The 121,896-nt window shown below is 40.7% G+C and overlaps 1 protein-coding gene and 1 pseudogene across 1 annotated transcript; both read right to left on the bottom strand.

Annotated features, from left to right (window-relative positions):
- Positions 1–14,820: 14,820 nt before the first annotated feature.
- TNFRSF21 (TNF receptor superfamily member 21) lies at positions 14,821–77,525 on the bottom strand. The gene is made up of 6 exons (XM_054569469.1): positions 77,032–77,525; positions 57,350–58,004; positions 55,312–55,806; positions 36,070–36,335; positions 17,775–18,003; positions 14,821–16,510 (listed from the first exon to the last, which is right to left on the bottom strand). Exons 1-6 carry the CDS (start codon positions 77,116–77,118, stop codon positions 16,281–16,283), a joined length of 1,962 nt encoding a protein of 653 aa, XP_054425444.1. The 5' UTR covers positions 77,119–77,525; the 3' UTR covers positions 14,821–16,280.
- Positions 77,526–98,588: 21,063 nt separating this feature from the next.
- LOC129066817 (60S ribosomal protein L24-like) lies at positions 98,589–120,147 on the bottom strand (annotated as a pseudogene).
- Positions 120,148–121,896: the final 1,749 nt, after the last annotated feature.

Consider the following 121,896-nt stretch of genomic DNA (forward strand, 5'->3'; position numbering starts at 1 on the left):
GGGTGGGACACCAGTGCCCTCCGGGAGCTTTCTTTGTTACCTATAAAACAGTGCCAGTGAAAGAACAGCACTAACAAGGCTCACCCTCTCATTAAGTTGTCATCCAAGGCTTGGCTGCACATACTGTCTTTCCAAATTTTGCCACTGGGGCTGGCAGCGGAATTTCTCCTTAGAGCCTCCACATAAAGAAGCCAGAGAGGGATGGAGAAGGTTTAAGTAAGTGCAATGTATGAACAGGTGGGAGAAAATGCCCCACAAGAGGGGCAGATGAGGTGAGCCAAAGAGTCAGCCATGGAGTGTGACTGCAAAGGCCCCTGGCCAAGTTTAACAAAGCATTTCTCCTCAGCAGGGGAGGAAAGCCAGACCAGGCAGGTTCTGGGAGTTACCTCAGAAAACTTCAGCCTCCTGAGTCCTTTAGTTTACATTACTATAGCATAGAAGCAAAGCTGTGCTAGGATGAGGCCCAGATGCAGACAGGTGCCCTAGATAATTCCAGTTTTCCTAAGCGGCTGCTGTAACTGCATCTTGAAAACAAGGCTGGGCCCAGCCTCATGATATGGGAGTTCCTTTGAGACTGCTTGTCTACCATTGGTCTGAACCTGTCTAAAACCAAGGCCTTTTGTGCCTCAGCCAGCCTAATCCTCCTGAAAAATGCTTTCATCTCACCCCTCCCTGGATCAGATCACTCTCCTGGCTCCACATGGTCTCCTGCTTCAAGTCTAAACTGCTCTTCCCCGTCCTAGGCACCCCAGTCCAGCCCTGCCTCACTCCCCATCTATAGATTCTTCCCCTTATCTACATACCTGTTTAATCAGGACTGCCTCCTCACTCTTCCCTGCACCCTTTATGTCTGTTCCTAACTCCAGTGACTTCTTTCCCTCCTCTCTTGCCCAAGCAATTCTGTCTTCTCCCTCTGCCTAAAAATAATCTGCCTCCTTACCAAGGTGCGGCTCGGTTTACTTCATCCATGGACCGCTATTCTTTACCAATCCACACTGATATCTCAAAATGTCGTTGTAGTAACCCTATGACTATCAAGGAGTGAAGATTGTGTGCATTATAGAAAGCTCAGGCTTAGCCCTAGCCAGGTAGATCAACTGGTTAGAGAGTCAGCCCAATATGCCAAGGTTTTAGATTCAATCGTGGTAGGAGCACAAACAAGAAGCAACCAATGAACGTATAAGTGGAACAACAAATCCTGTCTCTCTCTCTCTTCCTCTCTCTTTCTAAAATCAGTAAGTAAAAATTTTAAAACTGATAACAGATACTACACTTGATTGTAGCTAAAAGGCCAAGAAGCAATCAATAAGTAAATTTTTCTAAAAAGAGGAAAGAAAAAAAAAAAGAAAGAAAAGAGAAAGCAAGCCCCAGCCTACACCGAAGCAGCAAGATCAAAATTCAATGCTCTGACTGTGGAGTCAGTTGGACCTGGGTTGACACTGGACCACCATTAGTCCCCATTTGTGCCCATTAGAAAGTGGCATTCCCAGCCTGCACAGCTGTCCACAACTGATGCAAATCTCTCCTGAGATGCCCACCAGCTGCACAGCCTGAGGCAAGTCCTTAACTTCCATTACTGTAGTTCCTTATTTGCAAAGTGTAGAAAATTGTGCCTACCCCACTGGGTTGTTTAAAAGTTAAGAAAACTAATATAAAGTTCTCAGCATTAGAATCCATTGGGAGCTCACAAAATGTTAGTTATTACTGTCATTAACCTTCTCTACTTCTTTGATGAGCTGTTTCCAGAAAGAGGAAGAGGCATCAGTAATTTCTTAAGAGAACAGGTGACTGGTCTACTTCCTTCTTTTCCTTTCCCTTTGCCATTATATCACCACATCTCCTAATTGGCAAACTCAAAGACTCCAGAAGCAAAAATAATGTAGCTTTATGGGGGAAAAAATATAGTGTATCTGGGGACTAAGGATAATCATATTTAGCCTAAGGCAATTCAGCATTAGGTATACAATAAAGAGAGAAAAAAAATAATTGCTAAATGAGAGGAAAGTAAGAATGTTGTCCCTAAAGCCAGTATTTGAGAGTGGAAAGGTATGAGAACAAATTAAGTGGATGCAGAAACCAAGGCATTATAGGACTGACTTAGGTGTTCTTAGTGATTAACTGAATTGGCTTTGGGGTCTGACACTCTAAGGGTTTGCTTTTTTTAAGATTTTATTTATTTACTTTCAGAGAGAGGAGAAGGGAGGACAATAGGGAGAGAAACACTGAGTGAGAAACATGGATTGGTTACCTCTTGCATGCCCCCAACCAAGGACCTGTCCCACAACCCAGGCATGTGCCTTGACCAGGAGTCAAACCAGAACCTTTCTGTATGCAGAAATGACAACCAACCCAATGGGCCACACTAGTCAGGACTGGTACCCTAAAGTTCTATCTTCAGTCTATCTCTAACTTGCTGTGTGAATTGGACAAGTTATTTAACCTCTCTGTGCCCTAATTTACTTATCTAAAGATAGTAGATGAGCATAACCATATAAGGGATACAGCATGGCAGCATAAGTGTCCCCATATCTGGTGGATATTTAATAAATAAATGGCCCTCATTGGCATCCGATGAGAGAAGAATCTAAGCCCAGTAAATGATGACAGGATTAATAAAAGAAAATTAGTAAGCTAAAAGATTGGTTACAGAGGAAGGCAGGGCATTAAAAAGAAAAGGATGTAGGAAGGTAAGGCAGATGTCACATGGAGCACTGCAACATACAGCATTAAATTCAGTTGGGTGACTCTTGCTAGCCAGGTGTGGGGCCATTGATGATACTCACCTTGTCCACCCAAATACATCAGGGTCAGGGTCCAGAACAACCGACTCAGGTTGAACAAGCAGCAGGAAACATAGGGACAGTTGTAATTACCACAGTAAATATCTTATATCTTGTCAAGTATCTGAAACATTTCATGTATGTATTAAATTTTGATGAGGGCATATACAAGCATTCAGTTAGTATTTAATTTAGCCTCATAAATTATTTAACCAGAGCAGAACTCATGATTCCAAGAGTATTTATTTTACATTTTTATTAGAAATAATTTACACAAAAGTAAAATAGATTAATGAACCCCTAGTGTACCCGTCACCCAGATTCAACAATAATCAACTCACAGCCAAGCCTGTTTCATGTATATCCCACTCAGTCCGTGCCCAAACCCAAACTATTGCAAAACAAAACCAAAACACTTTATCATTTCTTAATGTGGATACTTTAAAATGAATGAAAAGGGAGAAGGGACACATACATTTTACATCAATTTTACTTTTCCTAAAACAGGGGAGGGGGCATTGCAGAAGGAAAGGCAAGATGGGCAAAAAGTGACCAGTTCGACTCCATTTTAATTGCTTCTCCACTTTACATTTACACAGTGTATTCTTTATCATTGCTATTGAATATGTTGTCCTGTAATTTTAGCTTTAATGGTCTCACTTGGTTTTGCCTCATCAATTCCTATTGAATTGGAAACCCCTGGCTCGCAAGAGACATTTTCTGAATTTAATGCTGTACGTTGTAGTGTTCCATGTGACATCTGGCTTACCTTCTTACTTCCCTTTTGTCTTAATGCCCCAGCTTCCTCCCTAGCCAATCTCCTAATGTCCTAATAACTCCCTAACTTCCTTTTGTTAATCCCATCAACATGCACTGGGCCCAGCTCCTGGCATATAAGACAAAATGAAAAAGAGATGAGAACATCTAGCAGACACTGGAGGCTGAGAGTTGGCAGGAAGGTGGTGAGTGCAGCTGAGTCTTAAAGAGTAAGAGTGAATTCGCCAAAGAGGGAGGAGGAGGGAAGTAGTTAAAGGTGCAACAATGGCATTCTAGGTGAAGGAAGCAGCCCTGGCAAGGTCTGGGAAGGAAATTTGGGGTCTACATGGGGAAGTGCAAAACGTACTATGTGGCTGGACCAATAAATGTGATGAATAAAGGGGGAAAATAATGAACATTGAATATATAGAATTAAGCATAGTCCAAATCTTGGAGGACAGTACTGTTGAACTGAGGGGGCCTGGTCAGAGTAGAGCTGGTGGGAGGATTCCTGATATGAAAGAAACACATGATGCCCTCTCCAAACACCTGGATTCATTGTGACACTTTCAACTTCTACAGCGTCTCCTATGAGAACATATCCTCCAGAAACAAGCATATCTCTTCGATAGTTTACTAAGAACTGGTGCCTCTTCCAAAGATTGTTCCTTGATATAGAAATTACATGTCAGATCAGCAATATTATCAAAGGCATACACATCTATTTAGTTTGCAAACATTTGTTTTTCCAGAAAATGTTTCCAAAACAGATACTAGACCAGGCCTTATTATTTTTATATATTTGTTTCACTTGGTGCAACAAAACAAATGCTGATGGGGATGGAAGGATGGTAATGCAGAGAAATCATTTTACTCTGGTTATTGTTTTTATTAGGTTGACTATAGCTGCAATGCATCTGTGCAAATACATTTGGAAATGTTCACATCATGGCACAAGAGCTGTTTAATCATGCAGCTGAGGCTTTGAGCTAGATTTGTAGAACTCAAAATGAAACCCAGAGTTGCCAATTGGCTGCTGAATTGGAGTGCCGCAGCTAATCATTGCCATGGAATTATTGAATATCTGTTCTGGCAATCACCACTGCCCCAATTTGTTTGGCAGTTGGAAATGCTGCACTTTGCACTTGACTGGTTCCGGAGCTCAGTAGTTTGGAGGGATTGATGTTATTTTAAGTTCCAGGGGTCATGAATCTGAATTGCAATGAAGTATGCAATAGTGAGCTCTGGAGTGAGAAGTGTGATTAAATGACCTCTAATGTTCTTTACATTTCCATAACACCACTCTGGTCCTTGGGCCACAGATATTTGGAGCTACTAAATTTAAACCTTTCTTTCTAAAATAAAAGTTAACCAAACTTCAGCAAGATGACTCAGTGATGATGACATAGGGAAGTTTGATAAGACTGAGATCTAGTTTTTTGCTTACGAGATTTAGCTTTAGATTCCACCAAGAACATTTGTTCCAGGACAATGCAAGCTCCCCTACATCCAGACATGACTTCGTTTCCACCCATATGTTCTCCATTTGAGTCAGGGGCTCGCTCACCTGTTTTTTGCATTTGTAGTCCATGGTTTTCTATGCCCTGATTGTACTGTTTTGAGCTTGGCTGCCATCCATCCACTCTCACCTTCATCTACAAGCTCAATTATGCCTCCGCCTTCAGGGGTAGGTCTGATCTTAGAGAAGACAGGCTGTTCCCTGGGTACTTGCAGCCTAAAATTCCTGCCTTGAATCCCCCACTCTGAGACCATCAGTGGTAGGGTCTCTTTCCAATCTTTCAGAGACTGCTTGCCCAACACATGCTGCTAGTTTTCTTCATGCTAACATCCAGCTCTGTGGATGCTGGCTGATCTTATACTCTACTCCTCCCTGGAGCTACCACTGGATTTTAAATCATAAGGCCTTGAAAATTATCCTTGTGACCTACAACTTCTAGATCCCTAGGACACATACCCTATGGAACCCCACCACCATGTATCTTCCCCTGGGGCCCCCTTGTGGATTTTCAGTCTCTGTCCTGACTCGACAGCCCAACCTGGGCTCATAATCCTACAATTCCCTAGTCTGTCCGAGCCCCTGCCTGGCCTGAAGCCTCCCTTTATGACCCTGGACTTGATTTCTGACCAAGGAGAAAGTGAAGGTGAAAGAAATGCCTGGCCCTGCCAAAGCCTTGCCTAAGTTATCAGCACCACCTTATCATTTTCTAATTGCTTTTCTCTGGTATTGATTTTCTATCTTACATGTCAGGACGCTGGACTCTGACCCAGAGTTTGCCCTGACCATGGTAACAGTGTCCGTCTTACACTTCTTGCTTCCCTGGAATTCTCAGGGCCTCTTGAGCCACTGGAATATTACCTTACTCAGAGAGTTGGCTCAAATGTACTCAGACCTTCCTAGTCTTAAACAACAGTAGCTGTGGGCCCAGGATGTCTGACCCAAACCCAGGGTCCCTTTCTAGGATGCCACAATATTTTGATTTGCTTCAGTGTCCTCTAGACTAACCTCTGTAGAAAATTACCCTTCTATGAGACGATAGGAATTCATAAAAACAAGCAAACAAAAGTGCTTTGTGTATGTGTGTGTGTGTGTGTGTACACACATTATGTGTTTATTTCATGATCATGTGAATTTAAGAAATACTTCGTTACAGGACCTCCAAGTCCTTTAATACGCTACTGATGAGCACTGTAATATTAAAGGGATGGTGGCAGAGGGGCAGAGTATATAGCTTTTTAAAAATGTGGTGGCCTAGTCCTGGCTGGTGTGGCTCAGTGGATTGCGTGCCAGCCTGTAAACCAGAAAGGTTGCTGGTTCGATTCCCAGTTAGGGCACATGCCTGGGTCGTGGGCCACATCGATGTTGCTCTCCCTCTCTCCCTCACCCATCTCTCTAAAATAAAATAAATAAAAATCTTTAAAAATAAAATAAAATTTAAAAATATTGGCCTATAGAAGTTTTTTGTGAAATATTCTACATGTCACCAGAAGCGCCCTGGAACACCTCATGGGAAATACTGAGTCCTATTCTTTGATGCTGACCTGAAGCCATTTGAACAGTCTTTTCGCTGACAGAACCTAAATGGAGCAGGGGCACCAAGACTTTTCTAAATATCACAATGAAATCGGACCCTTATCTTACACCATACATAAAAATTAACTCAAAATGGATTAAAGATTTAATCATAAGACCTGAAAATATAAAACTCTTGGAAGAAAACATAGGTGGAAATCTCCTTGACATTGGTTTTGGCAATGATCTTATGGATATGACACCAAAAGCACAGACAACAAAAGTAAATATAGTTAAGTGGTATGCACCAAACTAAAAAGCTTCTGCTCAGCAAAGAAAGCAGTCAACAGAGTGAATGGAATGGGAGAAAATATTTGAAAATCATATATCTGATAAGGGATTAATTTTCAAAACATATAAGGAACTCCTACAACTCAGTAGTAAAAACTAAACAAAACAAAAAGCTAGTAACCTGATTTAAAAATAGGCTAAAGAGCTGAATATACATTTCAGAAGATATACAAATAGCCAACAAGTATATTAAAAGGTGTTAAACTTCACTAATCATCAGAGAAATGCAAATCAAAACCACAGTGAGATATTACCACACACCTGTTAGGATGGCTAATATCCAAAAGTCAAAGCATAACAAATGATGCTCAGAATGTGGACAAAAGAGAGCCCTTGTATACTGTTGGTGGAACTGTAGACAGGTATAACCACTATGGAAAACATGGAGGGTCCTCAAAAAATTAAAAGTAAAACTACTGTATGTCCCAGCAGTTCCACTCCTGGGTATATATTCAAAAGAATTGAAATCAGGATTCCCATGTTCATTGCAGCGTTATTCACAACAACAAAGATTTAGAAACAACCTAAATATCAATTAACAGCTAAATGGATAAGGAAAATCTGATATATACATACCATGGAATATTGTTTACTTTTAAGAAAAAAAAGAAGGAAATCCTGCAGTGCATGACAACATGGATGAATCTTCAGGATTATGCTGAGTGAAACAAGTCAGTCCTTGAAAGATAAATATTGCATAATTCTATTTATATGAGATGTTTAAAGTAGTCTAATTAATAGAATCAAAAAGTAGAATAACGGTTGCTAGCAGCAAGAGGGAGAGAGACAATGGAGAATTACTAATCAAGGGACATAAATTTCAGGTGAATTAGTTCTAGAAGTACGCTGTATATCATTGTATTTACAGTTAATTATATATTACTGTACACTTAAAAGTTTGTTTCAGGGTAGATGTCATGTTAAGCATTCTCACCACCACAAAATAAAATGTAAAAAAGAAAAAGAATAAAATTGTAGTAAAGTAACAGAGATAGGATTTTTAATTTTAAATTCTTACTTGCATTTGTTCAAAACTGTATAAATTCAAGTTTATATTACTACACATATTAGAGTGACAAAAATACTAAAAAATATAAAATATTTTCATAAAATTCTTATTAATATATTTTGAATAAAAATATAAAATAAAATACAACAATATTAGGGACTGGCAAGGATGCTCTAGGAACATACAATGGAGTGCCACTACCACTGCGGAAACAGTTCGATAGTTTCCAAAAGTTAAACACATATCCACCATACTACTGAGCAATCATACAGCTGGATGTTTACCCTAAAGAAATGAAAACAAGTGCACACAAAAACCAGTACACAAGTGGTCATCACAAGACACTTTACTTGAAACAGTCCAAATGTCCTTCAATGTGTGAATGGCTAAACTGAGGTGCATCTCTATTGTGGAAATAACACTCAGCAGTAAGAAAAAGAACAAACTGTTGATACTTAGAGCAATTCGGTTAGATCTCAAGGTAATCACACTGAGAAAAAAACGCCAATCTCAGCAGGTTACATATTTTATGATTCTGTTCATAATAACACTCTTTAAGTGGAAAACAAATAACACTGTCCATCACTGTAGTGATGGAGAACAGTTCCCAGGGTTTAGGGTGGAGGGGGAGGCATGTAAGGATTAGCAGGAGAGAGTTTCTTTGTGATGAAACAGTTTTGTATTCGTGATGGTGGTTACAAGAATCTACAGATATGATAAAATGTCATAGTACCATACTCCAAAAAATAAAATAAAAGTGCATATAAAAATTGGTGTGAACTGAGTAAGGTCTGTAGTTTAGTTAATAACATTGTCGGTTTCCTGATTTGGGTAATGTTTATGGCCACCCAAGAAGTTATCCTTGGGAGAAACTAGGTGAAGAGTAGATAGAAACTTTCTGTACTACTTTTGAAACTTCTTGTGTGTCTTAAATTTTTTCAAAGTAAAATAACGTTTTTTGTTTAACAAGGAGAAAGCCAAAACAATAACAGAAACAATTCAACTTTGGAATCCACATGAAAGGCTCTAGGAAGGCAGGAATTTAGTCCACCTTATTTACCATTCAGAACCATGCCTGGCTGACTCAGTTCTACAACTAGCCTTCCTAGCTCCATCACTTACTAGCAGTGTGACTTAGGGAAAGTCACAATCTGTCTGTGCCTCAGTTTCTTCATGAGTAGACTAGAAACAATAATAGTTCCTACATCATTAGATTCAAGTTAAGATTAAAAAGTGAATAATGTCAAGTGCTTTGAATAATTTATAAGAGGAAGAGGAGTTCCGTGAAGGGATATACGGGGTCTGTCCGGAAAAAGTCCAGCAACTATTAATGTAACGAGAATGGTTTGTACAACATCAATGTAACTTGGCAGCCAAGGAGAGTGGACTGGAATGCATATACATGAACGACTTCACCGTACTAGTCAGGGGGGGTAAAGATGCCATTGAGTGGGCATGTGTACTGTGTGGCCGTCGCATTCAAAACCGCTGAGTGAGTAGAGCAATGAATCTGCATCAAATTTTCTGTTACGCTTGAACATTCCTCCTCGAAAACTATTTGGATGATTCAGAAGGCCACAGCTATGGGCCACTGGTGACTGGCAGCTTCATCACAATTCACCCCTTCATGCATCAGTCTGTGCAGGTTTTGGGGGAAACATCAAGTCACCCACGTGCCTCAGCATCCCCTACAGCCCAGATTTGGCATCCTGTGACTTCTGGCTTTTCCCAAAACTAAAATCATCTTTGAAAGGAGAGAGATTTCAGGCCATTGGTGAGATTCAGGAAAATATGACAGGGCAGCGGATGGTGATCGGGAGAACTGTGAGGTCCCAAGGTGCCTACTTTGAAGGGGCCTGAGGTGCCATTGTCCTATGTACAATGATTTTTGTATCTTGTATCTTTTTCAATAAATATCTCTATTTTGCATATTACATGGATGCATACTTTCTGGACAGACCTCAATCTATTATAAAGATGTGTTATATATAAGCAGTTACATAATTTGCCTAAAGTCTGGGCAAGGTGGTTAACAACAAACCTGTGAAATAGTGGAGCAACCAATGTATGAATGATATAAATTCCTTGTTTATACAGTAAATCTTCACTATAACTCTATTTTCCTATAACCCTAAAAAAAAAAAAAAAAAAAAAAAAAAAAAAAAGGTTTTTTTCCCCTTTCAACCTGTCTCACTTCCCAAAGCTTTGAAATACATAGAATATCAACTATTGGTTCTTTCTTTTTCACACAATTTCTTTGAAATTATAAGAAGGAGGGCTTACACTATGGAACTTTAAAATATTTTTCCTTGATTCCTATTTGGTTTGACTCTCTTAAGACCCTTTTGTATTTCCACTACTTCACATAGACACATTTGATCATAATGTCTGTACATCTATTTCCCTTAAGGAGCTGTGAACCCGAGGCCAGGGATCTGCGTGCATACATTTATTCAACAGAGGGACTGAACACCTATCATGTTCCAGATGCTACCCTAAATGCTAAGGCTACAGCAGGGTACAGACAAATGCCCTGTTCCCACTGGCAGTTACAACCTTGTATGGAATTCTTTGTGTTCCCAGCTTCTAGCATAGTGCCTGGTCCATGGTAGGTGGTCAAATGTTTCATGGATGGATGGGTGGAGTGATAAAATGAATATTTCTGTTGCTGGGTACACTATATTTAAACGAAATGGACCAAAACCTGGTGCAAAATTGCCTGTTCTAAGCTTTTTGCAAGAATGAGAAACAATTGTCGTGACTACTGCAAATGAGCTATCATTTGCTTCTTCTCCTTTCCCCATTGAGATTTCTTTTTAGCATTTTGCTGCATATAAAGCTGTAGGTGAGCAAACCAAGACAATGAAGTGCAAAAGCATCTCCTTTGGAGAGATGGAGAAATATCAAAAGGCTCTTAACAAATCTTTGAACTTTTTATTCATTAAGATATTAATTACAAGCAATTTGTCTGTTGAGAAATATAAAAAGATTAGCCAGAAAATAGCTGGTATGCTCCTCTCGAAACTTCTAAGTCTGAATTCTCTCCACTTGAATTTTGCATTACTTTAATGTTCATTTTGGAGCCAAGTCCAGGGAAAGGATCTTAAATCCAAAGAGGATGTGTTGGCAAAGAGGTTGGCGGGGGGAGGGGGGTGCCACTTCTTCTGGAGAGCTGGATGGCCAAGAGGCTGATTCTCTGGAGATTGTACTAAAGTGCTCCTCGCAAAGCTATTACTAACATTTTAGTCTCCTCCATGTAACTCTTACCTTGGTTTTCAGGGATCTGCATTCACCAGATGCCATAGAAATACTCTAAAATTATTTTATTTTTCAAATTCAACAATATGTACACGTGATGCAAAACTTAAAAGGCTCCAAAGAACAAATCATGAAAATAACATGTCCTTCCTCTCCTCTTCCTGTCTCCTGGTCACCCTGTTCCTTTTCATAGAAGTACCCATTGATATGTTTCTTATATCCTATATATTTTATGAATATCTGTAATTTGGAAATAGCAAGACTCCAGCATCCAAATGTGTTTCCCATATGCAGCTACTTGGAAGTCAAATAGACTATGTAAAAACTTCTTTAGATTTGTAATCCTAATAATACCTGCTCAGATGATTAATTTTATTTTCTCCTTACTTTCTCAGAAAGAACAAAAAGAGATATCTTGGAATTATGCAGGCGCTCTGGCGGGGACTAATGGCCACCAGGCTGTGCCATTAACAAGCAGATATGGTCTGACTTCCCACCTAAAAATGACGGGATCTCTACATGACATCCCAGTCTCCTTCCAAAGGTAAGGACCTCCATTCTGCCAAACAAGAGATCACACTTACCTTTCTCAAGTCGGAGTTCAAGACAGGTACCTGTTGCTTCTACAGGACTGTACGATGAGACTGATGCTCCAATGGCCTAGGCGCTACAAAACTCTGAGACTCTGATATAGTCAGTGCAGTTTTATGACTCATTATGTTACTTCACTTCTTTGAAAACTGAGAAAATTTCCATCAAATACGTATATAGATATAAATCAGAATAACATCACTTCCCAATGTTGATTAATCACACCTTAATAACATCACTTTCCAAATGTTCTTGACTAATCATACCTTATATATTCTGCTCAAAACCACAACCTGATTAATTGCAGGTGGTTTCAGCATGCAATTTAAGCTTTAAGATGTTACCCCTTATATACTTGACAGTGCATCAACTCTTAACAGTTCCACAAGTTTTACAGTACGATCCTAAAGTCTGCAGAGTTGAGCAGAACTGGCTATAGGAAAATCACAATGGCAGATTTCCAGGTTAACTCTCTGTAAGATTTATCCACCAGATCTGGGATGAGGCTTGGGAAGCACTCCCATGGCAAGCTTTTAAATCAGTGGTTCTCCAACTGACTCCACTTTGTAACCTCCTGGGGAGCTTTAAAAAAAAATGTGGATGCACTCTGGCCAGATGGCTCAGTTGGGTGAAGCGTTGTCCGTACACCAAAAAGTTGCAGGTTCAGTCCCTGGTCAGGGCACATACAAGAGGCAATCAATCAATGTTCTCTCGCACATCAATGATCTCTCTCTCTCTCCCCCTCTGAAATTAATATATATCCTCGGATGAGAATTTTTAAAAATGTAGATGCCTGGGTTCCACCCAGTGAGATTCAGATGTAATTGGTCTGGGATACAACCTAAGCATTGGCTTTCCAAAGCTCCCCTGCTCATTCCAACGTGCAATCAGGATTGAGAATTACTGCTGTAGATTTTGACCAAGATTACCTGACTCTGGAAATCTCTTTGGATCATCAGAAATTGTCTACTTCTCTCATGTGGAACTGGTGTAATCTCCACATTAGCGCTACTCTTGGCATGAAACCGAGGTCTAATCTCTGGCTACTCAATGTGATCTGGACACCAGCAACATCCACATCACCCAGGTACCCCCCAACAACTGAACAGAATCTGCATTTAACAAGATCCCCAGGTGTTTCTTTTGCTCATTAAAGTTTAAAGAGCTCAGCAAAGTGGTCTCAATTACACATTTCTAACAACCTCCCAGGTGCGGTTCTACTGGTCCCGGGGGACCGGGCCAAGACTCTAAAGCACTTTTTCTCAAAGGGCGACCCAATAAGGGTTTCCAGAAAAAAGTATGGAAAGCTCATTCTGGACTTCACCACAAAACTTCCTGAATCCTCTGGGTATTGTAGTAACTATGCATGGTGGGTACTTGAAATATTGGAGAATCACTTTGTAAAGTATATGATTGTCTAACCACTATGCTGTACACCTGAAAATAAAAATAATATTTAATGTAAGCTGTAATTGAAAAATAAAACTTAAAAGAATAAATAAAAGTGTTTGAAACAGTGGGGGGAAAAAACCTCCGCGGGACTCTGCCTTCACAGCCAACCACCCATTCCCAGGTGGCTTTGTTTCCATGAAGGGTAGAGAACCCTGAGGCAGCCCCACCGTGTCCAGTGCGGGGGTTCTTCTCACCTTTGAAAAGCAGCCCAATCTAATGGTCTGAAAGCTCCTCTGCATTTAACCTACAGTATTACTCTCTAAAGAAAAAAAGTCTCTTCCTTAGCCCTTCAAAAAAACTGACGTTAGTCTTTCCCCTGCCTATATGGTCTTTATCATTAGGCTTAGGTTCCCCAGCAATTGCTCCTGATTGTTTCTTGCTTTTCTGGTTACCCTCGCTCACCCACCCCCCACACTGGGAACCTTCCAATTCAGCACACCCCCTCAAATTAAGCAGCTCAAACCAGAGAAAACCTCTAAAGTGAGCAACATAGTATATAAATGAGACTATCATCAACTAGGATCAGAACGTTTTATTTTTAATCAAGCAGCAGGAGGTTGCATTTTTTTGTTTTGTTTTGTTTTTAGAAAAGCTCTGTACCATGTTAATTTAACATTAAGCTTCTGTTTAACCACAACTCCTATGTCCCTCTCCCTGGGTCTTCAAGACCACACCATTCCTATACTTACACAATTATGTACTAAACATAAGTATAGGGTTTTATTTACAACCCAGATAAATTTCACCACTGTGATTTTTGCCCACTGTCTCAGCTGGACAAAGAAGTTCTGGTTACCAGTCCTGAACAGAGTAGACAGTCTTGGATTCAGATTCAAGTCTGATCCCTACAACTCTGCTGTTAAGACCTTAAGCAGGTTTCTTAGCATTTACAAGCTTACTTTTCATATTGAATAGGTACAATAATAGAACCTATCATAGGATGGTTGTAAGGATTCAATAACATACTGTAAAAAGCATTTTGTAAAGCATAAAGCTGTATAAATAGTTAAAGAGCATCACCAATCTTTGAATAATTTACACTTAATAACCATAACATTTTTGCATCCATTCATTGTTTTCCACCTCCCAATAAACAAGACAGTCCTGAAATCTTCTGAAACACAAAATCTGTCTCCTCTGCTACCATCTATGACCCATTCTAATTTGCTTTTTTCTGTGTGTGCAGAATTCCTGACCTCTATCCACAAGAGGAAGGGAAACCTAGCCTGAGAACCAGTTACACCAAATACCAGGATGGTTCTCTAGAAACCACCCACATGGGAGCGGATGGGAAACAAAAAAACAACCTGTAATGGCCCTGACATGGGTTCAAAGTGTTCAGACAGGGTGTCTACTTCCAGTTTCTCATTGAAAGAAGAACTCAAAATTGCTGAGGTCTGTCCATTTGGATTCTGTTGAGCCAGGGTTCCCAAGCTAAGTGATGTTATGAAATATACATTATAATTAATATAATATAATGCAATATGTCGTATCATAAGATTTCACCCTATTTTACTGCCAAGAAAGAAATTACTCAGGGGCAAATGAGGTTTCATATAGAAGCCTACAAAGTTGTATAGCTCCTCCCACGAGTGGTAAATTTCCTAGATAGAAAGGAGTAAAACAAATGTACTCCAAGTCCTCACCATTTGCACCTCTCCACCCCCAAATTCTCATTTCTTAAAACAGAGACAATCTCAAAAACAGGAGAACTAGGAAATTCTTGATCATCCTTTTCTGTTAATCTCCAGGTACTTTTCCCAACACAAACCTTTGTTAACTCGCTGAGGTTTTTAGAATATACATATTTTCCCAGGAGATAAATCAGTTACAACTTGAGCACATGTACAAGGCAAGAATTAAATATACTCAAACTACTCAAGTAACAAACACCTAATATTTATTAATAAATTAGTACACTTGAAGGCATTTTTCCAATGTCAGTCCCTCACCACTATCCACAAACCCCGCCCACACAAAGGGAGTCCACACCACCTTTGCATTAGAATCCGGCAACTGAGCATTAGAGAGTATGTTTATAAATGGGAGCAGAGTTGCAAATATCAGACAAGAGTTCTTACAGCTGCAGCCATTTTTAAATGAAGTGACTGAATGACACAGGAAACCCACCAAGACCAAGGCCTTGAGGGCAGACTGGACCTATCAACTATATGTGGATAAAAAACAAGACATCTTTAAAGCAAAGCTGGGGAAATTCCCTATGGAAAAGGTGCCACTGGCACTCAGTTGTGACTTTCCAAAGTGCAGCAATATGTTCCAGAACAGTTCAACCCCTAAAAGGTGAAGTTCAAGTTCTTTGGTGGCCCAGGTGTCAAGCCACTTACATAGCAAGTCCTGGTGGCTTGAGGATTTCATGTCTCCAGCCCAGAGTATATTAGTGAAGAGAAGCACAAGTAATCAAGCATATTCTACACGGTGTCCAGGTGAAAACCATACAATCGGCAACAGTGTGGTCAAGTTTCAGCCATGAATATGAACTATACAACAAGGCATATTAAAAAGATAACGCAAAATCTAACTGAATTACAGTAAATCAACGGGGTCTTAAACGTCCTTAACCCTTAGGAAAATTTGCAAATGACAAATAATAATAACATACAGTAAGAATAAAAAAAATAGATGTGGATGTTGAGACATGAAGACTGCTTACAGAATTCACACGATGCCATTACACTTTTAAAGAGGCTCACAATCCAGTGCGCTGGCGTAGTCACGCTGCATTTGTGGTACACGAAATGAATTTAAAGTGCACAGAACAACTTGAACAATACATAAGAAGGCAAAACAGAGAAAATATGGAACCTAAAAAACTTTAGTGGTGGGTATTTTGCAAGTTACATCTTGAAAGGTTTATAAACTAACTTCACAGAAGGATTTAAAAAAGAGAAAGAAAAAGGGAACTCAAAACACTGGCCATATACTGTTAAACACACCCCCCACCCCCAAAAATAAACCAAATAAAAACAAAAACAAAAACAAACCACCCTGCCACTAAAATGAGTAATTTTCAGAGTGCAGTATCCCTTGTGTTCTATAATAGGTCGGGAAGATGGCCATAAACAGAGTCTAGGAGGGTCTGGCTGGCTTCCTGGCTCTTTACTCCAATAATCTCAAAAAGCCGGTCCAGCTTGTCCTCAGCCTGAGGAATCTCTTCAATCACCCGCAGCTCCTCAGGATTCAAAATGTGGAGCATGTCATCGAAAATAGGCTGCAAGTCACAGGGGTCCAGGCGTACCTGCCGCAACACCGTGTCCTTCTTTTCTGCACAGGGAAGAGAGAAAAGGGAAGGGGACAGCTGTAAAGGGATTGTATTGGGGGGACATGCAGGAGAGCTAAGTGACAGCTACGCTCTCCTCAGGCTATACCCACCCCACCACCCCAAGGTGAGTGAGTGAACCTCTGGCACATTTTAAACAACACAGGAGTTTTTACTACATTGCACATAAGATAATAAAACAAGATTTGCCTAATGAAGATCAGACAAGGATCTGCTTGAATGAGTTGTTGATGTGCTTAACCCTAAATGACTTCTAAATTATTCTAAAACTCAGAAGAAGAATGCTGTCACACTTAAAAAAGAAAACTGAAAAAACTACTCCCACCCCTGAAACACTTTACCATTTCCCCCCCACCAGTAGTTTGTTTACTAAACGAAGATCTCAGCCCATCCTTTCCTCTCAAAAATTCCAAGTCAATGTGATCTGCTTATGACTTTTATGTTGCCATATTTTAAAATTGAACTGCTAAGAGCAAAAACACATAAATAAGAAAATAATGCTTCCTGGGTCACACCTTACAATGGGGTGAGGAACTGTAACTTTTATTACTATTATAAAAAGCTTTCTTTAAAATCTAACACATAACAAAATATAAATATTTTACACAGATGAGAGATAAATGTGTATTTAAAATATATGTAAAATAGAACATATTTTATAAATATATAAAATAAAACTTTTCCCTTAAATATAAGTGGAATTAAACTAGAAAATTTCTAACAAAAATCTGTCATCAATATAGTGTATGTGCTACTTCCCAACCCCGCTTTTAAAAATCAAAAGTGGCGAATTATTTACCAAAAGCACCGATCCATACTGTTTAAAACACTGTTGTTTACAACCAAACTTAACGGCAAATTTTAATTCAAGTCACTAAAACCTATACTTCAGACACTCAAGAGAGGTTAATGCTTTAAATCCTTGGATTCTACAAGCCTTGTAAATAATTTTCAAAAACCTGCCAGACTACATTTTATCAGACCTTTCCTGAAACACATTTGATAGCATCATGAGGATAAAGGGTGACGGGTAAAGGGCTCTCAGCCAGACAGTCGGAGCTGGAAAGATTTTCTAGATGGATCCCCACTGGCTGAAGACATGATTTCTCTGAGGCCAGCCTTATCTTGTTGTCTAGGACAGGTTTTCCAGGACAGGTCATTCAAATGATTCATCTACTCCTGATCTGTGGAAGTGGGAGAGCAAAGTCCTGAGGGCTCTTTCGGGGAAGGCTTAAAGAACGTCTGTACCTTTGGTAATAAATGAGCCCGTCCTGCTCAGCGCAGAGGAGCCACTGGATGTGGAGTCACAGCGGAGGAGGGGCTCGGACTCATCCACGAAGAAGCCCTTGCTCTTCTCCAGCGGGGAGGGCTCCACGGTCAGGAGAGTGGAATTCTCAAGTTTCGTGTTGGGGCTGGGGATGGGGCTGGGGCTAAGTGGGCTGGGGCTCATCGGGAGAGCGAGTTTGTCAGTCTCCAGCTGCGAGAGGGAACAAAAAAAAAAAATCTTTAAAAATTATATATCTAAAAATATATCTAAGAGAAAAAAATAAAACCTTTTCTCAGGTGCTTTCTTTTGTTCCATTTAATATTTTACAGATAAATTCTCCCATTTTTCACATTACTGTGATACACGCACATACACACGAACATACCATTCTGGGAGTTAGCATGCTGCTACTCTGGCCAGGTAAGATAGAATCATGGCTGTACCAGGTATATAGTGGAGACAGGGGAAATGATAGGTGTTATTGCCCCACCTTACAGGTGAAATGACTACGGCCCAGAGAGGGCACACAGCCACTGGGAGAAAGACAGTGTTCATCTCAGGTCAACCTGATATCCCTACTTGGCCCTGTCATTTGACACTATACTTTAGAACTCTGGCGGGTACTTGTGGCATTTTCTAGTCCATTGACTTTATCTTTTTATTGGCTCCTCTGGCGTAGGTGAAAATCTGGGAGCCGAGTCACACAGGGCAGGGTTCAGGGAGTGATACGCACTCTTCCCAGAGCTGTTCATCACTGCAAATTAGAACCCTGACTTCACTCGCGCACGTCAAACAAAATTTCAAGTTCCCAATCAAGAAGACATCGACCCTCATTTCAAAGCATTACATTCAATAGTTGTCAAGTGCACAGGACAAATACAACTGCCTCTTTTACAGCCTTTAAAGCCTAAGAAATTCTTTCAACTGGCTGCAGATTCTGAAGACCACTGGTTACTGCATGTCAAATGTTCCAACTACATTTTTCCTCTGTACCACCACCCACACCCTGCCTCTGCTTCCAGTGCAAGTGTAAGACTTGGACACTGCCAGCGGCCCCTTTCTGATCCTCAGATCAGTTTTACATATATGCTTTTAAATTTTTAATTCAATAGGCCCTGGCATGTGCCCTTCCTCCCTGAAAATGCACGGCCATTCATGCCAATACACGTTTTTTATTCACTCAGACAAAGAGCACTTGTCTACACTCTGGGTCTTAGGGACACTACACTGGACAACATGGTCAGTCAATATAGTGCACTGTTCTTGCTTAAAAAAGAAAGTCCACCCACAAATCACATGCCAACAGGCTAACAAGTCCACCCACCTATTTCCTGAACTCAGTTCAAAACTCGAAGTATTTAAGTTTCCCTCCCACTTTTGCCAAAGGATCCTATCAGTGGAAACTAAGCACATGATTTCCAACATAATTTGGAAAGACAGAATGCTGAAGTGATGCTGTCCATAATTAATAAGGAGTCAAGTGAATATGAAAATATCCCCAGGAAGTGTTTTAGCATGACCACGCTGGAGCTAACAACTAAAGCTAGAGATCATGATGATCATCTCTGTAGAAAATTTATTTAGCTACTAAGGAAACACAATAGATGGGTGGGTGCATTCTGGATTTCTCTAAAGTTATTTGCATTTTTTTCCTATAAGAAAAAAAATTGATCCTAGAAACTTCCTTCCTCCCTTTACCTTAATATTTACAATATCCATCAAAATATTATTACCTTAACATTTACCTTAATATTTGCAACACTGCATGCAATGCAAGCATTCTGCTACCCGTGGTATCTCTAATCAGGAATTTAAGTCACCAGGATATTTGAAATAAATGAATTCTTTATTTTATAAATTCAGAAAGTTCATGGTTCAGTTTTGAGTTTATAGCAAATGGCTAACACCTTTATAATAAGATTCAGACAGATATTAAAAGAGAAGACATTCTAAACAAGAAAGTAGATTTCTACGGAAGAGGGTCTTCTCAGAAACGTTTGAGCATAAACTTTTTAAAATATTCACAAAACGAGTAACTTAATTTATTCCTTATGCTTCTTTGAGCTTTCCAAATTCTCTACAGGGACATATTAACTTTATAATTAGAAAAACAATAAATGTTATTTTTGAAAGCAGTCACCACTGATAAGTATATTTTCCTTCTGGTAACTTGAAAATGTTGTGGCCACAGCCTCTTTTATTTGTATTGGTAGCCAAGAAACAGGATAGTTGGAAGATCATCTACTTGGCGGCGCTCCTCTCTATACTTTTGTTAAATGTTCACGGGCACAAAAGGGCAACACTCCCCCCAGCTTATTGCACTGAGGCAGATGGTAGGATGTAAAAGAAAGGCCTATGGGAAAAGTTGGCCAAAGAAGGAAATGTATCCACCAGATATTTGAAGCCCCTTTGGAGAAACTTGAAAAGTATGGTTCTTTTCACTTTATGGCCATGAGGTAATCATGCTAGCTTGGAAGGCTCAACTGAGAAATGAGGTAGAGACAGTAAGACAGACCAAAAGGGGAGGGGGCAGGGATAATAAGGAAAAACCAGCCAAAAACAGATGGTTCTATTGTGGAAACTTCAAGAGCATGTAATATATTTTGTCCAAATGAGCCCCAAATGTCCTGATTAGTTTTCATGTAAGTACAGTTAGTCCTCCCAGATATTGTAGTTATTAGTCCAAACTGACATGGCAAGAGGTAAACAGTTCACCTGACTCAGCAGCTGAGTCACACCTCCAGGAGTTCCACTGCTGACCTGACTATTTTCCTTTCTGATTTCCAGAACACTGAGTATGAAGAACCATCCAAATAGATTAGTAAACAGGGTATTGATTGAAAGGTGTGAGCTTGCACATCTCTGGGCTACAAAGGTTTATAGCCATGTTTACGAGAACAAGGGTTTAACTTGTATTCGGGTTGTACTGGAATGAGCCATTCCTAGCTGTGTCCTTACAACAATTACTCCTATCTCAACCAGAGCCCCAAAAATGAGTGCTCACTCTGGACACTCCACCAAATCACAACCACAAACCGAAGCTCAATAGTAAGTCTCCTCTTTTGATATTAAACCACTTCCCTGGTGCCCGGCCCTTCCTAAGATGACATGGTGGGGAAGGTTGAAGTGTTTCTCTAGCTCCTGGGGAGAGTGGAGCTGTGAATTGTACAGGAAAATCCTTCCAAACTTCATCCAAGGCAAGGGTGGTATACATATGAAACAAAATTTTGAGACCACTTCCCTTGTCCCCTATGATCCTGCAGCATTCCTGAATATACTCTGCATGTAGGAATGCGCCCAGCACTCTGGCCTCAGGAGCCATCTTTTCAGCATGCATTTTGTGTTCCCCCCAGTCAATTCCTAAAAATCATACTCATGAAAACCCTGAAATATCCATGCTAAGGAAGCAAGGCAATATACCATGGACTCGCTGTGCGGTCTTAGGAAAACCACTTCCCTCCTCAGACCTGTTTCCTTATTTCTAAAGGAAAAAGGTTAGACTAAGATTGTATCTGTTCAGAATATGTTTTATCTATTGTTTTTCTTCCTATTGCTATTTCATTCTCTATCTCCACCCTGGGTCCCACCCCAAATCCCTTTCTCCTTCCAAGTTACCCCTTACCCCACTGGTTCACGCAACTAACGTTTACCCCTGAGTTATTTTTGATTACTACCTAATTACAATCTCCCTGTGATTGCACAATCTGTTTTCATAAAACTAATTAACAACTTTGAAGCCTCAGCAACCCCCTGAAATGAAGCATTAACTACCCAGCCTGGATGCTCCTTACCAATCTGCTAAAATGATTCAACTTAACCCGTTGGCTACTGGCACTTCCCAGATAGATTCCAGGAGGCACCCCCTCCTTTTCTCCCTCTGCAGCCAGATATGCCTGACAGACTCAAGAAAGCTTCTTATAGTCAAAAGTCACCCTTCCAACTAAACTTTCCCTTCAGACCTCTTCTAACACTTAGAAACAAGAGTTTTATGTTACACTTGTGAAAATCTCCATCACTTTAATAATGGTTTTTAAAAGCCTATTTGCTAAATTCAGTGAAAACTAATTGCTATTCCCATCTGAGTTGACCAGCTCATTACTCAGGTCTAGTAAACAAAAGGGACTTTACAAAAAAAGCTATTATTAATACTGTGCAAAATGACCCAGCATCTAATATATGTAACCCATTAGCTGTTAAGGTAGCTCTTTATTACCTCCATTTTACAGATGAGAAAACTGAGGTTTAAGTAACTTGACCAAGGTCCCAATACCAGGATTCAAGATCGGGTTTGTCTAGTTTCAAATAATCCTCTTTGCTGAGCCATGTCACTTCCCTGTATGGACTCAATGCATTTAGAGAAATTGACAAACCCTATAAACTCAATATAAGCAACCACATGACCAAAAGGCGTTGCCCTGGCCCCTTAGCCTGAGTGAAGGGACCAGAGGTATGGTCTGGAAGGACCGGTAACTCAGTGACAGAGGTTACACTAACGGGATGACTGCTGAGACAAAGGTGAGAGATTCTGTAAATAACAGTCACTTCAACTGTAACCAATAACTATGTATTCTATTTGAAAATATTTCAGATGCCAACAGACCATGACTATTCAGAAAAACAAATTCCATTTCCACTAAAGGTTTATCTCAAAGGAATTAGTACGCAAATAAATACATAACTACAGCTATTTAATGATTATGATGTCTCAAGCTTCTTTCTCCTGCTTTCCCAGCTGCTCATGTAATCATCCAAATGAGATTTCATGACCTCCTACAGGGCTATGCGGGCCTGTGCAGTTGAACTCTGATTTTCTTTTTTTTTTTTTAAAAAAAAAAAGGAGCACTATCCTCCTTACAGTATAGGCACCTCTCGAAATCTGCATCTATTCAGTCCCTGTGTTTACAGGAATTCAGATAATAACAAATGCTTTGTTACCCAAATCAATGTGGTCCCAGGATTTCAGATAATCAGGGTTACCAGTCCTATCTCAAAAAATTTATCTGAATCCATTCAAATTCTAAGTTTAGATACCTATAAAGAAGGATACCTATAAACAATTATTTCTCCCTTAAAAAAATGAAACAAATGCACTGCCCCAACAACAAAAGGAAAAAGTAGGTAGGCTTTTTTAAAATCCTAAATGATAGTGTTACCAACAGTGCTGGCAAAATGGGACCTCAGTTCCTAAGCTCAGCAAAGAAAGATTTCAGAACCAAGAACTCAAATTATAAGAAAAAGTTTATTGAAAAAGTTTATTTAGAAAGTTAAAAGGTAGTAAAAGGGCCCTTGGATCTTAGGAGTGAAAAAGGCAGAGGTAGCACACCTTGGGGAAAGAGGTGGAAGGGAAAGCCCAGAGGGAAAGCATGTGCTAAGTCCTCATCAGTTTTAAAGGCTGGGAGTTTAGGGGAGGTCTTACGGAAGGATCTCATCAGAATGTTCATCAGCTTGATGCTGAGGTGCCAAAACGATATTCTCCTGACTTGTCCAGTCATTGGGTGTGGTTGGCACAAATGGCAACTAATTGGATTTCTGTTATCTGTCTCTCTGAGAAGGGTGGTTTAAGCTTTTTACCCTCTGGTTGGAGAGAAGTGTAAACCATTTACTCTTCATATCCTTGGTTAGGGAAGATAGGTTTTTGCGATTTACTAGATGGCTATAAACTGCTGGGCTGTCCTCTCACTCTCCCTGTTCCATTTGTCCTAGCTTACTAGCTTGTCTCAGTAGAGGCAATGACTTAAGATTATTCTTCTGAGTGTGAATTCCTGTTAAATCCAACCCAGAATAGGGATCTGGGCAAGAGTAATCCAAATTTACTTAGCAAAATTTTTTTAAAACAAAAAGAAAAAAGTTAAGAGGAAAATAAGAAAGTGCTGATTCTTAAACTTTAAAAAAAAGGATTATCAGTTATCAGAAATTTGAAAGTCTTAGAAATGAAAATATGGCGTAGAAACATACACTCATATAAATAGACAAAGCAAAATGGTAAAATAGAAATAATTATTGAGTGTAGCTGGTAGGTTTATAGTGGTGATTGTACTGTGCTTTCAACTTTGTTTTATAAGTCTTATTTTTAAAACTTAGGAAAATAAATTTAAAAGATGGGATAAGAGCCAAATATTACAACAAAAATTCCCCAAACTTTTTCTAGTTTTCTAATTGTTTAGTCTTTTGTTGTCTTTGCTTCTTTTTCCTTCTGCCCAGCCCAGATCACAGGAAAGGATGCAAGGAGGTGCTTCCATTACATATATCATCAGTTGGCAAGTAGACATTGTCGGCCTTATGCTGTCTAGATCTTCTTGGGGTCATTGGAGGTCATGGGATGGAAGGTAGAACAGCAGTAAATGCCAAGATGCCTTGCTCAGCTTACCTGGGAACCCCTGCGCTAGACCACAGAGGTTGCAGAACTCGCTGAACACTATGCACTGCCCAGGTGAGTGGGGCGCCAGCAGCAAAGCCTGCAGAGTGAATTCACCACCCTCAGGAGGCTCACAGGATTAACCTGGCTGAAAAATACCAAAACCACTGGGGAATTATTTTTTAAAAACACCCCTCACCCACCCTAGATCTGTCCGAGCATAGGCTAATGGAGGGATTTTTTTCAACTGCAACCTTACTAAGACTACATTTAAACTTTTAGCCAGGTTAGCTGGCCATGATGTGTTTCTCCCTTAAGTAGCCCAAACCCAAGTTAAGGTGGACGCTGTAGTCTTGTGTATATGTGTCATCTGCTAATTCTGATCATTTCTAAGAGTTAATTTCAAAATTGAACCCCAAAGGCTACAAATCCACCCACATTTAACTCCAGGTGTGAGATGCCAATCCTTGCCCTAAGTAAGACAATTGTTCCTCTTGTGAATGCACAGGGGGAAAACCACAGGAAGTCACGCAAGTTGTGCTGTACAAAGTTGTCAAAGCTGGTAAGAACCAGCTGGATCTGGAGGGAGGGGGGAAGGGCATGCCCCGCCCAGCTGCTGGCACTTGTGTCTGCAAGCGGTCCAGGCCACTGATATCAATGGCAATACGGCAGCCCCAAGCTGACTGACTCACTGGCTAAGCTTACTCAACAAAGGAAGTGAGGATTGTAGGTGAGCTCCCTTGGTTCAGAGCTGGAGTCCACTCACATTCAAATATACTGCCAAGGCTTATAAGAGCTCAGCCCATGGATATACGAGATCATGCTGCTGGAAATGACTTGAGTTTCCCTTAACGCCACTGAGTGAGACATTAGGAAGCTTTTCCACAAAAAGCCTTTGGACAATTCTAACCATGAAAAAATGTCGCTCTAATCTTATAAGCATGGCTTAAGCGATTGTGGAGGATAGAAGGTAAATTCACAGGAAACTCAAGACCCTGACATAAGAAGGCTCAAGCTCATCTTTGACTGGAGATTTTTGAACTTGCTAAATTTGATTAAATCAGCATTAGTTAATAAAATCATCAGATGGACTCGTGCCATTAGAATTATAATATATGTAGTACACAATTCCAGAAGTTCAAAAGAGGTAACAGAAAAACATATTTCTCCCTCACCACCCTGATTTCAACCTCTGGCTTCCAGGTCTCACCTACTCAGTTCTCCTCCCAGGTGGTAAACATTGTTACCAATTCCCTGTGTACTTCCAGAAATAGTCTATGCTTGCACTAATAAATAGGTACATATATTCTCCACTCCACGTTTTATTTTTTACATTCTTTTTTACAATATGGTAGCATAGTGCACGCACTGTTCTACACTTTGCCCTTTTCCATTTAAAAACGGTTCCTGAAGTTAGCACAGAAAGATGAGTCACTCGTTTTGACAAGTTCTTATTGTACCACTGTATGGATAGTCCATGACCAGTTCTCTATTGCAGGGCACTTGTGATGCTTCTACTCTTTTGTTATTACAAATGATGCTACAAGGAATACTTGTCCTTCCATCATTCTGCGTGTTATGTGGGACGTATATGGAAATACGTGGAGGGCATATTGATAGAAGTGGAATGTCAGTGGTGAACTGACAGTGACTTTGGTAGCTAACTCCGGATGGCCCTCCACGGGCACTGGCCACTGCACACACCCATTAGCAGCGGGTGCTGTTCTTTTTCTGTTCCCTCATGACACAGGAATCTTCAAGGTCACACTGTTCCCTCTCTGCCAGTCTGAGAGGTTAAAGTTGTATCTCAGTGAAGGTTTTGACCTGAATTTTTCTTACTTGGATCAATGTTAAAAATCTGTATACCTTTAAGTGCTTTCAGTATTTTCTTCTTCTGTGAACTGCCTGCCCATTTCTGGTTCACAGACTGCCCATTTTTCTCTGGGGTTGGTTGTGTCTTAATTTGTAAAAGCTCTTCATTTTTAAAGGAAATTAACCCTATGCTGCAAACAACTTCTCCCGGTTATTTTGCCTTTAGATTTGCATACGTTTTCTGGCTTGTATAGTTATTGTTAAGTAGTTAAATCTTTCTTGTATAGTTTCTGTGTTTTGTATCATTCTCAGAAGATCCTTGCCTACTGTTGTAATTATGAAAACAAAAAATTTCTCCCATTTTTTTCCTTGTAGTTTTTGGGTGTTAAGCCATTCCTATGATTGGTCATTCCAGCTTATCCCTGGCTCAGCTCCATTGGGGAGAATCAGAAAGCCCTCTGCAGCAATTTTTTCATGGGAAAATCATGATGAGTGATAGCTGTCTCTCTCAAGGCAATAGTGGGTAATAAGCAATTTGAATGTTGAAATTAACTGGTATATAATAAAACCGACTGCTAACCATGATGCAGTTCCTCATCAACAAGTGTACCCATTATTGGCACTTGGGTTATAACAGGTCTAGAGACAGTTTCGCAAACACCGGGTGAAGCAGCTAGGCCAAAACTGGACGCTACTAAGCATTAGCCAGATGCATGACTTGGCTTTTAAAAAAATGAAAATATGATCTTAAGCACTGGTAAACGATGAAGGAAATAAGCTTCTTTTCACAATATTGATTCTGATTTCCTCCCAATGCACTTTCTGAGATAGCTAGTAAGAGTGTCGATTAAGGGGCTGGAAAATGTCATCAACTAATAGACTCAGCCTTTTCTGAATGTTGAGACACATGTCTCAGGAAAAAATAAAAGCCCACCTCAAATCCTCTATACCAGTTTCACAGAATGTATTCTAAAGTTTGGCTCATATACCTAACCCTCCTCTAAAAACATCAGCATCTGGAGAGATACCGTAATTCCCTGTTTTATGTTGTTTGTGTGTATGCTTTTCATTTAGTATCTTCAGTGCCTGGCAAAGAGCTCAGAAACCTAATGAGTGTGTGGTCCTGGCCAGGTGGCCCAGTTGGTTAGAGCATCATTCCCATACGCAAGGTTGCAGGTTCAACCCCAGTCAGAGCACATACAAGCAGCAACAAATGAATGCATAAATAAGTGGAACAACAAATCGATGTTTCTCTCTCTCTCTCTAAAAATCAATAAATAAAAATTTAAAAAATAACTGATATTCCATTAATGTTTACTAAAATAAATGGTTTGTGTTAAATCATCTCACCCTTAATGACTAGTTTAAAAAAAAGGAATGTGTATATGTGTGTTGGGAGACTATATTGATATCAATACCCCAAGATTTTGTTTCCTAGACTTTTTCTTTCTATAACTTGTATACCTCAAATTTAACTACTATATTTCATTTATTCAATTATGCATATTTTTTTCACATTTTAACATCTCTGAAATAGGGATATATCTTGCAACCATAATTGGCAATATTTTTATTTATTACTTTTGAAATTGTTTTTAGGAAGAGGAGGGAGAAAAAGGAGAGAAACGTCCTTTGGTTGCCTTCCTTATGATACATGCCCTGACCTGGGACCAAACTTGCAACCCAGGCATGTGCCCTCACCAAGAATCTAACAGACAACCTAGACTATGCCCAACTGAGTCACAACACCTAGGGCTTTATTTCTTTCTTAGCAGTACATATAATAATGGTACATTTTACAATCGACGTGTCATTCAACAAAATACAGAAATATATTGTAATACTACCTATACCCTGCAGGACCATGAATTCTGATAGACAAGCACAGATGTTAAAGCCCCCAGATGGTGTTTGGAACACAACAGGTAATTCAGCGAACACTACTTCCCTTTCTCCTTAATGCATATTATTAAAAGTAGAGTAGTATTATTTGTCCTTGAGTCTAAAAAAAGGGATGTGAATTCAAATTGTAGCATAAGATTCACTGAGCCCCTACTATATGTTCAAAGCAAGACTAGGCATTTACGGACTAAATCTGGTCTATACACACACTATCTTTGTATACAAACTCACTATCTCTAGTCCTCACCAGATATTTACAAAGCAACTGTGAAAAAACTGAGGCTTGAAGACACAATTGGACTTACTCAAGGTCCTGCGATGAGATAGTAAGAAGCTAGGAAAATTCCTTGGCAGGTAGAATAGGGAAACTGAGACAGATAGCTGAACACAGTGGCTGGGCAATTTACAGCCAGGTGCAGAAGGTCACCTCCTTAAAGATAACATCTACGCCTCATTGTATTTCAGCTCCAGGCCCAGAAAAGCAGCAGAACCAGGATCAGCTGCAATGATTAAGGACCCCCTGCCATGGCACTGAGCAATAATCAGTACAGACCAGACCATGAAAAAGCACACCTGGAAAACTGATGAATATTCTGCTGAAACCCTCCCCTGAGGCCTCCCCTAAGATTTCAGCCTCAAGAAAGAGATAAAAACTCGAGACAAAGGACCCAGCACTCAGAGCTCCTCCTCTGGGGAGCAGCCTACACCAGCTTCCTTCCCTCTCTTCTTCCCCCATAAGCACGCATCTCCTAAACTCTAAGGGATCCCAAGACTTACAGCCCTGGGGGAAATGTGCAGCTAATCCCCTGAACCAGTCCGGCCTCGGCTCTCCTGTTCTTTCTTCTATGCTGAGCCCTTCCTTGTTTCACTGTCCCCAGCTTCAGTAAATGTATCCTTACAATGAGCTGCACTCATGTTGTAAAATCATCCCTACACAAAGTCAAAAACCCACACACTTGCAGCTGGCCCTAGGCAGACCTGCTCAGGGCCAGGAACCCTGTCCAGTAACAGTCACACAGTGAGTGGCAAAAGCGAGATTCAAAGTGAATCCAGAGGACCACAATCAAATTGTTTTATTTGTCAGGCCCTTCTATTAGTTCTTGGAGATTCAGAGTTCAAATTCCAGCACTTGATGTGAAGTGACACCTTATTTCTACACTTCTAATATTGCAGAACAGTGAAAGATTTCTGAAAAGCTTGCTACTGAGCAAAACAAAACTAGGTTCTAAGTAAATCAGATATTCTTTGCAGAATCAAAGGTTTGAGAAGCCCTTAGAGTAAAAAAGCAGGTGGCGCTTCCCAGGCAGAAACCAGATGGGAAAGTCTAGGAGAAGACAACCAAAATACAGTCTTAAAAGAAACTACAGTTCATATTTTTTTAATGACTTACAAATCAACAAATATATACCTGCTCTTGTTTTCTGCGTATATTCTGATGGGCTGGGTACCCCTGCCTTTTGATGCTATCTTACATTTCCTCGTGCACACTTCTACTGTAACATTTGCTTATGCCCCTAAGTTGTAATTATTTGCATACGTGTCTCCATCTCAGCTTACAAGCTATCAAAAGCAGGGGCTACCTTTCTTCTTTACATCATACCAAGCATGCAGCTGGTGCTCGACATAAGGTTGTTGACTAATTGAATGAAATCTTCAAATATGGTAATAAGTAGAAGAGCCTGAAATGAAATTAAAACTCTAAAGCCTTATTCATAGACATTGCTTCTTTATGCACAACGACCACCTTTTAAACACAAGCACCATTAAATGTGCCTGCGCCTATGTCTCATTCTCATTACCCCAGAAGTTCCCCAGAGACTGAAGTCACACTCTACAAATTAAGTAACTGACCTTAAATGACCCCATGTGCGGTGTTAATGCAACAGGGGGCAAGGGCTAAATGCATGCCTGTTTAGCCAACATCTTAAGGCGTTACAACGACAGTCCCTATTTTCTAAGAGATGACCAACTACCAAAGTGAAGAACAAAGACAAAATTTGAATAGCCCAAACACCAACAGTTAAATGTACAGCTGGTATTTACCTCAACTCATCCTCACTACATTAAATTTCTGAAAATAGCTAGTCTCAGGCAGACTTTCGATAAGGCCAGCTGCATCCTGCAGCTGGTAAGCAAAAAATCAGTAACTGTAGTTCCCTCTGTGACAGAAGCAGTGGTTCTGTCCTCACCAAGAGAATGCCCAGTGCTTTCTCTTCTCACTGTGAAGAACCTCCCAGTTGATTATATAGAGTAAAGCCACCCAGTCTCCAACACAGAGTCTACTGTAGTGGAGAGGTGAGGGAAAGAGAGACAGGGAGAGAGAAAATGAACTGGTCCCCTGGGACCTAGTTCCATGTGGTTTCTGAAAAGAACAAGATACCCTAACCAAAAATCAAATCATTCTACTACATACAAGTCAATAATAACAACAACACTAGCTTCAGGTCCACTTGTTTTTAATTACAGTGTAGTTTTAATCTACCTAATTGTACAGAAGGAAGACGGAGGGAAAAAATAACCCAACTTCCTGTCTGAGTAACATCAATTCTTTACATTTGTGTATTTGTGGTCAAAGCAGACAGCTATATAACATTTTCTATTATTTTAGGTTATTGTGATTTTTAAAATATCAGTTTTTAAAATGTACATAAATTTTTTTCTTCCCTTTTTCAAAATGAAACAATAAAGGAATGCTGAAATTCAAATCTCACTAAGCATCACTTTAGTACCTCACCTTTTTACATACCACTTCCAAGCTATTACCTCATTTAATTCTGATAACCACTTGATTGCCCATTTTATTATTTTTTAAAGATTTTATTTATTTATTTTTTAAAAGATGGGAAGGGAGAAAAAGAGGGAGAGAAACATCAATGTGTGGGAGATGCATCGATCGGTTGCCTCTTGCACGCCCCCAACAGGAGACCTGGCCTGCAACCCAGGCATGTGTCCTGACCAGGAATCAAACCGGTGACCTTTCAATTCACAGGCTGGCACTCAATCCACTGAGCCACACCAGCCAGGGCTTGAATCCCCATTTTAAACAGGAAAATCTGAATCAATAAAGACACAAAGTCCACCCTCTTCAAGGCAGGGGGAGGGGTCCTGCAGGAGAGGCGGGGGGATTGAAAAGAAAGAGGGAAGGAAGGAAGGAAGGAAGGAAGGAAGGGAGGGAGGGAGGGAGGGAGGGAGGAAGGGAGGGAAAGAAAGGGAAGCATAAAAGGAAACATAGAAATTCAGTTGCTCAATTTTGTTTCCCCTTTTTTTGACAGCTATTGAAAGAACCCGCTGTTATCTTTATACATACCATCACCTTTGTTTCTTCACTAGGGAAAACATCCCTGCCAGCATAGGAACATTCACTCAGGCAATAAGGAATAAATATTTACAATTAGCTGGAATTTCCAGTTCTTGGGCATCGAACCCAGATAGCAACCCTTGTGCTCAACAATCTAAGCAGTCTTGGAATTGGGAGTAGCTCCCAACCCCACACTAAGTAACCCCTAGTGCTCAGGATTTAAAGGATCTATTATGTGTATGAGTTGGAGCTAGTTAGAAACATTCTTCCATCTCTCTTACCTCTAGAGCCTGGGAATAAACTGCAGCTATTAATAGTACATAGTCACTAAGTGCTGACTGTGGGTCATACCAGATTCTCACAGCTCACAGGGCAAGCACTTAATGGTGTTCCCATTTTCTCAGGAAAAAAACTGAGTCAGACACGCCAAGTAATTTACCTTAACAGCCCCAAAGTGAGATGCTGTCAGGACAGGAATTTAACTTGGCACACACTGCCACCCTTATATTCCATTTGTAGCTTTAATGGCTGATTAGTTGCATATCTAGTACTCCCCTCTTCTTACGCTGGTGGATTTACCCCCCTTAAACTATATGTGTAAGTTCCTTCCATTCCACTGTCAGCTGCCTTGAGGGCACTGGCCTTGTCTTACTTATTCAATCTTTGCATCGCCCCAAGTGCCTGTTATAATACTGCACACATTATTTGTTATGTAATATAGATTTAAAAATAAAATCACATCATCTCCTTTGCTGTTCAGCAGGAGAAACGTAAACCCAGGCATGTAAGGACTGAAGGAAAGTAACTGTCAAGCTTAAATTCTATTTTCCATCTATCCTTCAGAGTCAGAGGGTAAATAATGCAATTTATTGATTTAGTGGGCATTTTCCAGACAAAGAAAAACAGAGCTTGTTGCTGGAAACCTACAGGAAATATTCTTTAGGCCAAAGAAAAATGATCTCAGACAGAAGTTGAAGTTACAGGAGAAAAGATGAAGAGCAGAAAATATCTACGGGTAAATCAACGTGAATCCTGACTATATGAAACCACAATAATTATGCCTTTTGGGGGTTAAGAGAAGTGAAGTATTAAAATTCATGGCAACATCAACAAAAAATAATTCAAGAGAAGACTAAACAGGACTAAAGTCTTCTGAGGCTCTCGTATTGTTTGAAAACGGTAAAAAGTGCACATTTATAAAATGCCTCTCATAAGTGAAGTATGTTGCACTCTCCATGGTATTCACTAAGAGTTGAAAATGTATAACAAATAAGCTAACAGAAGAGAAAAAGTAGAGTAATAAAAAAATACTTGATTAAGCCAAAAGAAGGCAAGAAATGAGACAGCCCTGACCAGTGTGGCTCAGCGCGTTGGGCATCGTCCCACAAAGCGAAAGGTCAGGGCACATGCCTGGGTTGTGGGTTTGGTCCCCATCGGGGTGCATACAAGGGACAGCCTACAGGTTTTTCTCATATCGATGTTTCTCTCCCTCTTTCTCCCTCTCTTCCCTTTTCTCTAAAAATAAATAAATAAAGCCCTTTTTAAAAGGAGAGGGGGAAAAAGAGGGCAGCAGGACAAATACAAAACAAACAATAGGGGCGTAGAGAAAGTAGATTTAAACCCAAATATATGAGTACTTACATTAAAAATGTAACCACGCTGAAATTCCCTAATTAAATAACAAAAACTGTCAGATTAGATTTTTTTTAAAGCCTTAAATATATGCTACTTACAAAAGACTTTCTTTAAATAAATCTACAGAAAAAAAATCTAAGTAAAATGATAGAGAAAGAGATAATATACAATTTGGAATGTTGTATTAGGTTTTTGTTTCATTTTGATTTTTAAATAGCTTTGGCCAAGTCCCAGTGACCTCCAACTACTGTCCCCTCTGCTCTGCTGCTCCTTCCCAATGTTCATGCCCTGGAAGGGAAGAAGAGACATAATTCTGGGAGGCTGGATTCAGTTTAGATGTTGAAAGAAGAGAGTACTGAAAAATACCGCTCACACCTAAGATAGAGTGGATGCGTGGATTAAGGGTGGTACATCCAGACAAGGAAATAATATGCAGCGCTAAAAACAAATGAGCTATCAATTAATGAAAAGACATGGAGGCACTGTAAGAAGCCAGATTCCAACTACAGGACTTTTCTGAAAAAGGCAAAAACTATGGAGACAATGAAGTGATTAGTGGTTGCCAGCAGTGCAGTAGGGGGATGGACATAAATAGAGCACAGAAGATTATTAGGGCAGTAAAAATATTCTGTACGATTATAATGATGAATAGGTGTCATTATACATTTGTCCAAACCCACAAAGTATATAACACGAAGAGTAAACCCTAAGGTAAACTATGGATTTTGGATGACTATGATGTGTCAATATAGGTTCATCCTTGGTAAAAGATATGCCGTTCTGGTGAGTGATATTGATAATGGAGGACAGTATGGATGTGTGCAAGCCAGGGGCATGTGGGAAATCTCTGTACCTCCCTCCCAATTTTGTTTTAAACCTAAAACTGCTCAAAAAAGTCTTTAAAAAAAAAGAACTCAAAGAACAGTACACCAAAAAGTGATTTTTATTGTATAATTTTTTAAGTACTAAAAAAATTTTATTAAGAAAAGATCAGACTCTGAATGTGTTTAATTTAAAAATGGCTAATAGGCTTCCATGGTTAATAATGGACCAGCTGTTCTTGACAGAGGTCACTGAAAAGCACACTGGGGCTAATCCTTTGAGTGGAATATAACATAGGTACTTTCAAGCTCATGAATAGGAGGAAACGTTAACCATTTTTAAACACACACACACACACACACACACAATCATTTTTACATATTAAGAGTCCATTAGCTCCTGAGGCAGTACCACAATACACAAAGAATACACATCCATCATAAGATGGGAAGAATCAGTCTCAATTATGCCCCCTGCGTTCTGATTCTCTTGTTTGACTCGACAAATCTCAGGCATAAACTATGAACATACAGTCACATACTGTGCAGTAAGATCTGGCAGCCAGAAATCCATGCTTGTTGGCTATTAATTTAGAGCCCAAGTTGGGTCTAGAGTGTTGCTAGACAGTGATGGGCATTATTAAAACATAAAATAATAACTTAATATTGCCTTCTCAGCATCCATCGTAACATGCAGGCTACACTAGCACCAAAGAAAAAGCTGTACGATGTCTTTATGCCATTGTTCTGTAGAAAATAAATAACGAAAAATAGTAGAATTTTTTTTTTTTTTCAATTAGCGGAGACAGAGCAAGGAAAGAACCGAAAGGTACAAGAGTCTGGCACTTGGGGCTAAATGTGTTTCTGGTTCACTGACTCAGTGGTTTTTGTTATAAATCACTCTCCTCCATGGAGAATGGGCCCACTGTACCCAGCACGGATTATAGGTGCTGAAATAAAGTACTTGCTCAATAAACTTTTATGGAACTTAATGGAACCATCAGAGAAACATTAAAAAAGGCATTTGTTATAGTCAATACCAATAACAAGTACCCCAAACACTAGGTCCAAATTCTAAGAGCTTGATGACTGTAAACAGAGAAATGAAATGGATTCACAGAAACAAAAAATCAAGTTTTAGTAAATTTTTGGCAAATCTGACCAAACATCGAAAACCTCTTGCAGTCCAAATAAGGAAGAATGGATTGTCACATAATTCAGCGCTCTGCCTAAATTAAAATAAGGATGGTAACTCTCTTGATTTAGCACTGTGAAGCAAGCCCTCTCTATCTTTTTTCTTGTGCCCTTTCAGTTCTGTCATTCTAAAAAATACTTAAATCACAAAGGTAGTATTTTTATTATAGAAAATGATTTGAACAGAAGAAAATCACTTCTACATCTACCATCCAGATTTAATAACAACATTTTTGCATTTTCATTTTCTTATGTCTGTATTTTCCCATGCCCACATTTGCTTTTTCTAATGAGAAATACGAAATGCAGTTCAGTAACATTCTATTCCCTTAACAATATATCACAGTCATCTTTCCACCTTTTTAAATATGGCACTTAACCAATCTTAACATGGTATCCACCATGTTTTATCTTTCTTGTAGGTGTCATGAAGGAGATCTAGTGACTTATCCTCAAGCATCTAAAAATCCTTCTTCAAGTCTGCTAGTTGCCCGGCCAGTCCTTTCCTTAAAGCAGACGCTCCAAGTAACATTTGCCTCTGGACTCCCGCCCTTCAAACCATGGCCATTTTGTTTAATTGGACATTAAACACCTACTTCTCCTTTCTACAAATCCAGCTACACGAAGCCCAGTTTTAGTTGTGAGCCACATATATTGAGACTGTTCCTCAGAAAGTTCCTTGACCAAAGACTATAAATAAATCACACTCCTAGGTCCCCTCTATTCCCATCCGATGTAGAGATGGAACAAGCCCAAGGAGGAGGCTGAATCCTGTTACTGGCTGCTGCCAGCACCACCGCCATGCTCCAGAGCTAAGGTGGAGCCTTCCTAAGCCACATCTCAGAAAACATCCTGGGGCGCAGAGAGGGTCTAGAAAAAAGTCTTCCTTCTTGTTCACAAGGATAGATCAGGCTGCACAGTCTGATGTTAGAGCCTCCCCCGAAAACAATGATTCTTAGCTTTGCACATTAGAATCACTTGGAGAGCTTGGAAAAATACTGATTCCTAGTCCCCCAGAGACTATGACTTGATTGGTCTACAGTGAGGCAACATACTAGAATTTTTAAAAAGATGTCTAGATGATTCTCACGAACACCCACAGAGAATGAATGCCCCTGAAGGTGGGTGTGTGTGTGTGCATACATGTATACCTAAATAGCTAACATCAGTTATGTTTCCTTATTACATATACCTGGCAAAATTTGAAGCACAGGAACCAAAAGGTCAGAAGGAAAGACAGAAGACTCGGATTACATTACCTGGGCTGTATCCTCCATCAGTCCACGAATCTTCTCCACGACATCGTTGCGCCGGTGCTGGCGCAGGGCGCTAATTAACTGTGCAAGGCTGGCCTCAGGGCCCCGGATGGTCCAGTGCTGCAGAGCTGCATAGGCCCGTTCGTGGTCCGCGGTGTACCCATTGGAGAAAGCGGCCACCTCCCTCTCACTGGCATTGCAAAGAAACTGGTAGATGTCCTTCCACTGGCTTCCCACTTGGGCTGCTACTAGCTTCAGGATATCAATACCTATTCCAGAGACAAAATAAAAATAATAGATAAATAAATCAATAGAAGTATGTTAGGAAGGGTCTTTATATAAGATCCCTGTGTTCTAATGAACTAAAAGAAACACGCTTATTGTTTCACGTCAAAGGAATGCATTGCCTCCTAGGAGCACTTGGCACATCCTGGGGACTAGTTAGGCACCTTCTTGCAAATTTCAATTCATGAATGTGAAACCAGAAGCAGGAGCAATCCTGAAAGTAGAAAATAAGTCATGGGGATGTACTGTATAAATAAGTCACCCCTAAAAGATGTCTTGAAAGCCAGACCCAAAGTAATGAGAGTGATTCCTTTGTTACTGCTAAAAACAGCTAGAACCAAATAAAATCAGAGGCTCCCAGACTCAAAAATGTGGTGACTTCAAGAAATTTAGAAAACGATAAGCCACAGATTAAAACTGCAGTGGAGTTTATCCAGCACTGCCTTGGTAAAGGGTGTTCAGATTCTGACAAGGGCACCCATCCTGTCAGCGGACGATGCACCCAGCTGTTGAGCCCAATGGAGGTGTTCCTTAAGAACTTCTGACTTCTTGTGCTCTAAGTTATGCTCAAGAAGCAATTTTCTGATCTATTTAAGTTGACCTGCAGTTATGATGAAGACAACAGCCAAAATGACACTATAACAACAACAGCTATTATCTTCCAGGCATTAGGACATTAGTTCACTGAACCTCTTTATAAAACATTAACATTCCAATTGTACAAGGAAAAAAAAAACCTCTTAGAAAAGCCTTACAATTTGTTCAATATTACAAAAGGTAGGTACGTTGGGTGCTGAGCCCAATTTCTGAATAATTATACATTGTCATTCTGGTTCATCAGTCACTTAAAAAAAATCAGTCAATGTGGGTCTGTCTTCCCTAAATTTGATGAATAGAGGTGAAATGTCAAAATGGAATCTCGGAATCTGCAAACTCAGGATAGGCACCTGGCGCCAACCCTCTGTGAGGTATGGCTTTCCCTCAGTAGCATGCTTTGGTGTCTTCCTTTTTAAGGAACTTTCTCTCTTCAATTATATAATGGCTTTGCCCAAATTTATACATGCGGTATGCATGTAACCTCACAGTAAGAACTCTGGTAGTTGACACAACAGACACGTGAGCGCTCTTAGTCAATACCATATCTTCCAATGAGGCCATGCTTAAATACTCTGATAGGAGAGTTATTATGATTAACAATGCCTTAAAAATGCTTGCTACTCAATAGACAAAGTGGGGTCTCATTCCCAAATGAAGCTTAGTGAAGAAAGGAAAAGAAGAGAATAAGGAGGAATTTCCTGTAATGGTTAATTGACTTTTTCAATCAATTAGAGGTTAACCAAGGAAAAAAAAACTTTTTCACTCCAATCAGTTATTGGGGAAAATATTTATAAATTGGGCTATCAACTTTTGCTTAACAGCAATATAAGTTCCTGAAATTTCTTTGAAAATGGAGGACTTTGTGGTTCCTCGATATAAATTCTTACCCTGCCCATGCAATCCTATTGAGGCAGATGATTTAGAAAGCTGTGTACACACCCTGACACAACCTCCTGAAAATGGTTTTAAAACAAGTTCTTAGTAGAGGCTTCTTGCTTGTCAGCTGTAAAAGTAGAATGCCACAAATTGAGACATTACTGTCCTTCTCACACTGTTTTTCTTGGCAGTGTAAAATATACTTGAACCAGTTGCTTTTCGGTTTTCGTAGCAATGTTTAGCCAAATACAGAGCTTTTGATTTCAAGCAAACAGGCTCCTCCAAAAACCCCGCAGGTAACTTTGAGGAGTAAGGCAGCTCCTGAGGTTGATGTGGTATATCGTGCCAAACACCAAAAGGCTTATTAGTCTCTGAATCTTAATTTAGGTCAATTTGACTAAGGTCTACAGTGTCTTACATGAAAATATGACTGTGTTTTCTTGTATGTGGGTTCATGGCTTAAATCTTCATAATGCCAGTGACAGTGTGGCTTTGGGCAAACCACTAACTGTCATGTCCGTTTCCTCATTTGTACAATGGAGATACTCACTCTGGTCCCTGGGGATGAGCTGATTAACATTTTCTATAGAGTTGATCTATTTTTGGAAGTACCCCAACATGATAAATGCTCCACATGCTGGGCACTATAACTTAAGACTAAATGCATTTCTGATGCAAATACACAGCCTTTATAGAGTAATTACAGAGTTGAAAAGGCTTATGCTTAATAACAGCTCCTTCTTCCAAAGCCCAGTATTTATACTTTTTCTTTCAGCCACAAAATAAAGAGGAAAAAAAAAGGAAAACACAAAGACTAGATACAATGAGATTTTCCTTCAAACTAAAATTGACTAGAAGCTAAATTTAAGGCCTACGAATCAGGTTTTATCTTATTCTTTTACTATGAAAACATGCGAGTCAACTCTCATGAACTGGCTTGGGTCAGCAGCATCCTACACTACTGCCCGGTCCCATTGTAGGAGCTGATAAATCTAAAGAGGGCAGAGACAAGGAGACAATGAATGGCTCCCTCTGGAGATACCAGCCTTTTATTCTAGCGGTTTACTCTATTCAATCACAAAACTTCAGCTGAGGAAGGGAGACCAGTCTGATTCAGCCCACGAGTTCCATGCACCTTGTCCCCACCTTATCACCAAGGAGAAAAGAAAAACCTGTGGAATATTTCAGGCGTATTTATTGAGCAGCCACTGTGTGTTACCGTGTTTGCTGGAAAGATAGCCCTTACGAACTTTTAAGAGAAAAAGAGTTTCTCACCAAGAAAATGTAGTGACACCAATGAAGCAAAATTGGACAGGCTTTGAAAGGGTTCTTTCTTTAAAAAGAAAGTTTTAGGCAAAACTGAATACAACTAGAGGAAAGCAGTAGGATGATTAAACCAAACTGAGATAAGTTACCTCTGGGGGAAAGGAGGGGAATGTTATCAGGGTGCACAAAAGGAACTTCAAAGTTGTTCACAAGGTTCTGTTTCATAGCTGGATGGTGAGAAAATGGGTCTTCTTAATGCTTTATTTGATGTTCATTATTCTTTTTAAAGTTGTACATATAATACACACACACATACATAACATGTATTTTTATATACTTTATATATGCACCTACTATTAGGTGGGATATATAATTTTTAAGTGTTTAATTATATGAGGAATCTCATGTAGAAAGGTTGATGTCCAGTTCAAAGTCACCCAGCTAGTTAGTGGCACCTCTACTGCAGTTAACAGGGAAAGCAGTATTACCGAGGAGCATTGCTGTTCGCTGGAATTACGTTCTGAGGACACGGTTATTCAGTCTATGTATGAGTGTACTCGGGGCTGGCCACAGTGTGTGTGGCTGTGTCCTAAGTAAAACTCTCTTTACAAAAAACTAGTAACGGGCTGGATGTGCTAAGTGCTGTAGTTCACCAACACCTGAAACTATAGGAATTTAAACAGCCAAGCAGTTTACAGCCATCAGTAAATGGCAAAATCTGATCTTCTGTAAGAAAGGACACTTAAGAGTAAATGGTTTACACTTCTCCCCAGCCAGAGGGTAAATAGCTTAAATCGCCCTACTTAGGGAGATAGATAGCAGAAACCCAATTAGTGCCATTTGCTAACCACACCCACGGACAAGATGAAGTTAAGGGGAAAAGATCTCATGAAGCTGATGAACATTCTATTGGGATCCTCCCCAAGATCCCCCTTAAAGAGACCTGGACTATCAAATGGCATACAATTTAGAAAAGTATTTTGTTAAAGGAAAACACACACACACACACACACCCCTACCTCAATTTGAAATGACAGTAAATTAAATAGACACAATCTCTGTCCCACCAGAGTTCTACTTTGCCTCATCAGAGTTCTAAGAGTCTTCATCTAGACAGAAGACAGTCACTATCTGTTGCGTTGACCTGAACTGTTTAGCTGAATGTGATACCAAGTCTTTTTTCCTTAGGTTGAAAAGAAACACAACCTTCAATCCACTGAAAGTGCTGATAGACAAAGGCGTGGAGCTTAACTTTCCTTTTTCTATGATGTCAGGTCTTAGAGCTCGGAATGGCTTAACTTTCTAAACAAGTTACTGAAGGGGCCAAGGCCAATAAACCAGAATCTGTACTTTGCCAGGACTGATGTATGCTCAGGGGGTCCTGGCCTCAGGTAAATGGTCTGTGAATTTTAAGATGCAAGTAGTGAAAAAATCATGAACTTTGCATTCACAAGATATGACTCCATGACCTTGGGCAAATGACAACCTCTAAGACTTCAGCGTTCACATCAATAAAATGAAAATACCATCTCTTACCTCATAGGGTGGGTAAGAATAGTTATAGAATCAAGTACCAATACCATCAAGCACAGCACACCACTGCATGTTGATTCTCCTTCCCCCATCCCTTGTTTCTGCATGGACAAGTATCACTGGGCAACATACATGAAAGGTAGAAAGAGTTCTGCATAGATGACAGTTTTAACACCAGGATTATAGGCAGTGAATAGGCCAAGCACCAGAATCCCAGCTTCCTGTGCTTCCCAGAACCTCACTAGTACATGTTAGGAGGGGCACCATCCACAAAAATGCAAATGTGAAAACAAAAATGCTGCTGCCACGGCTGTTGCATGAGCAGGACAACACAACAGGGTACACAAGATTACAGCACAACAGCAGGCACTGCTGACACCGCCCAGATCCACCATGAGGGAGAGACGCATGAAGTGACCAGCCAGGTCATTATCGAAGAGATGCCATTTTCCAGTGCATTCTAAAACCCTGAATTATATACTATCTGGGTGACAACCCTAATTTGAGGCTTTTTCCTTTTTAAGCTCAATGTGAGTTGCAGTATACAAAAAAGGTTCCTCCTCTTTTTACAAAAGCCTGAATTGACCTTTATAATCAGAAGGTATTATAGTTCTTTCCTTTTGGAGGTAAAATATCTGAAATGACTGCCATCATTAAAAGCCGGTATTAAAGCCTTCCCCGGACGAAGTATGAAGGAGAGTGGTGACAGAGCCAGAGGAAACAAAGGCCGTCGGTGACCTACGAGGCCGCGCTCTGGGTTTCACGCTGTACCACCCGGCTCCACACAGAAAGGGTGCACGGGGAAAAAAAATTTTTTTAATTTAAAAAAAGCTTTTTCGTGGTACCAAATGCTTATCATTTAAAAGATGAAAGCATTCAACTACATCCCCCCTACCTGTTCAATGTAATGTCAGTTCTCATTATTCTTCTCAAAAGAGAGGTAGAGAGACAAATAATGAGAACATTCCCATGGAGGTAATTAATGCACAACCCCCTCCCAGGACAGATGACTCCCCAGTTCTCCCTGTGCTGGTTTCTCAGCACACACAGCAGTCTTTTGTGACACACACGTGGGAATCGGGAGACATGAGCTCAAGACTACTTCCTTTTTACCATCACCCTGATCCCGGCCACGCGCCGCAAGCATGTGGGCATGCGTTGTGACCCCAGGCTTACAAATAACAGGCATATCGGCAAAGATGGACAATATATGTATAGAACAATGTAGGTCAAGTTTGGAAATTTGAATTAATGCCTGGCTTTAGCATTCCTAGAATTGACACTCTTCCCTATATGACGGTAATTTTCTGACCACTTTCTGCTCAAGCCCCATGTCTGCTTGGATTTACTGTTATCCCCAGGACATTCCAGAGCCTAGCACAAGATAGAAATACAATGAGTATCTTTGAATGAATGAATGGGAGCCTTTTTCTGTCAGCTCTCCCCTCTTGCCTGAATGCCCCCAACCATTTACCACCTTATTAACCTCTGTAACAAACCATTAAGTATCTGAGCAGCCACATACCATCACACCTTTGCCGTGGGGCCCTGCCAGATCTCCGGCCTCTATAATGACAAGGAAGACCCGCACAGTGGTCACCAATGGGTGGAGCTTGAGCTTTCTGGCACAGGAACCCAGTTCTTGTGCAACAGCCTCTCTCCCCCTCTGCTGGTGCCCCCTTCCCATTGAGGGTGGTCCACTGAATCCACATTAGGGACCAGAGCTCAGCAGGAACAAAGTTCTCCTGGGCTCTCCCACTGCAGCGAAATCTTCCTGCAGAGATGAGCCATCCAGGCAATAGTTTGTCTGGCCTGATAACAGAGTAAGTGCTCCTAAAAGCAACAGTCTCTCATATAGATATGTTACTCCAGCAACCAGCATATCATGGGATGGTTAAAAAATGGTTTATCAACAAGGATCACTCCCAATACATCACAGAGGAAACTGCTTTATCAGCACTAGGAATGTGATTTGCCCTGAGTTAAAAAATACTACTTTTACCCTGGCCAGGAGGCTCAGTTAAGTTAGAGCATCATCCCATACACAAAAAGGTTGCCAAGTTCAATTCCCGGTCAGGGCACAGACCTAGTTTGCAGCTTTGGTCCCCCAGTCAATGAACGTACAGGAGGCAACTGATGTTTGTCACTTACATCTCTTCCTCTCTCTCTCCCTCTTTCCAAAATCAGTAAATATATCCTCCAGTAAGGATTAAAAAACATTAATTGCTATCTTGTTGAAGGTGCAGTGGACAATCATTGCAAGCTTAGATGAAATCTCAAGAGATACTAAAAAGCACTGTGCAAAGGTCTCATGAGGTTAATGGACAGAATGTTTACCAATGACAAACTATCAAAACAGAAGACATCTTCCAGATGGAAGGAACAGATATCACTGAGGCTGTGAGAAAAACTAATAATCCTTTACTTCATCCCACAGAGGAAAATAAAATCCACAAAACTAAAAATGCCGCCCTCCTCCTCTCTTAGTGTTTGAAACTATTCATTCAACCAAAGCATACTGAGCACTTCCTCTGTTCCTGACGCTATTCTAGGCACTGGGGATATGGCAGTGGGCAAAGCAAAACAAAAACATTTTCTTGTGAAACCTGCATTTTATTGGGGGAAGCAGGGAGAATGATGGAAATAAGTAATAAAATATTTAATTGTTAAATAGTGAGGTGTGCTAAAGAAGAAAATTAAAGGGGGAAATAGAGGAGGGGGCAGTGCTCAATTTTAGATACAGGGTCTTCTCCCCCATATCTAAGAGAAGTCTTCACTGTCAGTGAACATTCCAATCAAGAGCTAAAGGAGGTAGGGGAGGAAGCCCTGCAGATATCTGGGGGAAGGCATATCCAGGAAGGGTGAAAAGCAGGCACAAAGGACAGAAGGACGTTGGCATGAACAGGGAGGAACAGGAGGCTGGTGCCAGTGAGCCAGGGGGGAAAAAGTGGGAATCCAGCTGAGAAAAGAATGGTGGGCTGGAGAATACAGATTACATTGGGCCATTAAGGCTGCTTCTTTGAGTGTAGTGAAAGTCACTGAAGATTTTGACCAGAGAATGACATGTCTGACTTACATACGAACAGGATCGTTCTGGCTGTCGTGTCAAGAATAAGCAGTCAGAGGCCAGAGCAGGGATACAGGAGGGAGGTAACAGTGGCTTGGCCCAGAGTGGTGGAAATGGAAATGATGGAAATGGTCAACATCTGTATGTCTTTTGAAGGTAGAGTTTATTAAACTTACTAATGGATCCAATATGAGATGAGAAAAAAGGAAAGGAGTTGAGAATATCTCTAAGGCTTTGGCCTGAGCAACCAGAGAACTGGAGTAGCAGCTGCTTTCTGCAGTGGGAAACTGATGTGGAGGTATGGTTTGGGATTCAGCTTTAGACATCTTATGAGTGAGGTTAGACCTCTGGGTCTGTCAGGCAGGCAGGAAAATGTCTGCATGTTGAGTTCAGGTACAAGATCCAGTCTGCACATATGCATTTGGGAATTACCAACAGATAGAGGGTATTTTAAAGCCAGGGGCCATCAAGGGAGGAAGAGGGTGCAAGTAGAAAAGAGTTGCATGTCCTGAGCACTGGGGCTCTCCACTGCCTAGAGGGTGGGTTGGAGAAGAAGAACCTGCCAAGGAGGTGAAGAAGGACGAGCCAGAGAGGGGAAAACCAGGCTTCAGTGTCCTGGAGGCCAAAGGAAGGAAGTGCTTCAAAAAGAAGGGAATGAAGATACCAAATGCTGCCGCCTATGGAGCCAAGTAGAGGAAACCAGAGAACTGAACAACACAGTTGAAATCACAGTTGAAATCTTGTTTTCATACTCTATGGAAAAGAGGCAAGATTGTAGCTAAGAAAAATATTGCTGTCTTTCACTGATTCTAAGACATCTGAATGCATATTTTAATCAATGCCTTTTCACAGCTCAGTTGCAGTAGGGTTTTTTCCCTAGTGGTATATAAATAACGATATGTCTCACAATCAATGGCGACTTAGATTTTATGAAATACAGCAAGAGTTTTTTTTAATTTATAAACTTGAACCCATTTATTTTGTAAAATTCAACGTCATTAACACACTTAATATGTGGAATTCTGTACACACACTGCAATGTTTACAAACAAATGGTCGTGAAATATGATCAACAGAATTCTAGAAATTCCTCATCCTCTGCAAAATCTGCATACATAATAACTGACCAGGTTGACTTGAGGACACTAATTTTTAAGGAATTTATTTGCATGTTAGCCCTAGATGGGGAAAATGACTTTTTTTTTAGTGCCCCAAATAGCTTAAATTCAAAGGCTGCTAGATAAATTACATAATAAAATATACATCTAAAAAATAAATACCCTCCTTCCAAAGCCTAGAGGAAGCAGTCATCAGTGGGTGAGCCTGGGGAAAAGAGCAGCCTCAACTTCCCAGAGCAAAGGCCATATCAGCTGCTTTCTCTTTGGCCACTCTGTCTTCAGCCACACTACACAAGATAACATTTTTTTAAAAATTATTTTATTCTCACCAGAGGACATTTTCATTGCTTTTAGAGAGAGAGAGGAAGGGAGAGAGAGAAACATTGATGCGAGAGAGAAGCATTGATTGGTTGCCTCTCGTAAGCACCCAGGGATCAAACCCACAACCTAGGTATGTACCTTGACTGGGAATCTTACCCACAACACCTCCTTTAGGGGAGGACATTTCAACCAACCAAGCCACACCGGCCAGGGTGAGATAATGCTTTTTAAGCTACAGCAATAAGGCTTGTCTGCTGCAACAGTTCTGTGTGCTTTATAATCCTCAAATATCCAAAGAGGTAAAACAGAAAGGTGCTGTCTCCTGGTAATGGCATTACTGGAAGCAAAGTCGGAAAAGGCAGAGGTAGGGGTGTGGGTAAAAACAGCCCACCTCTTCCTTCCGCTGTGAAGTGACTGTGGCTGGGACAGTCCTGGGGGCAAGCGCTGGGACACAGCAGCCTCTTAGACAGAATAATCTGCTCCCTTCAGCCCAGCCTGCTGATGTTTACACTTCAAGTCTACTTCCCATAGGAAATTTGGGCTGACAGACAGGATGACTGTCTGGAATTTTTAGTTCAGGAGGCTTCTGGCGAAGAGAGGACAGCCTTTTTGGTTCTAGCTACTGCTGCTGCCTGGTGCTGAGGAAACCACGTTCAACAGATGTGAGTTCAGTTAGCAGGGCTCCATCACCTCTGACTTATTTGAAAGAGCCCTGATTTTTAAAAAATAGCTCTCAGAGCCTTCAGCCATTGGATATGTGGCTTTTTCATCTCAAGCAATCCCAGAGAAAAAGTGGGAAATCACAGCAACCGCTACGGAGGAAAGCTCCTTAATGGTGACGATTTTGTAGGTGTTTCACTTCATAGCAAGCTAGGTTTTGTTGCTAAGGGAAATAAACTTTTCTTGACTGAACATGGTAAAAAATAATAATAATAAACTACAGAAACCTGGTAAGTTCTAACCTGGGGATATAAAAATCCGGGTTTTCATAAATCTAGATTCTAAGAATCAAGGGGTAGTGTCTAGAGTCAAACTGGTGCCCAAGTTTCAAACCCGCACAGCCACCTTCTAACTGTGTGACCTTGGGCAAGCTACTCTCTGTGGTCACCTCATAGGTTTTTAAGGAAATTAAGTTAATTTTTAGAAAATGCTTAGAACCAGGTATGGCACTCAGTAAGCATGATCAAAAGCCTTTGTTACAGAAGACTAAATGAAAACCTCATTGTAGCAGAAACCTTTCTTACAAGATTAGAAAAAAACATGAGTAGACACAATTTATGTCATCTTTACATCCCCAAATCACCTTGTGCTCTATGTCAGGAGTAGCAAATACCCCATGACCTCACTTTAGAGCAAAAAATGAAGGGAAGAAGTACTTGTTATCAAATTCCTAACACACCTAATTTGTTCTTCATTTCGAAACACTGAATATGGTAGTTTTAATAAGTCAGATGAAATGTTTTTTGGTCATTCCTGAAACCTGATTCAAGAGTCTGTTGATTTTGTTCAAATATACCCAGGGCACAGCTTCCATAACCAACCACTGCAACCTTGAGTTGTTTTTAATACAAAAATATGTAAATTTATACCAAAAAAACACAACCACACTCTACTCCTACAATTGGACTGCATCTTACTGCTTAGTCTGGGAAGAGGACAAAGTCTGCAGAGTTGATAATCTGGAAGATACATTTCCTTTACATCCCCAATAAAAACCAGTTCTCCCACACTTGGCCAATCCTAAAGGAGGAACCACAAGTCAGGAGGAAAAGGTAATGTTTTTCCTGAACCTGTTGTTGGGGTTCATAAGGACAAAGCAGGGAACGAGGTTGTTACCAAGTAAAACCTGAAGACAACAGATGAGAAGCAATGTGTTTCTGTTTGTTAGCTAGGTAAGATGAGATGATGCCCACATTTTGCTTTAACTGAGCCGAGAGTTGTGGGTAGGAGACAGAATGGAAGAAATAAAATATACATTACCAGAAACTCAGTGTCTAAAATATGGCTTGGCTCAAGGACACTCTGAACCATTTAGATTAGTGCTCTAAGCAAACTATGTCCTGGTTCTTCATCTGTATTGTTTCCCTAGGAACAGCCCTATCAAACAGACTAGGACATCAAAGTTATGCAAATAGGAGGTTCAACCACCAAGCCAGCTGCTCTGTACTTTAAATTTGTCTTTGGATTTCAAATTTGAGAAATGGAAAGCGTTTGGTTGTGAGTTGTTTTCAACTTCACATTTTTGCATCATGGAAGGATAGGATTCTAGAATGGAGTGAGACGTTAGATTAGACATACTTGAATCCAAGACTTTCATCATACTGGTGAGCAAAACCAGGCCACAAGGTCCGTGCCCTTTGCACACCTTCCCCCTCCCAGCCAATGGCACCCCACTCCAGCTGTCTTCTATTGAGGTTTCCTTTCCCCGCCCCCACCCCATGCTCCCCTCCTCCCACTTCCCCAGGCTGCACTGTCCCTTCAGCAGGTGCTCCTCACCCTCCGGGAGCAGGCCAGGTGAGCAGAGTTCCTTCCTTTCACCCTCTAGAACGCTGAGAATCAGACTACATGTGCCACACGGCCATTTTCCGGTACCTTTTTTACTGGTCAATCGGCCCCTCCGGCATTTTAAAGCCAAAGTTCCTAGTGCAGATGTTTTCTCTGCAGCCATTCCTCCTGGTTAATATGACTCATTAAATATGACCCTTAGTGAATTTCTACTTGGCTGAGTTAGATATAGTTGTTCGCCCCCCTGCTCTGACCTCAGCTTCCCATGAAGGCTTCAGGACAGCCAAACTCCCTGCCCTTCTAGTGGGAGGAGAGAAAAGGAAGCTGAGCTAGCAGCTTTATGAATGTAACATATGATCTCATTCAAAGTTCCTGAACAACCCCATGAGATAAACAAGAGTTATGTCCACATTACAGATGAGGAAACCGAGGAGAGCTTCAGTTGCTTGGCACAGTTACTTAGTCAGGGCTGTTATTCAAAACCCAGGCCAACCCGACTCATCAGTCCTCATCTTTCACTGCCGTGTGCTGCCTCCCAGGGCGACAGGCCAGGAAGCAAGACAAGTGGAATAGGGAAACTGAGACAGAGAGTTAAATGGTTAAGCAGTTTACAGCCTTCTAATAAATTACAAAATCCTATCTTCCCTAACAAAGGACACTTAAGAGTAAATGGTTTACACTGCTCCTCCTCAGCCAAAGAGTAAATAACTTAAATCACCTTACTTTTGGAGATAACAGAAATCCCTGGTGGGGACAGGGAGGGGGTGGCACCAGGGGGAGGGGGGATGGCCACAGGAGGGCAAAGGGGGAAAAATTGGGACAACTGTAATAGAATAACAATAAAGAAATGATTTAAAAAAAGAAATCCAATTAGTACCATTTGTGCCAGCCACACCCAAGGACAGAGAACCGTTAAGGGAATAAATCTCATTTTGGCTTATCAGCATAGAGCTGATGAATATTCTGCTGAGATCCTCCCATAAGACCTCCCCTAAACTCTTAGCCTTTAAAATCCTCACACCCAGGTATTTCTTCCCCCTTTCTTTCTAAGCATGCTTTCTCTCCGTAAGTTCTAAGAGTCTCCCTCAAGACTTGCAACTAGGGAAGTAATGGGCAATGGCAGCTCAGCCCAGGCTAACCCCCTGAACCTGTCTCCAAGGCCCCCTTTTCCGTGACTTTTCAGCGAACCAACAGCAGTCCCACCTTGGCTCACTTCTCTCACTGTGACTTTTATCTCCCCGTAGAGCCACAGCAGCCCCGCCTAGGCTCTCTCCTATTGTCTCTTCTATCCTAAGCCCTTCCTTATTTCGCTATCCCCAACTTTAATAAAAGTACTCTCAAAGTCACCTGGATTCATGTTATGTAATCTTTCCTGTTCAAAATCAAGAACCCACATATTACCAGCCAGCTGGAGGCAGACCTTCTCTAGGCCCAGTTCCTGTCCGGTAACACCAGGACTAAGTAATGTGTCATTAACCTTGCCACCTTCTCCTAGCCCCGCCCACATATCTGACAGTCCTGCTTTGTTGCTTATCCTTTCAGAGGCCTGGGAAACAGTTACTACTACAAGTAAGGCTGACTACTAATTGCCTGCACAGCTCCCTCCCTCCCACCTCTGACCCAAACCACAGGACTCCCACAGCTTCTCTGCTTAAGGTCTCTCACTAAGCTATTCCATTTCCACTCGGGTTAAACACAAACACCTAAGCATTTACTAAGGTGCCCCGGCCTTTGAATTAGTGGGTTTCTCTCCTCCCATCACCCTGCTCCCCAATGTTCAGGGCCAAAGCGTTCCACTTTAAAGAAGCAAATCAGATGGAGGAATCTCGGCAATCTTTTTGTAGCCAGTTTTCACATATTTCAGAATACTGCTGTCATGGAAGCCTCCCTGACTCCCAAAAAATAATTCCTCTCGACTATATGGCAATTTAGTATAAAGAACCCACCTTAAGATCTATGTGTTTAAATCCCTAACACCACATATCATTGTAAGTCAAAAGGAAAAAAATCCAATACATTAATGGCTTGAAAACAATCCAACCCTGAAACTGTTAAGTGTGTAGGTAAGTCATGGGTGTTGTAGACAGGTGCTACCCAATAAAACTTTCTATGATGGAAATGTCCTATATCTGTCCCATCCAATGTGATAACTACTAGCTACATGTGGCTAGTGAGCACTGAAGCTATGACTGGTACCACTGAGAAACTGGCTTTTTAACTTTAGTTCATTTTAGTTTTAAATTTAATAGCTCATGTGATTACCACAGAAGCCAGCACAGCTCAAGACCACCCCTCCTGGAACCCTGTGTTATTGACCCGGCATAGGGGGCACACAATAAGACCCGGAGTCTGCTCTCTGAGAGGTTATAAGCAAGGTGGGGAGACAAACCACATACGCACAAACGGTTAAATGGTACAAGACCATAAGAGTTGAAGGAATTAAGAAATAGAACCTGAGAATCTAGTTCTATTGAATGAGACTTTTGCCTTTTTTACTGCTGCAGGTACAAAGTAGTGGGCTTGAGAAAGTGCATCGGCTGCTTTCACAGCCCCTTTTGCAGTCAATTTAAAGGAGATGCTGTCCTTTTGTATCACGTACTTGACATAACCACACCAGAAGGGATTACTGTCCCTGTCAAACGCTTACTACTGTCTCTCTTTGGTTCAGGACTAAGAATGTGCTAATTAGGAACTAAGCCAGTTTAAACAAAATAAATCCAATTCCTTTGTCTCTCACCCTACTTTTCTTCATAGCCTAAAGTCTGAAAGAAAAAGGAAATATGACTGCAGAGATACTGTGTGTTTTTTGCTCCCTTTATCACCTTGCAGAACCTTCTCCACAAGTATTTTCAGGGCAATTTCGAATCCTCACCTGCTTCTCAACTTCTCTTCAGACTCCCTAGAGCAATGAGTTGCTGGAGACCCAACTACATAGTTTTTCCAAATAGTCAGAGGTAAGGGCAAATAAAGGAGTCGGGGGAGAGAGAAGTGGGGAAGGGAGAAAGGAGAAGAGGAAGAAAGGAAGGAAAGGTCATTAGGAAGGACCTGTATTAGTAAGAACAATGAGAAAACTGCAGTTAGTTCTGTTCTCAGCCATCCCTGTTCTCAACTGGGACTGCATCACAGTTCTGTGTCTTCCAGTTACAAGGAAGTGACTCAAGAGACTGTTCTGAGGTCGTTATAGCCAAGCTGTAGGCGGCTGTTTCACTACCTTTACTTTTGTGCTTTACATCACAAAACAAAACAGACAAAACATATTATTTTCCATGTAATTTTCCAATTAATGCGAACTTGCATTGATCTGAATTTTAAATAAAACTGAACATGTTGGAACCCCACTGACCCCATAATACTACAAAAAGATATAGTTTTATTTAAACATAAACACAAAACATAAATTGAGAATCAGCAATAGACTTACATCTGGATGACACTTGAATCCAGTAATAAACTCTTAAAAAGAGTTTATCTGTGTTTGAAAATTCTGAAGGGACTTCTAATGCCTTTTGCTGAAACAGACACATTGCATGAAACCACACTCCAATACCAATCTACTAACCGTAACATGGCTCTGGCTTCACAGAGGAAGAAGCAGACAAAATACCACAGCACTCTCAGTCTCCCATCCTCCTGGCCACACAGGATCTCATCTGGTGCTTCCAATACTAGGATTCCCTGACAGTAGGATGGCAGTTTTATGGAGTTCAACTTTAAAAACTGTTAAGTCCATGGCTGACAGAGAGGGACGAGTAGAGCCAGATAAAGAGGTTCTTGTTGTCGAGAAAGACAAGAATCAATGGCCTAGCTCCAGAGTGTTGCAGCTCTATGGTGTTCGGGAGCACAGCATGCTCTGAGTAAGGTTGGCAGGTGTAAATGAGGTCCTACACAACCTCTTAGAAAGAACATGCAGGGTTTGGCAATTTTATCCCCACTCCCATCCTCATAAATGATTCAGTGTAAATGGACAAGGACCAGAAAAAGATCTTACTATACAGATTATCTGCTGCCCAGAACTCACTGCAATCAGAACAAGATATTGTTTCTACAGGCCCCTGTGAGCACCTGGAATGGTTTTCATCAAACAGAACCTCTCTTTGTAATGGGATTTGACCTGGTTGAACCTTTGAGAGCAGAAATTTGGGGGAAGAAATAGACTTTCTTTAGAAAAGCAATTTAAATATAAACATCCCAATGCAAAAACATGGGGGGGTGGTTAAACTTTTGGAAAAGATAGTTTCACCTCAGTGAGCCTACAGGAGCCCCCCTTCTCCTCAGAGAACATATTCCAAGACCCCCAGTAGGCGTCTAAAACTGCAGGCAGTACCAAACCCTACACATAATTGCTTTGTTTTTTCCTATACAGTTTAATTTATAAATTACGCATAATAAGAGATTACCAGCAATAACAAAATAGAACAATTATAATGATATACCATAATAAGTTATATGAGTGTGCTCTCCCTCTCTCTCCGCAAGCTAGCACAACCTTCTCTCCTTCTTCACAATTTCACGGACAGAAGTTTCATTCTTACCATAGGTTTTAGCAACCTCAGCATAGGATTTTTTGTATTTCCTTACTAAGTCAAGAGCTTTCATCTTTTCACTTAGAGAAAGCACTTTATAGCTTCTCTTTGGCATATCCAAATCGCCAGCATCACTACTCTTACGGTTTGGGACATTACTAAGTAAAATAAGTGTTACCTGAACACAAGCACTGTGGTACCCCAACAGTCAATGTGATGACTACAATGGCTACCACATGACTAAAGAACGGGTAGGTCTACAGTGCGGTGACAGGGGATAAAAGGCATGATTCACATCTGGGGCCAAAGGGGGCAAAACAGCACAAGATTTCACCACACTACTCAAAATGGTGTACAACTTAGAACTTCTCAGTTATTTATTTCTGGAATTTTCCATTTAGTATTTTCAGACCCAAGTTGACCATGGGTCACTAAAACAAATAAGAGGGAACTACTGCATTTTGATTTAGTTGGAAAAGCATTTTGCTGAGATACTGCTTTCACAGAAAGTATGGTCGGGCTTTGCTTGTTTTGGCACTTCCATTCTTTTTACAAAACTGGATATCGTTTAAACAACACAGACACAGTAGTTTATAGCATTACCATGGTCATAAGAATCTCTAAGGTCATTGTATACTTTGATAACTCACTGTGTCCTCAAAAATTCTGAATCCCTGGCTGATGTGGCTCAGTGGACTGAGTGCTGACCTGTGAACCAAAGGGTCACTGGTTTGATTCCCAGTCAGAGCACATGCCTGGGTTTCAGGCCAGGTCCCCAGCAGGGGGTGTGTGACAGGCAACCCCACGTTGATCTTTCTCTCCCTCTCTTTCTTCCTCCTTTCCCCTCTCTCTAAAAATAAATAAATAAAATATTAAAACATAAAAAAAGACAAATATCATATGATTAAAAAAATTCTGAAAAATACACTACAAAAAGAGAGTTTAGAAATATAGCAGACCATAATCCAATCCATAAATTCAACTACTAGAGAAATAGAGTCATTCCTTTAATAAAGTGAATAATGAGAAAAAGAGTTTCAAATATTTACATAATCCAGTAGGATGTTCTCTACTACTTTTTCACTAGTTAGATATATCAGAACAAGCGTTCTAACTGGTCATTTAAAGGGCAATTTAATGAAATATTTTATCTTAGACCAGATCTCATACCAGAGGAAAAAATATACTATCTAACAATATCCTTATTATTAGGAGATACACACTGAATGAAGTATGTAGGCACAAAGAGTCAGGAAATAGTTTAGAAAAATTATTTTATGGATGTACATGTGTGTATATAGACTGTATATTGTATATTATACAATAAGCTATTCTGTATTATACATATTCTATCATTTATAAAATCTATTTTTTATATAAAGAGAGCACAGAAAGCAAAAGGGCAAAATGTTAGCCATAGGTCCATTTGTGCACAGGTATAAAGATATTATTTGTACTGTTCCTGCAATTTTTCCTTTAAGTTTGAAATTATGTCCAAATAAAAAAATCTTTTATGAAAAAGAACGGGAGGATCGATGCCCTCCCTCCCCGACTGGGTTGCCAGCAAGGAGCAGCCTCTCAAGCCTGGGCAGGTTCTAGCCCCAGGAGCACGTTCATCTCAGTTTGATTTTCGCTTGGTTTGATCATTCACACAAATTAGCCAAAGGAAGCTAAATGAGTTGATGTTGTCGCTTTTTCCGTTTTTCTAAACTTCTGATTATAAAAGTGGCATGTGCTTATTTTACAAAATTTGGGGAAAGGAAACTAACAAAGAAGAAAAAAACCCACATATAAATCCTACCCAATCCCACCAAACTTCAAGAAACATCACTGTCATTTTAGCCTATTTTCTTTCAGTCTTTCTTCCAAAGTTTTAAGAGAATTGGGATTATATTATAAGACTTGTGTAGTCTGGGTTGTTTATTCTTCTCTTTAGCCTACAGTAAACATTATCCTATATCACTGAGTCAAAAAATTTCATAAAATCTTCAATGTCAATAAAATAGTCCATATTATAGATAGGCCATAATTTACTTAGTCATTTCCTTAAAACTGTCCCTTTGATTGTTTCCAATTTCAATTTATTATACGTAATGCTGAGTTAAAAGTTTAAGATCCTTGTTCTTAAATCCTTTTCTTTCTTTCTTTTTTTTTTTTGTATTTCTGGTTTATACTTTTATAATAGATTCCAAAAAAAAATTGCTGGGCCAGAGGGTATAAACATTTTTAAGACTCAATACAAAAAGCCACACTGCTTTTTTCAGAAAGTTAGGCCTTAAGGCTAAAGGTGTTAGCCTTAACACCTTTACTGGTAAGGGGCAAGTGGGCACCTAACTAAAATTATCAAAATTTCAGGCTGAAATCTCATTTTAGGATTTAAAGAGAGGGAAGTTATTGCCACAGTCTGAAAACTGCCATCTTCACATCAAATATCTCCTAGGGCAACTTCCGTAAGCTATTTTTGGCCTTCAAAAAAGGAAAAACAAATATTCCAACCCGTATCAACACACTGTGTACTGACTACTACGGAGATGTGGGGCCCAGCCTCAAATAGTCATCAACATATTAAGCTTTGGGTGTCTACAATCTAAAAGATCTTCCTATCCTGATAGAAATGGGATCCTAAAAATTTAAGATGGGGAAGGAGGCGGGGAAGTGCTTGGGCAAAAAGCACAGAAACTAAAAGCAAGGCTCAGGTTCAAAAAGACAAACTTAAGACCACTGTTTTTTTATTTTCTTAGCAGACTAGCTGCGGAAAAGGAGGGCTCCATCAGTGAGGAGACGTGGAGCCGGCCCCATCTGTCCTGAACAAACAACCAGCCTGGCTCAAGGCTGGAGCCAAACCTCTTGGAACTCAGTCTCCTTGCATGTTCAATGACAAGGCTGAACAAAGTCCCTAAAGGTCCCTCTCAGGTCTCTCATTTTGCAACATGCTCCCTTAAATGTGCCAAGAGAGAAAAGGGCAGAGTGGTTATTCTCTCTGAACGCACTGCATCAAATGCTGACCACCTCATTTCTCGTAACACAACTAGATCAAATAGCACTTAGTGTACAAAACAGATTCCAGAAACTTTGTATTTCCCACTCCTTCAGACACCAGGGACTAGGAAAGAAGAGGTAGGGGATCTGCAAGCAAGGAGAAAAGAAAGCTCACCATGGCCATTGCAGTAGTAGATCCACTTCTCCCGGGTATGGGCTGGGGCAATCGATTTCTTCAGCCCTGCCTTTTCCACAATGGCACTGGGATCCTGCCGGGGCCCCTTTTTCAGAGTCCTTGAGCTTTTCCGGATACTGCACACCACAATCACCACAAGCACCAGCAGCAGGAAAAGCACAATCATCCAGGGCAGATGCTCATTGATGTCAAAATGCTTGTGTAGGTTCTGCCTGGGGTGGCCTCTCTTGGCGCCTTTGATGGGCGTGCTTGACTTCTCGCCTGCAGTGGCCTCCATGGATGGCGGCAGCTTCAGGATGTGTCTGTGGTGGGAACCTTGCTGGTGGTTGACTACCTGGAGGTTTGGGAGGGTCTTGTTCACACCTTCCTCCCACGTTGCTGAACTTGCGTTCTCAGAGACTGTCCCTTCCTGGATGCCACTCAGTACCTTTGGTCTAACAGAGGCAGAAGAGTTGGATTCTGTTGAGTTCATGCCTAGAAAAAAAGAGTAAGGAGGGGGGGAAGAGCTTTTCTATATTTGGGGATCTATATATTCCTTCCTCTTCCTGCTCATCTCCAAACCAGGCCAGATAATTAAAGAAAAGATGACCTTTGGAGCTTAAGAATCAACTATACTGCACATTTTCATAAAGATCTTAAATGCACCTTTATGTGGAAGGTAGCAACTAAGCTTAACAGCTGAACTGATTCACTTCCTCATGCCCAAACCAAGGGCATTCTCACAGCAGTCTCTCCTGTGCTCCACACCCCGAGCAGACACATGTATGCTCAGTTTAGTCAAATCCCAATTGTCCGACTACTTCAAATGTAATTCCTTTGTCCTTCAATTCCTTTATACCTCCTCCCCCACCTTTGACTATTTCATAATGCAACGGTAAAATTGAGAATATGACTGAGATAAAGAAAAGAGCTCAAACTCAAAGCCAAGTTTGACCAATGAAAGAAAGTTTTGGTGAGACAGGTCAGTGAATAAAATAAGGCAGGACACTCCTTAGAATACTCTATTAATAGTTTAAATAAGATTTGGTGTGGCAGTTTAGTGGACTTCTTTCAGAGAAGCTTCTGCAAGTTGTCTTCATTAACAAATTGTTACAGCCAGAGATTTGGAGTTCCAAGAAGTAAGATCTGGCCTGTATCAGCTGCTGAAAAAGCCTGGTCAGGTCACCTGAGCTCTCTGGGCCTGTTTCTTCCCTCCAAAACAGCGGTTTTAAGAAGGCCCTCCTTACAAGGTTATCATAAAGGTCAAATACAATCACACATGATATTACACTAGAAAGCACAACTCAAATTGGCTATCATCTCATGAAAATTATTAAGTTCAATCAAAAGGGATTTGAAAATAAAGGTTAAATTTTATATTCTGCCTGAGATTCTAAGTGAATTCTGAGATACTTGATAAAGAGCACCAAGTCAGAATCATTTGGGGGGAAAAAAAAAAAAAAAGAAACATTATTTTCCAGATGTGAATGACAGTTACCTTCAGTGTGACATAAATTTGCTTGTTTCCTGAAGTTTCTAACCTATTTTCCCCTCTTTGCCTTACTTTGGATCCAATATTTATCCCTCCCTCCCTGATGTCATGTTATTTTTCTCCCCTTCTCCCTTCTCTTGACCTTCTGGCTGCATCTACCCAGGCCTGACTCCATGTTGGAAAACTTTTAATATGGAAGTGACCTTAAACATCTAAATCATTCATTTATTTGACAAGTTTGAAACCAAGGCCAAGAGAAGTTCAGTGACTTACATAAGGCCATACACTGTCCTTGTTTTACTGGGTTCTTATTTTCTAGCTTGATGTGACCCAGTTTTTAGATATCTGATCCCTCCAACTACCTGAAAACTTCTGAGTCTAAATGCTCCTAAAAGGTCCAAAGAAGCCAAATTTAGTTAGCCACAAGATGCAAGCCCCTTCATCAAGGGGTGACTTTGGAATATACAAAAACGGAGAAAACATCTTTTGGTACAAGCCCATTGTACCAAGTGCTCCTCAAATAAACAACTCATGAGGTTAAGTTACCTTTGGGAACATCAGTGGAGGAAGGGACTTCATGAGATTCCATGGGCTCAGGGCGTGAAAAGATGGCTGTGCCAGGGGAAGAAGGCGGGGTTGTACCGGTGAAGGACGGGAGCGTGCCACAGACGTTGTCTGCCTCCTTGGTCCCTGGCTTGATCACCACCAGGTTCTGACTCAGACAGTCTGTGTATGTTTTGCATTTCATCACACTAGAAGGCACATCAGAGAAGGTACCCCGAGTACACTGCTTACACCGCACGTCCTCGGTCTCCGTCCCTTTCTTCCGCACACCCCAACCCACAGGACACACCGTATGGGGGATGCAGGTACCATTAGACTGGAACATGCCAGGTGGGCAAGTGCATTCTCGGTCAGTCAAGGCAGCACAAGGTAATTTCTCAACCATTGGCCATGGGCATGGCTGACTACAGTCATGGCATTTCTCTATGCCATTCTCATGCCGGGTAAAGGTCCCCACAGGGCAACTGCTACAGACTCGCAGGCTTGTGTTGGTACAGTGCTCAGATACATAGGTTCCTGCTGGACACTTGTCACAGGTTAGCACCTGGCCAGTGGCACGGTCAACATGGTGATATTTGCCAATGAGACTTGGGGTCTTCTGTTCTGTCTGAGCAGAGGTGATGCTAAGGAATCCAAGCTGAAAAATATAAAAAGGGAGGGGGAGGAACAATAACCAAGAAGGCGTTACATAAGAACAGAGAATAAAAGCTGGAACAATCCCACCACCGCCACTACCATCCCTAGGAAAAATCTGACCGTTTCCTCCTAACCCTAGGCTGCTATACTGTAGAGAAACAAAGATTCTGATTCCACTCCATGGCTTGACCTACTAGTTGTGAAGCTTTGGTTTCCTTGCCTGACCTTTGCCTTGGCTTCCTTTTCTTCCATCTGTAAAACGAAGCTGACAATACCTCTCAATTATAAAATTCAGTTTAGAACATGAGCATGAAAGCACTCTGTAGCTTGTATTAAAAATGTTGTATAGAAGTCAAACATCCTAGTACAAGAAGAAAACAACTTGCTGAATAATTACCTTCCTTTCCATGACCCAAATGTTAAGTTACCATATTCTGATACCTGACAAAACAATTGAAAAGTAGGATGGCATCTGTTCAAGTTGCTACTTTCACAGCACACAGATGAAGTTAACCTAGAGACATGGCGTGATTTTTTTCCAAATGTTTCATCTATGCAAAGCTATACTTTTTTGTTTGCTTGGTTTTGGGTTGTTTGTTTGTTTGTTTGTTTTGCAAAATAGAGTTAGGCCCTTGGCATTCTTAATGTGTTTTAATCAACAGAGTTGATGCTTTTAGATGTACATCCTATTTGTCCAGCCCCTAAAGGCCACAGCCAATAGAACATGGACTTGCAGCCACCTCAGAGCCAAGCACAAAGCTGGGCTCAGCCAGGACTCAATACGCATTCACATTTAACTCATAGAACAGAAACTTAACCCAGCTAGACAGAATTTTCTACTACCTGCCATAATGAAAACTTCGGGGAAAGGAAATTATATTTGTAGCACTAAATCCTGAAGTACTTGAGGGGAGGGGGGCAATGTTTAAGAATGCATGTTAAAGAGTTTTCTGCATTAATGAAGACTGAGAGGGTCCAATAAGAAAGTTTTCACTGTCTTCTACAAAATGGAGAGAGGTTATGTGTCTAGAAAATAATTGCTACCTCAACTACCAGCTACCCAACAGGGCAAATTCCTTCTCAATTTGCCTCTGTCCCAGTAACTGAAAGAATAAAACAAGAATTTTTTTTCAAAATAATCAGAGTTCCTGTCTCCTTAGCACCTTGAAGCAACCCAAGATTCAATTCTCTTCTACCTCAAATTTAACTATTTGAACAAAAAGTATTGCCCTTAAAGTCCTTTACCCTGCCCCAGAACTGCCTCCAGTTCAATGAAAATATTGGAAATTTCTCAGTTTATGAGAATATATTCACCTTTAATCAAGACTAAAAAAAAAAAAAGACAGTAGTTCATTTTCTTGGTAAAATATTTAACATCATCTTGGACTCAAGAAAAATAATCTGCTTGATAACTAATTCTGTGGTAACATCTCTTTTCACTTCTGGCTTTTTTTGTACCTCGTCTTTGCAAAATCAGCCCCAGCCACCTGTCGCATCAGACTGAGGAAAGGAAACTCGTTACCGTTTTCTGGAGCCCAACTGCCATTTGACAAGTACATGAAGACATATCTTTTCCCAATCTACACGATGAGGACACAACTCAAGAAATTGCAAAAGAGGTTCTGCTCTGTACTTCTCCAAGTTTCTTAGGGCAAAAGCAGTTGTAGAGAGCTACAGTGTTCTGAAGTTTGAAAGATGTATGAGTAATATCAAGGCAGGTTATTACACTTGTGCAAATTAAATTAAATCAGAGAAGAGAACAGGCAATCTTGCCAGCCAGCAGACATCAGAAACGAACATCACTCTCCTGTGCTATGGGATTTGACTCTGGCCCCTAACCATGCAAGGAGGCTAGAGAGGCATTGAGGCACACACCCGGGGGGTGGCTCTACAGAAGGAGCGCAGGAGGTCATGAGTTCACTGTGTGTGTGGGTGGGTGTAGGGTTAGCACTTGCTTCCTAGAGTTTCATTTAGAAGTAGAGTACACACTTCTAAATCTGAAGGTAAGGGATGCTACTACATTCTGCACTGGTCCTATGATTACTGAGTTACTGGAGGTCCCCAAGAGAGATATAAAACCCACCTCCAAACCTCATTGCACCCACACTCTTCCCCATTCATTAAGTGGATTTTCCAGTTCTTTGTTCATTTAGAATAACTGATCAGGTTTCTAATTAAAGCTAAACTCAGAGCTCTTTAAACTGCACCATACTAGGTAACCCACTTAAGACAATGTGGCTTTAAAAAATGGACCGTTAAATTACCTCATGCTACAAAAGGCAACTCTAGCTCTTACGAACAGAGCTACCACACAACATGCCTCAGCCATCTCACCTGAGCTGAACACTAGACATGTGATTTGTGCACAAAACAGATACTGTGAAAGCACTGGACAATATTTATTGAAGACCTACTATGTGTGTACAAGAGCCTTGAGAACTCCATTGCAGCCCTTACAGTGTTTACCTTCTAAAGGAGGACAGACATAAACAACTAATTACATTAGTAATTACTTAATTAGAATTAAGATTACCGCAGAGAAAGAGAAATAAGAGTCCCTTGAGAAAGGTTTTAGCAGGTACTCCCCCACTCAGAGATATTAGAGAAGTGTTTTAGAACACTTCTGAAGGATGGAAGAACTGAACTTAAGTCTGGACAGGGTTAAGTCTGGAAGGGGATTAGGCAGAGGGAGCCCCAGAGCAAAAGTCTGAAGCAGAGGAAACTCAGCTCAGGAACTAAGAAGGTTGTGTGGCTCCACGTCCAGGGGCAACACAGTGGCCACAGTTAAATTTGGAGAGGCTCCGCAATTTGATCCTAACCCAAAATACAATGAGAAATCACTGTATGTTTATATTGGAGGTTAGGGGTAGAGGCATATAATCACATTTATGAATAAAAAAGTTATCTGGTTGCGGAGTGGACAGTGAAAGTGGTGAGGGAGGATAGTAGATGTACAAACTTAAAGGGGAAAGCCAAGGTGAAGCTGGGGGTGACGTGGACGAGGTTGGAGGTCATGGAAGGAAGAAAAGGCAAGAGATATGAGAGGTCAGATCAGCTGGATTTGGGAAATAATTACCTACGGAAGGAGAAAAGGGGAAAAAAATCAATGGTTTTCAAACTGGACGCCAGAAAGCATAGCACTGAACACATTTCTCAGGGCTATCACGTGGGCCGGGAGGGTACGCGTCAGGGCAGGAACAGGAGGTAGGACCCCCAACTCCCCATCTCTGCCTCAAACACAGCAGCTCTGATTTGCCAATTTGCTAGGGGGCTTCCAAGTAAGAATCCACTTGAAAGAAGGTTCACTCCCCCTGCTGCAAAGCTGAGTGAACTGTTCCCTGGGCTGTTCATCTGCACACCCAGAGAAAGAAGGGCCAATGTCCCTTTCCCTTAACAGAGACACTGGTGGCACCTGAGAAAAGTTACTATCTTAAGGCCTTTTAGTCAGCTGAAGACTCATGATCCAAAACTATAGCATTTTCCACTAGCCTGGTGGCAAACCCTCTGGTTTCTAAAAAAATTAAAATGATATAAAAATCATCCCCAAAAACAATTCAAACAGTGAAGCAATGGGTAGTAGGGAGGATGGGGAACAAGTTCGGAAACAGTATTTAAGAAATGTTCCCTATCAAATGTACTGTAAAAACAATTTAGATGATACCTAAAAGCTACTGTAAGGGAAAACACCTGAATCAGGAGACATAGTCATCCCTGATGAAGAGCCTCAATCCTCTCATTTGTTACAGAGTCAGGGACACTAAATCAGAGGTTCACCAAAGCCTCAGGTCTCAGATGCAGCATCAAAATTACCTGGGAAGCTTTTTTAAAAAATCACCGCCTCAGTCCCAATCACCTGAGATCATGTGGTTCTGCAGTGGGGCCAGAAATGTGTTTGTCTTGTTTTTAAGCTTTCCAAGTGGTTCTGACGCGCCCCCCACCCCAACTTCTGGACCCCCTGAACTCAGGCCAGATCCCTGTGGCTTGAATCTTCTCTGATTCTGAGAAACACTTTGGAAACAGCCCAGCTCCACTGTCAGAGCCCCTCCCCTGCCTCTTTTCCAACCTGGCACTTACTGTTGAAATACTGTTCTTGTTTCATTATTTCTTTTTTACAATAAGCATTCTTGTAATAATTCCAAAAACCACAAAATGGAATAAAATGTTTAAGTATCTGCTCAAATCCACCCATCCCTACACAAACTCGCTCTTAATTTTGGTGCACATCTCTCCAGACCCGCCCCAAGCACTTACACGTAGCACACAGACACACAGGCAGACTTTAAATTGGCTGCTTCAGTTTCATCTGAAGGGGACAGGTCAAACACACTGTTCTGTGACTTGATTCTGTACATCTCCTCACGTTGCATCACTGAAAATCTTTCCATGTCAGAACTTACAGATTACTTCGTTCTTTAGAATGGTCAAGTTCTCTTCGACAGTATGGATGTGCCTTTCTTTCTGAGGACATGTGGATTGCATCCTTGTCCCTCTGTCAGCGTATGCACGCATTTTTCTATGCCCCATATTTCCCTCCTTTGCTTCCCACTCCCCACCTGTTTCTCTTTTCTTTCTTTCTCATCCCAAATGACAGCTACAACCATGTTGCTCTCAGTCTTTTTAAGGGCCACTTTCTTCAAGGACAAAAGAAGTCTCCATACAACCCGTAACTTGGAACCTCTCATTCTTCCTCCTTCCTACTAATATGACATAGTATTAACATTATATCTTATTGACATTAACACCATACATGTGTTTTCAGCCTGTGGGAGGAGCAGATCTAAAGTAGAAAAGAATAGCTGGACAAAGGTTTAGAAAACAGAAGACTTATATTCTTGTCCAGACACTGCCTTAAGATCAGTTGGGCCTGGTTTTACTTGCTTGTAAAATTAGCAGGTTGGACTACGTTGTATTCAGTTCTACCCTGTGCCATTGTCGAATTCTACCTTCTCCATGAAGCCTTCACAACATTTCCTGGACAACTAGATTCCAATCAGATGAGCAAACATTTCATCACATTTCCTGTTTCTGTTCATCATTTAGGTGCCTAATTACACTGTCTTGTAATGCTTGTTGATGGCCTCATAAGTGTTTATATTTGTCTTCCCATATGATTATAAGCAGCTCGAGGCCAGGGACAACCATGAAGATTGCATTTATTTCCTCGCTTGTTCAATCACCTCAAATGAAGATCACGAAAATAATACATAAAGCATCCTCTGAGCCAGAAGTCAGCAAACTAAATCCCGCATGCCACTTGTTCTTGTAAATAAGTTTTATCGGACCCCAGTCATTCATTTAGCTATTGCTTTCATGCTACAATGGCAGGACTGAAGAGTTACAAAAGAGACCATATGGCCCACAAACTTAAATATTTACTATCTGGCCCATTTTTTAAAAATGTCTGCCAATACGTCACTGATCAGTCCAAAGAAAGGTCTAAAACTGCTCAGACCAGGAGCCTCAGGCCTCTTCTAGAATCTAGCAGTGAGTACTGAGTTCCTGGCCTCCTTCCTGACACGCACTCTCACTAACGCACCAAGTCTGATATTCATCTCCTGCTTAAAACTTCAACAGCGCTCCACGTGACTTAGAAGAAAATGCAAAATCTGTCAGAGATAGGACCTCCTCTGAATGCCATCCCTGCCCTCCTTTCACTGTCTCCCCTCATTCCTTTTATTTTCCCTATATGACTTCCATAATTTTGGACTGACAAATTTTTCCATTTAGTGTCTTCTTTCCCCTCTGAGCCACAAGGTCCAGAAAGTCAAGGATAGAGTCTGTTTTATTTACTGATGCTATCCAAGCCCTCGAGGACAGTACCCAATTCATGGTATACCTGACAAGTGTCTGTGAACTAAACGAACGAGTGGATTTGCAGGCCTTAACTAACTACAAGCAACAAATTAAAGTGCGGTGGCAGAGGAGGTGGCTGGACATGAGCACAGGTATAAAAGCAACTGTGAGAAAACCAAAATGCCTCCACTGGGCACCCACAATAACTCAAGGGATAAAACAACCTGACACCCTTTGGAGTGAGAGCAAATAGTTTCACCTCCAAAGACCCTTAGGATTATCATTCCATTTTAGCAGAACCATAACTGGCTCACAAGTATTATGCTCAGCACAGTACTTGACATAACAAGCAAATGTAACGATGAAATTTAAAATATCCCCCCTTTTTTAAAAAAAAGGTTACACTAATTTGATGCTTAGAATTATAAGCAGTATCATGCATTATTCTCCAGAGGTTATTGGTGTTCCACCTTAGTCTAAACTTTAATTATTTAGAAATTTCCATTTACCCAGGACAAGTACATCACCAACAATACTGGATAAATGAGTAAATATCAGTGAAGCGCCTCCAACTGTATAGGATATGGGAACGCTATAAATATACGTACTGAGCAGACTAAAAGGTAAAGTCCAAGACAGAGCAAATTTCAAAGTAGGGCAGAGGTAGCCCTAAAATGACCAGCTATAAATGCTTCCAGGGTCCCCGCACTCACTGTGGTGACCGATGTCACACCTGTCCTGGCATCACTTCTACTTTAGGGCACAGACATGGACCTGACTGAAGGTAAGACACACCCAGATTCACTAATACATGTCAGAAGATCGATGCCAATTTATCTTTAACAATTCTTATCCCATGACCTCCTAACAATTCTTTCTCCCATGACATATGGGAGAAAATTTCCTTGTAGTTTACAAGTATAATTTATGTCATTCTTGTTCCCTATCAAATTGCATTTTTTTTAAGATTTTATTTATTTATTTTTTTAAAAAAGAAGGGAAAGGGGGAGGGAGGGAGAAAGAGTGGGAGGAAAACATCGACCATGAGAGAAAAACATCAATGGGCTGCCTCCCACGTGCACCCCGACCAGGGACCAAACCCACAACCCAGGCATGTGCCCTGATGGGAATGGAACCGCTTTGCGGGACGATGTGCCATCACCTGAGCCCCATTTGTCAGGGTAAACCGCAATCATTTTTAATGAAAAAAATTGAGAGCAGTGATAAACTTTTGTGTATTCATAATGAACAAGCAGGAATACTTTATGAGTTTAATACAGAAAAAAATGTTATACTGCATAAAACTAATATTTTAAGAAAAATCTCAGTTACTGTCAATATTATAACAAAGAAGAGGCAACCAAGACTGATTTCTGAGATGGTGACTATAAAACATGCTAAAAGACGGCCAAAAGACAAAAGCCAGGCAGAGCTAGACACCCCCAGAATTTCTGACCATTTTATTTTGAGCAGCACATTAAATTGGTAAGAGCAAGGCGCTGACTGCTGGGAATTCTCTATATTCAAAGGGAGAAAATGAACGTATGAAGGGGAAAGCTTCCACAAAGCACTGACAGATCCGTTCCCAGTAATGCTATATAAATTTGGTTGGCTCTTGCACTTATTTCCTACTATCCTCTCTGATTTAAAAAAGTCTTCTGTTGCTAGGGCAAGAGTAGGGACTGTTGTTAAAACTGCAAATATAGAGAATGCCAAAGCTAGAATGTGCTGACTATGGGACTGGAAGGAGGCAAGCTGAGGGGACACTGGGAAAAGGAAAAAAAACGGGCAAGGCTTGACCCAGATGCTGTCTTTCCTGGAACCTGCAATGCAGAAGTATGTGCACTCAGCATTCAGTCCATGAACCACAGACCTTCCTCTCCTTCCATCTGCTGCAACTGACATCCCTGTAGGCTAACACCCTCACCTCCATGCAGAAGCCATTTTGTTAAGAAGACCACGGTAAAGGTTATGGGGAAATACTACTCTTCTGTGCTCGCTAAGAATTGATAGAATTCTTCTACAAACCAAGGCAACAGTAACGACACCAGCCAGTGCAGCAATTACAGCATGAAAGTATAAACAAAGCCTGTTTTAGCCTGAAGTATGCTGAGCAGGCCCACTCTAGCAGGCCCAGCTTGGGGATCTGGGCAAGGGGCTCAAACCTGTCTCTGCTTCCTCATTAGTATAATGGAGATAAGAGTAACACCTACTTTCTTAATATGGTTTTTAGAATTAATTGTTACTACAGGTAAAGCAGATAGCACAAGTGTGACACAAGTAGTGCTCCATAAATGTCAGTTATTTTAATTATCGCTCCTTCAACTTACCATTTTACTATAGTTTAGCTTTATTCCCTTGGGATTAGGCAATCTGTTTAAATGCCCCAATTTAAATGCAAATACTCACTTCCTGAGAAATGCATGAAAGACTCCAGATTTAAAAAGCTATAATATGGTCCTGGCTGGTGTGGCTCAGTGGATTGAGCGCCAGCCTGTGAACCTAAAGGTCACCGATCGGATTCCCAGTCAGGGCATTTGCCTGGGTTGCGGGCCAGGCCCCCATCTGGGGCCCTGTGAGAGGCAACTGATAGATGCATCTCTCCCACATCGCTGTTTCTCTCCCTCTTTCCCCCTCCCTTCCCCTCTCTCTAAGGATAAATCTTAAGTAAGTCTTAAATAAAAATAAAAAGCTGTAACATGAAAATGTACCTAGACTTGGAGCATACAACAAAATGAAAAATACGGACTACACAATGAGGTAAAAGACAAGCAAGGGGCATTTCAAAACAGATTTAAACTATAAACAGTATATAGAAAATGAGAAACACAACAGAAGAGAAAGGATTTACTATTAATAAGTATACTTTTAGACAAATAGGGCACAATTTAAGTAAGCATTTCCAGACTAGTTCTTTGATCTAGTCCCACAAGATGTTAATGATTCTAGGGTCTAAAACATGGGTGAACACAATCCAGCCAGTTGTGTACTTTTTTACAGCCCAGAAGCTAAGAGTGCTGTTTACATTTTAAATAGTTTGGGGGGGAAATCAAAAGAACAACATTTTTGCGACACAAGAAAATTATCTGAAATTCAAATTTCAGTGTCCACAAATCAGGTTTTATTGGAACATGTCCACACCCACTCTTATAGGTATGGCTTAAGGCTGCTTCAAAGTACCACAAGGGCAGAGCTCAGTAGTCTCCACAGAGATTACGTGGCCCACAAAGCCAAAAATACTTACTAGGTAGCTCTTTACAGGTAAAGGTTACCAATCCCTGGTCTAAAAGTTTAGGAAATGCTCCTGATTGCAGCCCTGTCTTGGAGAGGCACAGTTAATAGTAGCCTGCCAATGGCTCCAGCAGGCAGGCCCTGGCAAGAGGGCTGCAGAAAATGGTGATTTAATCGAACCCAGCACTTCCCAAACTTATTTAACCACACAATCCTTTACTTACTGGTGTATGGACATCCTGCAGGACACACTGATACAGCTCTCACTACCAACAAGACACTAAAGTCAACAAACTCAACATTAAAAAGATCAAATATAAAATTCAAAGTAATCACATGTGTATTTAGCTCATCTGTGAAGAGATCATTTTTGACTAGTAAAATAAAACCAACAATAACAAAGAAGATAATCTCAGGCACAAAGAAAATGGATTTAGGAATATTAACCTAAATTTTTGTGTTATTAAACATAATAATATTAAAAGTAGAATGTAAAAATATATGCTATACGTAGCTAATAAAAACTTATAACTCGCTCTGGCCAGGTGGCTCTGCTGGTTGGAGCACCGTCCCATACACCAGAATGTTGCAGGCTTGATTCGTGCGGGTCCAGGCACCTATGGGAGGCAACAATGATGTTTCTCTCTCACATCAACGTTTCTCTCTCCCTCCCTCCCTCCCTCCCTCCCCCTCCCTCTCTCTCTATGCCCCTACCACTCTCCCACCTCCGCACCCCTTCTCCCTCCCTTCTTCTCTTTGTAAGATAATATATCCTCAGGTGAGGAATAAAAAAACTTGTAACTGAAAATATAAAGAATTAATGCAAATGTGGTTAGCACCAATTCCGCTCAATAGTTGGGACAGAGGGCAATATGAGTAAAGGTAATCATCACATAGATAAATTTATGACATCCCTAACAACTGGAATGCAAATTTGCACAATCAAGGACATTTCCATATCGCTATTAAAGCAGCATAAATAAATTAAAATTACAAGCTCCAGTGCTGGCAGGCTCATGGGGATAAAGGCACATTTATAGGTTGCTGTTGGCACTTTAAATTAATCCAGTCTTTCCAAGACAATCTGGAAATATGCAGTAAGAGCCATAAAACTGTTCATTCGTGTCCTGTGACCCAGTGATTCCACTTTGGGGAATGCACCTCAAATACCCTCCTCTTTTGGGAATAGCCCAAAAAGAAAAAGAGCAATTGGTTTATACAGAGACAACTTCATCAGTGCTGCTTGTCTTCGGTGGGAGAGCAATGACAAGTGTCAAACAAAAGCAGGACGGCTCAACAGACTGCTACCCGGAGGAGAGGTGGCCGTTAGAAATAGGAGGCATGAAGGCTTGAACTGACGTGAATCCTGGGTACCTTAAACTTACTAATACCCATCAAACTCTGGGTTCCGCAATCCATTCCAATCCTCCCCCAGCCTTTCCCTGCCAAGTAATCAGACCACCATAGGTTCAACTTAAGAACTGGAGAGTCAGCCTAAATGATTCTAACTGGTCTCTTGCTTCTATGCTTCCCTCTCTAATCCACTCTCCACAGAGCTGCCCAAGCGATCTCTTAAAAAAACTAGCTCAAGCCATATTATAACCCACTGTCCACTGTACTCCAAGTGCTATCCCAACGCTTTCACACTTTTAAAAAGGTCTTGTGTGATCTGGCCCCTACTGCTTCTTTAACCTCAATTCACATGCCCTTTGCCCCTATTTGCTGAACGTCAACCACAATCACCTTTCTAACCTTTGAACATGCAAGGCTCCTTTTTACCTCTGTGCCATTCCCCATGCTGTTCCCTCTTTCCAGCACACTCTTCCTTCTGTTCTTAAAGACTTGTCTTTCTTACATATCACCCCTATTGTCTTCCCTGATAAACTATGAACTCAAGAAGGGAGGAACCATAAATAACCCTTTACTATCATATATATACCCAGAATCTCACATTTAAGAGATGCACCGTATTTATTAAATAAATGAAAAATAAAAATAATCTCTGTAAAATAACAGAAAATAGCTACATAAAGGCAGAACATCAGCAAGGACATACACATTAGTTTTAACTACACAGAAATGTTCATACACTGTCAGAGAATACATATAAATTGGGAAGACTCACTAAGAGAATTCCATACCCTAGTTCTTCTAGTCTGCCAACTTGCTTAAGTTTAAAACGTTCTGTTAATAACTCCAATTACCCTTGAATTATAGCTCACAGTAGTGAGGTATAGCTCATGCTTCAACTGCCCTCTAACTTGTCTAGAATGAACAGTTAGTTTAGAGCGACATCCTTCTGGAATTCATTCAACAATCATTTATTGCTTAACTACGAGGTGTCATGGCATTGGGCCAGAAACACAGAGATGAATAGCACATTGTCTGTCATCTTTGGTAAGTTTAAATGGAATATCAGCCTTGACGCTGAACATTCCAAATAAGGAATGAAGCACGCCCAAAACTTGTCTGATTTTGTATTTTTTCCTGGACGAGGTTTTAATGCCAGATTCAAACCAAAAAGAAGAGAGAGAGAGAAGGCCTGGATTTCTAAAAGTAAAGGAAAAGCAAGGAGTGAATAATAACCAGTTAAATTATTCTGGAAACCTGTCACCATTTGCCTTTGAAGCGCTTTCCCCTTTTTCATCCCTCCTGCCTCTCCTAATCCTCATCAAGCTGACCTGGCCACACTGAGAAAGAAACCAGATAATGGTCTGGTCTCAAAGGCTCTTTGGGAGACCAGAATTCCAACCTCTTTCCCAGAATCAGTGATTAAATTTCCTCTCGCACTATGCCTTTCTTTAGTCTACTCAGTATCAACAATCTATGAAGAGATATGTTTGAAAGCTTGCTTATAGGAACACTACAAGGGAGTCTGATAAACCTCAACAGTCACAGAGTTAAAACCAGTTTCTAAGAGACCTGAAATGAAAAGTTAACACAGGAAACACTGACAACCAACGATGCAAACTCATGCACTAACCCTATACAAATAATCAGCTTGGCAGCAAAGAAAACCCTAAAAGGTCCTCAATTTCTGAGGATGAGTGAGTTGAAACTACACTGCTAAGTACAGCCCATGTCACGCTGTTACTCACTAAGCAAATATTTTTCAAAAATGACCCAAGTAGCCGGAAAGTAAAGTATCCATTCCCTATTTATAACATTTCAATTTGCAAGCATCTCTTTCCATCTCAACCATGGCACCACTGCCCGTCAGAGTCACACCATAGGAAAATGCTGGCCAATGGCTCCGCGCCCTCCCCATTCAAGCCACACACAGGTTGCTCCTACTTCAGCTGTTTGGGCTAAAAAGTACAAGTGCCATCATGGAGCAGAACTGCTCATCAGATGGAAAGGGAATGTTCAACTCTCGGGTAAAATCATTCCCTCAACAGAAAATAAATTTCCAGTAAATTAAGGTTACTCGTCCCCTCCCCACAACTTGGCAAAACAGCAGTGTATATAAAGCCACAATGGCCTAGATTTGAATCCTCTGTCTAGCAGTTGCCAATTGCTTCACCATAACCTCTCTTACACCTCATTCCTTATGCATAAAATGGAGCTAATGCTATAATTCATGGACTTGTAAGATCAACTGGGATCATTTTTAAAAGATATTCAATGCTAAGTATTCAATGGTAAGTACTCAATAAAAATACCAGCATCAGCGATTAATATGAACAACCCCTAATATCCCTCCCCTCGGAGTTCTCAGTGCTGAAGTCACTCTGAATCCACAGCTGCTCATTTGATTCCAGAACTCAAGGATTCACTCCTCTCCTCTCTCCTAAGCCCATTAAAGTCATGTTCCTCCTCCCCCAACAGATCTGCAAAGGGCTCCAAGTGACTGAGCCACCAGGCACTTCTGGGGGCAGAAGAGCAAATGGAAAATTATATAAAGATCAGATAATGAGCCTTGCTAGGCCTTGGCTTCCTAAGTCCCTGTTCCTGTTGTTTTTTTAGGACAAATCCTTAAACATAATTTTCTAATATTCTAAAGAGAAGATGGGGCTATAGCTTAGCGCCCTCATTACCGGCCCACACCTGCCCAGGCCCACCCTCTCTGAGGTGCCTCTGAGCACAACTTTCCCACCACTGCAAACATCTGTCATCTCCAAGACTAGGGAGAACCATTCCCAGCAGCCTTTAGCACCCCTCAAGGACAGTGAGATCACTACTGCTTTGAATCAACAGCCTAACACAAGTGAGCCCCACCTCCTTACAGTCTCAAGTTCAGCAACACTCACTGACACCTGCCAGTTTCCTCCCAGCTTATGACCTCTGCCCAGGGCCTCTCCTCTTGGACCCAGGCTGGAAATGGGAGGTGGTAGAAAAGCCAGGTGGCAGCATTCAAGCCAACTTAGGATTCCTGTTTATTTTTGCTATTTGACAAATACAAACACTGGAGCAAGGCCAGTATTTATTCACGATCTCACCCCTATTCCTAAAGAAGCAAAGCTCAGCAGCTGCTACTCGGCAACAACAAAGCCCAGTGTCCAGCTAACACTAGAGAATTAATTTTAGGGACCAAGTTGACTCGTACGATGGCTTCAGTTTTCACTCTGTCAAACAGACATATCTGTGCCTGATGATCCAGACTGAGTCTGCTCCAAATGGTCATGGGGCACATGCCCAGAAGCAATGAGGTAACCTGGGTTCTTCTTGCCACAGAAGAGAAGCACCTGAGTTTGCCAGGGAGTTGCCAGTGACCTGGCACCACCAGAATTTGCCAGGCCTGCTTAAGGGCAGAAAGCCAGCTGAGTATTACTGCTTATTAGAATACAAGAATCAGAATATCCACAGTGAAAAGTCACTTAATTCATACTGGCCCCCAAAAAGTCTAATGATGCACCTGACTGTTTCCCATCACCAAAAAATAATTTAATAAAGTTTACTTAAGCCAATTAATTATAGTTTACATGGTTTATAAAGTGCCAGCTGAGTATAAAACCAATATGCAACTTGCCTACGAAGTCTCCAAAGAGGCTCTGCCTCTCATCCTCAGGGACTGGGTCCAGCGTAAAGTTTAAGGGTGATGTGTCCGCCTTCTAATTTATGATGCAGAAAGCACAGAGGCCACTTGCTAGATCAAGTCAGCCAAGCAGTTCATGCCTACTTGCCCTTATCCAATAAAGACAGACCCGGAGAAAGGAGCCTTCTGCAGACTGTCCTGGAAAATATGGCACTAACTGTGCTTACCAAAATAGTGTGCTTACCAATTTGGATTTTGTCCAAACTGAACCATACTAACATGTAATTTTATAGTCAATTGTTAGATTTCGGCCTAGTTAGCTTCGGGGGGGGGGGGGGGGGGGTTCCCCGATTTAAGTCAGTATACATTCCAAGAAAATTTTTTTCTTGTTGATTTAGCTTGCTTGTGTATTATGTTTACACTGGGGATTTATTTGTTTATTTGTTTTCCTTTTGGACTGGACCTGAGGCAGATTCATTCATATGCCTTTAAAAACAGTTCAGATAAAAAAAGAAACCCTGATCACATTCTATACATTTTGACAGCAGGGATGGGGGTCAGATTCACAGGGTAAGTCAGAAATCCCACATTCCGGTACAGGCCTGCGTGACCCATTCCTGCCGATTATAAGTCAGTGTCCTGACTGATGCTAATATACGTCATTATGAAATTTGGCAGATTTTTCTTCCTCTGGCTTTCAGACTAACAGCAAATTTACTTCAAGTTTTTAAAGAGTTTAACATCAATCATATCTTGTGTATTGTTTTTAGAACACTTGTCTGTTGATTCCATATGAGAGTGAAACCAAACCAGCAGGACTGATGTCCACGTACATTATTTTTTTTATCCTCACCAGAAGACATTTTTTTTAATTGCTTGTTTAAAGAGAGGAAGGGAGAAAGAGAAAGATCAATTTGCTGCCTCCTGGATGCGCCCAGACTTGGGATCATACACACTCAGACCACAAACAGAATGCACAACCTAGGCTTATGCCCTGAGCAGGAATCAAACTGGCAACCTTCTGGTTCATGGGTCAAAAAAAGACACTCCAACTAACTTGAGCCACACTGGCCAAGGCAACGATTACGTATAAATTGTACCTGCGGGCAAGATCCAAATACGAACTCATCCCTGGATTCCCACTATCTCTACCTCTCTCAGAGAACTTGTTCAATGTAGGTTTATTCACATGAAAAATAATCCAGGCTGGGTTTTTTCCCCTCTGGGTTTCCCTTCGAGGTGTTACACTCTAGAAGTCTGCAGTTAAGGTACATCAAAAGGAGAAAATCTTGTGTATATAGTATCAGCTCTAATTCAAAGTTCTACCTGAACTTGCCACCAAGTCCATTCGGGACTTTAGCCTTCACAAGACCACTCCATGCCTGTCTAGCCAAGCAGCCAAAGTTAGTGCCAAGATACTGATAATTAACTTTAATAAGTGAAGGTCAGGAGGTGGCACTAAGCTAGACACCTAGTCACAGTGACAGAGGAAAACACTAATATTGGGTGCTTTCTAGGCCAGCACACAGCTGAGCAGGTTCTTCCAGCAAATGTCCCTCTATCTGGAATTCATCATGCCTGCAGAATTTCAGACCTCAATTCCTTGTCAGTTCCGGCTCCCTCCTCTTCTGACTGCCCCACTGCCAGCATTCTATCTGTCCAGTCAAAGCAAGATCCCTGAGGGCAAAAGACACCTGAGTGCTTTGTATCATATCTAGGCAAGCCCTTCTAGGCATCCCTTAAAATTGGCACAAACCTAAAGGTCTCACTTATCTTCTCTCCAGACTTCTGGCCTGGAACACATAATATTTTGTCTTTCAGTTTATGGTTTACTTTCCAATACCATGCAGACACGACTCATCAGAAACAGAAGTACAAGCAGCAAGAACACCTCCTGCCAAAGGCACTCATGTAATTTTCATTAATGTTTTGCAACAAATCAAACCACCAGCCAGCCTCAACTTTCCCCCAGTGAGCCTTCTCTGCTGTTACATTTCATCATCTAGCAGTTTGGAGTTGTGAAATAGTCAGTGTGACACAGAAGTAGGGGACAGCATGAGCTGAGGAGCCAGGCAGTCCTGGGGTTCAGCCCCAGTGCAGTCACTTGTGAGCTGTGTGGTCCAGAGCAAACCAGTTAACTTTTTGTAGCCTCCACATTTCTCACCTGTAAAATGGAAAGAATAGCACCTGCTCCAGAGATGTTAAGAGTATATATATAAAGAACCTGACACATAGTAATTTACATACATAATCATACTATACACAAGTGTACCATGTTATATATTGTATATTATATATTACATATTATATATACTTATTAGGTTTTTTAAAGCTTTTAAGTTCTCTTCCATACAGTTAGTCTGTCATGACAAGAAAAAGTATCAAAGATTGGACAATAACAAAAGTTGCTACACAATACAGGAGATGCCTGAAACATGAGGGGTAACTGAAAGGCATAATAAACAGGACATTTTATTGGGTTATTTTTTAATCTAACTATGATGTATGGGTAAGGTCACTAACCTCCCCACCTCCCCCAGGAGTGCTCTGAGGACCTGACAGTTTTACCGGGGCTTGGGACGGTCATTATTACATAGCCAAGAATCCAATGGGATAAATAATCCTCAGAACAATGTCACGAGATCATCATTTTATACCTTAACACCTGTGCTGACTGGATCTTGCAAAGTCGGCATGGAAAAAATAAGACATTGCCTCCCCACCCTGCTTGGGGGTTACAGCATTGCCAGTCCCAGGTAACTCGTGACACACCCTCTCAATCACTCTTTGGGACAAAGGCATCAATCCTAGGCCATTCCATGAATTGAATAAGAGCCTTTCTATTATAGTTAGCAGTAGACTAAGGATGCTTATTGTAGTTAACACTTTGAGATTGCTTCTAAGCTCCACTATAAATTTCATTTTTTAAAGGGAGAGACAAAATTCCCCCTGGCGGGCGTGACTCAGTGGACTGAGCACCTGCCTGCAAACCAAAAGATTACCAGTCCATTCCCAGTCAGGGCACATGCCTGTGTTGCAGACCAAGTCCCCGGTTGGGGGTGTGCGAGAGGCAACTGATAGATGTGACTCTCACACATCGATATTTCCCTTCCTCTCTTCCTCTCTTCCTCCCTCCGTCCCCCTCTTGGAAAATAAATAAATCTTAAAGAAATGGCCAAATTTAATTCTCAGGTCTTCAGTTACAAGTCCAGTGCAAAATTCTTACATACTGAGTTTAAAAATTTAGGAAAAGGAGTTGGGGTCTTTCTCGGTTGGTGAAAGCAACCTATACCCTTGGATTACATCAAGGCCTCTAAGCACCTATTTCATACTAAAAGGTAAAATAAATTAAATATATTGACTTAAAAGTTAATCTAGGAGTGGACTCTATGGGGAGCATAATAATCAGATGAGTTGGTGGGGACCAGAATGGCACAGGTAGGACAGAGTAGATCTAAGGTCGAGAAGGATGAAACTCAAGGATAGAGTTAATTCCACCGATAGTAAGATTACTAATGGGGATTTAGCCAGGTTTCTTACAAGACTGTCAATTCCAGTTTACTGCTCCAAAGGACCCCCTACTGCGCACCACCCACCACACTTGGTTAGGAATACTTACCTTGACTTTGCTGTTACTATAAATGGGCAGAAGAGAGTCTCCAAAGAGTGACTGGGACTTGCTTCATTGTAAATGCTAACAGCACCAAACTTTTCTTTAGTCTCTCTCTTTCCCCTTAAAACACTCACTCTCACAGGGAACCAGAGTGTCTGTAGGATGAATTCCCTGGCCATAGCAACTGCACTGCGCTGAGTCTAGGCAGATCTTGGCTAGCAAGGCACTAAACACTTTCCCGGAAGGAGTCAGCAAGCCTGCCTTTAGGCTCTTGGGTTATTTTTATTATTATTATTTATTAGTATTTTATTATTACTATTATTTTTTTTTGTTGGGTTTTTAAGCTAAGAACCTTCACCTTCCCTGCGAAGACAAAAAGATAAGCATGGGAAGCTATGGTGGCTCCAGGGTTTGCTCTCAAAGGAATTTTCTTCCGCCTAACTCGCCCCCTCCCCTCTCACATTTCGAAAAAAGGGGAAGGAATCTGGGGAAGTTAGGGATAAGTTTTGGGTCAAGGGTGGTTTCAGGCTTTGACCAGGTAAGTGATGGAGGACTAGGTATAGGAAACACCTTAGGGCTGAATGCAGTTTCTGTGCTGAGGAAGGAACCTGCCCCACCCTGCAGGGTCACCTGTCTGGCCACAGGTACAGGACGGTTAGATAAGACTGGGGAAAATTCGTCTTCCTTTATGTAGATCTCTCCCCCTTCCCCCACTCAAGTGCCAGCTCTCTGGCTGGCTGAGAGCCGGCGCTATGAAGGCGCCTGGGAGTGGGTCTAAAGGTTCTCTTTTTTTTTTTCTTTTTTTTTGGCAAGCAAAAATTGGGACCCACCCGAGCCAAGGCGCAGCCGTGGGGGAGGGGCGGCTTGCGCCCTGCCGGGGAATGCCAGGCGCCGCGCGCCCGCGGTCTCCAGGGTCCGGCGCGCACCGGCACCACTCTCCCACTGCGGTAGCATCCCGACATGACACTGCAGCTGCAACAAAGCGCCGGCCGCGGCCAGCTCTCGGCGCCCCGCACCACAGCCCCGGGCCCACACCACCCGGAGGGAGCAGCGGCCGGGGGTGGGGAGGGGAAGGAAGGTTGGGGGTACGAGGGGGCCGAGCAGGGAAAAAGCCGTGAAACGCTAAGGAAGACCGGCTGCCACCTCTAGCGCCTCCTCCAGGGAAGCTCGATTGCAAGGAAAACAATTCGCCTTCATTCCCAAGTCCCAGCTGAGCCCTGCGACTCCCCTAAATGACCCGTCGGAGCCCTCCGCCGTGTTGCCTTCTCTCGCAAGCCCCCTTACCCAGCCGGCCCGACCCCGCGACCCCGCAGCCTGACAACGCGCACCGCCCCCCACGCCAGCCCAAACCCGGGCAACCGCCCCTCCCCGGGGGAGCGGCGCCTGCTGCTCCCGCGCGGCCCCCCGAGAGCTTACCAGGAGAAGGGAGCCCGCGATCATCGTGGCTCCCGCGATGCGGCTGCAGGAGGCGAGGGCTGTGCTGCCGCTCGCAGAGGTCCCCATTGCTGAGCCCCGGGCTCGAAGGGGCGCCGGGAGCGCGTGGCTCTCCGGCAGCTGGAATCGGCGGCTGCTTCTGCCCAGCGCCGCATCCACCGCCGCCTCCCCGGCCGGGAGCCCATCTACCTCCAACACCCCATATGCACTGCGGCAGCCGGGCTGCCGGACAGAGGAGGGAGGCAACGACGGAGGCTCTCGGGGTGCTCAGCACCTGCCCAGCGGCGCGGCCACCCGGGCGGGGAGAGACAGCCGCGGCTGCAACCGGCACCTCCCAGTGCTTTCCTCCGACAGTGGCTGCGGAGAATCAGGGAAGAGGGCTGGGCGCGAGAGAGCGAAGAAACAACTTCCCATAGCGAAGCCTCCAGCCACTGCCAGCCAACCTCCTCCGCTGCCCAGACCCGCCGGCGAGGGACTAAGTCGGTGGCCGCCGGGCGTGGGGACACACGTGGTGGCGCCGAAGGGGCGGAGGATCGGCCTTTTGTGATGTCACCCGGGAAGAGGCTGGGCTCTTTGTGCTATCCGAACTGGGAAGGCGTTCCAGGTGGAGCGAGGAGGAAGAGGGTGCCCCTTGGCGTTCGCTGAAAAAATTGCAGCTGCTTATTTACCTAAGCGAAGACTTGCACACCCTGACCTAAATGTACTTCTTTTTTCCAGGACGATTCTGAGTAAATTATATCTGCGACCGACGCCTTTCTACTGTTTCTGACTCAAGGATTAAAAAATAGCCAACGATCATAGAGCACATAGATCGACTGCGTGCCAAAAAGAGACCAATGAGTTAGTTCTCAAACTTGGTTGCTCTTTAGAGTCACCCGGAGAGTTTAAAACATATGTTATACTGTATATTGATGCCTGGTCCCACCAGAGATTCTGATTTAGTCGGAACTGGGTGCGGCGTGGTCATTTGGATTTTTAAAAGTTCTCCAGGTGATTTTAATGTGGGGTGAATTTTGAAAACCCCTGGGCTAATGAATGCAGCTAAGGAAATCCAGACTAAGGATTCCAAATCCAGAGGCCAGTGCGGTCAGTTCCGTGGATGGACCTCCAGAGGCCCTGGAAATCCTTAAATGTGTGGGCAAGTACGTTTTCCTAATAAAGCATTCAGAGTTTTTTAAACAGGTTATCATAGAGATTAAAAAAAAAATACTCCAAAAAAAGTGTTCAAATGTTATAGTTGAGTTCCAAATGCCTTTGTGAGATGTGAATGGGTGGAAAGACAGGTAGTACCTGGCTTCAGAAGCAAGAACAGCCAGAACATCCTCAGGGATGATTGGCATCTCCCACATTTCTGAATGCATCCCTTCCTTTGTTTCCCCTGGGGAGAGGCAGAATGTTCTAACTGTTGCCTTCACCATCCAAGTACTGACAGCACATGGCATACTTTATTGAAATTAACTCTTTGGCCACCTGGTCCACACCATTCACTTGTGAGCCCTGTGGTCCTGGGTTTATTCTAGCCTGCCTTAGTCCCTTCAACTTCAAGAAAAACAAATTTTCCCATTTTTTGTTTCAAGACTTAATACCTAGTACTCCTGAAGGTAATAAGAGGTGTCAACTGTTTGTTTTCTTATTAACATATTGTGCTTAGGCCTCTGTGCACACTTTGAAAGATGCTAAAAATTAATATGAGGATTATTTCCAATCTATTCTTTCAAACATTTGTCAGTAAAGAGAAAAATTGTCCTTAAATGTTGGAGGGGAGAAAAGCCAAAAAATATATCTGGTAGAATTCAATGACATTCTAGAAAACATTACCACTATCTATAGAATTTTGGGGAGAGAGTAAAGTTTATACCTGAATCTCTCTAGCTATTTCCAGGAGTTCAAAAGAGTGAGGTATATGTATTGTGGCTCCATATATAACAGTTTCAATTATTTCTTCAAAAATTCAAGTGACTGGTCAATACCATCATAAGTTGTTGGGGTTTTTTTAAAGTTACATAGGTATAAAAAAATGGGGTAGAGACAACGCTATAGTTTGTTACTTTAAATTAAAATATGAAGCCCTGGCTAGTGTCCTTCAGTTGGTTGGAGCATTGTTGTAACCAAAAGGTTGCAGCTTCGATTCCCCATCAGGGCACATGCCTGGGTTGCGGGTTCAATTCCCTGTCAGGCACCTACAAATCTTTCATCCAAGTGCCTACAGGAGGCAACCAATCAATGCTTTTCTCTCACATTGATGTTTCCCTGTCTCCCTTCCACTCTCTGAAAGCAAAGAATGCAAAATCTGCCCAGGGACACAGAGAGGTAAACTAACTCTATCTAGTATAATGTCATACATACTGTAACAGAGCCAAGTGGGGAAAGAACTAGAGGAAGGAATAAGCCTGTAAATGCTTTTTATTTCACTTTTTAAAATTCTTCAACTAGTGATTAACTCACTGCCACGTTTTCAGTATATCACTTAGACATGTTTATTTCCTGAAAAAGGATAGAAACTCACTATGAATAAGGATTAGTTTTGCCACATCTTTGCCATAAAATCGCTTTCCAGCAGCCCCATCTCTTCACATGCATCCCAACTATGGCCTCTTTCTATTTCTGCCAGGTATGCACAATTGTCCTACTCTCCAGACTCAAAATCATTGTTAATTCCTTCCCCTGCCGTAGTACTTTTCCAGTCCATATGCTTTTTCTATCCTTCTCAGTCTTTCTAGTTAAAAATCTGATTATATACCTGGACACTAGAGAAATCACCAAAATTACCATATTGCCTTGAGTTTTGCTTTATTTTTTTTTTATTTATGCTACCCACTTTGGGCAGTTCTGGTAAAATTTTAATTTAAAAAAATGCAAATACCCACTTTCTATAATGAAAATAACACTTGTCCACATTCTGAGCAGTGACTGCTTTATGGCCAACATCCTGCTGATCCATAAAGGAATGGCAGGAGTTTGATGGAAATAGGTGTGAGTGTGCAAAAGATGCAAGAAGCAGCTAAAATCAAGCTCAAAGGGAAGAAGAGGGTGGGACTTGTTTCATTTCAACAGGTACTGAGTATCTAATTCATATCAGACACACTTTTGTACTTCAGAAACAAGAAGAACATGAGGAGCTCACATTCTCAAAGAGGAGAAAGGTAAAAAGATAACTAAAATAGCATAGCAGGTATGAGCGGTAGAGATTGCTATTGTACCCCAGGACAGGTCCACACTTAGTTTCAGCTGATTGTGTGGTTGCCCAGAATAAAAAAAGACTACATTTCCCAGCCTCCAGTGCTCTGAGGTATGACTATGTGACTAAAGTTCTGGCTAAGCAGAATGGTCTTGTGTGCCTTCTGGGAAATGTTCCCATTGTCTGGGATCTGGTTATTCATTATCCATCTCATTTTATCTGTTACTAACACCTGCTCATTCTATCTCAATCAATTCTAATCTATCTCTATCATTTTTTCCCCTTGCTCCTCCCCTATGTCCCTTCTGTTCGGGCCTAGGCTGCTTACTTCCCTAGATGATCACGCAAACCTCATGAGTGGCATCGCTGCCTCTCCTGTTGCCTAGACCTCTCAGTTCTGCAATAAATCTCTCCTTCACGCCCTAAGGAAAATGCACTTTTTAGAACCCAGTCCTTTCCTTGCCAAAAGTCAAAAAGGAAAAGAAAAATTCATTATTCCTAATTTGAAGTCCAAAGTCCTAATAGAACTACATATAATTTATCCCTCCCCATGCTACAAGGTTGAATAAACTTGTACAGGTGTGGCACCTGGAGCCTTGACTTCCTTTGTCCCCAGCTTAGTTTTCCACCTCCACTACCAGCCAATCCCTACAAACCTCAGGCTCCATATGCTAATCCCATTAGATCATTGTTTCTTAACTACCTGGTCCCTGTTATCCTCCCAAGGCTTTGTCAGGTGTTGTTTTCTTTTCACTACCCTTCCTCTGCTTATCGAATTCCCGTGAATCCGCCGTTTAAGGCCAAATCCAAATGGTACCTCACCTGAGAAGCCTCTTTCTTTCTTTCGTTCTTTCTTTCTTTGTTTCTTTCCCTCCCTCCCTCCCTCCCTTCCTTCCTTTCTTTCTTTCTTTCTATTTCTCCTCACCCAAGGATATGTTTTTTTTGATTTTATAGAAAGAGAGGAACATCAATAAGAGAGAGAAATATCAGCCAGTTGCCTCCCATAGACACCCCAATCAGCAATGGAACCTGCAACCTAGTTTATGTGCCCTGACTGGAAGTCGAACCCGTAACATTTTGGTGTACAAAAACAACACTCCAACCAACCGAGCCACCTGGCCAGAGCTGAGAAGCCTTTTATAATGTCAGATGTCTTCTCTTCACTTTCTCGACCCTCATTTGAAAAGGCTTAGTCATTCCTTCCTCTAGTTCTTTCCCTCATGTGGCTCTGTTATAGCATGTATGACATTATGTCACAGGTGGGCAAAGGTAACCAGGTTCTTGGTGATCGCGGACAAAAAATTGAACCGAACACACAGAGTTTATAGCAAAGAGCGAGAGAAAGCAGATTTATTAAGCCACGCAGAACATGGGAGCAGGCCAACTCTGAGCAGAGCAGAGCTGAACAGAGTTAACACGGCCTGACCTCTGGGGTTAGAGGGCTTTTATTCTCATAGGACAGGTCTCTCCTGGCTAGTTTTGGTAGGCTTTTATTGCACATGTACAAGCAGTGATGTTACTTTAAAGTTACCGAGCATGTGGTATCCCATGATTTCCTTGGTTGGCCACCAGGAAGTGGGTCCCACAGTGCTAATTTATTATAATGAAGCAGGGGTCATGTAGCATCTGCACAGGTGCATTCCTGATTTGCTAGGATTCATTGCTTTTACCAGTCTTAGAACAGGGTTTCCATCCTGTATCGATGTTCTTTATCTTAGCTCGGGGGCACCCCTGGAGTTTCCTCCTTCCTGACTATCTCCTGCCTCAATTATACTAGACTAATTGAGTTCTTTGGGGCCAAAGTCCATGTCCTAATCATCTTCATATCTCCCTCATGGAAAGTCAAGATATTTACCTGGCTCAATAAGTATTTTCAGAGTGAAACAAACTTGGAAAAGTTTGAAAAGCAGTGCAACAGTTAACACACCTGGTGTACCTTTTCTTTTTCCAAGTCTTACTTCAAACATTCCAAGTTGTGTTATATAAACAACAACAGATTTGATCTTGTATGTTACCAAAGTGCCGTGTCCTGGACTGGGGTTAAACAACTTGTTTGCAGCTCTGTTTCCTTAGAAGAATTCATTTAAGAACTTGCTGTTCTTTGGCCTAAGAAGGAAAATCAGCCAATCAGTAACAGATTGCAAGATTAAGTGCTTGAGCATGAGTTTGATCAAGTCTCCATGGTGACAAAGAAGGCTCTCTTGGGTAAGATCAAATGGGAACAGAATTGCAAAACAGGCAGGGTTTCAGAAGCTTCTTTTTCTCTTGGATGATAAGAGAAGGATGATTTGAAAACTAAAATAGCCAGTCATTTGAAGGTATGACAGCTTTGCCTCATTCCCAAAAACAGTGAGGTAATTACATTGTTTTCTTTCTTTGAAGGAGAGAACCTGCCGTACTGTGAAAAGTGGAACTCACCTTAAATTCCCCATTATCCATGTGCATTAGAAGTCCACACCTCTAATGTTTTCATTTTACCATAAGGGCTTTCTCACTCAGAGCCCTGAATCATTTCTCGTTTGATGGGAGAGTTGATGAGAAAATAGACCTCATTTAATAGTTTAAGTGAAAGATAATGGGTTTGGGGAGCCAGCAGACATTGATCAAATCTTTCTTGTACCACTTAATTGGGTAGGTTTATGAAAAATCTTCGTGTTTTTTGTTGTGTTTTTTGCTTTTTTTTTTTAGTTTCTTCATTTGTAAGACAGTAAGAACTATCTCATAGTGGTGATATGAAGAATAAATGTCACAAAATATGTAAAATTCCCAGCACACTGCTTGTCCCTTAGCATGTACGCAATAAATTAACTCCCCTTCTCCAATCCTCTTTTGAGATGATAATCTTTCGTTAACTACTTTAATTAGAGAAGAAACATTAGATTGAAAAAATTTTAATTTCTTCAGAAGTGCATTAGAACTTGACATTAAGACAGATAGAAAAATTGCTTACTCTGATATCGTGCAATATAATGTCAAGAAAATGTTAGGGTGGTCAGCGACGTGGGCTGTGAAAGAATTCACAAAGAGAAGAATAGTAGAGAATGAAGTTTTTATTCACTCTTTAAGAAAGGAGAAGGGTATGGTATGGAGATACACCAACCTTGAAGGTTGGGGCCTCTGAGCTTTTATTGGATTATAATTGGATTTAAAAAATGTGGAAGGGGTGCTGTTATGTGGCCCCCAGGCTGTTGGGGAGTTGTAACTTGAAGCTGTAGTTTGTTCCAATGTTATCTTCTGCCTGTGGCTGTAGGGAGCAGGGTAGGTCTGTTCTTGCTTCCAGTAATTTCCAGTCCTTGGGACAAGCTCAGAAGAGTAAAATGGCAGTCAGGTTGAACAAGGTCATAGGCCTGCTAGGCAAATTAGTGCCACAGTAGCAAATGGGGCTGACTTTACTTATCCTTTCAGAAAAGTGTAATATTTGAGAGATCCGATCTCTGATCTTGGCTTTGGCATTAGCCAGCAGTGTGAATTTGAACAAGTCACTGCACTTCTCTGCATTTGGTTGGGTTTTCTTTTAAGCTTCCCAATTTGCAAAATAATAAATGTGGACCAAATGATCTTTTATGATCCTTTCTATGACTGAAGTTCTAGGATTCTCATTGGCTCATGTGGAATACTTTCTCCAGACTAGGAGGAGTTCAAATTGTTTGAAGTAGGAAGGCAGAGAGGATTGAAGACAGAAGAATTTTGGGAGGAGGACAACAAGCCGATGCTGGGAGGTGTGGAAGGAAGCATGGAATACAATTAGCTTCTGTTTAGGAGTCGTTTGTCCAGTTTGGGAATTATCAAGTCATTGGTTTCTCTGTTTTTCGCACTTGCTCTCTGACAGATCTTCTTTCATCCGCTCAATCACCAAGTAGTTATGGAGGGCAGGCTTTGGCTGAGCATTGTGCTAAAAGGCAGGGTGGCAGACAGAATATCAAGCAAGTTCTCTGCTTCCCAGAAGCTTTCAATGAAATCAAATAGATGAGATGAACATACCTGGAAGCTTACAGGCTCAGACTGTAATTTAGCGCCAAGATATGTGACCCAATCTGTATCTGTACCTGTATAGAAGTAAGACTGTTGAAGGTTTAAGTACTTGGAGAAGGTTGGATTGGATATTTTCTGAATGGGGAAATCGGTATTGGGATTAACTGGCTGGATTTCTGAACAAGCAAAGCTAACAAACAAAGGCACGGAGGCAAAGATATGACTTCGCCTCTGCAAGCTGTAAGACCAAATACCCTGTCCTTTTCTCTCCTTCATCCCTGCTGAGCCCGCCCTGTATTCTCCTCATGCTTTCTGATCTATCTACCTTTCCCTGCTCTCCTAGTCTGTTGTTCTTCCTCCCATTGTCACTTCATTTGCCCCAGTCATCCCCAAAGTCCTCACCCTGTGGCTTACCATCTTTACCTTACAACACTTATTTATTTTGGCAGAAGCCCAGTCTCCATTTTCTCACATCAGTGTTTGTAAAGAAGCCCCGTCCTTGCTAACAAAACGCCATGCCGTGCTGCTTCAGCTTCGTCCTCACTTAGTGGCAACCATGTTTTTTCTTCTACTTCTATTTTCCTCACATCCCCTGTTCCCATCTTGGCCCCTTCACCCTCATCAGATAACTTTGGCATCATGTTTCTGCAATGAAATCTTCCTCCACTTGCTTCTTCACAGGTCTGAGTCATTCTCTATCTTTGCTCACCTTTTCCTTCTTTCCTTCTATTTCTTGCCAGAACTGATGCTTTCTTTTATGATTTTGAGTCCCCTGCTCCTGTCTTCTCTAAGATTGCAGCTCCTTTTCTCCCTACATCTTAAAAAATCTCTTTTTTCTTTTCTTCCATCTATAAGATGTCCAAATATCTTCATCCTTAAGTTCATAAATAATTGCCTAAACAAAAGAAACCCTTATGCTTTGCTATTCTCCATTTCTTTCCTAAATGAACTAACACCTCTTTTTGCTATCACTGATTTGGGGGTTTTTTTTTTCCTTTTTTTTTAGATTTTACTTATTTTCAGAGAGAGGGGAAGAGAGGGAGAAAGAGAAGCGAGAAATATCTATGTGCAGGAGATACAGTGATCGGTTGCCTCTCATATGCCCCTCACTGGAGACCTAGCCCGAAACCCAGGGATGTGCCCTGATGGGGAATCGAACTAGCAAACTTTTGGTTCACAGGCCGGCACTCAATCCACTGAGCCACACCAGCCAGGGCTGATTTGGGTTTTTTAATGGCACCACATTTTTCCCATCCACAGGCCTGATTCCAAAAACCACTCCCCTTCCTTTTTTTGCCTTCTCACACTCCCCTAACTTCCAATCCCAGCATCTACATTGCTAAGATCTCTATTTTAGTAAAGTTTCTTGTGTCTTTGTATGTCTTTCCATTTCTTTTAATAGGGGACTCAAGTGTTGGAAAAGTTTTAGTTTCCAGTCATAGTTAATGAACTTAGGAACTGGAAAAATCTATTATTTCAGGAACTGAAGGCATGACCCACTTTGACTCCAGGAGACCATTAGCAGTTCCACCTTTGTGCCTCAGGAGAACAGCAAGCAATCAAGGCAGTATCTGAGCCATTGTACTCCAAGGTGAGACACCACCATGCAAGACACAGATAAGGACCACTGTCCAAGGCACAGCTGAAAGAATGCTGCAGCTTTTTATCTGATTAACTTTTTCCCTGAATTCCAATCCCCTTGCCTACACTTTTCTTCTCCATATAAAAAGGTCAGTTTAAAGTAGAATTTAAGATGGTCTATTAGGGTACAAACCCACCATCTTCTCAGATCACTGACCATCTAAATAAAGTGCCCATAAAGATTCAATCCCTGTCTCTGCTTATTGGTTCTGGTAGCAACAAGCAGCACGAATGCCAGCTTTTATGGTTTCACGTTCTATAAACAATCTCACTGAAGTTTTTACCATCTTTCCTTAGCTGAATTCATAGCTTGACTTTTGGGCTGCTTCTCTCTCATCCATCTCTTCTAACACTCCTACATAGCATAGCCAAATGACGCTTCCTATATCACAACTTTGATTATTTCGCAGAGCTCCTGGAAAACCTCAATGGTTCCCCATTGATTGAACAATGAAGTATAAAATACTCATTTGACATTCAAGTCTTTTCTCAATATAATCTCAACCTCCCTTTTCTGCATCATCATCCACCACTCTCTTAGCTCTAGAATGCATGAGTTTTTCACTGTTGCTAGAGCATATCATGCATTTTTTACTAAGCAATTGCGTTTAGTTCATTTTCTCTGCCTGGAATTTCTACCAGTTGAAATCAGCCAAGACTCATCTTAAGATTTTACCTCTACTTAGTTTTATTCAATTTGATAGGGAAACTCAAGAGTTAACGATGTTAGCTTCAGTCATAGTTGATAGGCTTAAATGATTAATGCCTGTGGAAAGCTGTTATTCCAGGAACTGGAATACATGACCTATGCGACTGCAGGAGGTCCAACAAGCAATTCAACCTTTGTGCCCCAGGAGGTCTGCAAGTGATGGAGATGGTATCTGAGCCATTGTGTTCCAGGGAGGGAAGACCATTATTCGAATTGCCCCAGGACTGCAACTCTTATCTGACTAACCTTTTTCTCAAGCCCCTTACCTACCCTTTCTTTCTCCCTATATAAAAGGTTGACCTGAGATGAGATGTTAAGATGGTTGTTGAGGGTACATAATCCTCTGTCTTTTCAGATCACAGGCATCTGAATAAAGCACCCATAAAAATACAATCCTTGTCTCTCCTTATTGGTTCTGGTAGTGACAGGCAGCATACACACCAACATTTCTGGTTTCAAATTCAGCAAATATTGTCTGAGGACTATGGTGAATGTGTTATGCTAGGCAGTGTGAGCATAAAATAGTGAATAAAGGTGACTTCTGCCTTCAAGGGGCTGGCAATATTATTGAAAAGACATATTATCAGGAACATATAAATATGTTCAGATTTTGACACTCTGCACTAAATGCCTAGCTATAGCTTGGCACACAGATCATGCAATGTATGTTTGTTGAATGACTGAATAATTGTTATGTGAAATGCAAACATAGTGCATGCTATGCATAGTGCATAGAAAATGGGAAATAAAGATTCATGTCAACTGAGGGCCCATGTGGGAAGGCCTAAAGAAGAAGAGGGACACACTGCAGTGTAAGCAGTTAAGGTCCTAGGCACAACAGGAAGCTTGATTAAATGTTGTTCTGAAATTCCAGCTGCCAGTTAAAGGGTGTGTGGGTCAAACAGACTTCTGTCTCCTGAAAATTCCCACCGTGTTTCTCAGGCCAGCTCTTTCTGCACAGTCCTTTCTTGCATCTTTCCTTTTCCCAGCATCCCTACACTTACCCAAACCTTCCTGGGGTCTGTCCCTAGCAAATCACAAACTATTTTGCACAGAAGAATCTTCTTATCCTAGAGAAGAAATATTTTACCTTGTTAGGTAGAGCTCTGTTGATACCAGTGGATCTTGCTTTTTAATTAGACATTTTGCAAAACAAAGGAGTAGTTTTCCTCTTTTGCTAACTTCAGATGAAGAAACCTGATTCTATTTACCATGTTAGCAAGGTGAAGGTTTAGTGTGCTATAGTCAGAGTATCACTAAGAGCAACATGTATTGAACATTTACTATATACTAGTCACTGTATAAGTCCTTTACGTACATTATCACATTTGATCCACCTAATAAACTTTCGGATCATACATTATTGGAATCATCACCTCCATTTTATAGGTGGGCAGGCTGAGGCTTATAGAGGTTTTGTGACTTACCTATGGTCACATACCTAGCCACTGGCTTCATAGCTCACCTGCTTAGCCAATACACAGGAGATAGCCTCACAATAATAAGTTGTCGATTGTAGAAGATTTTTTTGATGAATAGATACACCAGTATGTCTCTTGAGCCATTCTTTGGCTTTTGGAAATTATAAAAGCAGCAAAGCTTCTAACAAATGGACAGAGAAAAACTGGATCCAGAGTCACTTACGCAATGGAAATTTAGGCAATGTTATCACAGACTCCCCTATTTAGCATCCCATACACACAACCTGCCTCACCCCTTCAAGGGCCTTTAAGTTTTTTTTGGATGACTGGCTGGTAGTAACTAATCTGAGAAACAAAAGGATCTTTTTCTCAAGAGGAAGCTTTCCCTTCTGATTAAATCTCTTCATTTTTATTCCCCACAACACTTACTATACATAGTGTTTTACAAGGGGTAACTCAAAGGTCTTAGTGCAGTTTGAAACTGTAGTACTTCCAGAAGAATATGTGTTACAAACATACCCAAGAAAATCAGAAGTTTAATTTTTTAACCTTTTTTACAGTTTCTGCATTTTTTTATTTTTTGGAATAACACATTTAATTTAATATTTTTTTTTTTGCCCTTCTAAATGAAGATAGCAAACATTGACCAAAACAAAAAAAAATTAAAATATTAATTATTCAAAATTCACCAAAATGAATAAAAGAAAGAAATTGAAATACTATACTTTCAAAAGATTTGCTGGTGGTGGTGTATGTAACACATACACTTTTAAGAAATTAAAGCTTATAACTACATTAAGATTTTGGGATGCCCTGCACACAATATGCCTTAGAATAAATTAAAGTAACTTCCTTATATCTGAAGTCACCTCCCAAGCAACATGAACACTCAAAGTTTGCTCAAAAAATAATCATTTTACCAAAATATCTAAAATATTTAAAAGCCTTAGGTTAATTACCAATGTGATGTCACTTTGCAAGGATCTTAGCCATCTATCTCTCTTCACAGCACTAAAACTAATGCTAAATAAATAATTCAAAAAAAAGCACAATGTATCTTTTAGCTGATTTGTGAACGATGTTTGAAAATCCTTCTTACATATCTACTCAAATCAGTTAAACTCTGTCTTTAATATAGAGCTGTTTACTATTTTTAAAAGGGTTGAAAATGCCTTTAATGCCTTTATTGCCCTGGTCAGGTAGCTCAGTTGATTAGTGAATTGTCCAGATTCACCAAGTTTTTGGGTTCGATCCCCAGTAAGGGCACATACAAGCATCAACCAGTGAATGCATCAATAAGTGGTACAATAAATTGATGTTTCTCTCACTCTCTCTCTCTCTCAAATCAAGAAGTAAACAATTCTCTTTTAAAGGACAGCTCTTTTTATTTTTTTAAGATTTTCTTTATTTTTCAACAGAGGGGAAGGGAAGGAGAAAGAGAGGGAGAAAAACATCATTGTATGGTTGCCTCTCACGCCCCTTACCCAGGCATGTACCCTGACTGGGAACTGAACCGGCAACCCTTTGGTTCACAGGCCAGAGCTCAATCCACTGAGCCGCACCAGCCAGGACCAATTTTTTAAAAAAGAAGAAAAAATGTCTTTATTGGTTGCAAAATTGGTATTTTCTGCAACTTTTCTCTTAAAAGTAATTGTAAAAATAAGTTTCATTTTATTGCATTAAATTACTGTCTCCTTAATAAAGTAATTGTATGTATTTATAAGCAGCAGAAGGAAAAAACCACACCCTCAATTCTATTGCTTCTTTTTCAGATCCTCCTGTCGCATGGGCTGAGACAGAGGGATGTACAAAGCAGAGAACAGAAATTAAGGATGGGGAAGCCAGGACTAGGGAGTGGAGGGTTATCTCTGCAGAGCTCAGAGAAGTATAGAACTTAAAATTTCACAGTTTGGAAACTTCTAGTATGAGTGATTACTATATGCCAGAACTTTTCATAAGTATATTGTTAATCCTGTGAGACAAGAATCCTTAACCATATTTACATATGACGAAACAATTTCTCAGAGAGACTAGCAGCTGGTCCAAGGATCACAGAACCAAACCATAAAGCTAAAGTCCTACTCAGCTGCTTGTAGATGACACCTGTTGGTGGCAGGAACAAAGACACAGTTTGAGAAATGCAGCTTTATCCAGCTAATACCAGAGAAGAATTTGACCCTCACTGAAGACAGCTCTCTAAATACACTATGTTTATTGCCGCCCTCCCACACCATTATTACATATATTTTTGTTTTCTTCTTTATTCCTTCCCTACCTATTCATTTCAAATATTGATTGTAGTACCCACTATGTACTAGCCATGGTTCTGAGTAGATGACAACAAACAAAACAAAAAATAACTCCTAACCTCATGAAATTTACTAAGAGAGAGATAAAATAAGTACTTCAGTTACTTTTAATGGGCTGAATTGTGCCCCCTCAAGATTCATATACTAAAGCACTAACGCCTAGCACCTCATAAACTGACTGTATTTGGAGTAGGGCCTTTAAAAAGGTATTTAAAGTAAAATGAGGTCATTAGGGTAACCCTAATCAATATAAGTGGCATCCTTTTTACTTTTATCAGTTTGATACCATTATATTTATTTTATTTCTTTTTAAATATATTCTTTTGTTTTATTTTTAACTATTACCATTTGGAACATTTTTTCCAGCTTTACTGAGGTATAATTGACAGAAATGTAATATATTTAAAGTGTATAACATGATTATTTGATATATGTACAAATCCAACATATACAAAGGGTTCCCACAAAAAAACTGGTATCCATACAAGAAGAGATAAGAACACACATACACAAAGGGTTCCCACAAAAAACTGGTATCTTCCCAAGAAAACATAAGAACACAGACTTGCACAGAAGGAAGACCATGTGGAAACGCAGGGAGATAGCAGCCACCTAAAGCCAAGCAGAGAAGCTTCAGAAGAAACCAAGTCTGCTGACAACCTGATCTCAGAGTTCTAATCTCCAGAACTGTAAGAAAATAAATTTTTGTTGTTTAAGCAGCCCAGTCTGTGGTACTTTGTTATGGCAGCCCCAGCAAAGTAATACAATTATATAGTATAAAAGTGACATGTCAAACCAGAAAAATGTTGCAGTTTTAAGTAGTGTGATCTTGGAAAATGTTACTTCCATAAAGATCTGAGGAAAGTGAGGGAGGGCGCTATGCCTGTGCCGGAGAGACACAGCACCTGCAGAAGCCCTGGGCAGGAGCGCCTGTTGTTTCTGAGGAACTCCAAGAAACCTAAGTGCTGGTGAGCGGTGGGTGAGAGATAGGATCAGAGAGATATCAGGCACCGGATCCCGGAGGGCCTTGTAAGCCATGGTTAAGACAACATTCCCAGTGATTCAGAAAGCTGCTGATCAGGGTTTTATAATTCAATGTGTTTATCTGGATCAGTCTGGCTGTTGTGTTGAGAACAGACTGTAGGGGAATGAAGATACCACTAAGGAGGTTACTGAAATAGCCCAGACTAGAGAAGATGGTGGTTTGGACTAGGGTTGGAGTAAAGGCGCCAGACTTGCCCCACATCCTCTTATCCTAACTCTTTTGCTACACAAACCCCAAGTACCCGTAGAAAGAACAATTAGGTTATATGGTTCTAAACCCATGCTCTCTTTATACATGAATGGCTGCCTTGCATTATAGCTATTATAGACATTTTCATAAGATTAAATGTGCTCCAGCTAGAGCACAAGCCACTCAAAAGCAGAGATCTTCCTCGTTCATGTCTGTAATCCCCACTCTGGGGGTAATAAAAACCTGGAACAATGCTCTCCATACAAAGTCTTGATAAATATTTGCCCATTTAATTCAAGGTTAGCAGTATCCAACCTTTTTTCTGGAATAAGTTGATATAAAAGTAAAAATATATTTGGGAAACTTACCCTTCAGGAATTTTCATTCGAAGAGGAGAGAGAGGAGGAAAAGGGAGAGAAGAGAATATTATGTAGACTTTTTCTTCCTTCCTTTTTTATTTTTTTAAAGATTTTATTTATTTATTTTTAGACAGAGTGGAAGAGAGGAAGAAAGAAAGAAAGGAAGAAAGGAAGGAAGGAAGGAAGGAAGGGAAGGAGGAAGGGAGGAAAGGAAAGAAGGAGGGAGGAAGGAAAGTAGAGAAACATCAATGTGTGAGAGAAACATCAATGTTTCCCCTCTCAGCCCGCAACCCAGGCATGTGCCCTGACCAGGAATGAAACCAGCAACCCTTTGCTTCGTGGCTCAGCACTCAATCCACTGAGCCACACTAGCCAGGGCTCTTCCTTCCTTTTTAATTCCCTCATACCTTTTCTTCTTCTTCTCCTTCTCATTGGTTTTCGTTTATCATAACACCTGCTATGAACACTGAAACATTTTCTTAGAAAAATGTCAACAGTTTAATTAAAATCCTTTTGGGGTATTTGTATTGTCTAAATATCTTTAGAATATCATATTCTATTATATGATATGATTATATGATATATCATATTTAATATGATAAAGATATCATATTAAAGATATTAAAAAGGGGTGGAAGGGAGGAGGGAGAGTTCAAAACGAGGGAGAATGGGTAGTCACCTTGCTAGATATATTCCCATTAGTTAATCTGTGCACTTGTGAGGTGAATATTTTTATATTTATTTTTACACACAAGAAAAATTTCCGGTGTAAAGAAATGTAATTATATACTAAAGTTACACAACTATTAATTAAGTTTCAGAGTCAAAACTTGAACTCAGGCCTGCCTTACTCGCCTACACTTCTTTTTTGTTAAAGATTTTATTTTTTTTACATTTTTTATTTTTTTATTTTTATTTTTTAAATATATTTTATTGATTATGCTATTACAGTTGTCCCATTTCACCTCCTTTGCTCCTCTCTGCCTGGTGCCCTCATTACCTCTAGCAGTCCCGCACATTAGTTCATGTCCATGGGTTGTACTTATGAGTTCTTTGACTTCTCCACTTCCCATACTTTTCCCTACACCCCCCTGTGCCCATCAACTATGCTTCTTATTCCCTGTTCCTTCTCCTCCATTCTCCCCTTCTCCCATCCACTAACAACCCTCTGTGTGATCTTCACCTCTATGACTCTGCTCCTTTTCTAGTTGCTTGCACACTTTGTTTTGTTTTTAGATTCTGTTGTTGATAGTTATGAGTTTGTTGTCATTTTACTATTAATAGTTTTGATCTCTTTCTTAGATAAGTCCGTTCAACATTTCATATAATAAGGACTTGCCTATGATGAACTCCTTTAGTTTTACCTTGTCTGGGAAGCACTTTATCTGCCTTTCAATTCTAAATGATAGCTTTTCAGGAAAGAGTAATCTTTGATGTACATCCTTGCCTTTCATGACTTTGAATACTTCTTTCCAGACCCTTCTTGTCTTCAGTGTTTCTTTTGAGAAATCACTTACGGGAACTCCTTTGTAGGTAACTCTCTTTGCTCTTGCAGCTCTTAAGATTCTCTCTTTATCTTTAACTTTTGGCATTTTAATTATTATGTGTTTTGGTGTGGCCCTCCTTAGGTCCAACTTGTTTGGGATTCTCTGAGCTTCCTGGACTTGTATGTCTATTTCCTTCTCCAAAATGGGGAAATTTTCTTTCATTATTATTTCAAATAAGTTTTCAATTTCTTGCTCTTCCTCTTCTCTTTATGGCACCCCTATGATTCAGATGTTGGTACATTTAAAGTTGTCCCACAAGTTCCTAACCCTCTCCTCATTTTTTTTTTTTTTTGAATTCTTATTTCTTCTTTCTGTTGCAGTTGAACGTTTATTTCTTCATTTTGTTCCAAGTTGTTGATTTGAATCATGGTTTCCTTCCCTTCACTGTTGGTTCCCTGAATATTTTTCTTTATTTCACTTTGTATAGCCTTCACTTCTTCCTTTATTTTATAGTCATACTCAATCATTCCTCTGTGCATCCTTTTCACCAGTGTTTTGAACTCTGCACCTGATAGGTCAGCTATCTCCATGTCACTTAGTTCTTTTACTGGAGTTCTGATCTCTTTCTTAGATAAGTCCCTTCAACATTTCATATAATAAGGGCTTGGTAATGATGAACTCTTTTAGCTTTACCTTGTCTGGGAAGCACTTCATCTGCCTTTCAATTCTTTATATTGGGCCATCTTTCTCAATATGGCAGCCTTCCTGTGTTTCTGTGTATTAGGTAGAGCTGCTTTGGCTTCCCATGTTGGCGCACCTGTTACATTGTAACAGGAAGAGCCTTAGGTATTTGCCAGGACAGTGCAACCTGCTTCGCCACTTTGTGCTGCTGTATGTGGAGGAGGGGTCAGAGAGAGAACAATGTCACTTGCTCAGCTCTCTCACTGTTTCCAGTCACTTCCTCCACTTTCCATAAGTGTCTGGTGTACTTCTAGGTGCTGTCTTACTGATGATCCCCAGAGTGGGTGAGTTTGCATATGTTCTAGGACCCTGTGGGCCCTTTAAACAGACTCTCCTGAGAAACTGGCAGTTTCCTCCATCATGCCAAACCCTACTGGTTTTTACAGTGAGAGGTTATGAGGCTTTATTCTCCTAGCACTGGAACCCTGGGCTGCGCAGTCTGGCCTGGGGCTGGGATCTCACACTCCCCAGTTGTCCCTCCCAGTTTTTATCTGCAGAACATAAATGTGGGACTGCCTGCTCCACTGGCCATTTCCACAGATGCCTTTCACCACTACTGCCTGACTCTGCCTCACCGCACCAAACCATGTCCTCTCTGTCCCTCCTGCCTATCTAGGTGAATGTGCCTTGGTTGTTGGACTTTTACACAGTTCAATCTTCTGGCAGTTCTGGTTGTTGTTTGTTTTTAGATTGGTTATTATCCTTCTTATTGTTGTGCAAGGAGGTGAGGTGAGTCTACCTACACTTTCATCTTGCCAGAAGTCAGGTCTACTCTTTGTACTCCTTTTAAAAATATACCAGAATGATTAAATTTGTCAAAAAGTTACATTTTTAAAATTTTATTTTTCAATTGCAGTTTATATTCAGTATTATTTTGTGTTAGTTTCAGGTATACAGCATATGGTTAGAAAATCATATACTTTACAAAGTGTTCCCCCAATATTTCCAGTATACACCTGACACCATACATAGTTATTACAATATTTTTTACTATATTCCCTATACTGTACTTTACTGTGACTATTTTTAACTACCAAATTTCTACCTAATCCGTTCACCTTTTTCATCCAATCTTCCTCTCCTCTGCAACCATCAGTTTGTTCTCTGTATCTATAAGTCTATTTCTATTTTGTTTGTTTCTTTTGTTCTTTAGATTCCACATGTAAGTGAAATTATATGGTATGTCTTTCCTTGTCTGACTTATTTCACTTAGTATAATACTCTCTAGGTCCATCCAAACTGTCATAAAGAGCAAAATTTCATTCATTTTTATGGCCCAGCAATATTCCTTTATATACATGTACCACTACTTTTTAATCCACTCACCTCTTGATAGGCACTTGTGTTCCTTCCATATCTTCACTATTGTACAATAAATAACTCTGCAATTACTATAAGGGTGCATATATTTTTTAAATTAGTGTCTCAGTTTTCTTTGGATATACAGCCAGAAGTGGAATTGCTGGGTCATAAAGCAGTTTCATTTTTAACTTTTGTTTTTGATGTTAATATTGAGTTTTGCCTTTTCAGTTCTCTCTCTTTTTTTTTAAAGGATTTTATTTATTTATAGAGAGAGGGGATGAGAGGGAAAAAGAGAGGGAAAGAAATATCAATGCACAAGAGGAACATCGATGATTGGTCCTTCTTGCAAGCCCCCAACTGGGGACCCAGACCTCAACCCAGGTATGTGCCCTGACTGGGAATCAAACTGGTGACCTTTCAGTTCACAGGCCCATGCTCAATCTACTGAGCCATACAATCCATTGAGACCTTTTCAGGTCTCAATTTTGACCAGTATAATGACTGAATTTCAAACTCAAGTCCCACTTGTCATCTTCCATATTCTCAAAAAAGTAAACACCCCAACTCTCTGACATTTCAACTACAGGACGCAGGCAGGGCTGAGCCACCCCCGGTGGGGATAGTCAAGGACTGTTTTTTTCTAAAATGAAAGAGTTAAATTTCACTAGGCAGTCTCTAAGTTCCCATCCAAATAGGGGTGTCCAAACTTCTGGCATCTCTGGGACAGACTGGAAGAAGAAGTGTTATCTTGGGCCACATATTAAATACACAAACACTAACAAAAACTGATGAGCATAAAAAGGTTTTAAGTAAATTTATGATTTTGTGTTGGGCCTCTTTCATAGCCATCCTGGGCCGCATGTGGCCCACGGGCTACAGGTTGGACACCCTTATGAGCTATGAATCTACTAAAGATGTGAGGAGACAAGGACTGAAACATCTTTTTTTTATTATAGTAGATTCCCCCACATTAAGGAAGATAGATTATAAGAATTTACCCCTTCCTTGTTTTGGAAATTTAATAAATACTGTGGCTTGCCGTCACAAGAATCATGACAACAGGAAAGACACTAAAGTGGAACAGGGCTGGCATAAGAAGTGGGGTGATAGGAAAATAGAATACCCGAAAGTATGGCCTGAGAAGCAGACTGGGCTGAAGCAGTCAGGACTGAATTAAGAGGGCCTGCGGTTTGCTACGTTCAAATTAGTCCTAATCACATCATTTGAGTGTACATAATGGGCCCCGTACCTTTTCTCCAAATGATGTTGACACATGTCTGCTCAAATAAATGAATGCTCCCATCTTCACTGACTCCTTTGGTGGGAATGACAAGCACACATGCTGACTAGAATAGAAAGGAGGAGAGGGCACAGAAGCAGGAAAAAAAGAGGCAGACATACTGTACAACTTAGCAACCTTCCCCTCACCACAGGATAATAGCAGAACTCCCAGCTATGTACCCCTGCCTCATGTCTCTCCATCTTTGCCTTCCCATTGCACATTCTATGAACAACCATATGCAGCTTCTTAGCAGTTCAGTTAGATTTTCTGTTATTCCTTGCCTTTGTGCCTGTGTATATTTTGTTCTCTCTGCTGGAAAAGTCTTGATTCCCTTATTGATGCAGTGAACTCTTTTTCCCTACAAAACATGGGTCAGAATTCATATCCCCCACTAGAATATAAGCACCAATAGGGCAGAGACCTTGCTGTCTTGTCCATGACTATATACCTAATGGCTAGAATAATGTCTGACACTTAGCAGCTCTTAGTCAATATTGGATGGATGAATGGATGGATGGATGGATGGATGGTCACTCAAAGCTTTCCTTTAATCACCACAAGTACCTTTGGGTGCAAGTCTCTCTTTTCTTGATGTCTTCTCAGCACTTGGTACACATCTTTATTAGGCCTTATTCCCAAGAGGCTAAAATCTCCGAAAGAGAAGACATCTGTAATGGTAAAGGCAGCAAGGGGTGGGAGTGGATGGAGGAGAAGGAAACCTGCTATTTACAACCACAAATTTCCATCTAAGAAGGCTGGATTCTGTTATATAAAGAGCCTTATTGTGCTGTTAAATTCTTGAATATCCAATGGGTCTCAGAGTATGGGCTTCTGAACCTGGATATTTTTCTCAGAAAGCAAGGAGGACAATTTTGAGGGGCAGGAGGAAGAGGAGGCAGTTGGTGTGACTGGGAATCTGGGCAGGGATAGTAGAAAGTTGCTGTTAGTGATAAGGCTGGAGGACTTGTAGATTTTGTTCAAAATGAGTCACTCCAGGAATGCCTCGGTGGTATGCAGATTGTTTTGAGCTTTAGGCAGCCAAGTTCCTGTGGGCTCAAGATAAACTTCTGCCCTGCCCCACCCCCACCAACTACCTAGAAGAATTTGAATTAGAGGCTTTCCTTACAAGGGATAATAGGAGATAACCTTTTTAAACCTATCTATGGGTTAGGACAAACTTCTAATTACTAAACATCTGCTCTTCTTATAGCCCTGCAATGACCTTCCTTCTCTCTGAAGCCCTAAGGGGATCCTTAGCTCAAAATGTCATCTGTACCTCATTTTCCCTTTCTGTCTTTGAACCTCTCATACATGTGGGGCCTCTGACTCTCCAGTGTATGCAGAGTTCCCATACATGTGTATATAATTAAATCCGTGCATAATTAAATAATCTCATGTTTATTTAATTTTTAGACCAGCTGAAAGAAACTTGAGGGTAGAAGAAAGTTTCCTCTTCTCCCATAATTTGAAGATATTTGCACTTCTGCAATGTACACCTTTCCTCTGTCTCCCTAAGTCTCTGGTGAATTCTGTACCACATGCTTGGAGGAAAGCTTCAGCCGGAAGAAGGGATGGCACCCAGAATTTTGCCAGGTGATTCATCAGGAAGCTAAGAAACCCAGGAAAAACAATATCTCGGATCAGAACACTCTGTAATCCTCCTAAAAATACGGTTGCCTTAAGGTGGGCTTTAAACACCCATCAAGCAAGGAATGGGGTGCAAGATAATTAGTTCAGATATTCAGGGCCAGGGAAGGCCCCGGTGATGGCTAACTTACAGAAGATGCTCATCAAATTTGTTGAAAAACAGAACAAATAGTCAAAATACAAGGGAGGGGAAATGAAAATAAAGAAAAATGTAAATATTTGTACCTAATTTTAAGAACGGAGTCCTTTTCTAATATTCAGATTTTTATTTTAAAATTTAATCTGCTAATTTGGTGTTTTCCACCAACTCAAGGAAGAGCAACCTTCACAGGCTTTAAAATATTTTGCTTCTTACAAGCTGCCTCTGTGGGAAACTTAGCCACAGCCATTGCTGTGTTTTTTAGATGATTTCTTAGTCTTTTTTGCTTTCCTTGGCAGCCCTATTAGATTGTTGTAGTTGAGCTTGTCAAACAAATTCAAAAAGTCTGCAGGCTTTGCTACAAATAAAATTTATTCAAAGGTCTCAGAAACACAGATAGACAAAAACCTAGAAGTATTCCAAAGAAGAAAAAGAAAAAAAAGTTCTTACAGTAAAAAGTGCATTTTGCAAATTATATTAGTCCTGCATTCTTAGCTCTAGGATTGGTCCAGGATGGTTACCAGTCAGATGTCAGGCAGTCAGGACAGGATGCCAGGCGGTCTGGGAGATGGGCGCCCGGAGGTCTGGTCATGTCCCGTGGTCCAGATAATGGATGTGAGGTGGACGTATAAATGAGTCCTTCAGGGAGTAATTAGAGGGTTATCTGGAGGCCCAGATGTATATATATCCAGGCGTTGACACAGGACTGGTTAGGTTCAAAAAAGTTTGCATTTCCAGGCTAGTTTGAACAAAAAAGGAGTCTTTCACCATGTCATGATGTTAATAAATTCAGCAGCTTGGTTAAACTAACTCCATTTTACATAGTCTGTATTTTCCTCTCCTCAAGCCTTTCTGATTCCTTTTGGCCACTGTATCAGCAAGAGATGCTCCAGTGGCCTTCTGGAATTTGACTGTATGGTGGGTTCTTTTCTCTGGAATGTATTTGGGCCATCCCTTTTCTCTGCATTCTCAGTCCAGTTTATCTGCCAAGGATTCTTCTTAGAAAGGAATGCTGACTTGCATTTTGCATTAGGATATTGGGAAACCTTTCTTTTTGTCCTGGTGTAGAGCCTCCCTTGTCCAGGGTAGATCTCATACCCACCAAGATTGCAAAGCTTAACCTTCAAGGCTGTAGCTGCAGGGGAAGAGGAAGGATAGCGAAAAGAAGAACTGAGTCCTGATTCCTTAGCGCAACCATGGAAATGAAAATAGCATCCTTGTAATAGTAAGAACTGCTCAGAGTTAGAATTTTCATTCATAAAGTGTCAGCAGAGGTTTTGGCAAAATAAAACATTTGGGAAAACTTGACCTCTCATTCATTTCCCTCACTCGCTGATGTCAGATGCTCTCCTGAAAGCATTTGCATTGTTGAAGAACAACTTTCTATTCATAAAAGACCTCTATATAAAGGAATTTTATCCTTTTCTCTGGGTTCATGAAGCTCCCCACTGGAATAGTGAGTAATTACTGAGGTTTAGCCTTGGACTTCATGTCCTTGCCCTCCGTAAGCCTTCCTGCCCTGCACTGAGCACATAAAAAGATTTAACAATTAACTGCACCTTCACTGGGTACGTGCTCTCCTCCACTGTCTCTCCTTCCCTTCCCCTCCCCATGTTCATGACCCTAATTCAGGACCCCAGCACCTCCTACTTTATTCCCAGGCTCCCAGTATAGCTTCCTACACTAACAATTTATCTGCTCTCAGTCGATTTCCATCCTACCTTCAACTAATCTTAAAATGCCTTTGATTCTGTTCTTACCTGTGCCTATTGTGAAGAATTAAATATGGACTCTACCCCAGCATGTTTCCTGGACTTACTCATCAACTCTCTGCTCCCTTGCGAAGAATTTAGTTCATCTTATTTTCTAGAGAGAATACTTCTTACACACTCCCACTGTTAGAAATAATTGTTCGTGTGCCTGTTACCACACAAGATTGGGATGTTCTAGGACAGAGCCATGCCTCAGTTCTCTGTAGCTCTGGGGCTCTGACCCAAGAGCTCCATGACTATTTTGCATGAATGATGGGCATGGAGTAAATGATTTTAAAATAATTAGGAAGCTATAGTATTTAAAGAACCCCACAATTTGGAGTGAGACAATGGTGTAGTAGTAGAAAAATAAAGATTTGGAAATAAACTAACATTTCAATCTAATCCCTGTGACTGAATAGTTATGTTGGATGAGTTCCATATACTCCCTGAGACTTGGGTACTTCAATCTGGCTGTTATGAGGATAGGATGCAAGCTGTCTTGTTTCAGATCCTGGCTTGATCACTTGCTGGCTATGAGATCTTATGCAAGTTACTTCACCTCTTTACACTTCAGTTTCTTCATCTCTAAATGAGAAAATCATGGTAACTATCTCACAAAGTTGTTTGTGAAGATTAAATAAGATAATATATGACATATGCTTAGGACAGTGCCTATTCCCAAGTGCAAAATAAATGTTACCTCTTGTTACTAAAACACCTAAGCAACCCCCATTCATTTAAGCATCTTACCTTTGTGCATGCTATTCCCTCCTTATTTCTATCACAGTCTCACACGTGTCTCCCGTTTTGCAAACTAGAGTTTTTGGCTGGCTTTATATTTACTGTAATATCCTTTCAGTATCTATGAGAAACACGACAACAATTATCCCCAAAGTCAGCTGATCATAACAACCATTTGTAGTACTTATAGAAAATACAGAGTCACTAGCCTATCCCAGAACTTCTAAATCCTGAGATGTGCATTTTTAATTATGCACCAAGTGATCCTTATGAGGAGCAACTTTAAGAAGCATTGTCATATAGCAGAGTTCTCAAATTTCGCGGCTTTCAAGTCAGATAGATCTGTCTTTTAAATTGCCCTCTTTACCAAGCTCCAAGCCCTGGGTACATTTCCTAACTTCTCCAAGTCTCAGCTTAGAGACTTATCCTCTTCTATAACATGGGAATAATAATTGTACCTATTTAATAGGATTGTAGTGAGGATGAAATGAGATATTACATAATACACTTATCCCAATGCCTGACAGAGTAAATGTTCAGTCAATATAAGGCTATGTATATCAAGTGCCCACTATGTGCTAATTTATACTTGGCACACCACCTCTACTCCCTCTGCCAAGATATCAATATCTTTTCTTTTTTTGCAGATAATATTAAATTATATAACTTATACATACTGAATGGTTACTATGAGAAAAGTTTCATACAATTTAGCTACCATATCTAAAATGATGAAGCCAGCCAGCAGCAGAGCCAAGACATCAGTCTAAACATTTATTGCTTCAAAGCCATCTTGCCTCTATCTCGCTCTGATACATAAGATCTCTTCTCGTTCTTTAAACTGCTTTACATTATCTTTGTATCTCTCATGGTATCACTATGTCTCTGTCAAGTTTTCAACCTATTTGTAACCATGTCTTATCCCTGTGGACTAGTAGTTTTTGGTTTTAAGATGTTATTTATTTATTTTTAGAGAGAGGGAAAGGGATCTGGCCCACAACCTGGGCATGTGCCCTGCCAGAGAATCGAACTGTCAACCTTTTGGTTCTCAGGCCGGCGCCCAGTCCACTAAGCCACACCAGCCAGGCGAACCAGTCGTTTCCCCCCAGGGGGCATCTAGCAATATCTGGAGATATTTTGGGGTCACTACAGGTTGAGGACGATGGTGTTTCAGCATCTAATAGGTAGAGGCCAAGGATGCTGCTAAACATCCTGCAATACACAGGACAGCCAGCTCTTCCAGAGAAAGAATTATCCAGCTCAAATTGCCAACAGTGCAGTGGATGAGACAGCTGTAGACCGTAAGTTCCCTGAGAGCAGGAACCAGGCACCACCTGCGTTCATATCATGTCCAACAGTCCTTCTCAACACACTGCATTTCACGACCAAAATCACCCCAAAAAGCCTGACTAAATGGGTCTAGGTGGGTTCTGAGCATCAATGTGTTTAAAGCTCCTGAGGTGATGCAAATGTTTTAAAATTGCATTGTGACAATAGTCACACAATGTTGCAAGTTTTCTAGAAAGCATTGACGTCTGTACTTAAAATAGGCAAATTGTATGGATATGTAAATTAAACCTGAACAAGACTGTTACAGAAAAAGAAAAGGCCTCAGATCTTATTGTCCTCCAGTGAGTGAGAGATGTTATTCTTAATCAGGTATACAGTGCTTTGTTCATAGTAGCCATTCAGCAAATATTAACCGTATAAATTGAAATGTAACTGAATTAATTTAAATGTGCAGAATAAATGACTTCTCTATCAAAGCCAGAATGTAATTACTTTAAATTCCTTTAAAGATTAGGAGCCCTTCTTAAAAAATTGCGTTACATTACAAAGGAGTCAAGTTCTTTGGCCCAAGAGCTCTGGCAGTTGGTCACCCTGGAGCTGGCTGAGGGACTGGCTTCCTGGGGACCACTGTGACATGGCACCTGAGAGGACACTCCATGTGCACCCTACCAAGCAGGGGACTTGGCTTCCTGCACCCAGAAAAAAAAGAAAATTCTCTTTTCCCAGTGAATGTTGGGGAAATGGGCTGGCTATAGAGCCATGAAATCATCCACATGCTTAAGGACTTGATATGAAATTTGGCTGTCAATATCTTCCTTTTCTAATTAAACTGTTTTTTCTGAGTGAGAGCTATAGATTGAAAATGGCCTATTTTTGTGGTTCAGTTTATTATTATAGGCCTATGTGAAATTCTGAGTTTAAAAGAATTAGAGAAAGAGAATCTTTTTTGACTGTAAGTGTTGCTTTTTATCTGGAAAAAAAATGATTATCTACTTTAGATTTATTATAGGAAAAATAAATTGTCCACCTCCCTTTGTGGCAGCAGAATAAGGAGAAGTTAAGTCACTGCTGTATTTGTGGAGGCTGAGACACAGGATCTGGCTTTCCCTTGCTGAAGCTCCTTTAAAGACATAAAGACAAATGAGCATAGCCTCTCTGTGGCTGAAAATATTTTTTAATTTTGTTTTACATAAAAGCACCCTTTTCTGATGAGGATTTTCAGACATTTTTTTCCCTATCACTGACCACCAGCGGGGTATTTTAAGTGAAATGCAGGGCTCCCTGGTTCGTATCTATTCATGGCATTTTAGTAAATGCAGTCAGGCTCCTGGGCTAATGAACATTCTTTTGGATTTGCTCCCAGGAATGCACGCAGCCTAGATTCACAGCAACTACTCTTTCATTCCTCTTTCTCCTGACAAGGTTTTCTTAATACTTCTTGTAGTTCTGTGATGCTGCCTTCTCAGGTCGATAATATCCAGCTCCCTGGTTATCAAGGAGCTTCCTGAGAATGCCCTTATGAAAATGTCCACCTCCCCTGCTAAGATTCCTGGGCTCCCCACTGACCATGTAAGGCCAGGTGAGGCCTAGACAAGTGTCCCTTCTGGCCAAGTTCTAACCTTGTCAAATCCTCTTCTGGGATTTGGCTGAAGAATGAGACTTGCTTCTCACCCACTGAGTTGCTGGGAACACTGAAGGACTTCTGGGGAAGCGTATATTAAGACTTAGGGGGCAGGGTGGGCATTTCTTTTCCTCCCACCTTATTTAACTCCTGAGGGGGTGAAATAGAGTAGATCAGGCAGTAGACAGAGACCTTGTGCAAGTCATTCAAATTCTGTGTGCCTCAGTTTTCTCATTTGTAAAACAGATGCAATAAGAGTTTATACCTCATAGACTTGTAGTCAATAAATGGGAGGTATTTTTGTTATAAGGCAATATAGGAATACAGGCTTTGTCAGCAGAGTGAGGCAATGAAGTTATTCTCTGACAAAATTTTCCATTGACAAAAGAAATATTGCTTGCTTATGGCTCTAAAGTGCCCCCCACCCCAAGCATCTGAAGGACTTAAAGCCTTTATCAGTGACACCCAGGGATGGTGGAAATACTTCTGGATGGAGCCACTGGTGACTCCCAGGGCACAGAGGCCCAAAAAGTGCCCCTCTGGGTGCCCTGTGGAGTACAATGAGGAAGATAAAGTTGGGAGGGACAAATGGAGTGGGTATAGCGTGAAGAAAAGAGAGACCACATTGGAAAATGTCTCAGATGCCTATGTGAGGTTGGCTCTATGAGACCAAGAGGAGACTCTGGACACACGCAGAAATACTTGGCACTAAACTGTGCACTGCAATTGTTTGCCCAGCAGTAATATTTTGCTTCACTTTCTGGTAATAAACTTTCCTGTACACCTGTCCAGACATTTGGCACCTGATGGAGATGTCTTCCTGGAGGCTTCTAGAAAGGCTGGGAGCACTGGAGTCAGGATGTCTACAAGGGTTGGTTAAGTGCCAATTTAAAAAAAAAAAATTAACTTACTGTTTTTTGGAGAGAGAGAGAGGAAGGGAGAGGGAGAAAAACATCAATTTGTTGTTTGACTTATTCATGCATTCATTTGTTGCTTCCTGTATGTGCCCCAACCAGGGATCAAATCCACAACCTTGGTGTATCAGGACAACAATCCAACCCCCTAAGCTACCCAGCCAGGGCAGCACCAGTTTTTTAGGCACAGGAGATAGAAAATGGAGAGAAGAGACAAGGGCAAGGTCTGAAGAAGGAAAAGAAAGCTTATAGCAAGCTTTTTCTGGAGCAATGAGACTTACACCATAAAGTGCAATTGCAATCATCAAGATAGGAAGTTATTGAGTTGCGCCTAGAGGTGTTGGGGAAGTTCCAGGAGGGGAGAGATCGATAGGGACAGGGAGCTAAGGATAAATATTGACCTGAGCATCTGTTCTAATTTTTCCATTCTCACCACTTGAAAGTTTGATATTATTTTTCCTGTTTTACTCAGAACATCACAGGACAGCAAGATTTAAAACTATGACCAAGCTCATGCAGCTAATAAGTAGTTGAGCCTAGATTTGAACCCAGGTTTTTCTGAATCTACTGCTCATTCTCATTCCACTCTTTCTTGAAGAATGAAAGTTGAAGAATGATTATGAATTGGATGGGTGGTAGCAAGGAAAGGGTATTCAGTACAAAGAAGTATGGTTTAGACTGGTGTTTTATACGAGAGGATCCTCATTTTCTTTACTTTGGGAATTGTGCGTAAATCAGACAGGAGAGTGAAAATATCCTAGTGGGCTTCTTCCCTTGGAGCCTCTGCTGACGATCTGGTGCCAGAGAATTTTGCCTAGGAAGGTCTGTGGAGACAGTCCAACACGCTGCTGCAACATTCCAGCAGCCTCTCTGTAAATTTATGAACAGATGGCACCATTTGGACCACATTTCAGGACTTACAGATTTTGTCCAGGAATTTTTTATTTTCCTTTTCTGTGTATAATTCATATGAGCTTTGACACCTTGCCTGGTTGAAACATTTTCTTTTTAAACTCTACACTCCCAGTTGGCCTCTACCTGAATAAGCCATTGGCCAATTTAAACAAATAAATAGTAATTTTTATTACAGTAACTCATGACTAATTCTTGCAAAAGTAATTCCAACTAAAATTTTTTTGAGAATTTTTGAAGTCCATTTGAATGTTTATCTCCCTAATTCTGGTGCTAAGGACTCAGAAAGGAAAGGAGAATTAGCAATGAATGGTTGCCCTGCCAGTCACTTACCCATATGTTATTTTATCATCTTTACTATTCTGAGGTTTTCATGCACACAGAATCGGATTGATAAGACCAATCAGATGTCTTAATTTGTGGTGTGTTATCGAGAGCATTACCTATATAGTCTCTTTGTTGTTTCCTCTTTCTCTTGACAAGGTGGGGTTTTCTTAATACTTCTTGTAGTTCTGTGATGCTGCCTTCTCAGGTCGATAATATCCAGCTCCCTGGTTATCAAGGAGCTTCCTGAGAATGCCCTTATGAAAATGTCCACCTCCCCTGCTAAGATTCCTGGGCTCCCCACTGACCATGTAAGGCCAGGTGAGGCCTAGACAAGTGTCCCTTCTGGCCAAGTTCTAGCCTTGTCAAATCCTCTTCTGGGATTTGGCTGAAGAATGAGACTTGCTTCTCACCCACTGAGTTGCTGGGAACACTGAGGGACTTCTGGGGAAGCGTATATTAAGACTTAAGGGACAGGGTGGGCATGTCTTTTTCTAATTTTTTTGTCATCTTCACCTCTCATACTCACTGTCATTCTCCATCTCCTCTCCCACTATACATACTCATGCTCATGTATTTAATGTATATCATCCACCATCCATACTTCTTGTCACAAATTTGTAAAACAACGAACAACATAAAGTATTATTTTATGTTGTAAATCAACTGCATTGTACTAAGCATTTCATTTTACTTTTCCTTTTTAGACTCAATATCATATTTGTGAACTAGAGAGAGAGAAAGAAACATCCATGTGAGAGGAAAACATTGGCTGCCTCCCCTACATTCTCCCATCATGGATCATGGATTGAACCTGCAACCTAAGCACACGCCCTGCCTGGGAATCAAACCTGCTACCTTTTGGTGTACAGGGCAATGCTCCAACCAACTTAGCCACCCAGCCAAAGCAACTAGTTTCTTCTTTTTGATTGATACACTGTATTCAATAATATGCATATACCACATTATGTTCATCTATTATCTATTGATGAACTTTCAGATTGGTTCCAAATTTTCACTTTGAGAGACATTAATAATAATGCAATAATCATCTTCCCCTCATTTCTTTGTGAAATGTTTTCTAAGGTATTTACCCAAATATGGAATTTCTTGGGTCATAGGCTAAATATGTACTTACTATCACTAAATAACACCAAGTCACTCTCCAAAAGTTTATGGTCTCACCAACAGTTCATGAATTTCTGCTTTCCCATTTTCATCAGCATTTTGATCGCAACTAATTTATGCCTATTGTTGAGAGTGAAGTGGAATCTTACTTTAACTGCATTTTGTATGACTACTGATGAGTCTAAGTCTTCATGAACTCATTAGCTGTAAGAATTTCCTTGCCATGACTGGTGTGGCTCAGTGGATTGAGCATTGGCCTGCCAAACGAAGAGTTGCTGGTTTGATTCCCAGTCAAGGCCTATGCCTAGGCCAGATGGGGGCATACAAGAGGCATCCAGTCTATGTTTCCCTCACACATCAATGCTTCTCTCCCTCTCTTTCTCCCTCCCTTCCTTCTCTCTCAAAAAAATAAATAAATAAAATTGTTTTTTGAAATAAGAATTTCCTTCTGTGAATTACCCATCCGTAGCTATTGCTTATTTTTCTATGACATTGCCCATGATTTTCTTGCAGATTTACAGGAATTCCTATATATGCTAGATGTATATCTGTTAAAAAATGTGCAATATTTTATTATCAACATGCTTTGTAAATGTTTTACATCAATCTGCCACCCTGTAGTCACCAGTTAACCCCTTATTAACCACACATTCTTGAACAAACCTTTTTATTTTAATATAGTAAAAACCAATATAAATTTTCCTCTTTAAGGTTTTGGAGTTTTGTTTTTAAAATCACTTAGTTCCACTTCCAGAAGGGCAGGATGAAGAGCTCTGTGGACTCACTCCACAGGAAACAACTATAATTGGTGAAAACTAAAGAAAAGCAACCATTTAAAATCTCAAGAAATTGTCCTAAGGGCATATAAAAAATGAAGAAATATTCATTCATTCATTCATTTAATAGAAGAAAATCTACTAAATCTCAGTAATAACACCACGATCTGCAGCCCTTGAGCCCTTACTGCTCATTTCTTCCCTCACTGATACCTCTTCAATAACTGAGCTCCAGTCCAGTGACTGAAAGCAAGACTTCTCCTCTCAACTTCTAAGCACCAACGCCAGTATCACCAGAAGTGGCAGACCACCAGTGTTTCTCATCTTCCAGCCCGCACTCCCTGCCCTAAGAGCTGAAGCTAATTTCCTGGAGAATATGACCATAAAATAGCGGCCTTCCTTCCTTCCTCCATCCATCCCATACCTATAGGGGCACAAGCTTGGTCCCAGGTGTGACAGGCTGAAAACAATGGGGTCCTAACCACCCTTGCCCCAACTCACCCATACGGCACAGATTCCATGCTGGGAGAGGCAAACTGGGAAGACCAGAGACTACCACCCCTCCCCGCCCCCCACTCAGTGTCCAGCTCAGCAAGCAAGGGTGTCACATCAAAGAGAGGTGTGTCATTGTTTCCATTTCCCCAGAAAGGCACCAGAAATTTTGACAAGAGGGAAAGAGGCAAATTCTCCCCTCCGCTTAGAGGAACCCCTGAGATTACATTGGCCCATAAGAACAGAAAGCTCTTCCCAGAGAAAAGGACTTATTTGAAACAAACTGTGAGGAAGTTCAAACCTAAAATCACTCTAAAAGCAATGGAGATTTTAGAGGCAAGCAACTAAGAAGAGGCTGGTAGCTCCATTGCAGCATCAAGTTGAACCATAGGTCAGCTAGTTTACCCAAAAGAATTGGGGAAAGATACAGCTAAGGAGAGCCTTCCAGGTGTCAAAACAAACTTCAAAGACTTGACTCAAAAGTTACTCTGCAAAGGGCTCAAATTTAATTGGATCAGACTGGGGAACAAGTTAACACCCAGTGCATTGTCTTAAACAATACAGCAATCAGCCAGCAATTACAGGAGCCTAAAAGCTCAGTGGGATACCAATGAGGCAGGTAGTTTGACAGAGATACCAGGAAAAGAGGCAGCCAAAGCAAACCCTGCTGAAATCACTATCATCCCAGTGTGACAGTTCCACATACAATTGTGTCAATAAAGTAAAAAATCTTAGGAAAGAAATTAGCCAAGTTGTCATGAACCCTTAAAGCTGCAAAATGTTGCAGAAAGAAATTAAAGACGACCTTAGTAAATCTTCACTGATTGAAAGAGTTAATATTTTTAAGATGATGATATTCCCCAAATTTATCAATGCAATCCCTACAGATGTACCAGCTACCTTTCTTACAGAAATGGATGAGCTGATCCTAAAATTTGTATAAAACACAAGGGACCCATAACAGCCAAAACAATCTTGGAAAAAAATAGCCAAACCAATCTTAGAAAGGACACTACAGAGAAAGTGAAAGACACAGATTGGGAGAAAATATTTTCAAAGCATTTATCTGATTAGTCTGGTGTTCAGAATAATAAAGAACACTTGCAACTTAATAACAAAAAGAAATATCCTAAGTAAAAATGGGTAAGGGACTTGCGTAGACATTTCTCCAAAGGAGATATACAAATGGCCAATATAAACATAATGAGAGATACATATGTAATTTTAAATTTTCTAGTAGCTACAATAAAAAAGTAAAGCCCTACCCTGGCTGGTGTGGCTCAGTGGATTGAGCAGTGGCCTGCAAACCAAAAGGTCGCTGGTTCACTTCCCAGTTAGGGCACATATTTGGGTTGCGGGCCAAATCCCCAGCAGGGGGAGTGTGAGAGGCAACCACACGTTGATGTTTCCCTCTTTCTCCCTCTTCTTCTCTCTAAATAAATAAATAAAATATTTTTTTAATTTAAAAAATAATAAAAATAAATATAAAAGTAAAGCTCCTACCAGTGTGGCTCAGTTGGTTGGATGCCATCCCTCAAAGCAAAAGCTCGCTTGTTTGATCCCAGGTCAGGGCACATGCCTGGGTTGTGTCCTAGTCCCTAGTCATGGCACCTGTGAGAGGCAACTGATCAATGTTTCTCTTTCATATCGATGTTCCTGTCCCTCTTTTTCTCCCTCCCTTCCCCTCTCTAAGAATGAATAAATAAAATCTTTTAAAAACTGAAAAGAAATTGCTAAAACTATTTTTGATTATATATTTTATCTAATATATCCAAAATATTAATATTTTGACTTGTAACTAATATAATGAAATTATAGATGAAATCGCTCACATTTTTTATTATAAATCTTCATAGTCTGGTATTTCACATTTACAGCACATCTCTATTTGGACTACCTACACTTCATGTATTCAGTAGCCACATGCTGCTTGCTAGCAGTTACTGTAAGAAACTGCAGAATTCCATGGCAACCTTGCTCACCGCTGTCATAACACATCACTCAGGACTGTTATTCTGGGTTTCTAGCCTGCCTTTTCTTGGACTGTGAGGCCCTGGAAGGCAGAGACTGTCTTCACCACTGTTACATTCTTGGCATCTAGCATAGGGCTTAGTGCATATGTGTTTGTTGAGTGTATGTGGTTAGAAGGTAAGTATGCCGATTTTATCCTACTCGAGATGTTGACCTTTGTGGTCTTCCATCCCCTCAGGACACTCAGAAAAACTGGGACTTCAGATCCCTCGCCTGAAAGAAATGCCATTGTCACCTTCTCTAGTTAACATTAATATTACTCCTTACTACTCTAAGTCATTTTTAGTTTTCATCATGTTATTTGACACAAAACCTCCATGAGATGGGTAGAATATGTTTATTCTCCCTCATTGAAAGGCGAAGAAACTGAGGCTCACAGATGTTAAATTACCTAATCCATATGGTGGTAAATGTTTCACAACAAGCTTTCTAGGGAAGGAAGTGGATGAGAAAGCTCTGACTGATAGCATTTGCCAATTTCCATGGCGTAAATACTTCCGCCATAGCAAATTTCAAGCTACCAACATGATGTTCCTGAAACATGAAGAGATGCATATGATTGGCCCTAGCCAACTCCAGCGTGAGTCCATTCTAACACACCATTATGTGTGTTAAGAAACAGGATTTGTGAAAAGGAGATGGCAACTGACATTTTTGAGAACCTGTTAAGTCCTGGGTAATCTTCAGGATGTTTTTCCAATATCATCTTACTTAATCGTGGTAATAAATGTTTGAGATAGGTATTCATTATCCCCATTTTAAAGCTGTGGAAAATAAGACAGGTTAGGTACCATCCCCAAGGTTGCTGGCTAATACATGGGATGATACCTTAACTAAACCAATGGCAAACCCTCCCTCCTTCTCTTTTTCAACTCTCCCCCTGTGTATTTGAGTTCTGTATTGCTGGCCTTTGTAAAAGTCTCATTTTTACATGGACTGTATTTCTAGATTAGCTCTCCCAATACCAGGGTTGCACCAAAGATTCCTATAGCTACATTTCCTGCTCCATGAAACTTTACATGCTCTTCTAAAATATTTTAGGATTTGTTCAAAACAGAAGGCTCTCAGAGACTTCTCAGGGTAAGGAGCTCTCAAAGGGGGCAAATACAGGTATGCGGTCATTCTGGCTCAGGGACCTTGTCTGCAGATTCGAGTCCATAGTCAGTGTCAGTGTGAGCAGGGGACATGGAATAGGACAACATCAACAGTGTACCTAGGGTGGGAAAGAAACCCACCAGGATGGCATGTTTATATTTTTTAAAAAATTCATTTCCAATAACCTCAGCTACAACCAAGGGTGAATTTACAAGAAAGGTGTTTCAGGAAAAAAAATAAAGACAAAACTGATAGGTAAGGGAGGGAAGGGATTTTTTAAACAAAATTTTTGAAGCAAATTTTCATCTTCAAAACCTATTTATTAGTCTAATTAATAGACAATAGTTTCTTCTAGCATGAAAGGGAAGAATTGGCTACTTTCTTCCCCTAGAACATACAGCAGAAGTTATCAAACTTTATCCTTTCCCTAGAATGCCAGAAACAATAACACCAACTAGTTTTTGAGTGGTACAATACAGCGTATGGTTTAGACACGTCTCTAATTCTTCCAACCCAAGAAGATCGCTATTATTTTCCCTGTTTTAAACTTGGAAATAAAACTCAGACATTTAAGTAAGTTGTACAGACCCCCAGACCCTCACCTGGGATATGAATGAGTCTCCCTAACCACCAAGCCCACGGTGTTTCTATCCCACCGTCCTAAATACAGGACCCAGACCAACACTCTGCTTACTCAACAGATTCTCTTGGGCTCTTACGGCTTTTGTTTCTATTGTTCCATGTTTCCTTGCTTGGCCAGTCTATTTGATGCCAATCTCAGTCTGAAAGCTGCATGAGTTGCACCTGGCGTGTGAGCAGACAGATAATTAAAAGACACTTTCCACCTCTCCTGTGTTCTCTTTGGTTAAGCAAACAGCAGCTAATGAAGCTTGCTGACGTCAAAGTTATAGTCCTGTGGGAAGGTGTGGTGCTCTCACACCCATTTCATAGATCAGGCAAACAGAGGACTAGGGAAAAAAGCAGACCTACTCAAAACAAACAGGTGGGAAGAAGAGCCTAACACTTTATCCAATTGCCTCATCATTAGTACCTGTTCGCATAGATTACCTTTGAGATAATGTTATTATTCTAAAACTTAATATCTACAGGTACATTTCAGAACTTATCCAGGGGGACAAATTATCTGGGTTAGATGAATACTTTTTGCCCAGACTGTCCACAACCTAGCTAATATGATTCAGAACTCTCTTTCATGGCAGACAATAGATTATTCACCCATGAAGGGGACTTCATATACATATCTTTGCAAAGAAATCTGAAGTGTGGCAGCAAATTGTGGCATTGGAAAATTTTTGAAGGTAGATGAGGAAACACTTCCCAGTGAAATAAACATTCATGAAATACTCAGGAATCCACAGGGATATATAGTGCAAAAGATGAAATGGTGAAAGAGCCTGTGACATAAAGAATGGTAAAGATGTATGTTTTCACCTTCAGCTTCCTTGGGAATATGAGGCGATACATGTTTCATTCATTCATTGATTCAACCAATGTTTGTTGAGTCCCTCCTGTGTACAATTGCACTCCATTGCAATCTGAGGATTCAACAGAGAACAGAACACACAGTCCCTGTCTTTATGGAATTTATAGTCTAGGTGAAATTACAAATACTATTTAAGTCACGACAGGAATACTAATTTTGCTAGAGGTAGCCACATCTGATTGAATTGGGCAGAGATTAATAATCATTTTGGAGAAAACCAAAAACATTGAGAGTCACAAATCTAGAAAATCTAATTGACTTGGACTTGAACCAGATTTTTAGATGTCCGCATTGCAAGGCTGTGCCCAAACATGGGGAAATCAGGTTCAATTTATATCATCTTAATTGGCAGGCTGTGTGAAGAATGTAGCTACAAAAAATGAAAGAGCTGGGCTATTAATTTGTTGTGTTGGGTCAGGACTCCAGAGCCTGCTCAGAATGGCAGAGCACAGCTGACTGAGCTCAGTAGGTGGAGGGAACAGAACATGCCACTTAGCCTAAGAGCCAAACACCCCACTTGTCCTTCTCACTTCCTATCTGGTTAGGTAATTAAGTGGCACCCATCTGCCCCTCTCCAGGCACTTGGAAAAGACTGGTAAACACAGTGAAAATGTGGGATGGAAACTCCACCCAGATCTGCTTCTTCTACTTTCTACTTTATCTTCATAACGAAGCCCAGTGGGCCTCCTAACCTTAGGCCCAGCTTGACTGAGTGGGGCGTTTTTCTGGCACCCTATCAAGGAAAGTTAGCCTTACTAAATTTAAATGCAAGTGGCTCAGATCATAAGCCACCTAAGCCCTAGAATACCCTTGTTCAATGCCCTCTCTGCCTTATCCAATCCTGGTCTATCTTTTAGGACACAGACCAAGAGTTTCCTGGTAGACTTTCCTGAATACCAAGCCCACATTAATCTCTCTGAATTCATATCCCTTCCCACGAGTTCAGGTGGCTTTTTTATTCTGACTTTACATTCATGAATTGGTCAGGGAAGCAAAAGTGGTCCTAAGTTGGCCACATTTGTTATGGGATGGGTCATTGGGATCGTTATATACAATTAGTCCTCACCTAATCACCCTCACTGGCAGCTAGGCAAACATCCACAAATGCAGCCGTTGATGAAGGAGGATCTGGGAGGCACTACCAGTTTACAAGGGAAGAAAACAAAATTAACAATAATGACAAGATCAGAATAGTAAAAGAGATTGGTTAGAATACCAAAGGATTAGGAAAGGCCTTTAACAAAATTGATGGCAACTCAATTATTTTTTAAGAAGAGACTCTGTGAGTGTGTTAGTTTCTCATGGCCCCTATAACAACTCTCTACAAGCTAGGTGGCTTAAAACAACGAAAATCTGTTTTCTCATGGTTCTGCAGGCAAAACGTCTGAAATCAAGGTGTCGTCAGCAAGGCCACATTCCTCCAGCGGTTCTAGGGGAGAATTCATTCTTTGTCTCTGCCAGTGTGGAGTCGCTGTCGGCATTCTTTGACTTGTCCTTGGCTATCTGTGTGCCTTCTCCAAGTTTCTGGCTTATAAGTGTACATGTGACTGCATTTGGGGTTCACTTGGATAATGCATGACAAGCTTCCCTTCCGAGATCCTTAACTTAATCACATCTTTTGCCATAGAACATAATAATCACAGGTTCTAGGGATTAGGGCATAGACATACTTCTTGGGGGCCACCACTCAAACTACTACAGCAGCAATTTTCAACCAATGTGCCTCAAAAATTTTTTAAACACGCAATACCTGACTTATTTAGTCAGGAGTACTGACCTCTTTTTCCTTAGATTATCACATAAAAAATGGCAACAGTGGCCCTGGCTGGGTAGCTGAGTTGGTTACAACATCCTCCCAATAGACCAAGGTTGCAGGTTTGATCCCTCGTCAGAGGACATACAAGAATCAACCAATAAATACATAAATAAGTGGGACAGCAAACAAATGTTTCTCTCCCTCTCTTTCCTTTCTCTCTCTAAAATCAATAAAAAGACAACAGCCAACACAACGATAGCCATCCTGTGTGAAAGCCCTGTCTTGAACTGTTAATAGATAGGTCATATAATAAGGTTGTGTTCTATTGGTCACATCACATAATAAGGTTGCATCTGATTGGTTAATTCTTTACCAGAAATCCTGATATAAAAGTACCTGATTTTTTAAAAAGTTCACTTTAGAGCAAAAGGGGTAGGTAATTACTATTATTATTACTTTTTTGCAAATCAATAAAAATTATATCTTTTCTGTCAGGTTGGCAAAAAATATATAATTTTTTGGTGTGCCACAGAATTTTTGTAATTAGTTTGTGCGCCATGAGAGGAAAAAGGTTGAACATCACTGTACTACAGTGATCATACTCCAAAAGTTCATCACAAAGTGAAGAAGGCTTTGTTCTTCTAGCACAAACTTTTGTGAAAAAGTATTTTAAAAGCACCATGAAGAATTCATCCTTGTTTTGTTCTTAAGGTTGGTTGATTACTGATATTATTGTTACTTTAAATTTTACTAAATATAAGATAAAATATGTCAGTGAATGTAAGTTAAGAATGTGATAAGTCTCTGAATTATTTCACTGATAATAGAAACATGAAAGAAAAGCATGAGAAATATTACCAGTACTAATTTCCAGAGTATCTTCCTGCTCTTTCCCCAACGGCAGTATTTCTTCTTTTATCCAGTGATTCATTCAAAACATTTATTGAACCCCAGCTCTATACCAGACACTGTTTTAGGTCCTGAAAATAAAGAGGAGAGCAAGACAGACAAGATCATTACCCTTGTGGATTTACAGTCTATACTCGAGTAACCAGTACTGTAATTACATTATGGTAACCAGTAACCACTTTTCTTCCATTATAACATAAATAATAAACATTTCAGGGATTCCATGTTTCCATCATCTGCTGTAAATCCCCTTATAATGTTCTGTTAATCTTGCCCATGTTTAGTGGTTTATGGTCTCAAAGTTTACCTTATGAATCAGCTGAGCCATGTGTAGAGGCCTTCAAAGCCAAGCATACTGTGCAGCCAAACTTCTAATTAGTTCATTACGCCTTGACTAATAAATTGCTTGGATGGAAATAATAAAAGCTGATCAGACAAAGATACTTATTAATTATCAAAAGGAAATTCAGAAAGTAAAACAAAATTGAAGGCAAAGCTCCTGGCTTTAGAGAAATGCATAAGTTAAATCATAAAGAACATATGCAAAAGAAATTCATTCTTCTTTTTTCCTTCAGTAAGTACCAACCTGGAACTCTAGACCTGATTTAAAAAAAATATATATATATATATATATATATACACACACACAATTAAGTGAAATGTATAAGTCAACAAATATTTACTGGGAACTCATTATGTGCCAGTTTTCATCCTAAGTACAGAGGATAATGCAATGAACTAGGCAATATCCCAGCCTTTGGGGACTTACTTTCCAGTGGGGACAGAGGCCACAAACAAAGTAGCAAATAAACATGAGATATGATGTCAGGTGTTATAATGAAAAATAAAGTAGGGTAAAGAAATATGATTGGTTGGATTTACTATTTTATGTAAGGAAATCAGAAAAGAAGGGAACATGAAATATGAGGCATGAGAACATCTGGGGAAAGAGAGTTCCAAGGGCAGGCAGAAGCAAAAAGGCATAGCTGGCATTCCAAGGATCAGGGCTAAGACATAGTGAACAGAGGGGAATGAATGGGAGAATGTGGGACTAAGCCAGATTTTGTAGACTTTTAGGCTACACTAGGGATTCCACCTGAAGGCCACCATACTCCAGGAGCTGCAGCTTTGAGGCTTGGTTCCCTTGCATTCCTCTTCCAGTACTTCCAAAAGGTATTGTTTTGACACTCGGTTTGAGAACAGAACAGATGGCAAAAACATGGGTCCTAGTGTACCATTAATGGAGTTAATTATAGGAGCACCACTGGAGAGTTTGGTTTTGAAAAGTGAGTTATTATCCTACCGCACTTTCTTATCTCCAACACCTGCACTGGCAGGCAGACATCATTCTTGCTGAGATTTACTCCTGTTCAGAGGGTTCTTGCTTCTTGGTATCCAGTTAATATTTAGGGGTATTCTCACAAATTGTTTATTTGGTGATTTAGATTAATTTGTAAACAGCAGTGACTGGATGTGTAACATTCCTATTTGAAAGATAGGAAAAGTAAGTTTTAGAGAGGCTGGCCACCAGGCCCACCTCCACTTAACAGGGTGGCAGGAAATAGGTCTCAGTGCACAGCAGTCTGGGTCCCATCCCAAGAGCTCCAGATGCCTCTCCAAGGCGCTTCCATGAGCTATGGCAGATCTAAGTATGCAGCACTCAGGGACAGACTGACAGTTGGAATGACCTTAGGAAATGCTGATAAAATAGAAAATTCACTCAAAAGAAAAGTTGAGGAAAACATATTAGGGTCTTTTTTTAATATGAGTTTTTACTCTATCAAACCCTACAATCTTTTTTTAATAATAAATATTTTGTATGTCCTTTTCCCTATTCTAAAATGAAATTCACAGATGACATAACCTCCTGGTTGTTTATAAAATAGAGATATGTTCTAGAACTAATCACTATAAACAGACTTTCACCTATATCAATGTCCTTGGGGACAAATGCAAGTTGGATAGGACTTTGAAAAGTCGTCATAAAACATGGGTCAGCTCTTCTTTATGAGAAAATATCCCGCACAGTGAGCATCCCAGATCCTTGCTCACTCTTCCAGCAAGTAGTGCCTCATTCATTCCTTCTAGATTTCCAAAACTCCACCTAGGTGACATTACATTTCACATCAAAGTTCTTACTTTTTGACTATTAGCATTTTTGATCTATGTAAGAAAGCTAGGATATTTACCATTAGCCATTTGTAGTGCGGATTAAATGGTATGACCCCCCCAAAAAAGATATGTTAATGTCCTAATCCCTTGATCTGTGAATGTGAGTTTATTTGGAAAAGAAATCTTTGCTGATGTAACTAAGTTAGAGACCTTGATTTGACATCACACTGGGTTATATAAGTGGGGCCTTAAATCCAATAGCAAGTGTGCTTATAAGAGACAGAAGAGAAGACATAGGTAGGAGGAGAAAGCCATGAGACAACAGACAGAGATTAGCCTTAATGCTGCCACAAGTCAAGGAATGCCAAGAGACCAGGAAGGACTCTATCTTAGAGCTTTGGGAGGAAACACAGCCTGCTAACACCTTGATTTTCAACTTCTGGCCTCCTAAACCATAGATAATAAATTTCTGTGGTTGTAAGCCACAAAGTTTGTCATAATTTGTTATAGTAGCTCTAAGAAACTAATATGTTATGGGTACCTCTTTTTTGGAGCTATGTCCTAAAAATAACTTTAGATAGTTGAATTCTAAGACTGGACACTGAATTCACTTTCTTTATTTTCCAGAAATATTTCCTATACCAATTTAGCCATAGACAATTTTTCCTATAGAATTGTGCAGCAATGGGAAGGGTTGAAAAGTTCTCTCATCTCAGTTCACAGATAAGGAAACTGAGGCCCAGAATGGCAAAAGTCATGTAGCTGGTTGATGGCTGAGCAGTGAGCAGAACCAAGGTCTTCTGAACACAGCTCCAGAACACAGCTCCATCCACAGTACCAGCCTGACTACTGTTAATGTCAAATACTTGGCACTTAGCCCTGTTATCTCACAGACTGTGCTCAGAAACTCTGCTCTGTAACCTTAATGCAGGCTCGCTGAGGCATACATTCTTCCTTTGGATCTCCTTCACCAACACAGTGGTATAAAAGTGCCATCATTAAGACTCATCACTGACTTTGGCCAGATAGGTCAGTTGGTTAGAGCATTGTCCCCATATGCCATAGTTGTGGATTCAACTTCCAGTCAGGGCACATACAAGAATCATCCAATGAATGTATAAATAAGTGGAACAACAAATCAGTCTTAATCTCTCTCTCTCTTTCTCTCTCTCGCTCTCAAATCCACTAAAAAGACAATCATCACTTTGATTGAATCCTTTCTGTTCTCTTTTGGTTCCTACCCCTCTTTCCAGCCTCCTCTTCCCATCACTTCCTTCTTCACACCTTGTGCTCTGAGACCACCACATCTCTCTTTATTCCTCTAATGTGCCACATTTGTCCTTTCCTCAGAACCTTAACGTGAACAGATTCATTGGTGCCTTTCTCAAGTGAAGGTTTCAGTCAGCATCCCAGAAAAAATATGACAGCCACCAAGAAAAGAAAAGCAGAAAGCAGAGAGGAGAAAACAGTAATTCTCAGAACAAACATCTTACAGCCCTGGCTAGTCATATGAACTCAAGCTTATCCTCACACCTGCCAAAGAGGTTGATACATTGTTTCCCCTACTTTAAAGGTAAGAAAATTAAAGCAGAAAGGTTCAATAACATGCCCAGAGGAGAGATACCCAGGATTCAAATGCATGTGGTCTAGCCTGTTCTTAGTGTACTTTGAAATTTGCCCTCAGTTCACCTACTGCCATAGTAGGAACAACCTATCATATGTCACGTCCTAAATACTCCCCATTAGGGTTTTTATATTCATAGTCTCAAGTTCTCAATACTTGTACAAAAATGAATATAATTCATCCTCCTTCTACAGAGGAAGAAACTGAGGGTTTGAAATGGCTTGCTTTAAGCTTCCCCACTGGTAAATGGTATAATTGACATTCCCAATCTGACCCCTTGTTGCTGCCAAGATTTTGCTGATCAGACCAAGCACATTGAAGAAGCACTAAGGGGGGAACAGAGAATCTCTCAGGGCAGTTTGGAAAGGCTGCCACTGAGGGCTCTTTTCATTTTCTTCTCTGTGTGGTACTTAGGTCCCTTAAACAGGAACAGAGCATGCCATACAGACAGTGTGGGGGGCCAAATAAAAACTCAAATACATTGTGACCCCTTTACAGAATCACCTGTACAACGTGAGACAAAGCTTTCACACCTTCAATTCATCCTTTGAAGCCTGGGTATCCCCTTTACTAAAGCCAGAACCGTGGAGGAGGCTATCGGATTGATAGCGGTGATGACGATGATGATGATGATGATGATGTTGATGACGACAATGATGCCAGTAACTTTAGGAATCTCATTTGGAAAAACCATTCACACTTAGCCCATTGGCACAAAGCTCCCTGACTTGTAGAATTGGAAGCTGAAAGATTAAATGGGAAGAAATTAATCCAGTGTTAGTCCTATTGAATTTCTGCATCAGCTTGAACCTCTAAAAGTCACCTGTGTGTATTACGTAGGTAGCAAAAAGCTAAAGAATGTCATTAGAGAACTGATTAAGGCTATGTTTTGTAAAGATTATTCTGTAGTCAGTAGAGTTCAAAGGAATCACAGGGGTGCCATAAACTTTGGTAACTTCCTGCAAACACTCCTGAATTAATCTTCCTTAAGCATAGATCTGAAAAAAATGGTTTTCATTGAAAATGTCAAGGTCATCAGGGAAAGAAGGTAGAGAGAACTGAGCAAAGGGTTGAGATGAGAGCCTTGAAAAATGCATGCCTTTAAAGTGTTGGGGAAATAAGAGCCATGTGGGATGAGCAACAGAAAAGTGCAGGCTCATAGATTCCAAGGTTGTAAAGAATTTTCAAGAAGGAGACTGTTGTCAATATGCAGAATTCAGATTCTTCAGGAAAGTGGAGGCTTTATTTAGAAGTTGGAAGGTGACAGTGACAAAGTTGGAAAGAAGGTGATGATCTGACACCCTGTATTTCAGAAGAAGGAAGATTATAGAGCACCAAGGTAGAAGTTAGTGCAACAATAATCTGGAAATAGCACTGAAGAATAACAAAAATAAGAACCTTTTTCTGGATTGAGAGGTTTAAGTTGAAACAAAACGGAAACACCAACTACTTGAGGGGGTTGTAAGAAAGAAGAGCCCTGGCTGAGTGCCAGCCTGCAAACCAAGAGGCAACCAATCGGTGTTTCTCCCGCACATCAATGTTCCTCTCCCTCTCTTTCTCCCTCCCTTCCCTCTCTCTAAAAGTGAATAAAAATCTTTTTTAAAAAGACAGAAGAAATAAGGCTTCAAATAACAAAGAAATAGTAGGGGAGAGCAGCAGAGACTGATCAGATCAAAGTGTAAAGGATTTATTGATAATAGTATCAGGATCGCAGCAATTACAAAGCAAACAAGTGGCGTTCATTCAGTAAATTACCTTTGAGTCAAGTCAACCTAACCTTATTGTATGTCCACAATTAGTATCTACCAGCATATGTGTGATTATATGAATATCAAGTCTGCTGTTCTTTATAACACAGTTAACAATGTTTCAAGTCCTCTTCAGTTATCGCATTGTTTCCCAAACTTCAGGCATTTGCATATCACCAATATAGATTATTATGCAATTGACTTCTATGTATGCTACAAATTATATACTGTAATTATAAAATGTACATTGTTACACAAATTATAACATATAATAAATGTTATCTACATAAGTTATAAACTATACATCATCATATATTTACAACATACATTGTTACCTACAATTATTATATACAATTTACCTCTACATGTGTTATAAGCCATATAGTATTATTATTTTGTTTTAAACAGTCTCTTTTAAAGAAATTTTAAAATGAGAAAAAATGGTTATATTTACTCACATATTTATCATTTCTAAATTTTCTCATTTCAACTCCTCAGAGAAGGAGAAGAAAGGAAATACAAAAGATAAGACTGAAATCAGTGAAACAAAACAGAAGAACAGTGGAAAAAATCAATGAGACAAAAAGGCAGCTCTTTGAAAAGTTCAAAAAAATTAATAAACTTCAAGATTAATGAAGAATAAAGAGAAGAGGTAAATCATTAATGTCAAGAAAATGCAAAAGAATGTAATGATA

The sequence above is a fragment of the Pteronotus mesoamericanus genome, unplaced genomic scaffold, assembly GCF_021234165.1.
Source record: "Pteronotus mesoamericanus isolate MK-2021 breed Mesoamerican mustached bat unplaced genomic scaffold, CSHL_Meso_final contig_20, whole genome shotgun sequence".
NCBI classification, from domain to species: Eukaryota; Metazoa; Chordata; class Mammalia; order Chiroptera; family Mormoopidae; genus Pteronotus; species Pteronotus mesoamericanus.

Coding starts and splice junctions, on each gene's coding strand:
- TNFRSF21 (XM_054569469.1), bottom strand. CDS start 77,118: ATGGGGACCTCTGCGAGCGGCAGCACAGCCCTCGCCTCCTGCAGCCGC. Junction 58,005..77,031: donor TCGCGGGCTCCCTTCTCCTG/GTAAGCTCTCGG, acceptor TATATTTTTCAG/CTTGGATTCCTTAGCATCAC. Junction 36,336..55,311: donor CTACTACTGCAATGGCCATG/GTGAGCTTTCTT, acceptor TCTCTGGAATAG/GTATTGATATCCTGAAGCTA.